The sequence below is a fragment of the Budorcas taxicolor genome, chromosome 14 (assembly GCF_023091745.1).
Source record: "Budorcas taxicolor isolate Tak-1 chromosome 14, Takin1.1, whole genome shotgun sequence".
NCBI lineage: Eukaryota > Metazoa > Chordata > Mammalia > Artiodactyla > Bovidae > Budorcas > Budorcas taxicolor.
The window spans coordinates 29898366-30042544 of NC_068923.1; the positions used below are offsets into that span (position 1 = coordinate 29898366).

General features: G+C 38.9%; 3 protein-coding genes and 1 long non-coding RNA gene across 4 annotated transcripts; all 4 read left to right on the forward strand.

Annotated features, from left to right (window-relative positions):
* Nucleotides 1–9041: 9041 nt before the first annotated feature.
* ATAD2 (ATPase family AAA domain containing 2) lies at nt 9042–74568 on the forward strand. The gene is made up of 28 exons (XM_052651796.1): nt 9042–9209; nt 18025–18173; nt 24616–24665; nt 26371–26536; nt 26888–26990; nt 27522–27609; nt 28354–28533; nt 29761–29878; nt 35079–35186; nt 39479–39587; nt 39837–39952; nt 46345–46519; nt 47381–47469; nt 49679–49838; nt 50674–50764; nt 51453–51767; nt 52097–52229; nt 52579–52765; nt 53424–53609; nt 60250–60385; nt 65217–65413; nt 65941–66100; nt 68104–68226; nt 68345–68488; nt 69810–70202; nt 72420–72553; nt 73414–73542; nt 74524–74568. The coding sequence occupies exons 1-28, from the start codon at nt 9042–9044 to the stop codon at nt 74566–74568; spliced, it is 4152 nt and encodes a 1383-aa protein (XP_052507756.1).
* A 17128-nt stretch (nt 74569–91696) lies between these two features.
* LOC128059061 (uncharacterized) lies at nt 91697–107755 on the forward strand. The gene is made up of 3 exons (XR_008200579.1): nt 91697–91762; nt 98477–98591; nt 107556–107755. It is a non-coding gene; the product is annotated as an uncharacterized LOC128059061 (long non-coding RNA).
* Nucleotides 107756–107782: 27 nt separating this feature from the next.
* ZHX1 (zinc fingers and homeoboxes 1) lies at nt 107783–113608 on the forward strand. Its single transcript, XM_052651846.1, has 2 exons — nt 107783–110404; nt 112837–113608. Exon 1 carries the CDS (start codon nt 107783–107785, stop codon nt 110399–110401), a length of 2619 nt encoding a protein of 872 aa, XP_052507806.1. The 3' UTR covers nt 110402–110404; nt 112837–113608.
* Nucleotides 113609–127189: 13581 nt separating this feature from the next.
* C14H8orf76 (chromosome 14 C8orf76 homolog) lies at nt 127190–141939 on the forward strand. The gene is made up of 6 exons (XM_052651825.1): nt 127190–127314; nt 130374–130469; nt 131199–131342; nt 135345–135793; nt 137722–137854; nt 141615–141939. Exons 1-6 carry the CDS (start codon nt 127198–127200, stop codon nt 141810–141812), a joined length of 1137 nt encoding a protein of 378 aa, XP_052507785.1. The 5' UTR covers nt 127190–127197; the 3' UTR covers nt 141813–141939.
* The last annotated feature ends 2240 nt before the right edge of the window (nt 141940–144179 follow it).

The following is a 144179-nucleotide window of genomic DNA, read 5'->3' on the forward strand; positions in this document are numbered from 1 at the left end:
TATACAGCCTTGACGGACTCCTTTTCCTATTTGGAACCAGTCTGTTGTTCCATGTCCAGTTCTAACTGTTGCTTCCTGACCTGCATACAGGTTTCTCAGGAGATAGGTCAGGTGGTCTGGTATTCCCATCTCTTTCAGAATTTTCCACAGTTATTGTGGTCCACACAGTCAAAGACTTTGGCATAGTCAATAAAGCAGAAGTAGATGTTTTTCTGGAACTCTCTTGCTTTTTTGATGATCCAGCGGATGTCGGCAATTTGATCTCTGGTTCCTCTCCCTTTTCTAAAACCAGCTTGAACATCTGGAAGTTCACGGTTCCCATATTGCTGAAGCCTATCTAACATGTGCTCTCTCACTTTCCTTATTTTCAGCTTTTCCCAAAGAAAGTTCATTGCTGCCTTCCAATTCTGCACAGCTTTTTTTGTTTTGTTTTGCCACAACATTTTAGTCATATGTCTTTAATACTATTATCATGTGAAGTAACTTGACCTGTCTCAGCCTCTGCCATGAGCAGCACCGTGACATGGTCTTATCTTGAGACCTTACAAAATAATAGCTCCAGAGTCAGACAGACCAACTCAAATCCTTTCTCGGCTAACTGTCCTGTACGACCTTGGACAATTCACCAGTCTTCCTGTGTGTCAATTTTTTTTGTAAAATGAGAGTAATACAAGTAGGTGTCTACCTAACAAAGCTGTCATGAGCATTAAGTACACTAATCTGTGCAAAAAGCATAGTGCCTGGCACAACAGAGAAATCCCCCATGTAGTAAACAACTACCAGGTTTTGCAACTATGATTATCATTATTATACTTCTTTGTGAACAAAGTGTAAGCACTGTGAATGGAATAAATCCCTATTGAATTAACGACTGTTTTGCTAAGATACAAGTGAGGTTACTGTCACAAACCCAAAAATGTGGTTTAGGGGAGATACAAATGCATTTCTTATATTACACCCTGGATGTTTACATTCCAGAGCTGATAGACTGTCTCCACAGTGTCTGTACCCAGGCGCCTGAGATCTGGATGGAAGGCCATATCTAGAATGTTGCCCTGCTTGCACACAGTTGAGAAAAATTGCTTCAGTCATGCTTGACTTGGCGACCCTATGGATTGTAGCCCCCTTGGTTCCTCTGTTCAGGGGGTTCTCCAGGCAAGAATACTGGAGTGGGTTGCCATGCCGCCTCCAGGGGATCTTCCTAACCCAGGGATCAAACCCACATCACCTTTGTCTCCTGCATTGCAGGCAGATTCTTTACAGCTGAGCCTAGTTAGAGAATGCTCACCACCAAATCTGCTGCAATTGCATTCTGGCCAGCAAAATCAGGAAAAAGGAGTAACAGAAGGTTTAAGAACAAAAATCCACAAAATGGTACATATCACTTCTGCTCACATTCCACTGTCTAAAAGATAATCACAAGGTCACATACACATGCAAGGGAGATTAGGAAATGTAGGGTTGATTCTGGGCAGCACAGGTAATAACAGTATCTCAAGCAAAAGGAAGGATGGATATTGAGAGTGTCAGAAGTCTCTGTGCTTTCTTTAAGCTACTAAACCTTTTCTTAAAAACAGGAATTAATCTTTAAATTGGAAAAAAAAAAAGATCGTATTTTTAAAACACACACAATTTCATGTTAAAGTCTATTAAAAAGAGTATGGTTTCAGAGGAGTTAGGAAGTACATAGACCAGATGCTGACCTGCAAACCCTAGTGATGTGGATGTGGAAGAAAAGAGAGATGCACTCAGACAAGGCAATACCCAATAAAATCAGGATGTTAAAGGGCAGGGGTTTGGAGGAGGAACTCATAAAAAAGGAAAATACAAAAGAGGGCCACAGACGTGAATGGGGAGATTCAGGAATGCAGTCAGGTTTAAGAACAAAAGGGGCTTTTATTTTTTGTTAGGGGAGGAGGTATTTTAATGCTCAGTATTAAGAGCTAGAAGAAAAAGAAAGAGAATCCCATTGCTTGAGACCAAATGATATGATGTGATCAGACAGCTGAAAAATAAACAGAAATACCCAGTGTCTATTTTGCTAGCATTTTCTCTATTAAAAAAAAGAATCCTCAAGCTGTAAAGAATAAAGAAAATAGCTGTAAGAGGAAATTAAAGCCAAGATAACTGTTAATTGGCTCTACCACAATACAAAATTAAAAGTCTGAAAAAAAATTAAAAATAATAAAGCTAAGATAGGTGCAGTGGTAGAAATCACCAAGTTGCCTTAAAGGGCTTAAAAAATCTTTAGACTCAGATGAGTTACATTCCAGCATACTTAAAGTGCTTTAGTTTATGACCCCAAAGCCTTTCTTATGGATCTTTGAGAAAGTATGTTGGAAAAGATGACATAAGACTAAATATGAATAGTTGCTGTCTTCAGTTTCATAAAAGGAAAAAATATATATATGTATTCCAGACACTATACCCTGACGAACTTGATGTCTATTCCCAGGATGATTTGTGACCATGAAAAAAAAAATGGTTATTTAGAGGACTCTACTGATCTGCCAAACCCACTTCATGCCAAATGGACCTCATTTCATGTTGTTGGAAGAATTAATTGATCATTAGAAGAGGATTATAGCACAAACAGAATATAATTTGATTCCAGCACAGCAGCTGTCATGTATTAGTCATGACTCAATCAGTTAAAAGTCAAGGCAGGGAGGCTGTTTATTAGTCTGTTGAACAGGAAGGACACCAAAGTGGCTCTCACAGTTGAAAGATGAGCTGCAGAAACCAGGCTGTCAAGGGACCAGAAGTGGCACTCACCTCCCCCAGGCCTTCTTGCTCCCCATCTCTGCTCAGTGCTTGGCTTCATCATGAGGTGACCTCACTTCTTGCTATAGGAGGATGACCACTGCTGCTGCTTCTGCTGCTGCTAAGTCACTTCAGTGGTGTCTGACTCTGTGCAACCCCATAGACGGCCTCCTACCAGGCTCCACTGTCCCTGCGATTCTCCAGGCAAGAACACTGGAGTGGGTTGCCATTTCCTTCTCCAATCAGCCCCCTATTCATAATTTTCCAAGCTTGGCAACCCTAGCAGAAAGAGAAAACTTCTTTTTCCTCATGGCAATCATACAGAGTGACTTGTACGTTTATTTTTCACATTTCTGTACTGCATGAATTTTTCACATGGGATACTTTCTAATAAACTTTTTAATACTTTTCTAAAAAATCAAAGTTATCAACATCAATATAAAAAGCTACATGGACCGACTATTGTTTACTTAGCTCTTCCCCTTGTTGAGTCGCTCAGTCATGTCTGACTCTGACCCCATGGACTGTGACCCACCAGGCAACTCTGTCCGTTGGATTCTCCGGGCAAGAATACTGGAGTGGGTTGCCATTTCCTTCTTCAGGGGATCTTCCCGACTCGGGAATTGAACCCGCATTTCTGCATCGGCAGGCAGATTGTTTATCAATGAGCCACCTGTGCAGCCCCAACTTTCCCCCTACTGTTGTATATATATATTTTTTTTCAGATCTTACTCTTACAAATAAAGCTGCAATCAACATCTTTGCACGTAAACCTTCGTCCTCGCCTCTGATTATTTATGTTTGGAAGGAGTCCTAGAAGTAGAATTCCTGGACTAACAGCTTTAAATATTTTCCAGGTCCCTTAATATACGTGGCTATATTACTTTTAAGAAACAAGCCTCTAAAAAAAAAAAAAGAAACAAGCCTCTACCTCAATATCACATTGAGTATGTTTATGTTTATTAAAAAAATAAAAATATAGGCAAAAAATGGCATTCCTATTGTCATTTATTTTGCATTTATCTGATTACAACTTTCCCAGGTGGGATAATTTTAACATAAAGCAATAAATGCTAAGGCAGCCATGTGCTATGTGAGCTCTGGGTGGGGGTGTAGCACCTCATCATTGAGGGCGGGGAGTTGGGCTGGGTTGGAATGCCATACTATTATTATTACCAATCTTACTTAGAATGGGGTGGGAAAGAGGCAACAGTACCAGGACCCATGCTCATGCCTCAGGGCTGTGGACCACACCTTTCATGGGCAAATTGAGAAACAAGTATGTTCAGGGGAGACTGATAAAGACAGAATGTCTGAAAACCACATCCTAGAATCATGACGTGTCTTTCTGGCTCACTTCCACATCCTCTCTCCTGGCCCTCCCTCCTCCACATCTGATAGGGGTGTCTGTCTCATGCTGTGCCCCTTACAGGAAACCACTGGTGAAAGTCCCTTTTCTGACCTGAAGCCTCTATACCAGAGTTCTTTTTTAGAAAACAATTTTGGCCAGGCCACAAGGCATGTGAGATTTTAGTCCCCCAACCAGGGATTGAACCTATACCCCTGGCATTGGATGCACGAGGTCTTAACCACTGGACTACCAGGAAAGTCCCCAGAAACCATCTCTGGCTGACTTAAACAGGAAATCAAATTTACTAGAAGAATGGGGAGGAGAGTGGGGTGGGCTTGGAGAAGCACAGCCAGGTCAAACTGATAAAATGCTCCAAGGATCCAAGAATGGTGGTGATGAAGAATCTCTGTCCCTGCATCTTTGGGTCACTTCTTCAAGATGTGATGAATGTCTCAGGTAGGAGCGGCTTAGTAATTGAGATGAGGTAACATGCCTGAGCCCTAGAGGCCAAGTCAACAGGGAAATGAAGTATCCATTCCTGTGGGATCCCCATCAAAGGTGGTGGGCCCTGCCTTGCCCAAACCCACCCAAAGAGAAAATCTCTCATGTAGGAGAAATGTTTAAATTTGGAGTAGCTGAAAAATGGACAATGTCAACTGCGACCCACCCCCACCTCCACGTAATTAACGATTTTCTCCTCTTTTGTGGGAAATCACTGAAATTAGCTATCAAATTTAAGTACGGTCAGATTTATAACATTGAGAGAAATCCCTCTTCAAACTGATGTTTACTTTCTGTTACTAAAGAACAGAAAGGGTCCCACCTATGACCTCATCTCAAATGAGATAATGGAATTATGATTAGCTCTGACTTCAGCTCTCTTTTCTGTCTCATGTGAGCTAAGAACACTGACCCTCTTTAGGAAGTTGGGGCAGGGGAGGAGAGGAAAGAACCTGAGTTTCTGGGGTTCCCCTCTTTCCCTAAAGACATTCCTATCAATCATAGCTAAGACTTTGGCAAAAGAAAGAAATATGATTTACGAAACACCAGTTCCAGGGAATCCACCAGCAACGCAAGAGATGCGGTTCTATCCTTGGGTGGGGAAGATCCCCTGGAGTAGGAAGTGGCAATCCACTCCAGTGTTCTTGCCTGGGAAAATTCCTTGGACATGAGTCTGGCAGGCTACAGTCTATGGGGTCGCAAGAGTTGGACTAGACAGCCACTCACCAACAACAAAGACCAATTCCAGACCAATTCTGTTTCCTAAGGCTGCTGTAACAAATTACCACAAATCACGCAGCTTAAACACACACACACACACACACGGAGACATTTATTCTCTCACAGTTCAGGAGCCCAGAAGCCTGAAATCAAGGTGTCAGCACCACTGGTTCTGTCCTCAGGCTCTTAGAGAATGCTCTGTACTTCTCTCTGAGCTTCTGGTGGTTGCTGGCAGTCCTTGGTGTTCCTTGGCTTACAGAGGCATTACTCCAATTTCTGTCTCCATCTTCACATCACCTTCTTCTCTATGAGTCTGTGTGTCAAACCTTCCTTTTCTTTCTATTAGGACACCAGACTTGGATTTAGGGTCCACCATATATCCAGGATGATCTCATTTCAAGATCCTAATTACATCTGCAAAAGCCTTTTCAAATTAGCTCATGTTTTCAGATCCCAGAGTTTAGGACTTGGATGTATCCTGTTGGGGTACACAGATCACCCACTACATCAACTAAAGGCTGAAGCAAGTGTGATATTTCTTAATGTTGAACAGAGTAAACCATTTGGCTGCCTCTGTCTCTTGGTGTTCTGAAATTTTTATTTCATTGCTTATTTAAAACAAAATTAAAACCTAAAATGACAACTATAACTTCTGTGGAGGTCAATTTGGTAGTATCAGACGAAATCATAAATGTGTATGTTTTTGAGGTGGAAGTTCTTTTTATAAATGCTTATCGAGGTATAAGGGCTTCCCTGGTGACTCAGTGGTAAAGAACCTATCTGCCAATGCAGGAGACACAGGTTAGATCCTTGGTCCAGAAAGATCCCCGAAGAAGGAAATGGCACCCTACTCCAGTATTCTTGCTTGGGAAATCCCTTGGACTAAGGAGCCTGGCAGACTACAGTCCATGGGGTTGCAAGAGTCAGACGCGACTTAGCAACTCTTAACAACAACAGTCAAGGTACAGTAATGCATAAAGAAAAGGGAACAGACTAGGCTGATTTAAATATTGTTCTTTTTTGCTTTCATTTATATTGGGTAAACAATCATCTGAAAGCTTTTTTTTTTCCTGTTGTAAAAGTAATACATATTTAGTGCAAAAAAAATCAGAAAAATTGATAAAAGTACAAAGAAACTACATAACCACCATAATATTGCCATTCAGAAACTAACCATTAATATTTTGTTGTAGTTTCTTTTTTTCCAATGCAAATATATGCATATACACATATCCATTTTTTAAAACAAAGATGGAATTGTATGGTATGTAAGTCTTCGTACTTTCTTAACAAGTTACAATGTATTATGCACAACTTTCCATGTAATTAACACAGGTGCATCATAAGTTTAACAAATGTTTATTTGGCTGTACCAAGTCTTAGTTATGGCATACAGGATCTTTAGCTGTGGCATGTGGGATCTAGTTCCCCAACAAAGGACAGTCTCAGCCATTAGACCACCAGGGAAGTCCTGCATTGTAATTCTTACTGACTGTACAGCAGTCTTCCTAAGGATCCTCTGAGGGACATTCAAGTTGTTCACTGCTTTTTGACATTATAAATTATGCTGTGGTATATATCACAGTGCATACATTTCTAAAAACTCTTAAAAGGTCAAATTTTAAGTGTCGAATATTTAATAATTTCTGTATCTTAGGTGTGAATGGAAAGAAATTTCAGATATTCTCTCCAAACTTGCTTTAGCCATAGCTTTCTCTAAGTACAGCTTCATCTTGCCATTAGTTCAAGCAAACAAGCAACCAAATACGGGGTAATCTTCTACTCCTCTCTTTCCCTCATGCCTAAATCCAATTAATGAGCAAATTCAGTTGGCTCTTTCTTCCAAACATGCCTAGTATTTGACCATGTCTCATTACCTCCGAGGCTCTCATTCTGGTCTGTGTCACTTCATCTGTTGCCTGGATAATCCTGGCGCCCTCCTAACTATAATTGCCAGATTTAGCAAAAAAAAAAAAAAAACAAAAAAAACAGGACACCCAGTTAAAACTCAGTTTCATATTAACAATTTTTTTAAACATGTTTGTCCCCAGTATTGTATTCTCAAGGCAGCAGCGAAAGGGATTCTAGGTCCGATTGTAATAAAAAGCAAAAAACCTTTGAGGCCTTGCAGGATCTGCTTCTAGCAGCATTTTCCTCTTTGATCTCACTGGCCAGCTGTCCCCCGCTCCCTTCTGCTTGCATCTCTCTCCTCCCAGATATACATAACTTCCTTTAGATCTCTGCTTAAACTTCATGAAACCCTCTCTGAAAGTGAAAGTGAAGTCGCTCAGCCGTGTCCCACTCTTTGGGACCCCGTGGACTGTAGGACCCCGTGGACTGTAGGACCCCGTGGACTGTAGCCCACCAGGCTCCTCTGTCCATGGGATTCTCCAGGCAAGAATACTGGAGTGGGTTGCCATTTCGTTCTCCAGGGGATCTTCCCGACCCAGGGATCGAACCCAGGTCTCCTGCATTGCAGGCAGCCGCTTTAACCTCTGAGCCACCAGGCAAGCCCTCTCTAGTCGTTATTTAAAATCTTACGCTTCCCTTCACCTTCCCTACTTCACATTTCTCTGTAACACTTACTACCTTGTAACAAACATATCATGTATTTAGTCTTCCTTCTTTCATCAGAATTTAAGTTCCACGAGGGCATTTTTGCTTTTTGTTCACAGCTGCATTCCGAGTGCTTAGAATACTGCCTGGCACGTAATAGATGCTCAATAAATACTTAATACATGTCGAGTTAAGGAAACGCAGACATCCACATCAATAAATAGCTTTTGTTTCTGTTTCGCTAGGACTCCGCTCACATTCTGATCATTCGGCATGCTGCTGTTATCAAAGTAGTCGTGTAACTGCTTTATTTTCAGAGAAGTTATTTTCTTCTGGAATAGTAGTAAACATTTATATGTAAGGCATAATAAAATCTTAGAACCTTAGGTGTTAAAAATTAGAGTTAATTTACAGATTAGGAGATTTAAGAGCAGGCAGGGCGAATCTTTTGCTCAAGATCGCGGAAAAGGGTGGCGCTGGGTTATAGAACATGCCTTTAACTATAATACTCTACCCCCTCGCTTCTAACTGTCTCTCTCTTAAACTCGTTTGGGTTATCAGTAAGAGTCCTTAAGAAGCAAAGTCAAAACCTGTCAAAAGTCAAGTGCATTCTCCCGCCCCAGCCAAGGACTCCGTATTTTCTATTTGAATCCCGCGTGGCGGGAAGCGGAGGGCTGGTGTCGGGAGGGGCGGGGAGGGGCCACCAGGCCCCGCCAGCCAATCAGAAAGGCCGGGAGCCTCCCTTCCCGCCCCCACCCCCGCCGGCGTCCACGCGCCAAAATTCCAAACAGGACGTCGCGCCGCTACCCGTAGTGTCCCTCCGCCGAGCTCAGCGAGCCGGAATTATCTAAGAAAAAGGAGTAAGCAGTCTCCTGTCACTGTCGCCTCGGGTCCCTGATACCGTCGGTGTGGGTTCTGCTCAAATTCGGCCCAAAGCCCTCCGCGCTACGGAGAGGAAAGTTTCGAGCCCGCCGTGGTAGGGTGGCGGCGTGGGAGGGACTGGCGGCGGAGGGATTCCGGGCGCGCGCGCTGCGGCCGGCGGCGCGGCGCGAGTGGCGCCAGAATTCGGAGCGCGGAAGCGCCTGAGCGGCTGTTTCCCAAACTCTGCTACGTCTCCCGCCGCGGACGGCAGGGCGAGAAGGGAGAGAAGATGGTGGTCCTTCGCAGCAGCCTAGAGCTGCAGAGCCACCCCGCCGCTTCGGCCACGGACTCTCTGGACCTGTCCAGCGAATTCCTCAGTTTGGAGCAGATCGGCCGGAGGCGGCTCCGCTCGGCCGGCGCCGCTGAGCAGTCCTCCGTCACCGCGGCCGCCGCGGGCGTGAGTACCGGCCTGGGCGGGCCCCTGGGGCCGGGCTTGGGGGACTGCCCGCTGCCCACTGCCCGGCAGGGCCTTGCGAGATGGGGGTGGACGGTGGGATCCGAGTGACAGTTGGCTGGGGGTGGGGCAGAGGAGAGGGGGTGTAGGTTGGGAGAAGTATTTGTCGAGGACGCGTAAAATGGAAGGCTTCTCAGGATCGGAGCCCGAAGAGGGGTGTGAGTCTGGTGGAGAGAAGAGCTGAGTGTTGAGAGGGTGTGTTAACCTGGTTTGACTCAAGAGGAGACCGGAGGTCTCCGCAGCCGAAGTGCAGTTCGGGGCCCCACCTTGGTTAGCGGCTTGCCCCGCCCCCCACCTCGCACACCTCCGGAACCGATGGCCCAGGCTGCCGCCCCAGGTTCGCAGCGATCGCGAGCCACGCGCGTTTACCGAGCGCTTACTTGTGTGCATAACGAGTGTCGCCGCGAGTGGATAGAAAGATTGTGACTCAGGTTCCCTGACCTGGCGTTTACGATCCAGAGAAGTTCGGTAATCCGAACGCCGTGAATAACACCAGGTTGCATAACGTGGAGGGATGGAGGGCGACGTTTCATTTACGTCTTCTTTACTTAAGCCTCATAACAGCACCATGAGAATGAATAGTTACGTATCTTACCGATGAGAAAAAAGGACTCGGGAAGTGGTAGATCGAAAGTTGGAACTTGGATCTTCCGCTTCCACAACCCGTTCCCTTTCCCTTATTTTCATGTTAACAGCTATAAACAAGGTCTGTAGGTTTCCATGGAGGTGGAGCGGTATAGTCGTCTTGAAAGAAGTTCTTCTAGGTCTGATGTACAGATGGGATGTTTGATTGGTAGGTTTAATTAAGTCGGTGGGAGAGAGTCCCTCCACCTTCCCTCCGCCACCCCCCAGCTGCTGAGAGAGACACATGGAGGAGACCGCGTTCACAAAATGTTACAGTAATTGAGGAAGCAACAGTACATAGCAAAGTTAAGGCAGCAGAAAGTAGTCTAGTTCTGTTGAAGCGAAGGGTAGGCATGGGGGTGGGAAAAACAGGACGGGAGATAGGGTTAGAACTGGTAAGTCAGACTAAAGCTGAGGGGAGGTGTGTATGGCGGGAGAGAGTGAAAAACATAGGTAAGGGAGAGAGGGGGATATGAAATTGTCAGAATCTCTTGTCGAGGCCTCATCAGAATTACTTCTTAACCGAGGGGAATGAAAGAGCCCATTCAGTCTCTGACATTGTGATTCTGAATTGAAAAAACAAATAATTTCCTGACTTTCAGGATCTGTTTCCCAGTCACAGGCTGAAGTTGTTGGAGATCTAGGGAGGCTGGACACTTCTTCAGTGAACTCTGTCACTTATTAACCTTTATTCAGAAGAACTAATTAATTTCAGTAAATATTGAGTGTTTATTATCTTCAGGACAGTGCCAGTTCCTGTGACCGTAATGATGTATTGAGTAGACTTCCCTGGTGGCTCAGACGGTAAAGCGTCTGCCTACAACGTGGAAGACCTGGGTTTGATCCCTGGGTCAGGAAGATCCTCTGGAGGAGGAAATGGAGACCCACTCCAGTATTCTTGCCTGGAAAATCGCATGGACAGAGGAGCCTGGTAGACTACAGTCCATGGGGTTGCAAAGACTTACTAACCTTTGTTCAGAAGAACTAATTAATTTCAGTAAATATTGAGTGTTTATTATCTTCAGGACAGTGCCAGTTCCTGTGACTGTAATGATGTATTGAGTAGTGGTTAAGTAATATAGGCACTTAAAACAACTGTTAGTTCTTCCTGTGATAAACTATAATGGAAAAGAATATAAAAAAGGATGTGTATGTTTATGTGTAACTGAGTCACTTTGCTTTGTAGCAGTAATTAACACAGCGGTGTAAATCAACTATACTTAAGCAATTAAGAAATTAATTTAAAAAAACTGTTCTGAACATCAGCTTACCAGTATCAGCAGGTTTCTGTACTTTTTGAAAGGGGGTGAAACCCACCACATGGATAATGAGAATTAAATGTGATCATGCATGTAAGGCGATTACATGGACACTTGGCTGATATATAGGACTCAGTTATTGTCAACTGTTAAGACCTCAGTCAACTTTAATGGGCACTTTTTTTTTCCTTGAAGTTTCTGAGGCTGAAAACCTTAGAGTCATCCTTTACTCTTTTGTCAGTTCCTATTAGCAAATTCTGTTGGCTTCACTTTCAAAATATATTCAGAATCTGACTACTACTCAGCTGCTCCAGTGTTGCCTTGCTGATTCAAGCTGTTATCTCTTGCCTGGATTATTAAAATAGATTTTTTTGTTGTTGTTGTTACATTGGCTGGCTTGTGGCGTCTTAGAACCAGGGATTGAAACTAGGCCCTTGGCATGGAGTCCTAACCACTGCACCACCAGTGAATTCCCATGGGCTATTAACATAGATTCTTGACTAGCCTCCCTATTTGCCACCCTTACATATAATGCCCTCCTCCCTTGAAAGTCTGAGTTCTCAGTATAGCTTACAGAGGGATCTTTTTAAAAGTCGTAACAGTTGATCACTCTGCTCAAAAATCCCTATCTAAATAAAGTTAAAGTTGAGAAACAGCCGTATACATCCTTGCTCCCTTCCCTTTATGATGACATCCTCTTCCATTCTTCCTTTTGAAAAACCCAGTCTATTCCAGCCACTTTGGCCCAGCTGCTCATTGAATCCCAGAGCCTTTGCACTTGCTCCACCTTCAGTTGGGAATACTCTTTCCCTGGATATCTACATCAGATATTCCTTTACCTTTTACATTTTTTAAAATTAAAATCAACAACAACAACTCAGAACTCATAGTACTTAATGTGTTCCAAGAATCTTACAAACATTAACTCACTCCTCATAACTTTATAAGATAGGCATCCTTGTTTAACAGGTAAGAGGACTGCAGCACAGACTTTAAATAACTTGCTCAGTTCACCTTTATATGAAGAAGTAGCGCTGCAAGTCCCGTGTAGGAGAACGTGGATGAAGTAGCTTGTTTAAAGTGTTTGCTAACTACCTTGTCCTAACAACCCTACTGAAAATTGCAAACTGCTCATTGTCAGGCTGCTCTGCTCTGTTTTATGTTCCCTAGCATTTACCACCTTCTAAATATTGTATAATTTCCTACTTTTAAAATATTCTTCTCTCTCCCCAAATCAGAATGGAACTCCATAGGGATTTGGATTTTGAACTTTTGTTCAGCAGTATATACTCCTAGCACCTAGAGCATATTAGCTGCACAGTGAATATTTTGTTGATTGTCTTGCTGTATAATTGGTATGTGGTGGTCGAACAGCTAGCACTCGGCTGGTTGTCGAAGGGTAGAAAAGATATTTTTTTCCCAGCTAGGATTTCCAGTAGGGGTTATTACACCGTTTTGAGACATAGTATTCCTCCGTAGGATAGATTGTAACTAGAGGGTTATTTAGTGAGCATGGGATTGGGTCTTGAGGGGTAATACATTCATGCTGAGGAAGTTTACCAATACAAAAAAATGAAACATACCGTTGTGATTGGAATATTTTCTAATTACAGGACTTTACATTCAGTGGATTTGATTTGATTATAGCTTGCTTTTTACATCAGCCATGCATTTCAGAAACTTCCTTGATCCACTCATTGTACTTGAATATTTCTTAGTCTCATTCATGCTTTTATTGACAGCATTTCTTGGAGTAGATTTCTTTTTGAAGATGGTTGGATTTATTCATATTCATTAACTTGTATTTTTCTTCATCTGATCTTGGAGGTTGACCTCCAGATTCTAAAGATAAAGTTACCTGTTAACCACATTTTGCTTTTACGTTTTGAATATGATCTCACTTAACTGGGCTTAAGGATTTTTTTCCCCCTGACCTGTATGGGTTCCCAGAAAATATTTTGTTGTTGTTTTAAATCTGTTTCTTTGATTTTATTTTCTTAAACTTTGTAAGTTTAGATGCCCCTTTCTTTTGGAGTCAGGCTAGCCATTGTCCTTCTGGGCTTTCACAGAGCTGAGTCTCTTCAATTCGTTAAAGTTAGGGTTGTTTTTCATGCTGAAGAGACATTTAAGGATGGGTAGTAGGGTTAGATTGTGTTTGTGTACATTTTATTCTGTATGTTATTAGGTAAAATAAACACACTGTAGTATGTAGAAGGTACTGGGTTGTTTTTTTTTTTTTCATTGTATGTTTATTTAGAAGTCTGGAAAGATAACCCAAACTTGACACTGATACATACAACCCATGGGAGATTTTTTAAAACTTGAAACATATCACAACATAATGAGAAATGCACAGCTCAGTGAAGTATCTCAAAGCATGGATAGATTTTGACATGTAGTGGTGAATATTACTCCCTGGAGTTGGCTGTTCTGCATTTGTGAGAGTTTACTTGTTTTGTAACAATGATAGATAGTCCGTTTTTATCAGTTTGTTTTGGGCTGGCTCTTGATTTTAGGCTTAGAAGTTGCAACTTTTAGATCAGGGATCTGATAAAATAGTGTTTAAGACCGATTATAGACAACAAATCTGGGAGTCTGAAGACCAGTTAAAAGATTATAATATTGGTAGCTGCTAGGTTTATAGCACTTGCTGAGTGCCAGGTTTCCCCTGTAAAGTAACTGTTAAACAGTTTGTTAAATAGATTCATGTAATGGCTGGATTGCTATTTATTCATCTAAAAAGATTTTTAGAATAATACTTCATGACTTGGGAAAATGATCGTATCACTAGAAAAAAGTTACAAAGCGTAAATAATATTAGCTCAATTTTAAAATTGTATGAATGTGTATGCATAGGAAAAGAATGGTTTGTGTATCCAAAGGTTAACCCATTTCTATCTGTGGATAACTGAAATTGAGGGTGATGGTTTTATAGTTGTACATGTCTTAATTTTTCCATTTGTAATGGGTACACATTACTTTTATTTTTATATTGCTTTTATAAAGAACATTTTTGAAAGTTATATTTTTAAATTCCCTAGTGTATGCCTGGGTACAGGTGATTCTCAAAACACTGGTTTTTTCCTCCATGCTGTTGAGAGGCTTTCTTGATGCTTAGAACTTACTTAGGGACAATGAACTAAGCCAATCTCTGCAAATCACAGATTTACTTAGACTGCTTAAAGGTTAAGTCTTCTGAGTTTCTCAGGGAATCTTTTTTCCCAGTATTGAGCACTCCCCTCCTTTTTTTCTGTAGAAACCTTTTTTTTTAAATTCCCAGAAATATGGTGACATTTACTTTTTTTTATTGTAATAACATACAAATAACAAAATTTATATCATTTTAGCCATTTTAAATATATAGTTTTATAACATTACGTACATTAACATTATTCAGTAACCCATCACCACTCTCAATCTCCAGAATTTTTCATCTTCTGAAACAAACTCTGTACTTATTAAATATTAACCCTCTCTGGAATTCCCTGGTGGTCCAGTGGTTTGAACTCAGCGCTTTCACTGCAGTGGCCCAGGTTGAATTCCTGGTTCAGAGAACTGAGATCCTGCCCAAGTGGCCAGAAGATCACGCACACATACTCTAACTCTCCATTTTCCATGTGCCCCTGGCAAGGGGCCTCATAAGAGGAGACCTACAATATTGGTTCTTTTGTGACTGGCTTATTTCGCTTAGCATGGTATATTCATTCATGTTATTTCATGGTGTTAAAATTTCCTTTCTTTTTGACTATATAACATTTCATTGTGTGTACTATATATTGTTTTAATCCACTCATTTGTTGATGAACTCTGCTTTCACCTTTTGGCTATTGTGAATATGCTGCTATGGACAGGAATGTTCAGATATCTCTTCAGGCCCCTGTTTTCACTTTTTTTGAGTATTATGCCCCAAAGCAGCATTGCTGGATGATGTGGTAATTCTGTATTTAATTTTTTTTGAAGAATTGCCATATTAGTTTCCACAGTATACACAGGGGTTCCAGTTTCTTCACTTTCTTGCCAACACTTAGTTTCTCTCTCTGTTTTTTTTTTTCTGGTAATAGCCTTCCTACTTAGCAGCAGCAGCAGCAGCCTTCCTAATTGGTGTGATCCCCCGTTGGGTTTGATTTCCATTTCCTTATGACTAGTTATGTTCAGCATCTTTTCATGTGTATATGGGCTATTTGTGTATATTCTTTGAAGAAATGTCCATCCAAGTCCCTTGCCTGTTTTTAACTTTTTATTGTTGTGACAGTATAGAATTTCTTTATATATTGTGGGTATCAGTCCTTTGTCGTTGTCAAATACATGATTTTCAGATACGTTCTCTAGTTCCAGGGGTTTCCATTTTACTTCATTGATAATGTCCTTTGTACAAAAGTTTTTTTAATTTTGATGAAGTCCAACTTATCTTTTTCTTTTGTTATCTGTGCTTTTGATGTCCTAAGAAATTGTTGTCAAATCCAATATCATGAAAGTTTTCCCTATGTTTTCTTCTGAGTTTTTAAATTCTTTTAGCTTTATAATCTCTTACATTTTTAAGCTGCCATCTAAGGTCCTCCCCATCCACTACATCAGTTTAAATAGTTACAAAGGAGATAATTTCTGTCATTTTTTTAAAGTTGACATTAAAAAATAAAACTATTGTATCACACTTTTATAGGTAACCCCTGGAATCTAAAAATCCTAGTTATTTGATACTTGTCTTGAAACATTAAAAGTTAACACATGAACAAGCTCTTTTAGCAGCCAGAAATTTTACCTTGATTCTTTTCTCTTTTAATTTTTATTTCCCTTCCACTTAACTAACAGCATTTTATCTTGATATATTTTCATGCTTGAAAGTCATTTGTTAATTATCCTTTCATACTTGTAAAACAAAATTTGGATTTTTTCCACTTTTCCGTGACAGAGCTCCAAGAAATAAAATTTTTGTGCATTGAATTATCATAATTATTAGTATTCAAGTTATCAAAACAACCAAAAATATTTTTTATTAAAATGATTAAACAAAGGAAGTAATATTTTATGAGGATTTCATGTGGTTGAAGTCTCCCTACCCACCCAGTTAGCGTATGTATCTGTGGATAGATCTTATTTATTGTTGAGGACAGTGTTTTGGCATCTTGTTTCATTGTTTTTGTAAAGGTAAGTGCTGAGAAACATTGTTCATATAAATAAATAGATAGTAATGAAAGGAGTTTTGTTTGCAGTGCTACTCAGTTTTTCTGGCTTATGTGCAGAAAATCACTTGCCAAACATTTTTAATGGTCTCTTAGCTTGATTAGGTCTCCTTTCAATTTTGTTAAAAGCAAAGATTTGGAACCATCTAACAAAGGAAAGGATTTGTTGCCTAGCATAGTCATTCATTTTCTTAACACCTACATTAGTGTTTTTCTGTGTTTGGCTCTTGGAAGATTTTTAATGCCTTGAAGCAGCCCATAGTAGTAAGATTCAGAATGAGTGAGAGAGATGACTTTCTTTTGTGAAACGGGAGAAAGGTAAATTTAAGAGGATGCCTTGTGTTAGGGTGTCTTCTTAGATCCATTTTAAGGAAAAGTACATATGGAAGTTGAGAGACTGAAGATAGATACCCTTAAACAATATTTTTTTGCAGTCTTATGTTACACCACATCCATATAAGATGTAGGTATTCATTTTAAAAATAATGCACTTATCTAAATGCATAGGTGTTCTTTTTTCAGACATCTTGAAATACGGGCACATTGATAAAAGTGTGTAACTCAGACGTGTCACTTAATATCTTATAAAGAACTTAATTTTTAACTTGTCCTCTCATGCCTTTAAGAGCATGTCAGTTTCTTACACTGGTCCTTATGATATAAATATTCTTACTTGTGAGCCAATCAAATGTTCTTCCTGAAACAAAATTAAATGACAAAATATCCTAGTAAAACATGATGAAATGACCAGATAAAGCCAGCCTAAGAAGCATAGGGGGAATGATGTTTCGTTTAAAAAAATAAATGCCTGTTTTTCTAAAATTATAAATTTTTAGAGTAGTAAAATTTAGGATTATAGAGTTACTAGGTAAATTTGCTTCTCTTCTAATGTAAAAATATCCTTTATGTGATTTCTAAGAGGCATGTATGAAGTCTTGAACACTTTATGACAGAACCTCTGTAGCTTATAAAGCCAACCCACTAACTTAGAGTCTCTCTTGAGCAAAAACAAAGTTACCTGGCGCTCTATGGCTTTTACAAGAAATTAATATATTTAATGGAGAAGGAAATGGCAGCCCACTCCAGTATTCTTGCCTGGAGAACCTCATGGACAGAGGAGCCTGGACGGTCCATGGGGGTCATAAAGAGTCGGACACGACTTAATAACTGAACAACTAACATGTTTAAACAGTCTTTAAATTCATTTTTACGTTATCTGACTGAAACTGTGTGAGATAGTAATGACTCCTTTTTGTCATTGAAGCCAAAATTGCTTCTGAAGCCAAAAGTTCTGATTGTCTAGTTATTTTAAAGTTGCCACCAGTGGTTCCATGGTTTGTGTGTGTATCTTTCTAATTTCCGTAGTCTTAAAAAAGAGTACTTACTGTTATGAACTAGTACAACTTTTTATCAGTGGCAGAAAATTTCACTCTAGACTACTTGTTATCAAATAGAACTATAAACCATTAATAAATCTTAAATTAGCCACCTTATAGACATTATTCATACTTGTTTATCATAAAATGATTATTCTAAATATTAACTATTTTAGTTTCTTGTAGAGATGCAAAAATAATACTGTACCAAAAGCAGTTGTTACAAACTTTTTAATCAGAGAGAAGTCTTAGGAGTTTAACTGGAATATTTGACTGAAGAAAAAAACTTAAATGGCTTTTTAAATTTTTTCTTTTGAAGGATGGGTCTTCGGTTAAGGAAGTTGAAACCTACCACCAGACACGTACTTTAAGGTCCTTGAGGAAAAGTGCACAGAATTCTTCAGATTCTAGTTTGGATAAGAATACGGTGATAACGGAGAAACATGCTAATGGCAGACATTTTACAAGGTAATACAAGATACTTGAATGTTAATTCAAAATAATTTTAAAGTATTAATGTAGGATTTGCATTTATTTTTAAGTGTGTTCTTAACTGATCAAGAGTTCAAGTTATAAAATGAAATTTATTTGAAATGAAATTGTACTAAATGAATATTATTGAATTAAAAATTTAATATGTACTAGGTTTGTTACTTTCTTATTCAAAGGCAGTATCTATTATGTGTGTGAGTGCAGCTGACAAGGTTGGTTGATACAGAATCAGTTCTGGGTACTAGAGTAATCTAAAGAGACTTTATGACTGTAACTTGCTTATGATATATGCTTCTGATTCAGAGCCTATGCTTTGCATGCTAAGTTGCTTCAGTCACCTCTGACTCTTTACGATCATTTGGAGCCCACCAGGCTCTTCTGTCCATAAAATTCTCCAGACAAGATCCGAGGGATCTTCCCAACCCAAGGGTTACACCTGGTCTCTTACAACTCCTGCATTGGCAGGCAAGTTCTTTACCGCTAGCGCCACCTGGGAAGCATGTAAAAAGGTTTTATTCGAGATAGTATTTGTATTTCTGATCGCTTGCTGTCAAGTTTTTCATCATTTCAAAGTCATTTATGAATATCTCTGTTGGTATGCTTCTAAAACTCTTCACAGAGGAGGCAGAACATGTTTTTCCTTTATTTTTGGTTTTTGATTTGTTCAGTGGGACTAGGTGGCTTTATACATATTTAAATATTTCTCAGGAACCCTGAGGTAGATAGCATGAATCCCATTTTAATACTCAAGGAATTAGTTTCCGTGAGTTAGGAAGTATATACTTTATGGAGCTTGAGTTTACTTGGCCCAGGCAAAATTTAAATCTAACTTTAATTAGCTCAGAACCTTCACTTTTCTCCCCATTTTGGTGGGCTTAATACAAATGGGGGGGAGGTGCCAATTAGAATAAAATTTGTTTTGATGAAATAATTATTTTTACATTAATTCTTCTCATAAAAGATGTAAGCCCATTTACTCTCAAGTAGAATTTTTTTTATTCTATTGTGTAACAGATTCTCCAGATAAGTGAGGTTGTACCCTTTTAAGTTTGTTTCTTTGTTACTGTTATTTTTCAATTATTTACTTGGTCTATTATTATATATATTTAAATCTGCATCTTACTTCATCTACTGTTCATGGAATTGAAGAAGGAAATGATAACCCACTCCAGTATTCTTGCCTGGAAAATTCCATGGACAGAAGTGCCTGGTGGCCTACAGTCCATGGGGTCACAAAGACTTGGACATGACTGAGCACATTCATGGAATACCTACTACTGTATTTCATGGAATCCAAGGTAGCAACAATTGAAACATACAACATTATTTTATGAGACAGTAAGAAAGGAAAAAACACTGAAAATTAAAACTATGACATACCATTAGTTATAATATACATCCCAATTTGGGGGATGTTAAAATGGGGGGGTTACAGTTTTTAGAATCATTGAAACACAATTTAAGTTACCCCACTATTTCTAAAATTTGTCTTAAAGTTGGGAGGAGAGGGTCCATAAATTCTCAATGAGAATTTAAAGATTTCTTTCATGATCTGAAGAAAAAAATAAATGTTCTAAATCATCTAACTTGCTGCCTTATAGAGAATAGCCATACAATTTCAGGCTCTACATTTATGTTTACAATTGGCACCAAGTAAATTGGGGGTGGGGGATGGGGGAGCCCAGTGGGCTGCCGTCTGTGGGGTCGCACAGAGTCTGACATGACTGAAGTGACTTAGCAGCAGCAGCAGTAGTAGTACTGCTTTAGTTATCTCAAGGTCATGAGATAAGAACCCAGTCTGACCTTGATACATAAACGATGCATCTGCTTCTAAGAGAAAGCTATGTGATGTGATGTCATACATGCTGTTCAGATGAAGGTTTAGAGCCCTTTAGATAAGAGAAGAGGATGAATTGAGTCATCCAGATACACAACAAGCATGATAGGTAACATGCTAAACTCAAGAGAAACCCATAGCAATCTGAATTACATTCACGCAGCAAATAGAATTTGTGTCAGGAAACCTCCAGTGTATTCTGTTAATATTTTTGTTGATGGTTGTTTTTATAGTTTTATTTGTATAAAACTTAAATGAATTTATATCTAGTTTGGGTTGTACATAATCATAAAAAATTTAATATAGGAAATCCTCAAAATCTTCATAAGGCTTTGTATGTTACTCAAGTTTGTAAAACATTGTGCTTGGTGTTAAAGGAATGTATTAAAATAAATGCTGTTTTAATCTTGATTTAAAGATGAGTGACTTGGTGTTTTTAAATTAGAATTTTCCTAAAATATATTGAATTCCTTTCTTTTTATTATTTTAAAATAACCATTGAAATATAATTTACATACCATAAAATTCATGATTTTTCAGTGTAATTCATTGGTTTTAGAATATTTAGTGGTACTGTGCAAGTGTTGCTATCTAATTTCAAGACATTTTCTTCACCCTAAAAAGAAACCCAATGCCCATTATCCCTCCCTCCCCAGCCCTTTGGGAACTGCAAATCTACTTTCTATCTCTATTTAGATTTCTAAATCTACTTTCTATCTATTTGCCTATTCTGGACATTTTATACAAGCAGAATCATACAATGGCCTTTTGTGTCTGGCTTCTTTTACTTGATACAATGTTTTGAAGGTTTATCTATATTGTAGTGTCTATTAGCACTTCATTTTGTTCTCAAATAAGATTTCATTATATGAATATTTTGTTTATCCACTCATTAGTTGATGAACATTTGAATTATTTACCCTTTTGGATTATTTTGAATGATACGAACACTGGTGTACAGATATTTATATAGACATAGAGTTTTGGTTTTTGGGTATATGCCTTGAAGTGAATTATTGGGTTGAATGGTAACTGTTTTAATGTTGAACTGCCAAACTGTTGTCCATAGCAGCTGTACCATTTTATATTCTCACCAGCACTGTATGAGGATCCGACTTTGTCTACATCCTCACTAACACTTGTCATAGTTTGTCTCTTTGATTTTAGCCATTTTAGCGGCTATGAAGTATCTCGTGGTTCTGACTTGCCTGCCTTTGATGGTTAATAATGTTGAATAATTTTTCTTGTGCTTGTTGGCTGGCTCTTTATATGTTTCCTGTGGAGGATAATTCCTATCTTTAAAAGAATTCCCTGTATTCAGATCATTGTTGCAAAGGCTGTAATTTAGATAGATAACATCAGGATCTGTTTGTACAAGACTTACATAACATGGCCTATAGTATTTTTGAATTCTGCTTTATCTAGTTTTCCTATTTCTTACCAGGATGACTGTTTGCTATTTCCAGTTTGCTGATTATAATAATTTTTTTTACGTCTTTCTGTGTGTTTTTACCCACTAACCCTTTGTTTTCAGTCTGTTTGGACTCAAAGACCAGGGAACCAAGGTTGTTAGAATAATACGGAAAGATTTGAGTAACTATGACTTGAGGGAAGACTATATATTTGTTTGGTCCTAAAGTTCTTAACTAGGGTCCACTAATAGTGTTTTTTCAGGTGGCATATGAAAACTCTGAAATAATGTTTTAAACTTACATATGTATATGCAGTTTTCTAGGGAGAAAAGACCCATAGCTTTCATCATATTCTCAGGAGTTGACTAAAGTCCAGACACCTGTTTTTGTAAATAGTTCCACTGGAACACAGCCATGCCCATTCATTCTGTCTAGGGCTGCATTCCTACTTCAGTGAGTAGTTATGACAGAAACTGTACAGCTGACAAGCCAAAAATATTTATTATCTAACTGTTTAAGAAAAGGTATAGCAACCCCTGCAAGTAGGAAATTGCTTCCCTTCCTCTACAGACAAAAAAAGAAAAAAGACACTGCTTTAGTCTTTGTATCCCTAGCATCTATTAGGGGGGCCTTGTTTGTAGAAGTGTAGACCTACGTGGTATGGAGAGAGGGGCTCTTCCATGAGGAGACTCTATGAACCTGTCAACAAACTAGCCCTTGATCTGTAGATGGATTGCTGAAGAGTGTTTCTTTTTGTTCTTCATTCTTAAAGCATGTTCCAAAAGAGTTAAGGAAGTGTAATGATGACTTACATTGTTATGAAGATATGCGTGAGTTAGCTGGATAGATGGTTTAGAATAAGATGGTTTCATTTTAAAGTGTCGTATTTGAAATTCCAAGGGTATAACCAGCCCACTTGCAAAGAGCTTGATTTATAGGTTGATTAATGAAAGTGAAAGTCACACTGTCCCGTTCTGTCCGACTCTTTGAGACCGCATGGACTATACAGTCCATAGAATTCTCCAGGCCAGAATACTAGAGTGGGAAGCCTTTCCCTTCTCCAGGGGATCTTCCCAACCCAGTGATCAAACCCAGGTCTCCCGCACTGCAGGCAGATTCTTTATCAACTGAGCCACAAGGGAAGCCCAAGAATACTGGAATGGGTAGCCTTTCCCTTCTCCAGGGGTTCTTCCTGACCTGGGAAATGAACCAGGGTCTCCTGCATTACAGGTGGATTCTTTACCAACTGAGCTATCAGGGAATATATACCCTATCCAGGTATGGAAAATTGAATCCCTAAAAATAATGAATGAATGAGACATACTTTGTTTGCTTCAATGGGTTTGGGGAAAAATGAGAGGAAGATACTTTTTTTAAAAGCCTTTGGAAGATGTTCTTTCCAATCCAGCAGATTCTGTATGTCAGTTTGTAGATGGGATATCTGATTCACAGATGTGACTGTTCTACCTGTGAATGATAATGCATGTCGTGTGAAGATTGTAGCCAGCACATGTTCTTAGAGGAAAATTAACATGTCATTAATTTCTATGATGTGTTCTTAGGTCCTCAAGGATGTGGGACCACTATATTCTTGTTGTATAAAATACCTTGTCTTCTCTTTGCCCACTACTCAGTTCAGTTATACCTAAATACTTAGGATAAGGATTTCATGTTTTAAGTAAGATACTGTGGTTTGATTAATTTTGTTTAGCTAAGACTTAATGCATACAGTTGACCCTCTGTATCCACTGATTCTGCATGTGCAGTTTCAATCAACTGGGTCAAAAATATTTTCCAACCAAAAATTCCAGAAAGTTCCAAAAAGCAAAACTTGAATTTACCACTCACTGACAACAATTTGTTGTGATCCACACAGTCAAAGGCTTTGGTGTGGTCAATAAAGCAGAAGTAGATGTATTTCTGGAACTCTTGTTTTTTCTATGAGCCAATGGATGTCGGCAATTTAATCTCTGATTCCTCTGCCGTTTCTAAATCCGGCTTGAACATCTGGACGTTCTTGGTTCACAAACTGTTGAAGCCTTGCTTGGAGAATTTTGAGGATTACTTTGCTAGTGTGTAAGATGACTGCAGCTGTGCAGTAGTTTGAATTCTTTGGCACTGCCTTTCTTTGGGATTGGAATGAAAACTGACCTTTTCCAGTCCTGTGGCCACTGCTGAGTTTTCCAACTTTGTTGGCATATTGAGTGCAGCACTTTCACAGCATCATCTTTTATGATTTGAAATAGCTCAACTGGAATTCCATCACCTCCACTAGCTTTGTTCGTCTTGATGCTTCCTAAGGCCCACTTGACTTTGCATTCTAGGATGTCTGGCTCTAGGAGAGTGATCACACTATCATGGTTATCTGGGTCGTTGTAGTCTTTTTTGTATAGTTCCTCTATATTCTTGCCACCTCTTCTTAGTATCTTCTGCTTCTGTTAGGTCCGTGCCATTTCTTTCCTTTATTGTGCCCATCTTTGCGTGAAGTGTTCCCTTGATATCTCCAGTCCCTTGGACTGCAAGGAGATCAAACCAGTCAATCCTAAAGGAAATCAGTCCTAAATATTCATTGGAAGGACTGATGCTGAAGCTCCAATACTTTGGCCACCTGATGGGAAGAACTGACTCCTTGGAAAAGACCCTGATGCTGGGAAAGATTGAATGCGGGAGGAGAAGGGGATGACAAGAGGATGAGATGGTTGGATGGCATCACCAACTCAATGGACGTGAGTTTGAGCACGCTCCAGAAGTTGGTGATAGACAGGGAAGCCTGGCATGCTGCAGTCCATGGGGTCGCAAAGAGTTGGACACAACTGAACGACTGAACTGAACTGAACAACTGTTTATGTAGCATTTACATTGTATTAGGTATTACAAGTGATTTGGAGATGACAGAGTATACAAGAGGATGGACATGCGTTATATGCAAATTCTAAGAGACTTCAGCATCCTTGGATTTTGGTGTCCACGGGGGACCCTAGAACCAATCCCTTCCTCACACTGAGGGACAACTGTATATCGTTGAATTTCACAACAGGGTTCCTAGCCTTTATTTAGCCATAACTTATATAAACATATTTTTCCATTGTCCTAGTTTATAATATTATGAAATACAGGATTTAAAATCATTTCAATTATCTTGAGTTATTTAATATATTTTTTAATATAGGCAGTTGGCCAGACAGCAGGCTGATAAAAAAAAAGAAGAGTGCAAAGAAGGTAAGTAATGTTAAAGGCATTTAAAGTTTCTTAAATGTTCAGTTTTTGTTTGCAAGCATACTGAGGTGCATACAATAAACTGTCCATATTTAAAGTATACAATCTGTTTGGTTTTGATGCAAGTGTGTGCTGTCAAACCATCACCATGAGAAAGTAGTAAAGATAACCACCTCCCAGAATTTCCTCAGGCCCCTTTAAAATCAGTGCTGGCTTCGCCAGCTCCTCTCCATGCCCTCCATGCCCCAGGGTTCCTAAGTGGCCACCAATCTGCTTTCTGCCACTGTAGAGTAGTTTTGTATTTTCTACAGCTTTATATCAATGGAATTATACAGTATGTGTTCTTTTTGTCTGGCTTCTTTTACTCAGCATACTTTCTTTGAGAATCATCCATAGAGTTGTTTTCTGTTGCTGAGTAGTAGTATTCCATTACATGGATATACCACAGTTTTTTTCCTTAGCTTTCTTTTAATGTAATTGATATATAACAGTGTGTTAATTTAAGGAGTACAAGGAACGTTGATTCGATCCTTATATATTACAAAATGACGATTATCATGGTTTTAGCTAACACCTGCATCATATCATGTAATTCCCATTTCTCTTACTGCTGAGAGCATTCAAGCTGCACTCTCTTAGCAACATTAAGTATCCAGTAGGGCTTCCCTGGTGGCTCAGACGGTAAAGCGGCTGCCCGCAATGCGGGAGACCTGGGTTCAATCCCTGGGTCAGGAAGATCCCCTGGAGAAGGGAATGGCAACCCACTCCAGTACTCTTGCCTGGAAAATTCCATGGACAGAGGAGCCTTGTAAACTAAAGTCCACGGGGTCGCAAAGAGTCAAGCACGACTGAGCGACGTCACTTCTCAGTATTATTAGCTATAATCAATCTGCTGTACATTAGAGCTCCAGAACTTACTCATTTTATGGCTGAAAATTTGTATTCTTTGACCAACAATCTTCTCCTTTCTCTTACTCCCCACCCCGTCCTTTGTAACCATTATTGTAGTTTCTGTTCCTGGATCATACATATAAGTGATGTCATTTGGTATTTGTCTTTCTCTGACTTACTTCATGTAGCATAATGCCTTCAAGGTCCATCCGTGTTACTGCCAATGGCAGGATGTTCTGCTTCTTATGACTGAACACTGTTCTGTTGTGTGCATATTCCACATATTCTGTGGGGTATTTTTGTTTGTTTTTTGGGTTTGTTTTTGTGGGGGTGGTGGCATGCCACACAGCTTGTGAAATCTTAGCTTCCCAACCAGGGCTTGGGGATTGAACCCAGACCCTCACAGTAGAAGTGTGGAGTGATAACCACTGGACCACCAGGAAGTTCCCAGTCCCACATATTCTTTATCCATTCACCTCTTGGTGGACACTTAGGTTGTTTCTTGCAATTGGTCTGTCTGTCTTTTGATGGACATTTGTTTTGGGTTGTTTCCATTTGGGGGGCTGTCACAAAACTGCTTTGAACACTATATACAAGTCTGTGTATTATTTGTATATGTATGTTTTCTCTTGAGAGTGGTATGATTGGACTTATGGTAGGTGTGTGTTGTTTATTTTTACGTAAGATAAGGGTAAGTTCAAGAAACTAAAACTTCGTTACATGAAAGTATAGCTCTTCAGTTGTTCACTTTAGAATTATTTTATAAATGCTGTTATTTCAAATCTTTCTGTTTACTTTTATGTACACATCTGTGAAGACAAAGCAACTGCAGTTACTCGGTCATTGAGGACTAGAAACATAGTTCAAAAAACAGAACACTTGCACGAAGAGAACGGCGATGTTGAAGTTCGCCGGAGTTGTAGGATCAGAAGCCGCTACGGTAGTGTGAACCAGTCTGTACTATTTGACAAACTTATAACAAAGTAAGTAAAACTCATTTAGATGAACATGATTTAGCTGACAGAAACTTTTCGTTGGGGACTAAATTTTGACTAGCTTGAATATTAAATGCATTCCGTTTATGTAAAGTATAAAGTGATCATTAGAGGACTTTGTAATAATTCTGTATGTGCATTTAACTATATTTGTTTTGAAATTCTTATAAAGAATAGCTAAAATTTTTATAGTAGTAAATCAGTGCTTCTTATAAAGATATTTAAAATTGCAGCAGTTGAAGAATATAATGGAAGAAAAATTAAGTTTTTAAAAACACTACTTTTTAAAATATATACTATTTCGCAATTTTAGCTTATATTTGTATCATTTTTTTTAAGCACTGCTGAAGCTGTGCTTCAAAAAATGGATGATATGGAGAAGCAGCGTAGACGGCGAATGAGAAAACTTGAAGACTTGGAAGTATTTAATGAAACAGAAGAAGTAAATATATTCTTCCATTAAGGGGATGATTTCATAATTTCCAATTTAACCTTTTTTCTGTGGTCCCTATCCTTTCTTTTGGTTAAATTATTCATTTTGTTCAGCATTTATCAGTCACTAGAGTTATTACTTGGAGAAGGCAATGGCACCCCACTCCAGTACTCTTGCCTGGAAAATCCCATGGATGGAGGAGCCTGGAAGGCTGCAGTCCAAGGGGTCGCTAAGAGTCGGACATGACTGAGCGACTTCACTTTCACTTTTCACTTTCATGCATTGGAGAAGGAAATGGCAACCCATTGGAGTGTTCTTGCCTGGAGAATCCCAGGGACGGCAGAGCCTAGTGGGCTGCCATCTATGGGGTCTCACAGAGTAGGATGCGACTGAAGCGACTTAGCAGCAGAGTTATTACTGGAGTTGTAAGAGTTTATAACTAGAAATATCTTCATTATTTAAGTAAGGTTGGAAGGTTCTACTGGATTTATTTTAAATAAACATACTAAACAATAATGGATTTTATTTAAACATTTTTAGGGGAATCTTAACATGTACACAAGAGGAAAACAAAAAGATATTCAAAGAACTGATGAAGAAACAACTGACAATCAAGAAGGCAGTGTGGGTTAGTCTTTTCCTCTTGTTCTGTCTTCTGGGTTTGAATTTCAGTGCTTTTTATTCAGTAGGATATAGTCTTTTTATTCAGAAGCTATAACATGTATGGTAAATTGTGATAAATTAGGGAGTTGGTTATAGTGTCAGAAAAAAGTGAAAGTAAGGGAGATATAAGGATAATGTGTTTTGCTGGGAATATATTTGAAATAAACAACTCTAAAACAGATGAAACTGGTTTGGTTGTGTAATATATCTACAGATAACATATGTCTACCTGTTTTAGTTAAAAGTTGATTAAAGTTAAGTTTTACTATTCTGCCATTAAGTGCTCTGTTACTGATATATACCCTCATGCCAGGTTTTACTATTCTCTTTAGAACTTATTGCTGCAATTTCTTAGAAATTTTCTTGAATGAAAATTTGTTTTCTGAAATGTGTTTTAAATGTTTGCTGAGGGTATTTTACATTATCTTTAAGTAGACTACATGTCATGTAACTCAGGGACAGAAGTTCACTATATTAATGAATTAGCAGTAATACTTTAACCTTTAGTTTGGTACTTAGTGACAGTGGCCTTTAAACTGCTTTTTTCTTTGCTCTAGTTATTTTTAATTCTATAGTTTTTTACTTCAGTTTTCAAAATCTTTAGTCTTTAATGTTGCAGGATTAAAAATTCTTTGGACAATCTAGAAGTAAATGAGTTTTAAAAGGAGGGTCTTTAGAAGCCTGAAAGTAAATGTTTCTTAATTTGTAGAGTCATCTGAAGAGGGTGAAGACCAAGAAGATGAAGATGATGATGGTGAAGATGAAGATGATGAAGAAGAGGAAGATGATGACGACGATGAAGATGAAGAGGACGTTGAAGAAGACAATCAGAAGCGATACTATCTTAGACAAAGAAAGGCTACTGTTTACTATCAGGCTCCATTGGAAAGTAAGACATATCTATTAATGTTTTTTCCAGGAGAATATATAGTTAGGTTACCTTTATCTTTGCTGCCTTTCCATTGTCATTCTTATTTTTCAAGTTTTCATTTTACGGAATACTCATGGCTGTTGTTTTTCGTAACTTACCCAAAATGTGCAGGAAGTTATTTCTTTCTCTTTTCCTCCTTGGTGTGTGTGTATATATATATATTTTTTAAATTTTATTGGAGTATAGTTACTTTACAATATTAAGTTTCTCCTGTATAGCAGAGTGAATCAATTATACATATATCCCTTCTCTTTTAGATCTCCTTCTCATTTAGGTCACCACAGAGCATTGGGTGTAGAGTTCCCTGTGCTGTGCGTAATCTCTCATTAGTCATCTGTTTTATGCATAGTAGTGTATGTATGGCAGTCCCAGTCTCCCAGTTCATCCCACCATCACCTGCTTACTCCCTTGGTATCCATGAGTTCGCTCCCTCATCTGTATCTCTGTTTCTGCTTTGCAAATAAGTTCATCTGTGCTATTTTTCTTGATAAGCAATAAGCAATTTTATACAATATTTCTTTTTCTCTTTCCGACTTAAGATGTTACATCTTCTAAAAACTAAATGTTAGCCTTGACCAAAGCAAATAATTGGGTGACTTTGAAATTTCATGTCTGTCTTTAGTTATTTTAGCTTTCACAGTTTTGTACTTAATTTATAAGTTTGTATAAATAGGACCACTTTTGACTTATGTTAAAGTTGTACCTCAACACTTTAAAGTATATATATGTATGTCTGTGTGTGTGTGTGTGTACATATATATGTGTGTGTGTATATATATATGACTGATAATCAGCCATTATGCATCAGTATAATCATAATGGTTGTTTGTGGTCAGTGTGTGTTTTTGTTGGTTGTTGTCTGTCCTGCACACATACATTCAGTAGCAGCCTTGCAGGCATAAATGATTTAAACCATGAACAGTAAAATATACTCTAGTAGATACATGCTATTAATAGTATTTTCATGGAAGGAAGGGCATGGCAACCCACTCCAGTACTCTTGCCTGGAGAATCCCATGGACAGAGGAGCCTGGTGGGTTACAGTCCATGGGGTTGCAAAGAGTTGGACACGACTGAAGACACTTAGCATGTGCACATGCACAGCACCTTTGTAAGTATTTAGATGAAGAACAAAATTGTGTTTATACATACTTAAGTGTCATGTACATATAATTTTTCTCTTAGAACCTCGTCATCAGAGAAAGCCCAAAATATTCTATACTGGCCCAGCTTCTCCTGCGAGACCAAGATATCGGTTGTCTTCTGCGGGACCAAGAAGTCCTTATTGTAAACGAATGAACAGGTTTGGTTCTGAAATAGTGATTGATTTATGATATGATTGTGGCTGTATTAGAGTAGAATTCTGGAGCCTTAAGATTGGGTTTATCAGGATGGAATTCTAGAATTGTGTATTTTGGAGAGTTAGCCCTGTGTCTTCAGGGCTTTACCACTTCAGGCTCCACAACTACTGACTGGTTTTCAGTTTGCTTTCGCTGATAGGAATTATTAATAACTGCCATGGTAAGGTAGTTTATTCACCTGTTCCACAGTAATAATAGAGAGCTACTTTCGCTTCGGTGTTTACTGCATTCCTGGCTTGGTGTAAGCATTTTACATAGACTGTCTCATTTAATTTTCACATTAAGTTAGAGTATAGGTTTAGTCTTGTGATAGTCTTTACATACTATCCCAGACATATTTTCTTAACCATGACAAATTCTAAGTTACATAGCTTTTAGACTTCTTACGACTCTACCCGTCTTTTTTTGGCAAATTTGTTTTTCTTACATAGGAGGAAACATTAATTTTCTTTGACTATTAAGATTATTTGTGGGTTTCTTTTCCTTCTGCGTCCTATCGCTTGTCTGTCATGTTTAAGTCTGAGGAGGTAATTCTTATTAATTCTTCATTCTCCCGAGTAATAGAAGATTTTCTGATGCAATAGAATTTTCTGGGTAATAGTAGCATTATAGTAGTTCATGAATGAGGAAGCTTATAAGGGAAGCCTAAAAAGGCAGGACACAAGTAGAATTTCATATTTTTCATAATTTCATTTTTAGAGTTTCAAAATCATAAGTATACATTCTGGATTTCTTGTTTCTTCATCCCTTTTCATACAGCCATAGCCCAGAAGGATAGAGGATGAGAAAGACAACCTGTCGGAGCTGCCAGAGATAAATTGCACTTGAAAGGTGCCCATACTGTCGGTACTTTTCATAGGCCCTGTAGGATATTGTTAAAGACCAGTATTTTGATAGTGAAATTTAATGATCCTCAGAAAAGGAGAGTAAAGTATAGTAGGCACTGGAGTCCTCATTAGCGTAGTATCCAGGGCGGCTGCCTGACTCGGGACAGGCCTCTGTTTGAGCCAACAGAAGTGAGAGGGTAGCAGTTACTTTGAAATTTAATTTCTTTTCCCATATTTAATGGGTTTATATTTCTGGGAATAACATGATTGTTGACTGACGACCTCTGTAGTCACCAGCTTGCAGTGGGTAGCACGTGGGTCTTTCCTTTTTATTGCTTCTTTGGTGCTGGAGTTCCCTTATTTAGTTCACAGGGTATACTCTTTCTCTATGCAGAGTGTCTTATGTTATTGTGTAACTCCTCGGGTACAGGATTTTCCCCCCTCCTATTATTTAACAAATATTGGGGTACTACTATGTGCCAAATACTATGGATATAAAAATGGCTCAGCCAGAATTCCTGCCCTTGGATCTCAGACTAGTGGTAGATTCTGACACATTTGAAGTATGAAGCAAGAGATTTAGCTGTTCCATGAGTTACATTAGTGACCTTTGTATTGGTTTTGATAACTCCCTTTAAACTTTTTCATTTTGATAACAACTTTATTGTGATATAATTCACATACCATATAGCTTGCTCATTTAAAGTATACAATTCTTGCCTTAAAAAATTACCCTGTACTCTTCAGTTATCACTCCAATACCTCCAGCTCTAAGCTACCACTAGTCGACTGTCTGTCTCTATAGATTCTGGGTATTTCATATGAGTGGAATTTTTTGTGACTGGCTTCTTTTGCTTATTAAAACAGTTTCAAGGTTCATCTACATTGTAGTATATATCAGTACTTCATTCTTTTTTTTTTAATAAATATTTTTTTATTAAAAAGATTTTTTTCCCCAATTTTTGGCTCTGCTGGGTCTTCATTACTGCCCATGGGCTTCCTTTAGTTGTGGTGCATGGGCTTCTCATTGTGGTGGCTTCTCTTGTTGTGGAGCACAGGCTCTAGGCTCACGGGCTTCAGTAGTTGTAGCACAAGGGCTCAGCAGTTGTGAAGCATGGGCTTTGTTGCTCTGCAGCATGTGGAATCTTCCCAGACCTGGGATCAAACCCATGTCCCCTAAATTGGCAGGTGAATTTTTTTTTTTCAATTGATCTTGTTTATCTCACAAGACCTCAGAAAATTGAAGCAACACTTATGCTTATCCCTACCTAGGTGAATCTTTGGTCAAAGGCAAAATTCATTTTCAAGAGAAACAAGAATGGCCGGCAAATTCTTAACTATTGGACCACCAGGGAAGTCCCACATCATCCCTTTTTATTGGCAAATAAAGATTCCTTTGTATAAATGTACCGTATTTTGTTTATCCCTTTATTAGTTGATGTACATTTGGGTTGCTTCTACTTTTTTGGCTATTATGAGTAATTCTGTTAGGAACATTCACGTGTAACTTTGTGTGGACATGTTTTGGTTTCTCCTGGATATATACCTGGAAATGAAATTGCTGGATCAGATACTAGCTATATTTAATGTTTTGAGGAACTGCCAGATTATGTTTCCAAAATGGTTGCTGCACTTTACATTCCCACAGTGTACTAGAGTTTCAGTTTCTCTACACCTTTACCAGATGTTTTGAATGTAGCCCTTTATAAACCCTTTTTTTCTCTGAATTTTCTATGCCAGGGTGGAGTTAACATCTCATTTCTTCTGATAGCTTTAATGGTAGTCATTTTGCTTAGCTTTTTTACTTTTTCTTGAAGAGACCAGCCTCTCTTTATAGTTCCTATCCTGCTTAGGCACGGAAACAATACACAAATCTGAAGAATCGTTGGAACTTTGCTCTTAGTGAAACTTGCAACCACCATGCAGGATCTTTCAAGGGTCTCTTGGCATACTTACAGTACAGCAGAGCTTCAGAAATGCTGCCTTAAATTAGGATTTTTCTTTCTTGCTTGTGATTGCTAACCTCTCATCATCTAAGGTTTATTCTGTAGCCTCAGTTTGCAGTTTCTGAAACAAACCTACCACCTTTAAACAAGAAGGTAACATAAACAGCACAATTGCTTCACTAGTGTTTCAAAGTATACCTTACTGGTTGTCGAGGAACTAGAACTGACCTCTCTAGAAGTTCTAGTTGGATTCATAGTGCAGGGCCAGTGCTGTCTGTGTCAGATTTTCGAAACTTCATAGTAAAATGGGAAGAAAGAAAAAGAGTGAACTTGGGTTATATGTGTTTAGAATTTTTTTCAACTGAATTAGGCTTTCTGCAGTGTAGTGTAATTTTGAAGAGCTAGGACTGCCTAGATTGTGAATTCACTTCTACCACTTAACTTATTAGTGACCTCTTCCAAGTTACTTAACCTGTCCATGCTTAACTTTGTGATCTGTAGAATGCAGACAATAGCACCTATTTCATAATACTGCAGATTAGATGAGTTAATACATGTAAATCACTTAAAATAGTGCCTGGCATATGTTAAGTACTATATGCATTTGTTATTGCACTTTAATGGTTAAAGGTAATCCCTGCTTTGCAAATCAGACATTGGAAACTGTGTCAATACACAAGAATTTGTGGTTTGCTTATAACTTTTTTGATTTATGAAATAAACAACTGGAGATCATCAGTGTGGTAGTGTACAGAATGTGAACCATTTTTTTTTTAAATAGACAAAGGTTTTGAATTCTGACACTGTCACTGACTAATTCTGATATTTTAAGCAGATTAGTTGAACTGTGAGCCATATTGGCCCTGATTATACAGTGAGCCTACTAATATGTACTTGTCCAGAGTTGTAATTGTTTAAATGAGATATGTCAACTGCCGGGTACAAGAAACAGTAAATGCTAGTCCTTTTTATTGTTAGTCTTAATTATGTGCATACCTACTGAATTCACAAACAGTTATGTGTACTATGTAATTGTGAGGGTCTCTTAATAATATTAATTAATGGTAGTATTAAATAAGTTTTTCATATAAAATTGTAGACTTGTACTAGATATTTTTAGTTTCAGGCAGATCACAAAATAGGTCTTGGGCGTGTTTGAGTGGGTAGATGGTGGAGGAGTATCAAAATCCTGGAGCTGTTTATGTTTCAGCATTCAGATTTGTGGCCAGGGGTAGAGTTATAAAGATAATATACAACAGTCATAATGTGCAACATTAACATTTGTAAGTGTGTCTGGGCCCCCCATGTATGGTCAAATATATTAATTTTATAGCAAAACATATGAATAATTATAGTAATTGGGACAAATAGAGATTGTGAATTGCATTTGTGACATTTCAGGTCATGTTTTGCTGCTAAATGAATAATGGAAAAACTTGTTTTCAGGGTTTTTCTAGATACAAGATTCTGGACTTCAATTTTCAGATAATAGATTGTGAACTTCTGTATTTTTGGACATACCTACTTAACCATGATTGTATTTCTGACTCAGGAAATGCTGTCCACCCTGAGCCAACAGAATGATTAAAAGTTTTCCCAGCCAGATTTCTTTGCTTTTATTCCGTGAGTCGTTTGCAACTGTCCAAAGGTAGAAGTGATTTAAAAACTTTTTTGAGTTTGTAACACTCGGTGCTTCATCTGATACTACCAAACAGGCTAAGATTTTGATTATTTTTATCTTTTTTTTTTGTAAGTAGGAAAATAGAGGCTTATATGGGTTGAGTAACTCATCCACGTTTACACAACTATTAAATGGCAGTTGTGAATTTAGAGTTGAAGATACACTATAGATAAAATACCATCTGTTTTCCCACTGTTTCTTAGCTTTTTTTGATCCCTCTTGATCCCCTTTGGTTTACATTAAAAATTCTAAAAAAAAAAAATTACCTTGTTCTCCTTTGAATATTGTTTGACATTTCAAAATAGGTGATTCCCTTCCAAATGTAAGTTATATATAGTATAATCTTGAAAATACTTTCTAAAATTACATTCCCAAAGATTGCAAAACCCTCTTTATCGTACCTTCTCTTTGAGTGTACCGGACTTATATTAAGATAAGAAGTCACTCTGCCTGGACCATGTTTTGTCTTAATGATGCCTATAGCCTCCTATCTTTTCCATTCTCAGTTATCCAAGTCTTTTATTTACTTCAAAAGATTGAACCAACAAAGCTCACTTCATTGATTCAGCAAATACCTTAATTTTATGATAAACATTTTTGGATCACCAGGTATTTTTAGGTATTTCTGATATTTGTATTGTATGTTTCTCCTGCCTTCTTCCATTATGATTTCAGTTTACCTCTTTAGGCGAAGGCATGCAATCCACAGTAGTGACTCTACTTCATCCTCCTCTTCAGAAGATGAACAGCAGTTTGAGAGGAGAAGAAAAAGGAGCCGTAATAGAGCTATCAACAGGTAAGTGCTTGTTGATTCCTTTAAAACTGCCAGCTTTTTTAAGTAGAAAGAAAAATGAATAATTTGGGAATATGTACAGCTTGGCACATATTAAAAAATTAGTTAAAAAATTATATACCAGTTTAATATATAAGCCTGAATATGTAATAACTCTTGTGTGAAATATCTGCAGTTGAAACTTCACTGTGGTTAGAACATATTTTTTTCAATTTATACATTTTTGGCTGCCCTGGACCTTTGTCACTGTATGTGGGCTTTCTCTAGCTGTGGTGAGCAGGGTTTTCTCTTTGTTGCAGTACTTCTCACTGCAGCGGCTTCTCTTGTGGAGCACGGGCTCTAGGCATACAGGCTTCAGTAGTCACAGCACATGGGCTCGGTAGGCCCAGCTGCCCCATGGCATGTGAGATTTTCCCAGACTAGGGACTGAACCCATGTCCTCTGCATTGGCAGGCGAATTTCTAACCATTGGACCTCCAGGGAAGTCCAGAGCATATGTTTTCTTATAAAACCAAAATGCTGCTTGGTAAACACTGACTTGAGGAAATAATTGTTTTTTCACTGAAATTTTTTTTTCTGTTTATAATGATAAAAAAATTCTTATTGTAGAACTCTTCAGGAAAATTTAAAGGTTAACTTACTTCATAACTGCTTGTAGGATAAGTTCAGACATACTAAATCAGCTCATTTGATTTTCCACAATAATCATAGAAACAGGGCAAAAATTACTCCCATTTTACGGATATGGGGGGTAAATGAATAATTCAGTGCTTGGGTTCTAACAATGCAATATTTGTAGGGTAGAAAACAATGTTTGATAAAGCGACTAGAACATATTGAAGGGGCATGCAAACCAATCATTTTTTATATCCTAAGTTCTCTGTGTTTTTTAAATCATGTTAGCTCTGTTTTATTCAGTATGCTGGGGTTCCCCTGATGGCTCAGCAGTTAAGAATCTGCCTGTGATGTAGGAGCCGTGTGTTTGATCCCTGGGTCAGGAAGTGCCCATGAAGGAGGAAATGGCAATCCTCTCCGGTATTCTTGCCTGGAGAATCCTTGAAAAAGGAGCCTGGTAGGCTACGTCCAAAGGGTCGCAAAGAGTCAGACATGACTGAAGCAACTTAACACAACATTCAGTATGCTGGCTACTAGCCAGCCACATATGACACTTAAAATGTATCCATAGCTTGTCTGCATTGAGATTTACCATCCGTTTTGGTAAAAAATACACTCTTGCTTTTCAAAGACTGAGTACAAAAAAAGAGAATGTAAATTATGTCAATTTTTTAAATATTCATTTTGTGTGATGAAATATTTGGGATATATTGAAACATACTGTTGTCTGAGGAGGCCTTACAAATAGCTATGACTAGAAGAAAAGTGAAAGGCAAAGGAGAAAAGGAAAGATATTTGAATTTAAAGTTCCAAAGAATAGAAAGGAGAGATAAGAAAGCCTTCCTCAGTGATCAGTGCAAAGAGATAGAAGAAACAATAGAATGGGAAAGTCTAGAGATCTCTTCAAGAAAGTTAGAGATACCAAGGGAACATTTCATGCAAAGATGGGCACAATAAAGAACAGAAATGGTATGGACCTAACAGAACCAGAAGCTATTAAGAAGAGGTGGCAAGAATACACAGAAGAACTGTACAAAAAAGATCACAATGACCCAGATAACCACGATGGTGTGATTACTCACCTAAAGCCAGACATCCTGGAATGCGAAGTCAAGTGGGCCTTAGGAAGCATCACTACGAACAAAGCTAGTGGAGGTGATGGAATTCCAGTTGAGCTATTTCAAATCCTGAAAGATGATGCTGTGAAAGTGCTGCACTCAGTATGTCAGCAACTTTGAAAACTCAACAGTGGCCACAGGACTGGAAAAGGTCAGTTTTCATTCCAGTCCCAAAGAAAGGCAATGCCAAAGAATGCTCAAACGACCGCACAATTGCACTCATCTCACACACTAGTAAAGTTAATGCTCAAAATTCTCCAAGCCAGGCTTCAACAGTACATGAACTGTGAACTTCCAGATGTTCAAGCTGGATTTAGAAAAGGCAGAAGGACCAGAGATCAAATAGCCAGCATCTGTTGGATCATTGAAAAAGCAAGAGTTCCAGAAAAACATCTGCTTTATTGACTGTGCCAAAGCCTTTGACTGTGTGGACCACAACAAACTAGAAAATTCTTAAAAAGATGGGAATGTAAGACCGCCTGACCTGCCTCTTGAGAAGTCTGTATGCAGGTCAGGAAGCAACAGTTAGAACTGGACATGGAACAACAGACTGGTTATAAATAGGGAAAGGAGTACATCAAGGCTGCATATTGTCACCCTGCTTATTTAACTTACTTGCAGAGTACATCATGAGAAATGCTGGGCTGGAAGAAGCACAAGCTGGAATCAAGATTGCCAGGAGAAATATCAATAACCTCAGATATGCAGATGATACCACCCTTATGGCAGAAAGTGAAGAAGAACTAAAGAGCCTCTTGATGAAAGGGAAGAGGAGAGTGAAAAAATTGGCTTAAAGCTCAACATTCAGAAAACTAAGATCATGGCATCCAGTCCCATCACTTCATGGGAAATAGATGAGGAAACAGTGACAGACTTTATTTGGGGAGGCTCCAAAATCACTGTAGATGGTGATTGTAGCCATGAAATTAAAGGACACTTGCTCCTTAGAAGAAAAGCTATGACCAACCTAAAAAGCATATTAAAAAGCAGAGACATTCCTTTGCCAACAAAGGTCCATCTAGTGAAAGCTATGGTTTTTCCAGTAGTCATGTATGGATGTGAGAATTGGATTACAAAGAAAGCTGAGCGTCAGAGAATTGATGCTTTTGAAGTGTGGTGTTAGAGAAGACTCTTGAGAGTCCCTTGGACTGCCAGGAGATCCAACCAGTCCATCCTAAAGGAAATTGGTCCTGAATATTCATTAAAAGGACTGATGCTGAAGCTGAAACTCCAATACTTCGGCCACGTGGTGCGAAAAACTAACTCATTGGAAACGACCCTGATGCTGGGAAAGATTGAAGGCAGGAGGAGAAGGGGACGGCAGAGGATGAGATGGCTGGATGGCATCACCAACTCAATGGATGTGAGTTTGAGTAAACTCCCGGAGTTGGTGATGGACAGGGAGGCCTGGAGTGCTGCGGTCCATGGGGTTGCAAAGAGTTGGACACAACTGAGTGACTGGACTGAACTGAGACATATAAAATACATTATTAAAATTAATAGTATACTCTTTAGTGTGGTTAATACATTTTGGTGTGCATTTCATTTCTATGAAATGAACGACAATGAGTTAGATCCTTCAAAAGTTATGTACTTGCCTTCATTTTATAGAAATGTACGTTCAGTCCTATGACTTATATTATGCAGTTCTATTAAGAATTACTTAAGAAATATCTTTTTAAAAGCCACAATTGAAAACTTTTCCATCTTAGGCTTGGCAGTATAAATTTCTCATGGAATTTGAAACTAGCAAGAATTGTCACTTGGGGAGAAGATGGTGTGCTTTTACTTGTATTTAATAGTAGCAGGGATTCTTTGCTTAGGCATTCTTGTACAAGTATCTTAACTTTTAACATGAGCGTTTTCATTCTTCCATCTATAAAACAAGAGCTTTTTCTAGGTATATTTTTTTGTAACCTACTGTAAATGTTTTTGAAAGTAATTAGGAAAGTATTGATTCACTCTTGCTTGAAAAGGTTGACATGGATCCAGGTGCTGGTGGGCTCTGCATATTTTGCTGAGAGGTATAATAGCAGGGTGGTGGCGGATCTGGAGTCAGGCTGCTTGGGTTTGATTCCTAGATCTGCCACTTACACTATCTCTGTGATCCTGGGCGAGACAGTTAACCTTTCTGTGCCTTGGCTTTCTTTTAAAATGGGATTAATAATAATACCTATGTTGTAAGAGTATTGTGAGAATTTAATGACCTTGTACTTGTTTAGCACCTAAACTAAAACCGTGTCCAGCAAATGGTAAAGTGTCTGTAGGTCAGACACTATCATTATAATGTATGTTGATGCTTCCTGAATTCTCAACCATGAATTACTTTATGTTGCTGTGGTATCTTGTGATATTTTCATTAGATTGTGTAAGCCTGCAGATGTAAATATTTCTAACACTTAAGTTCTCAACTAGTAAAGAAAAGGAGGAACTCAAAACACATAATCTCATGATTACTCCATTTGGAGTTTTTTTAATTCTTAAGAAAAATGTCTGTATTCTAACATGGAATTTGGGGGAGGAAAGTGGTGTTTGATGAATGTTTGGGGTTTGTAACCTTAGGTGCCTCCCACTAAATTTTCGCAAAGATGAATTAAAAGGAATTTATAAAGATCGAATGAAAATCGGAGCAAGCCTTGCAGATGTTGATCCAATGCAACTAGATTCTTCAGTGAGTACAGTCTGAGATGTATTATTTTAGTTTAAAATTTAAAAAGAAAGCAGTGTTTTATAAGAAATTTTTATCTTTGTAGAACCTTTTCTTTTTTTTTTTAATCTTTAGGCCACAACTGTTGCTCAGTTGTTCCTGTTAAGTTACTGTTACTCAATATATGTGGCTTGGATATAATTTAAGAATGGAATAAGATTTTAGCTTTGACTCCCAAATCTCAGAATGTCAATGTTTCCCTTCTATTAACAGGTACGATTTGATAGTGTTGGTGGCTTGTCTAATCATATTGCAGCTCTAAAAGAAATGGTAGTATTTCCATTACTTTATCCAGAAGTCTTTGAAAAATTCAAAATTCAACCTCCAAGGTAATTTAATTATACATTTTATTTTAGCTAAAATCTTTGCTGTGCTATGTGCAGGAACCGCCTCTTTCTTGGTAATTTCCAGGTCTAGAGTCATTTGTTATACTTGCCCTTACAAGATCCTGGGTGATTTGAGTATTTTTACTTTCTCAATGTTTAAGATGAAAAATGGTTTCAAAATTGATTCTCCATTTAAAAAATCATTTCCCATGACTTTTCATACACTTAGTAAAATTCCTATCTTACCTACTCTTTTGTCCTTTCAGCTTTGTGATTTAGTTTTAATTTATATCAAAGTAATATATGTATATAGTTTTTTAATATCTTTATTTTAATCTTTGTTTTATTTTTTTCACAGTAGTAAAAGATGTTTTTCAGTTTTCACAATCAATAGCCAGATAAAAAATAAAAGATAATTATAACTGCAAGTTATAATGGGAACATGATTAACTTAACAGTATAAATTATTATTTTATAACAGCATAAAATAATTACATACAATTGGGAGGTCAAGCAGAGTGATGTAAGTGGAAGTGCATACATGCACATAATTTTTTTAATATATGTATTTTTATTTTGTACTGAAGTATATCCATGGACAGAGGAGCCTGGAGGGCTACAGTCTGTGGGGTTGCAAAGAATCAGACACAACTGAGCGCCCATGTGCACATAGTTGATTATATATATATACATAACTTTAAAAGTCAAATAGCACCGTAAGTTTGACAAAGAAAAATTTACAAAAGTAGGGTAGGCCCTCTTCAACCCTTCTTCATTTTAATTTTTCTGTTTTTTAAATTTGTTTCTGTCTTTTGGCCACACTATGAACCACCAGGGAAGTCCCTCATTTTTCTGTTTTAGACACAATTTATAGGCTTCTAAGGATGAAGCTATTTGGCAATAGCAGTGGCTATTTGGCTCCTTTACTTTCCCTACCCTCCATACATAAATATTTATTCCCCTTCCTTAATACTTTCAGTAGTTTATTTGTATACATATAAACTTACTGAATCAATTTTCAGTGTTTGCTTTATGCCTATATATATATATATATATATTAGCAGTCGAACCATATATAATATAATTGTATTTTCTCTTTTATATCTCTCCTCTCCCCACCAACTTTAATATTTGCTGTTTTGGTGACAGGAGGGTAAGGGTTTTTTGTATCACTACGCTTTTTAAAATTTTAATCACCATCCTTTTTTTATCTTCTTTCTTCTAGTTTTTATACTTTACTTAACCAGTTTTTAAACCCTAGTTCCTGATTTTTTTTTCCTTTTATAATTTTTCTCCCTGAATCACCCTCTATGGAAACATTGATTTAAGTAAACTTTTAAAAGTTTGTAGGCTTTTTAAAGCATAAATCATTTTAGTTAAATTGAAGCATAAATCAATTATAGTTAAACACTGGTGAATTTTTAAAAAATTAATAAAAAATATAGAATATTAAATAATGATTTAATGATGACAGAACATGCTGAAAGTACCTAGTTAAAGTCATTTAGTGAATTTTAGGGAATTCTTGGCAATCCAGTGGTTAGAACTTCATGGTCTCACTGCCAGGGGCCTGGGTTCAATCCCTGGTCAGAGAGCTAAGATCCCACAAACCACGGGTGGTGGCAAAAAAAAAAAAGTGGTTTAGTGAATTAAAGCAACAATGACAAATTAGAACATTCTCTAACATCATATACAAAAATAAACTCAAAATAGACTAACTTTAAGACCAAAAACCATAAAACTCTTAGTGGAAAACATAGGAAAAATAGAATTTTTAATGTAAATCATAGCAGTATTTTTTTGGATTCATCTCCTAAAATGAAACCAAAATAAATAAATGGGACCTAATTATATTTTACGCTTTTTCACAGCAAAGGAAACCACTAACAAAACAGAAAGGCAATGTATAGAAGAAAATATTTGCAAATGATATAACTGATAAGGGATAAATATCCAACATATATATAAAGTTCATACAATTCAACATCAGTGAAACAACCTGATTAAAAAATCGCCAGAAGAATTGAATAGACGTTTATCCAAGGGGACATGCACGTGGCCTACAGGCACAGGAAAAGATACTCAGCACCACTAATCATCAGGGAAATGAAAATCAGAACCACAATGAGGTATTACCTCATACCTGTCAGGATGGCTATCATCAAAAGGACAAATAATAAATGTTGGCGAGGATGTGGAGAAAAGGGAACCCTTATATGTTGTTGGTGGGAATGTAAATTGGTGCTGCCACTGTGAGAAACAGTATGAAGGTTTCTCAAAAAATTATAGAGCTACCGTCATATACCAGTAATTCCACTGTTGGGCATATGTCCAAAAAAGCACTAATTCCGAAAACACACATGCACCCTAGTGTTCATGGCAGTATTATTGATAACTGCCAAGATACAGATGCAACCTAAGTGTCCACATCAGCAAATGAATGGATAAAGAAACGTGGCATATATTACTGTGTGCACAGTGGAGTACTACTAAGCCATGAAAAGAATGAAATACTGCCATTTGCAGCGACACGGATGGATTGGAGGCCATTTTGCTGAGTGAAATGTCAGAGGAAGGCCAATACATATATCGCTTTTATGTGAACTCTAAAAATACAGCAAACTAGTGCATATGAGAAAAAAAGCAGATTCACAGATACAGAGAACAAACTGATGATTACCAATGGGGAGAGGGAGCTGAGAAGGGGCAGTGTATGGGTAGGGGATTAAGAGGTATAAACTGTTAGGTATGAAAGAATCTATGAGGATATATTATACAAAATGGGAAATCGAGCAGATATTTTATAAAAGCTGAATGGAATATAACCTTTAAAAATTGTAAATCACTATTTTACACCTCTAACTTAGTTAGTACTGTATATCAGCTGTACTTCTATTTAAAAAATTAAATTAGACCAGTTCCTTCCATTTTTTCTCTTCATTTTCACTTTCTTACATTTCTGCTCATAAAAAATCAACGTATGATTGTGTTAAACTTTTTATATGGTATGTTCTCTTTCCATTTTAATGGCTGAATGATACTCCATTTTGTGGATGTATCATATTTTATTGATTCTGCTATTGCCAACTATTTTGTTTTCTCCTAAGTTTTTGTTATTAACAGATAATCAGGACCATGAACATCTCCATTGCTTCCTCTTTATGGGAATCCTTAATTTTTTCTTTAAAATATTCTCACAAATAAAACTATTGGCCGAGTAAATATATTTTTAAAAATCTGTTTCTGTCTTGGCTTTTGTCCATTGAAATCACTGATTTATTCCATTTAAATTCTGATTGTCTTCTAAACAATTTTTTTCCCCCATCTGCATTTGATTATGTCCGTTTCCTATTATTTTTGTTTTGACTGTGCTGCAGAGTTTGCAGGATCCTAGTTCCTCAGCCAGGGATTGAACCCAGACTCTTGCAGTGAAAGCGCTGAATCATACCCACTAGACCTCCAGGGAATTCTCTTAATTTTTCTTCTATATTTTATTCTTGACTTTTAATAGATTTATTTCATCCATCACTTTTCTGTTTGTTTGGCCATTCTTATTCTGTCGTTTCTGGGGTTTTTTTTGAGATCTTCTTTAACTTTTCAACTAAATAACTATTAGATAGTTAAGGAGCAGTTATTTGATCATTTCTACGAAAAGTATGAATATAACCTATTTTCTCAGAATTCTGCCATGAGATCAGTGAATAACTTTGGGAATAGGTGAAAAAACTGCATTACCCCCATTGACAGTGCAGTGATATCACCAAAAATTATTGTCAATTGTTTACATTGTCCTGGTCCCTATCACCCAGCCACTACTTCAATTTCTCTCTTTTATCGTAATTTATCTCATGGTCATTCCCACTGTTTTCTTGCAAAACTTTTGCTGTTGTGTTACTGGCACTGAGACCAAGGATGATACTTAAAATCTGTGACTGTGACTCAGATCGTGAACTCCTTATTGCCAAATTCAGACTCAAATTGAAGAAAGTAGGGAAAACCGCTAGACCATTCAGGTATGACCTAAATCAAATCCCTTATGATTATATGGTGGAAGTGAGAAATAGATTCAAGGGCCTAGATCTGATAGATAGAGTGCCTGATGAACTATGGAATGAGGTGTGTGACATTGTACAGGAGACAGGGATCAAGACCATCCCCATGGAAAAGAAATGGCAAAAAAGCAAAATGGCTGTCTGGGGAGGCCTTACAAATAGTTGTGAAAAGAAGAGAGGCGAAAAGCAAAGGAGAAAAGGAAAGATACAAGCATCTGAATGCAGAGTTCCAAAGAATAGCAAGAAGAGATAAGAAAGCCTTCAGCAATCAATGCAAAGAAATAGAGGAAAAGAACAGAATGGGAAAGACTAGAGATCTCTTCAAGAAAATTAGAGATACCAAGGGAACATTTCATGCAAAGATGGGCTCAATAAAGGACAGAAATGGTATGGACCTAACAGAAGCAGAAGATATTAAGAAGAGGTGGCAAGAATACACAGAAGAACTGTACAGAAAAGATCTTCACGACCCGGATAATCACAATGGTGTGATCACTCATCTAGAGCCAGACATCCTGGAATGTGAAGTCAAGTGGGCCTTAGAAAGCATCACTATGGGAAAAAAAAAAAAAAAAAAAAGCATCACTATGAACAAAGCTAATGGAGGTGATGGCATTCCAGTTGAGCTATTTAAAATCCTGAAAGATGATGCTGTGAAAGTGCTGCACTCAATATGCCAGCACATTTGGAAAACTCAGCAGTGGCCACAGGACTGGAAAAGGTCAGTTTTCATTCCAATCCCAAAGAAAGGCAATGCCAAAGAGTGCTCAAACTACCACACAATTGCACTCATCTCACATGCTAGTAATGCTCAAAATTCTCCAAGCCAGGCTTCAGCAATATGTGAACCGTGAACTTGCTGATGTTCAAGCTGGTTTTAGAAAAGGCAGAGGAACCAGAGATCAAATTGCCAACATCTGCTGGATCATGGAAAAAGCAAGAGAGTTCCAGAAAAACATCTATTTCTGCTTTATTGACTATGCCAAAGCCTTTGACTGTGTGGATCACAATCAACTGTGGAAAATTCTGAAAGAGATGGGAATACCAGACCACCTGACCTGCCTCTTGAGAACCCTATATGCAGGTCAGGAAGCAACAGTTAGACCTGAACATGGAACAACAGACTTGTTCCAAATAGGAAAAGGAGTCCGTCAAGGCTGTATATTGTCACCCTGCTTATTTAACTTCTATGCAGAGTACATCATGAGAAACGCTGGACTGGAAGAAACACAAGCTGGAATCAAGATTGCCGGGAGAAATATCAATAACCTCAGATATGCAGATGACACCACCCTTATGGCAGAAAGTGAAGAGAAACTCAAAAGCCTCTTGATGAAAGTGAAAGAGGAGAGTGAAAAAGTTGGCTTAAAGCTCAACATTCAGAAAACTAAGATCATGGCCTCTGGTCCCATCACTTCATGGGAAATGGATGGGGAAACAGTAGAAACAGTGTCAGACTTTTTTTGGGGGGGCTCTAAAATCACTGCAGATGGTGGCTGCAGCCATGAAATTAAAAGACAGTCCTTGGAAGGAAAGTTATGACCAACCTAGATAGTATATTCAAAAGCAGAGACATTACTTTGCCGATCTTGTCAAGGCTATGGTTTTTCCAGTAGTCATGTATGGATGTGAGAGTTGGACTGTGAAGAAGGCTGAGTGCCAAAGAATTGATGCGTTTGAACTGTGGTGTTGGAGAAGACTCTTGAGAGTCCCTTGGACTGCAGGGAGATCCAACCAGTCCATTCTGAAGGAGATCAGCCCTGGGATTTCTTTGGAGGGAATGATGCTAAAGCTGAAACTCCAGTACTTTGGCCCCCTCATGCGAAGAGTTGACTCATTGGAAAAGACTCTGATGCTGGGAGGGATTGGGGGCAGGAGGAGAAGGGGATGGCAGAGGATGAGATGGCTGGATGGCATCACGGACTCGATGGACGTGAGTCTGAGTGAACTCTGGGAGTTGGTGACGGACAGGGAGGCCTGGCATGCTGCAATTCATGGGGTCGCAAAGAGTCGGACACGACTGAGCAACTGAACTGAACTGATTCTCCCCACTGATACATTATAAAAGTAAACTGTCAATCATACCTTTTTTGTAAGATAAGGTAATATGAACGAATTTGAATAAATAAAAGAAAATGTTTCAAATAAAGGGTTTATTTAGTTTCAATATTCATTTTGTAATATGAATATTAATCCCCGGTTTTAAGTTGTGCTTTGTGTATTGAAATGTTTCAGTTGTCTTGTTTACTTTCTTATTCACTAATTATATTCATAAAATTGATCTCTAATTTTGTTTAGCCTATTTTTTAATGTAGTGCTAAAACAATATTTACTCTTTTACAGAGGTTGTTTGTTTTATGGTCCACCTGGAACTGGAAAAACTCTGGTTGCCAGAGCACTTGCCAATGAGTGCAGTCAAGGGGATAAGAGAGTAGCATTTTTCATGAGGAAAGGTGCCGATTGTCTGAGTAAGTGGGTAGGAGAATCTGAGAGACAGCTGCGATTGCTATTTGATCAGGTATGATATTAAAATTTGCCTATATAGCTCTGTAATCAATGTAGATTAAGTATGTAAGGATTGGATAAAGTTTGCATTTAATCACTTTTCATAGAAATAGACTCAGAATAATTATGTCAAATATATAATGTTTCTAGATTATTTTCCTTTGTATGTCTTGATTACACCAACTTATGACGAACAATTTTAGAGAGAAAAGAGAAAAGAATAATCGGGTCTAAATTCTTCGGAGTCTTAGGTCTTGTATCTAGAGAAAGTGATATTTTCATAAAGAGATAACACTAGTGAGTTTATGTTTCACCATGCAAGCTGAAGATTTGCTCTGCCTGAGTGGCTTTCAGGTTCATATCCCAGATGTATTGACAGTTAGTTATGAGATAATACATTCTGATCTACTGAGGCATATTGCTGCAAATGCTTTTATATCTCTTTGTAAAATTCACTGAGGCTTTTTAAATTTTAATTTTACTGAAATTGATTTTAAACTATAGCATCTTGTTAAACGTTTTCTCATCCTGACATGGAGGAAGGCTGTGTCACTGTCTTCTGTTCTTTGTTTTGCTTTGACAGTTGGTCTTCTATAGATGTTTTCTGTGTCCCGATAATTATAGCTATATGAAATCTAAGGGACATAACCAGTGGAGTGTGTATTTTGAATATTTCCAGCTGAATATACAAATAAACTTAAATCACATGCTGTTAATAATTTAGTCTGAATCCTTAAAACACAATTCTTGAATTTACAGTTATATTTTTTAAAACTTGTTAAACGCAAGTAGGAATGAATTTAAAGTGGTTTATATTGAGTCTACATATTTGAAGTCTTTCATGATAGTATGCAATCACTGGACTGCTTTCTAGGCCTATCAGATGCGCCCATCAATTATTTTCTTTGATGAAATTGATGGTCTGGCCCCAGTACGATCAAGCCGGCAAGATCAAATTCACAGGTAAAACTTGCTTGATGGTACTTCTGCCTTTCTCCCTATATTCTGAGCTGTATTAATGTTGAAAGGGGGATAGAATATTAAACAGTTAGAAACTTTATAAACCAGTTGTTTGGTAGTAGAAACCAATGTATATAGTACAAAAAAGAAAAGTGAACCTTTTCTAAATGGTAGGATGTTCTCAAACAATATTGGTTATAGATTTAACTTGTGATACAGACGTAAATGCCCACTGGCCCAGTGAGGTAAATAAAGGCAGATAAAATGAGTGAGGCAGGCCAGTGATAAGAGTGGGTCAAGGAAATGTGTCTGAATGTCCAATCATCAGAGCATAGCCAGTTACTTTTAGCTCCAGCCTATTATTGAAGTGCAAAAGCTGACTCAGATTTGAAAAATAAGTTTTCTCTTTCTTAAATTTTATGTATGTTAACCATCTTTTAGATGTTGCCAACTAGTTCGGATGCTTTAAAGGCACTACCTGAGCCAAGCAAAATATATCTTGGTGTATGACCACTAGTTTAAGTTTCTAATACTAGCTCAACTTCCTCATTTTCAGAATGAGAAAATTGCATCTCCCCTGTGATAACTGTGTTCCCAAGGGAGCAGTTTTCATTAGTGCCACTGCCTCGACTTGAATCTAAATTACTTTAGTCCTAGTTCATCTTCAGTTCTTCAGACCTTCTTCTTAAATGTAACTACTTAATTAATTTGGGATACCCAAAAGCACATGTTTGCATGCCTTCATAATGCTAGTATTATTTTTACCGTAGATGTTGTAAAAGAGGAACAAGATGTAAAAATATGAATGATATGTAGGTTTTGGCTTTTCTAATGCCTAACAACATTTACTGTATTATTATACCCTTTTTCGACTTGATGCTGTAGAATTTTGTTGCTCTGAGTAAATTAAACTGTTTACTCCTGTTTGATAAAAATAGTTGTGTGTGCTCATACCTACCAATAATGATGCACACTTTTTAGATGTGACTCATTTCAGTATCCGGAGAAGGCGATGGCACCCCACTCCAGTACTCTTGCCTGGGAAATCCCATGGATGGAGGAGCCTGGTAGGCTGCAGTCCATGGGGTCGCTGAGACTCAGACAGGACTGAGCGACTTCACTTTTACTTTTCACTTTCATGCATTGGAGAAGGAAATGGCAACCCACTCCAGTGTTCTTGCCTGGAGAATCCCAGGACAGGGGAACCTGATGGGCTGCCGTCTCTGGAGTCGCACAGAGTCAGACACGACTGATGTGACGCAGCAGCAGCATTTCACTATCAGCTATACTGTATTCATTGTGTTAATAACACTAGCACCATCACTTTTCAGTCAAGCAGTTGAGTAACTGCGGTAGTTTGGAATAATTCTAAAAGGGATTGGAGAAATTTCAGCAACAAATACAGAATAATTTTAGCAAGCACTTGCCATTTCAAATATGTGTTTTTAAGAGAAATTTTATCATACAAGTTTCTTGGTTTTTTTCCAAAGACTTAAAAAAAAATTTAGATAAAAACTTTTTTGCTAAATTAAGCTTTTTTAAAAGTTAGCACATTGACCATGATTAAACTATATTTTGTATCTTATTGTTTCTGATAATATTGTAAGATAATGTAAATAAGTAATTATGTGAATACATTAGAAAATAAGATTTTTAGCCCAAGAGAAAGGGGATGCAAATGTAAAATAAATTAAAACTCTTGCATCTTTATTTGAATTGGAATATCAATATGAACTCATGATGAAATTTATTTTTAAAGAAAAAATAATTCCTGTCTCTGGGCACTAAAAAGACCTGGAAGCAATCACAGTCCAGTATATTCTGTTTTACTTTGGCATCCTCTGATAATGTGTACACAATTAAGTTTTTGAAGCTTTTTTTTTTTTAAGTTTCTGTTTATCTGCCTAATACTTGTATTTTTTTTATCGTATCCTTGTTTGAGAACTCCAGAGCTCTCTATGAAATTGTGCTTTATGAAATGGCTTCCAGGAGCCATTTGTAGCATTCTAGGAAGTGTGTTTTCCATTGATTTTAAATGTCTGTGTGCCATGTAGTATGTTATTTTATAGATTTTCTTTTTTAAAAGTCTATTGAAAATAGTGGGATGTGCAGAGAAAATTTATTCACACATTTAATGTATTAAATCTTCACAAAGAAATGATCTATTTGGCTTCTATATAGTTAATCTTTTCTCTCTTATTTTTAAATTTAGTTCAATTGTTTCCACCTTGCTAGCTCTTATGGATGGATTGGACAGCAGAGGAGAAATTGTGGTCATTGGTGCTACCAACAGACTGGATTCTATTGATCCTGCTTTACGAAGGCCTGGTCGTTTTGACAGAGAATTCCTATTTAGCCTACCTGATAAAGATGTAAGAATTTAACATCACTCAAATTTTGACAAAATTGATTGTGCTTATCTTGAACAAGTCTTAGTATAGTGCAGATTTGAAGACTGAGTTTTGTCTGTTCTGAAGCAAAGTTGTATGATTAACATTCAAATAGGTATGTATGTATTTTTAGAGAGGCATTATTTAAAGAAAAGAACTCAGATAATTTTTTATCTTATTTATTTATTTATTATTTTGTGGAATGCATACCTTGTGGCATCTTAGTTCTCCAACCAGGATTTTAACCCAGGCTCATGACAGTGAAAGTGCTGAGTAACAAACACTGGACGGGGGAATCCCTAGACGTGCACCTCCACACCCTCCCCGCCACCCCAAGCACAGCCTTTGCTTGTTAATCATATAACTTTATTTTGATTCAGAACACATGGCCTCACAGTCAGTCCTTAGCCAGTTCATTAGACTTGCCTTTTTCATGGATACAACCATGTAATTCTACCCAGTTACTTTAAAGCTGCTGAATATTTTGAGAACCAAGTATGAAAGTACGGGTAGAGCTGTCAGTACTCAACAGTTTTTAATATGTACCAGAATAAACAATAATCCAGTAGTTAGTTAATTTTTCTCATTCACATTTGTGATGACTAGAACTTGAGCACTAAAAATGCAATCTTATTTGATATAAATTTAAGCTGATACAAATTATCATTTTTCCCATTTTTACTGTTTCATATTTCTGTTTATATTAGGTATTGACAGCTTTACATTTTTACATAACCCAATTATCATTAGATTAAAGTTACCCTAATCTGAATAGCACTGTATTATTATAGAAAAATTAAATTGTTTTTGTTTGTAGGCTCGGAAAGAAATTCTAAAAATTCACACAAGGGATTGGAATCCTAAACCACTGGATATCTTTCTGGAAGAACTAGCAGAAAACTGTGTTGGTAAACATTGCTTTAAGTATTAAAAGAAATATTACATGCATTTCAGAGATGGAACAAGTTGTAGTTTTGCCAAGGTTAAAGAAACCTTGTTTCTTGTTTAAAGAAATACAAAGTTAGATTTGTTTTTTATTTATAATTTGTGGCATGTTTTCTTATAAAGTCCTAGATACCATATAGAGGTACTTAACATCTTGACTGTCAAAGAATTTGAGAATGAAGTTAGATCTTTTGTTGTTTACATTTTTCTAATTATCCTGTTAAGTATTCTACATAAACTATTTCAGGTAACTCTTACATTAATCCTGTGAAGTAGGTAGCTTTATTCCTATTTTACAGATAAAGAAATGGCTGAGAAAGCGTAAATGAGTCTCTATAAAGATCACACATCTAGTAAATGACAAACTGGAATTTGATCCTGATTATCTGATTTCAAAACTCATGCTCTTGACCCCTGCGCTCTGCTTTTGGTGCTTGCGTATTTCACTCTCAAAAGTTGATTGATTTGTTAGAGGTTATTATCAACCATGTGAGTTCACTGAGGGGATGAAAGACATTTTAGCCTTATTACTCCTAAATATTTTGCTACTATATTGCTAGGCTGATCTTTAACTTTCTTTTAACCATCGTCTTGCTTAATACGGTGGTGATTTACTTTAATTTTTTTTTCTTTTTTGGTTGCCTTGGATAGGATACTGTGGTGCAGATATCAAGTCAATATGCTCTGAAGCTGCTTTATGTGCTCTGCGTCGACGCTACCCACAGATCTATACCACTAGTGAGAAACTGCAATTGGATCTCTCTTCAATTAATATCTCAGCGAAGGACTTTGAGGTAGCTATGCAAAAGATGATACCAGCCTCCCAGAGAGCTGTGACGTCACCTGGCCAGGCACTGTCCACCATTGTGAAACCACTACTGCAGAGCACTGTTCACAAGATCCTAGAAGCCCTGCAGAGAGTATTTCCACATGCGGAAACCAGAACAAACAAAGCACTAGACTCTGGTATGAAACTTGATTGACTGTTTAGTTTGCATAGTCAGTAAAACTAAATATTTTGTACATCTCAGTAATGTTTCTTCATGAAAGAGCCTCTTGAAAGGAATTTGGTCATGCTTTTCCTAGATATATGAAGGAAGTTTACTTCACAGATTGCCCTAGACTTCCTTTATTTTAGGTTTGAAGTGTGTTTTAAAAATTTACTTGTTATTTATATGTCCACAAACTTTTTTGAAAAAAAATCTCATTGGAGTTGCTAACTGAAGCATTATGTGAAGATGCACTTTGTAATTGAGAAAAGCTACTAATGTACACTTCTTTTGCTTGCTTGACAGATATTTCTTGTCCTCTCTTAGAAAGTGACGTGGCATACAGTGATGATGATGTTCCATCAGTATATGAAAATGGACTTTCTCAAAAATCCTTCAATAAGGCAAAAGAAAATTTTAATTTTCTTCATTTGAATAGGTACATTTCCCTTGAAAATTTATATATATATATATATTCATTCTTGTGTGAATTCCCTAAAACTAAATGAAATTATGCTTGAGAAGATAAAGGATGCCAGCTGATTTACTTTTTTTTTAATTAAAATATTAGAAAATATTTTGTTACAGTTGTCATGATCTTAGAAGCTATAAAGTATTCCTAAAAATCTGTGAAGTTCGATTATTTCCAAAAGCCACATGAATCATGCTGCTATGATTGACTGGCCATATTGTCAAAACTTTTGGCTTAAAGAAGTTCATAATTGATAATTGGGAGAGAAATTTAAGCTTTTTTCCCTAAAACATAGGTTATTACTCATTTCTTTCAGAAATGGCTGTTATCAACCTATGTCTTTTCGACCAAGAATGCTGATAGTGGGCGAACCAGGATTTGGGCAAGGCTCTCATTTAGCACCAGCTGTAATCCATGCTTTGGAAAAATTTGCAGCGTACACTTTAGACATTCCTGTTCTTTTTGGAGTCAGTGCTACATCTCCTGAAGAAACATGTGCCCAGGTAATTCATTGTTGCCCAGACAAATAAGCTGTAAGGTGAAGTAGTCTTCCAGAGACAAAGTCTAGAATTGCTTCATTCTTCTTTGTACTGTGTTTTTTGGTCTTTTTGATTTCTGACTTCAGGTTTTCAAAATAGAACCATGCCTAACTGCTTAGTTATTAAAAAGAATGACTTTAAATCCTTTTCCACCTCTTAATTGCTATGTGACTTAGGAAAGTTTATTAAATCTCTCTGCCCCATTTTCCCCGTTGGCAAAATGGAAAAATCAATACTTTACTTACATGACTATTGTGAGAATTAAATGAGTGAAGTACTTAAAACAATGATGGCTGTGCAAATTTTCTGCTGCTTCTTTTTTGCTATAGTTATAAGTTTATAAACGTGTTTTATGTATTTTTATATTTAACCTTGGTTGCCATAACAGAAAAGTCTTCTAGATTAATTGAGCTGTTTTCTAATTGCTTGAAGCAATTATGTTTTTCTAAAAATGAAACTTTTATAAAACATTTAAAAACAAGATGGTGGGATTGGGGGAAGCATTTTTTAAACTTAAGGGTTTTATATGACAGTTCTGGGAAGTTAAATTGTTCTAGATTTAAAAAGCACACTGCTAATGTGCTGATTATAAGTGTATGTAACTGTTTCCTCTCTCTACTAGGTGATTCGTGAAGCTAAGAGAACAGCACCAAGTATAGTGTTTGTTCCTCACATTCACTTGTGGTGGGAAATAGTTGGACCAACACTCAAAGCCACGTTTACCACATTATTACAGAATATTCCTTCTTTTGCCCCAGTTTTACTACTTGCTACTTCTGACAAACCCCATTCCACTCTACCAGAAGAGGTAATTTGTGGGAGAAATCATTATGCTTTAGAATGGGATATTCATAATCAATATAATGTAAAGAGATATTCAGAAACTATTAGGAATTTATGGGAAAAAAATTCAAGTGCTAAAGAGGTGAATAAAATTATAAGGAAAAGTTCTCCTAATTAAAGATACAATTGCTAGCTATTTGATACATATGTTTGTTGGGCAGCACATGTGTCAGCATTTGTTGTATGTATGCATATATGTATAGTGAGACCAGAGCTTTCCAGGTGGCGCTAGTGGTAAAGAACCTTCCTGCCAGTGCAGGAGACAGAGAGACGTAGGTTCGATTCCTGGGCCAGGAAGATCCCCTGGAGGAGAGCATGGCAACCCACTCCACTGTTTTTGCCTGGAGAATCCCATGGACACAGGAGCCTGGCGGGCTATAGTCTATAGGGTCGCACAGAGTAGGACATGACTGAAGTGACTTAGCACACATAGTGAAACCACTTTATAAATTTTTTTCTCTAAATGGAATATGATACATTACTATTCCATAACTACTTTATGTATCTTATGTGTTTTTTAATATGTAAGTCTTATTTATTTTAAGAGCCTACCATAGCCTTTGCTGTTGTATTGGTATACCATAATTTTATTTATCCAAATCCTTATTGATAGGATTTCAGCTATTTTCTAATTTTTTTCTGTTGAACTGCTACAGTGAGCATTTGGGGGTTTTAAATCATATAAACAGTACCATGTGGATTTTTTTAATATGCATTCCTAAAAGTGGAATAACTAGCTTAGTTGAAGGGTATGCACACTTGACATTTTTAACAGTACCAAATTACTGTTAATTTGTGCCAATTTCAACAACTACCATTGACCAGCTTTGTTGTGTTTCTGCTTATAATACTGTTCTCTTATTGCAGGAACACCTCTGCCTATCACTGTCTTTTCCCTTACTCTGCTTTTTTTATCAATTAGTATAATTGCTTTTCAGTGTTGTGTTAGTTTCTGCTGTACAAAAACATGAATCAGCTATATGTATATGTATTTTCTTTCCCTTTTAAGCCTCCCTCCCACCCTCATCCCACCCTTCTGGTTTGTTTTTGTCGCTACTACATGACATATTAATTTGTTTGACTCTGTCTCTCCTAGCAGAATGTTAAATGTGTGAAGTCAGGGACTTTTTTTCCACTTCTCTATCCCCAAAGTACATAATAACCATATTGTAGGCTTCTGTGTGTGAGAGTGTGTATATGGTTTTTCCATACCTTTAACAGAATTGATGTACAGTTTATAAAACAGTAGTAGGAAGATAAATTCAAATATTTAACTTAAAAATACTTTTGAGCACTTATTCTATAACAGACATGGTTATAGACATTGGAAATATAGCACTGAACAATTTAGACAAAAATCTATATCCTCCTAGGGCTTACATTTTAGCCGGGGGAAAGACAAACAAAAATAAAATAAAATACTAACCTATGACTATGGAGAAAAATGTAGCTAGCAGTGCCAAAAGAGTGTGGTACAGTCACAGTGTTAAATTTGCTGGGTTGGCCTCACTGAGAAGGTGGCATTTGAGCAAATACCTGGAAAAGGTGAAGTAGTGGCCCATTTGGATATCTGAGGGACAAAGGTTCCTGGCAGAGGAACAAAGGTTTCTTGCCTTTGCAGGTATAAAAGTGTGTCTGATCTGTTAGAAAAATCCCAGAAAGTCTAGAGTGACTAGGGCAGAGGGAGTGAAAGGCCGAGAAGGGATTGATGCTAGGGAGCTATCAAAGGGCCAGGTTATGTTCCCGATGGGAGCTTTAGCAGTTGTGAATTATTCAACTAAGAACTGAATAAATTGGGAAATGAATATTAAGTGTATGTTAAGTCTAGATTCTTAGGATGGTAAGAGTCCTTAAAAGTTTCTAATTTAATCACCTAGTTCTGGACTCTAAATTCTTTCTTTTGTGTAATAACACCTTCACAATTCATTTGGTTAGTTCTGACTCCTAAAAAAATCAGCTTATTTTGAGAGGCTTCCATTCTTAATCCCCATTTGTTTCCCAGGTACAGTAGAGAACTTGTCTAATCTGCCTTCATCATGGCAAGCGCTTTGTATGTTTGAACATGCTTTTGCATTCATTTCTATTTCCTCACTCTAACCCAGGCTTCTTCACACTAAACAGTTCTTCTATGATAAGATATACTTCTTAGGATTCTTAAATACAATGGACGTTTATTTCTTGCTCACTTACAATATCAGGTAAGTTACTGGAGTGACGGATGTACCCTCCCCCATGTAATCGTTCCAGACACTCAGACTGGGAGAGCATGCTCATTTTCATCATGTGGCTCTCCAGATTGTTTTCATTCCACCCAGCTGAAAGGACTGGCCCTTTCTTGTGCCTAGTCTGAAAGTGATACACATCATTTCCTTTCACGTTCCATTGCTGAACCTCACATAGCCATACCTAACTGCAAGGGAGACTAGGAAATATGATATAGCACTGGGCCCAAAAGAAAGAGAACATGAACTGTGACAATAGCAAGCTCTGCTGCACATCACACATATTTTTAGTTTCTTCAAAATTCTAGTCACTCGCCTGAATGTCTTTCTCTTTATATTCCTTTTGAAAGGCTGTACCCAGAATGAATTAAGTACTCTAGCGGTGTTCTGATTAACAGAGTAAAGGAGAATTGCTATTTAGTGGCCACGTTAACCATTTATGTATTGTACTCACTGTCAGTTAAAACAACATTATTACAAAGTTTAAAACAAAAATAAGTTTATACTCTTGGTAATAAGTAAGGGAGACTAGCTGAACTTTATATGGATGGAGGGAGGTTGAAGGGAGAAGGCAATGGCACCCCACTCCAGTACTCTCGCCTGGAGAATGCCATGGACAGAGGAGCCTGGTGGGCTGCAGTCCATGGGGTCGCTAAGAGTCGGACACGACTGAGCGACTTCCCTTTCACTTTTCTCTTTCATGCATTGGAGAAGGAAATAGCAACCCACTCCAGTGTTCTTGTCTGGAGAATCCTGGGGACAGAGGAGCCTGGTGGGTTGCCGTCTGTGGGGTCACACAAAGTTGGGCACGACTGAAGTGACTTAGCAACAGCAGCAGGAAGGTTGAAAAGCCATAATCAGTTTAATCTGGCATAACTTTATCAAGAATGTGGAAATTCTGTACTTAAAATGTTTTGGCTTTTTTTTTTTTTGCTATAGCTATTTCTGTTTTATGATAATATTTCCTAAGTATGTCATTGTAAACTGGGTCGAGTAGCCCAGCATCACCCTGTCTGGGAGGGTGGAATGGGCAGTGGACCAGGAATTGCTGGTTTTATAAAACGAACTGTCTGTATGGATACAAATAAGCAAGACTCCTTTGAGCCTTATGTAGTCTCTGTTGTCCTTGGTGAGCTAGTGATACTGTGTATGTAGCATTGGACTGTGATATATATGAGAAGTACTATGTATTACATTACAATTTGTCCGTCTCAAAACTGCAGTCAGAGTACCTGTATGCATGAGCACTAGTAGACCCTAACTCATGAAAAAATGAGAAAGAATGTCAGTAATAGATTAGAAACTTGGGTAAATCGTAAAACACAAGCAGTTAGGATTAGATGGATGTGGGTAACCACGTTTCAGAGTATGTGCATCAAAGGGCTGCTTTGGAAAATGGGAGTGATTTCTAGCCCTAGACCAGTGCTAGGAGGAAATTAAGAGAGTCCTTGAACAACTTTGTGTTTTTTGGCTTTCTTCACTTCTGGCCATGCCAGACAGTAGTTGGCAGAGTTTGTCATCAGCTAGATCAGTGAAGGTGGACCAAGGACTAGTGTGGCAGGGCAGTAACAACCTTTAGGTACTGAATGGGAGGAGTAGGAAGACCCTGTGCCCAGGAAACAAATTACAGGCACATTCTGTTTCTAATATAGTCTACCTTCTTTCATAATCACTGAAAAAGAAACTAGAATAAACAGAAAAAGCATCTATGAACCGTCATATTTGAAAGGCAAAGATAAATTTATAAATAAGCATTTGAGGAAAGACAGTGCCGTAGAAAATTATATCCAAGCATCAGCAACAGATTGTTATGGAAAAGAACCATTTGAAGACATTACAAATGAAGTAGCTCCTCCCAAATATAAAACCCTCCAGGGCTAAAAAGACACAGATGAAGAGTGAATTAGCAAGATGAGGGATCAGTGAGATCAGGAATTCTTATATAATACAATAGGACAGAGATTTGAAAAGTGAGGGAAAAATTAAAGGAAATAGAGGAGATAGATTCAAGTCTAACAGCTATTTAATGGGATTTATGGGCAGAGAAAAACAATGTAGAAGAAAAAAACAGTCAAATAATACATTTCATAGAATTAGAAAATACCATAATCTTCAGATTTAAAAGGTCCCCTGTTCTAACTGATGAATATAGAAAGACCATATCTAGATAAAATTTTAGAACATCAAAAATACAGAGAAAAATCTAAAAATCTTCCCAGAGAATAAAACATTACTAGAAAGGATTGAAAATCAACTTGCTTCTACATTTTCATTGGTAACACCAGCTACTAGGGAGGCAACTGAGCGATATTTTCAAAGTTAGAAGGAAAATAATTTTGAATCTGTAATTTCCTTCCCAACAAATTAGCATTTGAGTGAAAGAGCAAAATATATTTTTGACCATACAGTGCCTAAGAAACTATTACCCACAAACCTCTGACTGAAAGAATTATTAAAAGACAATTTCTCCTCTTGGATGTCTTTGCAGAAGTGGCATATAAGAAGTAGTGCATGAAGAAAACAGTAAAACTTGTCACAAAATTGTGTTTGTTAACTTTTTTTTTTTTTTTTTGAGGAAGAGGGAAAATATTGCCTCAGGTTCTTCAAACAGAATACTTTTTAAGCCTGATGCAATCAATATGATAGACACTGAAAGTGAAAGTAAAGTCGCTCCGTCGTGTCCGACTCTTTGCGACCCCGTGGACTGTAGTCCACCAGGCTCCTCCATCCGTGGGATTCTCCAGGCAAGAATACTGGATGCCAAAATGGTTGCCATTTCCTTCTCCAGGGGATCTTCCTGACCCAGGGATCGAACCCAGGTCTCCTGCATTGCAGGCAGACGCTTTAACCTCTGAGCCACCAGGGAAACCTGATAGACACTAAATACACAAAAACACATCTAAGTTACCTTTAAGATCTTAGGTCACTCAGATATCCAAGGAAGGAAGTTGCCAACAAGTAACAGTTTTTTAAAGTTACATAAAACTACATTGACCTTGGTTCTGAACTCAGAATGGCAGGCAGGAAGGACATCCTGAAGGAGAAACAGGAAGTAAAAGCACCTTCAGATTTGTATCTGATATGTAGATGTTGATTAACTTTATAGTTTGATAGAAAAAGAAGCTTAAGGATATGTCTGTTAAAACTGTAACAGTGAAAGAATAGAAATACAGCATAGAAATAATACATAAAATATCTGTCCTTTTGTGACTGGCTTATTTCCCTTAGCATAGTGTTTGCAGTGTTCATCTGTGTTGTAGCCTGTGTTCAAATTTCATTCCTTTTTAGGCTGAACAATATTCTGTTGTATGTCTGTACCACATTTTGTTTATCTGCTCATCTGATGATGAGCGTTTGAGTTGTCTTTACCTCATGCCTAACTCCTGAATAATCCTGCTATGCTTATTGCTATGCAAGTTTTTTTTTTTTCTTCCAGTTTTTTTGGATATGTATACTGGGTTATATGGTAATTCTGTGTTTAACTTTTTTGAGGAACCAGCATACTGTTTTCCACAGTGGCTGCACCCTTTTAATTCCTACTGGCTCAGGAGATCTAATTTCTCCCTATTTTTACCAGTTCTTACTATTTTCCAGCCTTTATTCTTACTGAACAACCACTCATTCTCATATCTCACTTTGGGTTGTGAAAGTTAATTAATTGATCTCAGTTCAGTCACTCAGTTGCGTCCGACTCTTTGCGACCCCATGGACTGCAGCACTCCAGGCCTCCCTGTCCATCACCAACTCCCAGAGTTCACTCAAACTCATGTCCCTTGAGTCGGTGATGCCATCCAGCCATCTCATCCTCTGTCGTCCCCTTCTCCTTCCACCTTCAACCTTTCCCAGCTTCAGGGTCTTTTCTGAGTCAGTTCTTTGCACCAGGTGGCCAAAGTATTGGAGTTTCAGCTTCAGCATCAGTCCTTCCAATGAATACTCAGGACTGATTTCCTTTAGGATGGACTGGTTTGATCTCCTTGCTGTCCAAGAGACTCTCAAATGTTTTCTCCAACACCACAGTTCAAAAGCATTAATTCTTCAGTGCTCAGCTTTCTTTATAGTCCAACTGTCCCATCCATACATGACTACAAAACCCTTTAAGTAAAATATCACCATATCAGTTATTGTATGAATTATAGTTTGGATCTTGAGTTCTAAAGAAGACTCCATGGTTTTAGTTCCTTATCCACTGCATATGTGATGTATACATAAGTTAAGTATAAGTAAAAGATTTAAGAAATTACTCATTACACAACTTAGATTGTCATTACAGTAATATACTGTTGCATTGAATGATTGATACATAGTATGTATGTGTATACAAACATATATATATATATATATATATACACATTTATATATAATGCATCTGTTTTCTTTTTTAAGGTACAGGAATTATTTATCCGTGACTATGGAGAAATTTTTAACGTCCAGTTACCTAGTAAAGAAGAACGGACACAGTTTTTTGAAGATTTAATTCTGAAGCAAGCTGCTAAGCCTCCCATATCCAAAAAGAAAGCAGGTTAGTTTCTATATCAAAGTTAATATGTAATAATTTTGAGAAAGTGGAAATGAAATATCAGTTAATGGCATTGCCATCTTCTAATAGTCTCTCAGTTGTGTCTGACTCTGCAACCCCGTGAACTGTAGCCTGCTAGGCTCATTTGTCCATGGAATTCTTTAGACATGGAATTCTGGAGTGGGTAGACATTCTCTTCTGCAGGGGATCTTTCTGACCCAGGAATCAAACCCAGGTCTTCTGCTTTGCAGGAAGATTTTTTACCACCTGAGCCACCAGGGAAGCTTTTAAGGTTGATACCTCTTACCTGTATTTCTTTGTATTTCCCATTAAAATATACTAAAGTTCTTAAGGCATACAAGGCCTTTCATAGTATAGCCCTAATCATTGTGGAATTTGGCCTGGAATTCAGAGTATAGCCCCAGTCTGTCTTTCCAAGCCCATCTTTGATACTTTACTCTCTTCCTTCCTTTTCCTTACAAAGCACTCTATCTTTAAACCATACACAGCATATTTGTGTCTTTTCACAATTTCATTCATGCTTGTTCTCTGTCAGTAATGCATCTGTCCTCAACCTTGTCTCTGTCTATGGAATTGTTTTTCCTTCTAGTATAATTCATGTTTTCCTTCTTAACATCTAGATAGAATTAATTGACTACCTTTATGATGTGCTATACTTTTTTCATACTACTAATATGACATTGTGGTGATGTTATAATTATCTCTTACTACCTTAATAAATTGCCTTCTTACGGGGGCAGCACTCTCATAATTCCCTTTTTTATCCTGAGTAATTATTAGTCCATTCTGTTTAAACAAACTCAAACTATTGTCATATTTGAAACATACCACAGTTTTTCATTAGTTGAAAAATTAACTAGTTGAGATGACTTCCTCCCATGCACACATGGAAATTCAAATTTTTTTTTTTTTTTAAGTTTTGGAAGTATAACACCTTTACAGGAAACTTGGAAAATATAGAACAAGGTTATGTATAGTTACATAGAGTTCCACTATATATACAATTATTTTTTTTTGAGTAGGTAAATTAAGATTTTTAATTGGAATTTCAGTATCAACTCTCAAAAGCCAATAGAATGAATATACAGAGAAGTAGAAGGATATAGTAGACCTGAAAAGCACTGTCAGCATAATGAAGACTTATACAGTTTTCACACAATGATAAGATACAAATTCTGTTCAGGTTCCCACAGACTGTTAACTGTGAGACATTGGAACATATGCAGGTACATAAAGTGCAAAAATTTCATGGTCTGAAGGTATTGAAATCATACAGAGTCTGTTTTCTTTATTGCTGTGGAATTATGTTAGAGATCAGTTTCAAAAGATATTTGAAAATACTTTTAAGTGTGATGTGACATGTACCAAGAGAGATCTTCAGCTTAGCCATCAAAAGCCTCAATAAAGTTAGGCTGAAAAAAACACAGAGGATGATTGCAGAGAAAAAAGCATTTAAATGAGAAATTAGTATTAAAGATACTTTGAACAAAATCACATGTATTTGGAAATTAAATGTCTACTTTTAAATGATGGGTGTATCTAAGAAGGAAAATTACAAAATATTTGTAATAGAATAAAGACAAAAAAAATTTACCAGAATTTGTTGCATGCAGCTGAAGCTGCTCAATGCAGTTAAATACAATGTGGAGTCTTAAGATATGAAAACAAATAAGGAACACTAGCATGAAATTTTGTGAAATTTGAACAAAATCTGTACTTTGGTTAGTAATACTGTATCATGTGTTGATTTCCTGTTTTTTGGTTTTTTTTACAACATAGCATTTCTTTATATTCTCAGAATTGGATTAGAAGTTTCAAGCCTCATTCAATTTTTTTTTTTTTAATCACTAAGATAATGAATTTTCTTTAGCAGTAATAGTATATACTAAACTGCATGGAACTGTGTCAAAGTTTTGAGTGAATATAAATTAGAAATCTGGCATTCTGTTCATACTAAGTCAAACAAGTGGAATCAAAATGTCATAAACTTTTATCTAGGCAAAAATTCATAAATTCTCTAAAATATATACTATATATATATATGTATACAAAAGCTTTTGTACTACACTTGATAAAGGCTTGAGAAAGAATAACAACAACAAAGAGAGATGGAGAAATTGGAGAACATAACCAAATGAAATGGAACACTGAATATGAAATAGAAGAAGTGAAACTAGGTAAAAATAAAACATATAGTCCAGTTGTTTTTAAACGCGGCTGCTCATTAGAAACACACCTAGAGCTTCAGAGAAGAATAGCAATAACTGGGCATTTGTATTTTTAAAAAATTCTAAGATAATTCTGTTATGCATCTGGATTTTAAAAAATAGTTACAAGTTTTTCTATTAAAGTAGTCATTTTAGTGATACAGAGTTCTATTATTTTCTGTTGACCAATCACGATACAATAGTATTAAGGGAATAATAGTACATAACCATAACAGTAAAAGATGTTTATCAGTTTTCACAGTCAAGAGCCAGACAGAAAATAAAAGACAATTACAGTTGCAACCATAAAGGAAACATAATTAACCTAACACTTTAAAATAGTTGCATACAATTTAGGGATTAAGTAGAGTGATGTGGTAAGTGGAAGTGCATATATGCACATGTTCTGATCTGCCCAGCCAGTCTGTGTCTTTTGGTTGGTGCATTTAATCCATTTACAGTTAAGGTAATTATCAACATGTGATCGTATTACCATTTTCTTAGTTGTTTGGGGTTTATTTTGTGTAAGTCTTTTCCTTCTCTTGTGTTTCCTGCCTAGAAAAGTTCCTTTAGTATTTGTTGTAACACTGGTTTAGTGGTGCTGAGTTCTCTTAACTTTTGCATGTCTGGAAAGCATTTGATTTCTCCATCAAATCTGAATGAGAGTCTTGCTGTGTAGAGTATCCTTGGTTGTAGGTTCTTCCCTTTCACCAGTTGAAATATATCGTGCCATTCCCTTCTGGGTCATAGAATTTCTGTTGAGAAATCAGCTGATAGCCTATAGGAGTTCCCTTGTATGTTATTTGTCATTTTTCCTTTGTTGCTTTTAATATTTTATCTTTATCTTTAATTTTCATCATTTTGATTACTATGTGTCTTGCTGTGTTCCTCCTTGGGTTTATCCTGCCTGGGACTCTCTGTGCTTCCTGGACTTAGTTGACTATTTCCTTTCCCATGTTAGAGAATTTTTCAGCTGTTATTTCTTCAGATATTTTCTTGGGTCCTTTCTCTCTCTCTTTCCTCCTAGGACCTGTATAATGTGAATGTTGGTGTGTTTAATGCTGTCCCAGAGGTCTCTAAGGCTGCCTTCATTTCTTTTCATTCTTTTTCTATTCTGTTCTGTGACAGTGATTTCCATCATCTGTCCTCCAGGTCTTAACCATTCTTTTGCTTCAGTTATCCTGCTGTTGATTCCTTCTGTAGCAGTAGGAATTGTTCTTCTGTTTGTTCTTTAGTTCTTCTAGGTCTTTGTTGCATCTTCTCAATCTTTGCCTCCGTTCTTTTTCCAAGATCTTGGATCATCATCACTGTATTTATTCTGAATTCTTTTTCTGGAAGGTTGCCAATCTCCACTTTATTTGGGTGTTTTTCTGAGGTCTTATCTTGGCCCTTCATCTGGGACAAAACTCTCTGCTTTTTCATCCTGGTTAACTTTCTGTAGTGTGGTTTTGGTTCCAGCCACTGTGGGATTGTGGTTCTTCTTGCTTCTTCTGTCTGCCGTCTGGCGTAGGAGGCTGAGTCTTGTGTAAGATTCCTGATGAGAAGGAGTGGTGGTGGGGAAAACTGAGTCTTGCTCTAGTGGACAGGGCCGGGCTCAGTAAAACTAATCCAATTATTCACTGATGAGTGCTCCCTCCTTGTTAGTTGTTTGACCTGAGGTGACCTAGCGCTGGGGTCTGTGGGCTCTCTGGTAGGGTTAATGGTGACCTCCAGTAGGACTTAGGCCAAGGGGCCCATTCCGGGACTGCCACTGCCAGGGACCCCAAGCCATGGCCCACCCATACCTCCACAGGAGACACTCTTAACACTAGCAAGTAGGTCTGGTTCAATCTCCTGTGAAGTTACTGCTCCTTTCTCCTGGATCGTGGCGTGCACAAGATTTTGTTCGTGCCCTCCAAGAGTGGAGTCTGTTTTCCCCAGTCCTGTGGAAGTCCTGTAATCAAATCCCACTGTCCTTCAAAGTCAGATTCCCTTGGGATCCCCCATCCTTTTGCTGGATCCTCAGGTTGGGAGGCCTGACATGAGGCTTAGAACCTTCACAACAGTAAGAAAACTTCTTTGGTATTACTGTTCTCCAGATTGTGGGGTGCCCACCTGGAAGGCACGGGATTTGAATTTACCGTGTTTGTGCCCCCTCCTACCGTCTTGTTTCAACTTCTTTGTGTTTGGACGTGTGGTATCTTTTTTGGTGGTTCCAGCATTATCCTGTCATTGGTTGTTCAACAGCTAGATGTGATTTTGGTGCTCTTGCAGGAGGAGATGAGTATACATCCTTCTGCTCCACCTTCTTGAGGATGACATTTTTCGCAATTAGGATAATAGGATATTCTTGTCCTGAAAATAAGCATTTTTAAGATTTTAATAGCCTCTTAAATGATTTTTAAATGATAATGACTCAGCAATTCACATTCCCAGTTACAAACTGCCAATTACTGCTGGAAGAGGTGGAGAGGGTGAAGATTATGGTAGCACTTTGGTATTCCAAATCCCCTGGTTCCTGACAGATAGGCGGAGGATAATTCCTGAAAGCTTGTCTGCTTGGTGTGCTGAATTGTGTCACCCTTGATCTGGTGGGAGAGCAGTAACTAACTTCCATTCACGTAAAGTTTTGCAGGCCCTGGAGGTACTCCCTGTGGCACCACCACCTGAGCCAAGACCACTGACAGCAGAAGAACTGAAGCGACTAGAAGAACAAGAAGAAGATACATTTAGAGAACTGAGGATTTTTTTAAGAAATGTCACACATAGGCTTGCTATTGACAAGCGATTCAGAATATTTACTAAACCTGTTGACCCTGATGAGGTATTAACTTAGTCTTTGGATCAGAATGCTTCAGACTTAGAGAATATTTGAATAGCTTTATGTGTGTCCCTCTGTACTCTCTGAACTTGCTTTCTTATTTAGAAGCGTCAAGTAGTATTCTCAGCACATAGAGGCTTCAAGAGTTATGTAAGGCGTTTTCCTTTCCTGCAGAGCATAGACAATTAACTTTGCCCAACTCAAATGTTCTAGAAGTAACTTGAGAATGTCTTAATGCTACATGACATTCCTGTGACGTTCACAGTAAAGAATGCGGTCCTAAGTTGGCATTGAAGGGTGGGTGGCGTTTGGATAAGCAAAGAGGCTTAAGGTGTTACTGGAGATATAGGTGCCCAAGAATGAGAATGAACATAAAACAAAAGCCACCTTAAATACAGAGTTTCACATTAATATATTTTCATTATCTCTTACGTATATATTCTCTCCTGTTTTGCCTGGCAGAAAAACTTGACTCAAATTTTTCAGTGTTCAGAGTTAGTTTGTGATTTGGTCATTTGTTTGAATTTTAGGTTCCTGATTACGTCACTGTAATAAAGCAACCAATGGACCTTTCATCTGTAATCAGTAAAATTGATCTCCACAAGTATCTAACTGTGAAAGATTATTTGAGTGATATTGATCTGATCTGTAGTAATGCTTTAGAATACAATCCAGATAGAGATCCTGGAGGTGAGCATTTAGTGGGTTTTGTTTTATTTTGTTTTGTTTTGTTTTAATCTCAAGGAGTGGAATGAGGGCTGCTAACACTTAGTGAAGGGTGATTTTATACTTGGTGCTATATTAGAAGCGTTTTACATTCACAGTGCCATTCAGTCCTAATGAAACACAAAATTGCATAACAGTTTAGCTTGTTTTTGTTTGTTAATGTTCTTTCTCAAAATAGGAAAATAAAAACTCTAATAAATTTGAAAGGATTTTTTTAGTTAAGACCATTACAATTTTTATTACAACAAAGTAATATAATACTCGCTAACAGACTAAGTCCCCCATTTCCTTTCTCCAAAGGTAAGTGTAAGTAAGTGTTAGTTGCTCAGTCATGCCCAACTCTTTGCGACCCCATGGACTGCAGCCCACTAGGCTCCTGTGTCCATGAGATGTTCCAGGCAATGATACTGGAGTGGGTTGCCAGAGATCGAACCTGGGTCTCCTACACTATAGGCAGATTCTTTACTGACTGAGCTACAAGGAAAGCCCCATCTCCAAAGGTGGATGCTGTTAAATTTAGGGCTATCTTTCCAGACCTTTTCTATGCATAGAATGTATCTACAGTCTACCTCACCTACACAGGCTATTAAATAAAATGTATAAAGTAAGAGATTTTTAGGTGATAGATTTGTTTATATGTATAATGATATATTCAGATATCTATATATGTTATAAACTTACTGATTTCCAAAAAAATACTCTTTCAGGTTCTTTTTCTTAGCTTCTTGCTGTATGAATGCCCTATCCTTAACTGTGTTGCTGGATAATTTTTTTTAATAGTTCTATTTCCTGTGTTGACTCTCTTTAACATTGGCATTCTGTTTTTAAATTTGTCGTGCTTAAAAATTAGATTGATTTCCACCACTGAGACTTTACCCAATGATTTAAAAGCCCACTATTCTTCCCTCACCAGTCTTCTACCCCACCTTCCGTAGGCTCTGTCCTGCAGTTCAGAGTTCTGGAGGTAGCAGTGGGCAACAGGCTGCCAAGTTGGGAAAACCCCTTACTTGTAGAAAGAAGGAAGCTTCTCCTGGAAGAAGTAGGCTGCTTCTGTTTCCTTGCAGTCATACTGCTGCTGCTTCCCGTTCTGACCATTCTGACAAATGTAAAATTACTTCAGGGCAGTGGTGTTCACACTTGAGATAGCACCAACATCTCCTTCAGGACATGCTAAGGTGCAGCTGGCCGGGCCCCACCTCCACAGGTTTTGATTCTTTAGATTCAGGACTGGAGAATGTGCATCCTGACAAATTCCCCCGTGGTGCCAAGGCTACTGTACTGAATGAAGTTGGCCCGGGCTTTCTTCAGGTCATGTTAGAAGCCCCCAGCAGCATCCCTTCTGCTGTCACAGCCGTTTCTGTCTGCTGTAAACTGAATGTTGTGCGACTGCTGCAGCACCCTCCTGCCCTGTGAGGGGGACTGATCCAGCTGTTCACGCAAATTTACACTCACTTACGATCTGCCTTTGTTTACCTTGAGACATATTCCAGTTCATGGCACTTAGACTCAGTTTAGGATTTTTTCCCAGTGCTTCCTATGTAGTGTTGCTGTTTCATTGTCTTTGTTTAGTTTCTCAGTCAGTGTCGTAACATCCTCTATATCTCTTCCAAAATTGTTTTACATCCCCTGTTCACTCATGACCCTGATAGCCTTCCTTGCGGTTTTTGTGTCATTGTATTGTTGTTTAGTTTTGCTGTTGGCTGATTCTTACATTTTCCTTGGTGTTTCAAAGGGATTTAGCTGGGACAGGACAGTGAAATTGGGTTTAGTCTGCTGTGTGGAATCAAATGTCCAGAACATTAGATGAGCATCAAAACCAGAAATAACACAGTTCCAGTAACTTTTACTATTCATGGTGGAAGTAAAAAACAAATTGTAATGGCTATAATCTTAGCCCAACATGTAAAATTAACTTTTGTTGAATTATTAAAAGGAAACCGTTTTAAAATTCTTTCTTTATTCCATAGATCGTCTTATTAGGCATAGAGCCTGTGCTTTAAGAGATACTGCCTATGCAATAATTAAAGAAGAACTTGATGAAGACTTTGAGCAGCTTTGTGAAGAAATTCAGGAATCTAGAAAGAAGAGAGGTAGGAAAATGATTTGACATCAGAAAGAGATGCTTTAAATGTATTGAGTACTCATAATTCTCCATGTAATTTTTATATCTGAAAATTTTATTTGATATTCCACATGTCTGTTTATAAGGTTGTAGCTCTTCTAAATATGCCCCATCTTACTACCATGTAATGCCAAAGCAAAATTCCACTCCTGCTGGTGATAAAAAATCAGATCCAGAGCAAAGCGAAAAGCCAAACAGGCCCAGTACTCCTATGGCTTGCAGCACTCCTGGTAAGTGCACCTGGGTGATTTTTACTTACGAGATGCTAGCCTTTATTCTCTTCTGATGCTGTTTACTTTTCTCCCTCAGTTTCCTTTGTCTATATTGATGCCACTCGTTACATTGATTTCATTTCTATTAAGGCAACTTTGCATTCTTTAAATAAACCCATGCTTGCAGTGAGGTACCATTTGCAATCCCAATTCACCTTTCAGTTTACAATCTAATTGTGGGTTGACTTGATTTGAAACTGATTTTTGCTTCCTATAATCCTAATCTATTTCCTGTTCGCTCTTTATTCGTAGGGTATAACTCCACAGAGTACCCACCCAAATTCTGTGGATTTTCCAAAACCTCTTCCTTGGCAGGCTCCTAGGCAGGCTCCTAATTCCAGTTTTTACTTTTAAAGCTCTGTGAATATCAGACTGTCCTCAGCTTCTTAGCCTCTCAGCTATTCATCTGTTTTCCAAGATTTGGGTGCCATAATTCCTCAGTGCTTTTAAACAGAATGTTCATAGAAACTATTCATACTAGCCCAACTAATGCCGATAAACAGTAGAATGGAAAAATATAGATTATTATACAGAAGTGAGAATTATTAAACTTCACGTAAATACAACACTATGGATGACTTTCCCAAATATGAGATTGCACAGTGGTTATACTGTGTCTAGGCAGAAGTTTTAATCTCTATATACCATAGTTTCTTCATCTGTAAAATGATGTTGAGGAATGGTAGCACACCTGATCGGGTTAAAGTGGAATTTCAATGAGTCAGCACATATGAAGGCCTTAGAAGAGTTCCTACTTCATGGTAAGCACTTGATAAGTGTAGGCTGTTTTTAGTCTTGCCCTTTCTTCAGTTCTTTCCTCATACTACTGCCAAAATTACCTTTGCAATATGTGCATTAAAAAATTCATACCATTGTTGGAGTTTCCTGAGATGGAAGGGAGGTTCAAGAGGGTGGGGATATATGTATACCTATAGCTGATTTCATGTTTGACAGAAAACAACAAAATTCTGTAAAGCAATTATCCTTCAATTAAAAAATTAATTAAAGAAAAAAATTTATGTCTTTGCCCTCCTTAAAATTATTGAACTTTTAAAAAAATTATTCAGGATGAAATCCAGATTCCTTGGAATAACAGGTCATTGCCCACTTTCTGCCTTCTCACAGTACTACTTTTGTTCATCTATTCCAGCCATACCATACTGTGGTGATAGCTCAGATTTTCCTCTTAATATCTCAGGAGGTATTTTTTCCTCCACTTAACTTAAACTTTAAAAAGTTGTTGAACGTTCTCTTACTCTTTTTCTTAAATTCTTTGAAGCTCAGCTGAAGAGAAAAATCCGCAAAAAATCAAAGTGGTACTTGGGCACCATAACAAAACGAAGGAAGATCTCACAGGCAAAAGACGACAGCCAAAATGTCACAGGTGACAAAATTGAGAGTGATACAGAGGAAAATCAAGACACAAGCGTAGACCACAATGAGACCGGAAACACAGGGGAGTCTTCGATGGAAGAGAACGAGAAGCAGCAAAATGCCTCTGAAAGCAAAACAGAATTAGAAAATAACAGTTCCAGTACTTGGGTTGAGAATGAACCTGAAGAATCTGGAAAGACTACAGCATGTACAGAATTGAGGAAAGATAAGGTTGCTTATAATGGAGATGCTTCTAGCTCTCGAATAATAGACATTTTTGATGAAAATGAAGCAAAAGGTAAGTCTCAGTGAAGCAACTTACTAATTTTAAAGACGTTTCATTCAGGGTTCTTTAACAGTTAATTGCATCTCAGTTAACTCTTTTTCCTTGTTTTTCAGAGTACAAGAGTTAATTAGGGAAGATGGCATTATTTTATTTAATAAGATTAAACTATTAGTATTAAATAGTAATAAGATACCATTATTTTATTAAATAACAGTAAATGACTGTGGTTAAAAGCAGACTGTAGTGGGACTTCTGGTGTCCAGTGGCTAAAACTGTGTTCCCAATGCAGGCAACCTCGGTTTGATCTTAGGACAGGAAATTGATCCCACATGCCACAACTGAGACCTGGTGCAGCCAAATAAGTAAACACTTTTTTAAAAGCACAGTATAGCATCAGACAGACCTGGTTTTGAGCCGCTAGTCCACTGCTTAGTAGCTTGTGACCTTGGTTAAGATTCTTGCCCCATCAACCTCAGTTTTCTCATTTGCAAGATTGGGGGTAGATAGTGCTGGGAAGTAAGATATTCTGAGGATTGAATAAAGTACTCCATCTAAAGCATGTAGCAAAGTGCTTGGCTATACAATTTTTAAAACCTGGCAGGATACCCTCTCATTTTTAAGCAGGATAAGCAGTTTCCTGTGATTTCTTGCTGAGTGATGTGAAACAACTGTTATTCACCCCCATCATTCCTCTATCCCTATTGTAGGTGAAATCCCATATCATTTATACTGTATTTATTCTAATGGTCCCTGCTCCCAAAGATTTTCATTTAGAATTGTCTTCTGTCTGTATCTTCTTGAACCTTTGGCATTAGATTTGTTTGGTTTTTGGAAAAGCCAAACATTTAGTCTTACAAAGCAGAAAGAAGGGTAACGAGGTCAAAAATTTGTTTTGGTCAGAAACAAGTATTAGCTAAGTTAATGAGACTGGTTTCCTTCAGTGGCTTGTAGGGGTAATATTTTTTGAGGACTTCCTTGAAATGAATTCTAGTGTGTTTAAGTAATCTTAGAATGGTTTAGGATATATCCTTTTGAATGTGGATATTTAAAATGTTAATCCTCTGACTGTAAAATTTTGTATGTTCTATTTAAGTTCAGCATTTATTTTTGTTTTATCATTATCTTTTCTAAAAGAACACTATTTAGTGAGACCAGGCACCTATTTACACTTGTCCGGAGATTTGGGTTCTTGTCCTGGCCCTTAGAATGGTTAGGTATATTGACCTTAGAAAAACCTCTTCACTTTTCTTTGGCCTTGTTCTTTCGCCTCTTAGTTAAGTAGATTGTTATAAATCAGAGATAGGCAAACTTTATCTAAAGGGCCAGATAGTCACAACTACTCAATCCTGCTGGAAAAGCCATATTGATACACTTAATGTAAAGTGGGTGTGGTTGTGTGCTAATAAAACTTGAATTATGGTAGTAGACCAGATTTAGCTTATGTGTAGTAGTCTGTACTGAAGCCCCTTCCAGCTCTTAAGTATCATTAATTTTTTTTTTTTTTTACGTGCTACACAGCATGGGGGAATCTTAGTTCAATCCCAGTGACCAGGGACGGAGAAGGCAATGGCACCCCACTCCAGTACTCTTGCCTGGAAAATCCCATGGACGGAGGAGCCTGGTGGGCTGCAGTCCATGGGGTCGCAAAGAGTTGAACACGACTGAGCGACGTCACTTTCACTTTTCACTTTCATGCATTGGAGAAGGAAATGGCAACCCACTCCAGTGTTCTTCCAACCCACTCCAGTGTTCTTGCCTGGAGAATCCCAGGGACGGGGGAGCCTGGTGGGCTGCTGTCTGTGGGGTTGCACAGAGTCGGACACGACTGAAGCAACTTAGCAGCAGCAGCAGCAGTGACCAGGGATTGAACCTGTGCCCCCTGCAAGGGAAGCTCAGAGTCCTAAGCATTGGCTTGCATATATGCGTACTCAGTCTTTGTGACCCTATGGACTGTAGCCTGCCAGGCTCCTGTGTCCATGGGATTCTCCAAGCAAGAATACTGGAGTAAGTTGAATTTCCTTCTCCACCTAACCACTGGACTGCCAGGCAATTCCCTGTCCTTAATTTTTGAGTGTGTAAATGGTAGCATCTTAATCTTAGAGTCAATAAATGAGAACAGAGATTTGTGTTTAAGTAAATATGTCCTGCTGCTTAATCAGCCTAATGTTTATTTTAGGCATTATAAAATGTCTGTGAAACAGACAAATAGTAGTTATTTTTTCATTCTAGAAATGTGTGTTCTGCGAATGACTCGAGCTAGACGTTCCCAAGTAGAGCAACAGCAGCTCATCAGTGTTGAAAAGGCTTTGGCAATCCTTTCTCAGCCCACACCCTCACTTGTTGTGGACCATGAGCGACTGAAAGTATGTAAATTAAAATCACAATGCTTTCATTGTATGAATTAGAAACATAACTCGCCAAAAGCGGGATTGTAATAGTACATTATTTCAATTTGGCTTGCAATAAATATATTTTATAGAAGAATAAACTTGGTATAGTTTGATGTTACCAGTGAAACTCAGTAACTTTCATTAAGGCAGTGATTGAAGATGACTAGTGTATTAACATTACTGTTTTTGACATATTAATACTTGTCTATACCACTTATCCCATACATAGTTTGTATGACCATACCTATGACCACTTTAGTTGGTTTTTACTTAACCATGGTTGCATGTTTTTGTTGGACTACAAGGCAATGGCATATCATGATAGGACCAGACTTGAGAAATCACAGAAATTCAGTAGGTCCATTTCAGTCATGACAAAAAACCCTGATCAGATGGAAAACCTTTTTTGAAGAAAAGAACCCTGAAGTGGTGCAATATTTCATCATTTATGTCCTGTCTCTTTTTGTTTCACATAACAATTAATTCTAGCATATATTAATCATAGTGACATAAAATATTCTACAAAAATGCCTTTTTTCTTGTTAGTCTAGTTTGAGATTATTTTTTAACTTGTCTGAAGAGACTGATGGCTATAATTGAAATTGGCAACCTCATCAGCTGTAGTTTTTAGGATGAGAGGCCAGAGTCATAGAATGTTGATAAAGGTAGCTTGCACTTGAATGCCAGAACCACTGTTAGAGACTGCAGTGTCTTATCGATGACTTGATCTGCCCTCTCTCTGGCTTATATGCTAAAAATGTCCCCAAATCTTCGAAATTAAAATGTCTCTGGGAATTTCTCTCACATATGTAAACACTTATGTTTTCTTTTAGAATCTTTTGAAGATTGTTGTTAAAAAAAGTCAAGAATACAATATTTTTCAGTTGGAAAATTTATATGCTATAATCAGCCAGTGTATTTATCAGCATCGCAGGGACTATGACAAAACAGCACTCGTTCAGGTAAACTCATCTATATGAGAAGTTAACTGATGATAAAAATTTCTAAATACCATTTTTAATGTGTGGGATTATGAATTATTTCTAGGTATAACCATGTTTTGTACTTTTTAAAATCTAGGACCTAAATTAGCTTGTATTTCTTTAATAAGCAGTAGAACACTGAAGTATCTATAAACTATGAAAAATCTTTTTTGTGTGTGTATGAATGAAGATATATAGCTCATTTTCAAGACAGACTTAAGATAGGCCTATTTGTCTTTATTTAATCTGCTTTATAGTGGATGTGTGTGCTTAGTCACTGTCGTGTTCAACTCTTGGTGACACCATGGACTGTAGCCTGCCAGGCTCCTCATCCATGAGATTCTCCAGGCAAGAGTACTAGAGTGGGTTGCCATGCCCTCCTCCAGGGCATCTTCCCAACCCAGGGATTGAACCCAGGTCTCCTGCATTGCAAGGCGGATTCTTTACCATCTGAGCTACCAGGGAAGCCCTATCCGAGTACTAATGTTTAAAAATAGATATTGACTAATGCCTATATAGTATTTCATATATATATACACACGCACATATAACTCGCTACCTACTATATACCTGCTAGTAAGTAATATATACAGTATTTATATCTAATAAAGTATACTGTGGTATCTATATAGTATAAATATATGTAACAGTAGTACCTATAAACTGTTAATATCTAATAAGTACACCAGTGCCTTGGTTAATAACTATATGAATTTAATGTAAGATGAAAGCATCTCAGACTTTAATTCAAAAGAGATTTAAATAATGAAGTCCCATCAGTGTTAACAGTCTATGTGATAGTCATAAATACTGAACAAAATTTGTTTCTCTCTCAATTATATACATGGGTAATGATGTCCTTAGGGTTGTTAGGTGCAAAAGAAAACCAGCAATGGAGTAATGTTCTTTAGTGTTTTCTGCATTGAAACTTACTGTTTTTCCCTCCTATCCTTTATCTAGAAAATGGAACAAGAAGTAGAAAACTTCAGTTGTTCCAGATCATGATGTCATGGTACCAAGTATCTTTTATATTCAGTTCCTATTTAATTCACCTTTGTCATGTTGACGTAACTGATACAAGATGAAATCCTGAATCTCTAAGGAAAAGAGTAAAATAGTAATTAAAAATATTTAAACTCTTCTGGTATTTATATACATGTGTAAGATAAATTGCAGAGATAACTGATAAATATTTGATTGAACAAGTCATTGTAGTAATACTATTGCTATTGTTATCAGTAAAGTGTGGCCAACTCCTAATAAAGATTATTTTGATAATTAATGTTTATGACACTTAGGAGTAATTAGTGACACTGATAGTTTTTGTTTTAAGCACTTTTAATTTTATCCTTCCTAAAACTAGTTTATTGTGTCAGACTAGAAACAACTTAACCATTGTGTCTTTGCCATCATTTCTGCCTTTAGCATCCTCTGCAAATTCACTTAAAAGCTCATGCTTGAGTCATGATTTACAGGAGGTCCCCTGAACAACTTCTAGGTGAACCACAGTTCTGTACTTCAATACCAAAATTAATGCTTTTTAGATAAACATTTTTTATCATTTAATTTGGATTAATAAAAAATTTTAAATTTTTTTGTTTTACTTTTATGTTATACATACAACAAATGTATTAACAACTACTTTGTTAAATATCTTTTTAACAATGCAAAGTTTTTATATATGAAAGCTATTTATATCCTTCTTAGGTTGTATTGTATAGATACCTTTTGTATACAATTATATAAATGTAAATATTATGAATTTTGTATTAATGATACCAAAAATGCATTTCTTAAAGCAATAAAAGCATTCACCACCATGCATTTACCCCCTCCCCCATTTTATTTCTTTTTCTTTGAGACATTCTAATATTTCTTTGCAAAACTTCTTTTGAGGGGAATAGGGGATAATGATCTTGTGAGAGATTCTGGATTCCAATACAGTTTCTGAGTTAAAGTGCTTTTTGTTGTTTTATCTGGATATTTTATTTAAAGCCTTCTAAAACTCAATAATTCAGATACCCTAATTAGTAGATACTGTCTTATGTAATGCATAATGGAATGCTAGTCACTGAAAATATTTAAGTGTATGTATATTCCTGGATTCACACACACACACACACGCATCTTCATTTTTAGTGAAATTTATTGTAACTTATAGTAGATTCATGCTTTTGTAACTAGGATTTTATTTTGTATGTATAGCTTCTGTAATAAATTGTAAAGGTAAAAATTGCTTCTCAATTCTGTTTCTTAATTATTTTATAATGTCCTAAAAATAATTCAGTGTGAAACAAGTGCAAAAATCTGTTTTATTACTGTGCATCATTTAAAATGCTATTGGCACTGGAATGTGTATATTCTTTAGTTACAAAGACTAATCTGCTCCTGTCCTTTGCATGACATACTGTGTATACACATGGAGAGTAATGTATCTACATTGCTGTGTAGGCTTTCAAAGCCATGCTGAAATTGCAAACCTAGAATGTCTCTCTCTCTCTCTCTCTCTTTTTATTGCTTAAAAGTATAATCAGGCTATTATATATATATTAAATATATATAACATATGTTATATGAAATATTTATTTTATGTATAACCTATATATTATATATTTTATATGCTATATTTATATTATAAATTATATTTCTATTTTATAATGTATACAAGTTATATGCATGATTTTATATATTTATATTATATTTTATAATTTATATTATATAAATATATTTATACATTATATTTTATAATATATTTTCTATATTTATACTTTATATTTATAATATAAATTTTATTTTATATATTTATATAATCAGGCTATTATATATATACTTATATATAAAAGTATAATCAGTAATTTAGACAGGAAAAAGAAATAGAAAGCATCCAAATTTAAAAGGAAGAAGTAAAACTATATTCACAGGTTATCTTACATGTGGAAAACCCTAAAGTATCCACAAAATATTGGTTAGAAGTAATAAATTTGACAAAGTTGCAGGATAGAAGATCAATATAGAAATCTGTTGTATTTCTGTGTACTAGCAACAAATGATGCAAAAAAGGAAACTAAGAAATAAATTCTATTTACAATAGCATCTAAGTCAGTAAGACACCTAGGAATAAATTTAACTAAAGAGGTTCAGACTTGTACACTGATAACTACGAAATGTTGCTGAAAGAAATTAAATAAGACCTAAGTAAATGGAAAGAGATCCTGTACTCCTGTATTAGAAGACTTGATGTTAAAATGACGGTATTTCCCAAAACAGTCTGCACATTTCATGCAGTACCTTTCAAAATCCCAATGGCCTTTTTGCAGAAATGGTAAAGTCAATCCAAAATTCATAATGAAACTGCAGGGGACCCTGAATAGCCAAAACGATCTTGAAAAAAGAAGAGGAAGTTGGAAGTCTCATACTTCTTTATTCCAAACCTTACACAAAGTTACATTAATAAGACAGTGTGATATTGGCATAAAGGATGGACATACAGATCAATGGAATAGAGCTGAGAGTTCAGAAGGAAGTCTATATCTGTCACGGTCAGTTGATTCTAACAATGGTGCCCCAGACCGTTCAATGGGGAGAGAATAGTGTCTTCAACAGATGGTGCTGGGGAAGCAATATTCACATGCCAAGGGATGAAGTTGGACTTCTACCCTACACCATATGTAAAACTTAACACAAAATGGATAGAAGACCTAAATTAAGAGCTAAAACTATAAAATTTTTTAGATGAAAACAAGACCTCAAATTTGATGATGATTTCTTAAATGTGGCTCAAAAAATAGCAGCTGAAGGAAAATCAAATTCATCAAAATTAAAAATGTTCATGGTTCTACATATAGTATCTATGTTACAATTATTATATAATTATGTAATTTAATATAATACTATCTTAAAACTCAACAAGAAAAAGACAATCCAGTAATGGCTGTTTATGATGACTTAACAGTTTAGAGGAGTACTGGTCAGATATTTTGGAAGACCCCCCTCTTCGGGAATTAGTCTGTTTTTCTCATGATTAGGTGGGGATTATGGGGGAGGAAGATCACAGAGCTAAAGTGATCATACCAAGGTTACATACTCTCAGTGTGAGTTATGACTTAATTGACCTTGATCACTTGGCAGAAGTAGTGTTTCTCTCCATTATGAAATTACTCTTTGGGTACTATGCTCTGGAAGGTCACTGTGTAGCTCAGTCTTAGGAATGAGAAGTTATGTTCCATACCCCCCCACCCTTTTTTTTTAAAACTGTTTCTATCAGCCATCCCTGTTAAGTGTGCACTGTGGGATCAACTGAGATTATTTGTCTCATTATCTTCTCTTCAGTACCAACCTGCTGCCATGTAACACACAGAATACATTTTTACTCAAAATAATGCAATTGAGAGATTACATAATTCTGTAATATCTGTAGACTCTTACTAAGATTCTGTAATAAAAGTGCCTTTACTAGGACTTGAGCATACAGTAACTATTTACTGATGGATATTATATGAGGGGTAAAAACTCCATTTTTAATTGACCTATAGTTGATTTGTAATGTTGTGTTAGTTTCATGTATACAGCAAAGTGATTCAGTTATATATATATCTATATCTGTGCATCAGTGTTTTCCTTTTTATCTGCTGCCTGGAAAATATATATTTGTATTTTTTAAAACATATATTTCTAGGGACTTCTGTGGTGGTCGAATGGTTAAGATTCCTAGTGGTTAAGACTTCCAATGCAGAGGGCATGGGTTCAGTCCCTGGTGGAGGAACTAAGATCCCACATGCCACGTGGTGCAGCCAAAAAATATATTTATCAAATATATATATAAGCAGAGAGGGGCAGAAGTGCTCTCAGCCCTTCCCTTCCAAAGACCTTTCCCAGATACTGTTCACACTTCCTTTTTTTTATCTCATTGGCTAGAACTTAAGTCACATGGCCACATTTTGTTGCAATGAAATAGAGAAAGAGAGAGGAAATAGCTGGAATTCCATAAACTGTCTTGGGGCTGTGAGGTGACCTTAATAATGGGAAGATTCAGGGACAATAATGTTTTAAATGCTTAGGGTCTTCTTTAGGACTTGTTGCTTATAGGAAGTAAAAGCTGAAAAAGTAAGGAACCACTGAGTCCTTGAACACACAGGTGGCATGGCCAAATGGACTTAAAAGCTTTTCTTAGATGGTCTAGAGAAATGACTGGCTAGAGACAGAGGAGTCAAAAGAAAGGCCTATGAGGCATTTTTGTGAAGACTTGGTAAGACCTTGCTTAGTAACACAGCGCATGGCTTCCCCGGTGGCGCTAGTGATAAAGAACCTGCCAGCCAGTGCAGGAGACATGAAGAGATGCGGCTTCAGTCCCTAGGTTGGGGAGATCCTCTGGAGGAGGAGTGCAGCAAGAGCTCCTGACTGGTTCATTTTCTACTCTTTGCCCTCTGCCATCCATTCTCCACTCAGTAGCCAAAATATTCTTTGAAGGAACTCAGGTCTGATAGCATCGTTTTCTCATACTCACTGTTTCCCATTACAGACCCTTGTTATGGCTCCTGCATCTCTCTCAGCTTTCTCTCCCCACTCTTCTGGTTCATGACACTCTAGCCACACTTAGACTTCTTCCAGTTCTTTTTTCTACCTCTGGGCTTTTTCATGTTTTTGTTCCTTGTCTAGAATGCCCTTCCTCTCCCCAGTGCATATCGAACTCCTACTCCTATCCTTTATTTTCAGCATAAAAGTAACCAATTAAGAGAAGTTACCCCCTCCCAATCTAAATCCAGTTACTTATATTCATCTCATTTAATCCCTAATAGTCTTTACATGACACTGTTCATAATTTTTTACTATGTATTCTCTAATGTTTATTTAATATTTACCTCACCACAAGATCATAGGCTTTTTAAAGTTAGGAGCTAAGTTTGTTTCATTTTTATGATTATAGATCTAACACATAATAGGTTCATAGTTGACACTAAATAAATATCACTTAATGATTACATCGTGGGTGAAGAGAGCAGAGGAGAGTAAGGAGCAGGACAGGAAGATATGAAGTTACTAGAAGTAGAGACCTCGGGGGGTTATTGTGAGTGAAAACCTGTACTTCAGAAAAGCAGAGTGGAATCTAGCTAATAGCATCTAATTTTTTTTTTTCTAATACAAAGTCATAATTTTAGAAGCTGCTTCTATTAGATTTATCCCATTTCAAGGTTATAAAAAGAATAGTTTTTCACTGCAGTTTGCTAATAGTTGTCCACATATTGGGCATCCTCATGAGACTGAAACCCATCCAGTTAATGATTGTACAGTCTTAGCTTTGCACAGTCAGAAAAAGAAATTGAGGCTTCGATTAGCTAATTTACTCAGCTTCACAGATAAGTGGCAAAAGCAGGACTCCACTAGGTCTGTGTGATTGAAATCCATGTTCTTAATCACCTCCCCTGAACACACACTGTAGGTGCCCTACTTGTAGGCTCTTGGCATTCAGCATTCTGGTTTGTGCCGTTGTTGGCAGTCTGCAAATACCTGTAGCCCCACCTGAGGGTGTTCTCATGATCCATGCTGGATGTGGACTGAAAACAATAGGATATTAACATCCCTGGGAATAGTTGCCAACCAGACAAAGGCAGGGGCTTCCCTGGTGGTTCAGATGGTAAAGAGTCTGCCGGCAATGCAGGAGACCTGGGTTCAATCCCTGGGTCTGGAAGATCCCCTGGACAAGGAAACGGCAACCCCACTCCAGTATTCTTGCCTGAAGAATTCCATGGACAGAGGAGCCTGACAGGCTACAGTCCATGTGGTCACAAAGAGGGGACTGAGCAACTAACATTTTCAGACAAAGGTAGGCAGGAGTCAGTGAATAATACCCCAGCACCCTCAACTCTGAGGTGTGTTCTACCCTTTTGGTTCTCCATGAGGGTTGAGCCCTAGGTCTCAGTGCAGTAACGTGCTTGAAACTGACTATGAACTCTCTTTCTGTTTCGCTTTGCTCCCCTGCCTGTACTTTTTGGCATTACCTCCCAAATGATCACTTCCTCACCTTTATTCCACCTCTGCTTTGGGAAGAACGCAACCTAAGACACTTGCTCCCTTTACAAAATAAAAGTAGAAAAATGCGAAATGCCCAAACAATAGCTATAAATTTTTTTTAGTTTTCCCAACAATTATCAAACTCACAAGCCAACATTAATTTCCTCAATATTTTTGTGAAAGCCTAACCATTTCCTTTTCAGTTTCTTTCCCATTTTAAAGATTGTCTTAATTATCTTGTAGCAATGTTAAATTATGTTTTTACTCTGTTTTTAAGAGAAAAAATCTGGAAGCTTCATGTTTAGGCTATGCAATTTTAGTATGCAAAGGTTGGAATTGAAATCACTATATTTGAGCAGTCAGCCCTGCCAACATCTGAGCTCTGGCTGGGAGTCAGAGAATAGCACTTAACATGCAGTGAGAGGGCTCTTGGAATACTACTACCTTCAGAGCACACGCCAAATCAAAATGATTTAAACATCCAAAAGATACGGGACTAAAACATTTAATGGATCAAAGAGTGCCAAACATGGGTACCCTGGACATGCAGACATTGTGAACTACAGGCATTGGTTTAAAGGCCTATTGTGAAACTTCAGCTGGCTTAAAGATAGACTTGAGGAGAAGGGGAGGGGGTGTGCTCATTGCAATAGATAATGTATTCATGAAATAATTTGGAAACTGATTACGTGTGATGAATCCTAATTATAGCTATTTACTGTGGCGAATATTTAGGAAAATCAAGGTCTCAAAAAAAGACTCTAGCTCGTGCTTTAATTATTTAGGAAGAAAAATAAGTTACCCCAATCTTATATACTGTAATTATTTCTTACATTCAGTTTACATATTGTATTTAGGACCACAGCATATGTCTCTTTTCTGTTTCTTCCTTAAATTTTTCTTAAGGGTCCTTGCCCACCCCACCAAGGAGAAAATGTAAATTACCACCATCACTCAGGTGAATTCCCTAGTTTCTTCTGAACCTTCACCTCACAGCTGTTGCATGAAATACAGTCACTAGAGTATTAGCTAAATGAAAATGTCTATCTAAAATGGCAGTTTTCTAATATTCTTATAACAATAATTTTGCAGGAGAATAAACAGATAATTAAACACATTCTTTTTTCCATCTGAAAATAGCTCATCTGGAATTACACCAGATGCTAATAGTGGTTAGGAAGGCAGAAACATGAATGAATTCTTACCTCTGTTTTTTTTCAAAGTTTCTGTAAAATGATTATATTTCTTTGGCAGCAAAAATATTTATAAAAATGTAAAAGTTGCTTTTAAGCTATAATTCTTATTCTAGTTGTGAAAGTTAATATCTAATGAAAGGCAAAACAAGATGAGAAAATAAAACCTGTGTATCTTAAACTGAAAAATCACATATTTCATATATTGTTATATTGTCCCACTACTGTCTTTGGGCAAATATTTCTCAAAAAAGTTGTTAAAAGTCTGCAAATCCCATCTGTGCAATCAGAAAGAAAGTACTTAATCTATTTAACCTTTGGGTACATGCATTATATAAGCCTAGCAGTTTATCACTTTGCTGGCTGTAAACTGTATACCTCATCCAGTTACGAAACAGGAGGCAAAAGAAATATGTAAGCAGGAAGTAAGTTGCAAAAATATCTGAGCTAGCTAGAAAATAACTGAAAAATTGACAACGTAAAGTTCAAGCTAGTTGATCACATTTTCAATTTATATCATTCATCCTTAAGATGAGATAGTGATAGTTAAACTACATTACAAATGACCAGACACAACTTGAAGATGTTATTAAGATTTTTAACGTAGTTATTTTGGCCGCACTGGGTCTTTGTTGCTGCGTGTGGGCTTGCTCTAGTGCAGCAAGCGGAGGCTACTCTGGTTGCGGTACACAGGCTTCTCATTGCGGTGGCTTCTCTACTTGCAGGGCACAGACTCCAGGACATGAGGGCTTCGGTAGTTGTGGCACGTGGGCTCAGTGGTTGTGGTGCAAGGGCTTAGTTGCTCTGTGGCATGTGGGATCTTCCAGGATCAAGAATCGAACCCATGCCCCCTGCATTGGCAGGCGGATTCTTAACCACTTGACCACCAGGGAAGTCCTTATTAGGATATTTTAATTGTAGTCATGAGGGCAGGGACCATATGTCTTGTCCAGTTAATATTTGTTGAATTTATATATTTATGTGTCCTAAAACCTATAAAGGCACTAGGATAGATTAAAAACAAACAAGAATGAGATATGTCCTGCTCCCTAAAGAATGGGCAAAGTGGTAAAGTTACATGTTAACTCATCTCAGTTGCCTTATGCCTCAGTAAAGAATATGTGTTTGCCTTTATCATTCATGGTATAGGAGGACAGTCTACAGGCTTCACTGTGCAGTGGAGAAGCAGAGCCTGTAGAGTCAAACATGAGCTTCGGTCCTCTTGAACATGTTCAAGTAACATGGCAGGGAGTTTGCTGCTCACCAAAGTGTCCTTGTGCTCCCCCGCATTTCATGTGCTAGGGCTGATCAAAGAACCATAAGCAGAAGGGCCATGTGTCGCTTCTAAACCAAAGCTTTTAATAACTGGTGGGTATCTCTCTTTCCTCTGCCTCAGCACCTTAGAAGATGTATATTCCAAATGATACGTGAGCCAAAGAGAGGAAGCAGCCTGGATCCCTGAGTCACCATTTGGTGGGAGTTGCCCCAGAGAGTCACTAAAAACTACAAGAAACCTTGAAGAATGATCAATGTCATTATATATATTTTTGAAGTATTTATGTTTATTTAGTTGTTTGGCTGTGCCGGGTCTTGGATGTGGCATGCAGAATCTTTAGTTGTGGCATGTGGGATATAGTTCCCCAACCAGGGATTGAACCCTAGCCCCCTGCTTGAACTCTTGGTCCCGATCCTTCAACTCTGAGCATTGGGAGCTCAGCATCTTAGCCACTGGACCACCAGAGATGTCCCAGTCATTATATGTTAAACAGAGGTATTTGGATTTGTTACAGCAGCAAAACCTAGTCTGTTCTGACAAATAGAGGTAAAAGATTCAGTTGATGGGTTCTTAAGTCCATGATGGAAGAATCAGTTTGAAGGCAAGATTATGAGATACACTTTTTAAAAGTAGCCCAAAATTGGGACTTCCCTGGCCATCTAGTGGCCGCCTAGTGCTCCTCACTTCCAATTTGAGGAGCACAGGTTCGATTCCTGGTCAGGGAACTAGGATCCTGTCTTTCTGAAGTCTCACTTCACAAACAGTGGGAAAGACCTGACCAACCTCCAGACCTAGCCTAGCCAGTCCCTGTTACCCAGTATTTATTTATTTATTTTTGGCTGTGCTGGGTCTTCATTACTGCACGCAGGGTTTCTCTAGTTACAGCAAGAGGCTGCTGTTTGTTGCAGTGCACAGGCTTCTCATTGCAGTGGATTTTCATGTTTCAGAGCTCAGGTTCTGGAGCACGGGCTTTACTAGCTGCAGCTGGCAGGCTCTGTTGTGGCAAGTGGAATCTTCCTGGATCAGGGATCAAACCTGTGTCCCCTGCATTGGCAGGCCGATTCCTAACCACTGGAATATCAGGTAAGTCTTACCCAATATTTAAGCCAGAATAAACTTTTGTCTCTGCAACTTGTAGGACTTGATCAAAATAATCTTGAGCCTCAGTCTCCTTGTCTATAAAATGGGTCATATCATACTGTACTCATAACATTTTTCTGAAAGTAAATTGTATTGCAAAGCACTTAGCTCGGGGCCTGGCAGGTAGAGGTGCTTCACAAGAGTTATTTCCCTCCCCTGTCCTTTATCTGAGGCCAGTACTTCTCCACACTGACCGGATTTTAAAATCATTTGGGAAGCTTTAAGAAAAAAACCAACCTGTATCCCACCCTAAACCAAATAATCAGAATCTGTAGAGGTGCGGCTGGGACATAGACATTTTTAGAAAGTACCAGGTGAGGGATTTCCCTGGTGGTCCAGTGGCAAAGACAACAGTCCCAAGGCAGGAGGCCTGAGTTCAGTCCCTGGTCAGGGAACTAGATCTCACATGCCGAAACTAAAGATCCTGCATGCCACAGTTAAGACCCAGTGCAGCCAAATAAATATTTAAAAAAAAAACACCAGGTGATTGTGTTGTTGAGCCAGAGTTGAGAATGATTGCCTTAGGCAATGTGTAAACAAACTATTTGGTTACACATAATTTAAAATAAAGCCTTAATAATTAAAAATAATTATAATAATAACCTTCAAACAATACCAGAATAACTACTTCTTCACAGACTCGGAGCTTTACAAAAGGCTTATTTATAAATGACAGACACAAAGAGTCAGCAAGTCATTGCTAGATGCTCTCAGGGTCTGAGGGCATTCTGATAAGCCCAGTTATGTTGCAATGGAAAGAATGGGCTCAGATACCATTTCTGTTGTTTATAGTGATGACTTTTTCTGTTGTTACAGCTGAACTGTGTGTCTCTCTGAATTCATATGTTGAGGTCCTAACCCCAGTACCTCTGAATTTGTATCTGGAGATAGAGTCTTTGAAGAGAGAATTAAAATGAAGTTTTTAGAGTGGGCCCTAATCCTATATGATTGATACACATATTAGAGATGGTGGTTTTTTTGTTTTTTTTTTTACTTTGGCTACATGGCACGGCATTCCAGGTCTTAGCTCCCCAACCAGGGATCGAATCTGTGCCCCGCTCACTGGAAGCACAGAGTCTTAACCAGTGCCAGGGAAGTCCTGTAAGAGGGATCTGAACACAGATTTGTACAGATGGAAGATGACATGAATTCACTGGGACAAGACACCCGTGATCTTGATCTTGAACTTACAGCCTCTGGAACTGTGAGAAAAATCTCTGTTGTTTAAGCCACCCAGTCTGTCCTACTTTATTACAGCAGCCCTACCAAACTAATGTACCTGTGTTACAGTTAAAGTGTGTGGTAGGTTTTTGGTGAGTGGGTGGGAGAAATAGCCACACTACCTCTGTTTTAATAAGAGATGTTCAGAGAGAAGATGGGTTTTTGTAAGCCCTTGAACTTGAGTACTTTGACTATTTGATGTTATATTTATGTTAGTCACGCTCAGTCATGTCTGAGTCTTTGAGACCCCATGGACTGTAGCTTGTCAGGCTCCTCTGTCCATGGAATCCTCCAGGCAAGAAAACGAGTGGGTTGCCATTTCCTCCTCCAGGGGATCTTCCCGACCCAGGGATCAAACCCCTGTCTCCTGTGTCTCCTGCTTTGCAGGTGGATTCTTTGCTTAGTTGAGCCACCAGGGAAGCCGGGTAATATAAAATAATAGAGCAGGCTGTCTGTGTCCAGGAAGTGCGGATCACTGTGTCTTCCGGCTCACAGCCGCCTTCTGAGGGGGCCACTCTTGCCCACAGACAGTTGCCTTTTCTCCCCCTAGACTGCCCACCCCTTCTGCCATGGCAGATTGGGCTAAGCAGACATTCAAGCAAAGATGTGCTGGGCCAGTCAGATTCTCTCTTGAGATTTTGGAATTGGGACACTGAGAACCAGACCATTTAGCTCTAATGAACAGAGCTGAACAGTCACATTGGACTCCTTGGCTCTGGCCACTTGGCTGGACCATGATCTAGAGGAGTCTTAAAAAGTGAGTCGAGGGAGGAGAGGGAAAAGTAGACCCTTAGGGACTAACAGTAGGTTTGACTTCTTCACTGGAGCCAGCTTGAGTGGGTTTCTGTATCACAACCAGAAGGGTATAAACTGGAACATCATGAAATAAAAAGTGAGGACCTTGAGGCCAAAGTTCTGCCCTGAGGGGCCACCAAAAAATCAGTCTAACCTCTCTTCCATGAAGACCCAGACTTCTAGGCTGGAAAACCCTAGAGGACAGCCTCAGCAGCAGCATGGCTAATATTTTCTAAGAAATTAAGCCAGGGGACTTTGCTGGTGGTCCAGTGGCTAAGACTACGCTCCCAGTGCAGGGGACTGTATCCCACACTCAGCAACTAAAGATCCCATGTGCTGCAAATAAGACCTAGTGTAACCAAGTAAATAAAAATAAATGTTTTTTAAAAGAGAAAAGATAAGCCAGGCCCTTTGCATGAACTGTCAAGGTTTTGAGATAAGGCACAACAACAGATGAGTGAAAATGGAGGTTAAGAAACCTGCCTTAGTCATATAGTTATTGTGGTAAATTATTTGCCCTTCTTGTATCCTCCTCCTTTGCATTATGACTTTATAGCTGCTCCCAACAAGAGGTGGAATCTGAGCTGGCCCTGCAACTTGTTTTGGCATTAATGTGGCATAAATGACATTGTCAGTTCTGAGGCTAGGCTTTAGAGGTCTTCAGTGGTGCTTCTTGATTTTTTTAGAACTCTGAGCATGTAAAGGAGTCCAGGCTACTGTAACGAAAGCTGAGACATATGTGGTCCAGTAACGACTGTGATCAACAGCCAACCACTGTGATGTGACTGAGGCCATCCTAGATTTTGCTCTGACACTCAGCCAACTGCCAGGTGTATGAATGAGTCCATCCTGGACTAGGCAGCACCCAGTCAACCTACCTGCTGACTACAGATGCATGAGTGAGTCCAGCCAAGATCAGCTAAACCACCCAGCCAACCCACAGAGTTATGAACTAAATAATTACTTAGGCTTTTAAGCCTCTATGTTTCAGTGGATTTGTTATGCAGCAACAACCCTCCACTGGGCAGAGGGTCTGGGATCTGAACAGAAGAGCATCTGACTTCCACCCCAGTGAATTCTCTCATATCCTGAGCATACTGTAGCCTGGCCAATGCAATACCTTCCTGCTGAAAAGCCCCATATGTAGCATCTTCATTAGATTGTGGGATTGGTCTGGGTTCAAAACCCACTTTCCTTTGCAGGTTACTGGGCATTATGTTAACTGCAAACAATGCCAACTGCCTCACAGAGACACCAGGAAGGTAAAATGAAATAGTACATCTAAAGTGTCCACAGTTGGACTTCCCTGGTGGTCCAGTGGTTGAGAATCTGCCTGGCAGTACAGGGCACACGGATTCAATCCCTGGTCCGGTAAGATTCTGCATGCCACAGGGCAGTTAAGCCTATGTGCCACAACTGCTGAGCCTGAGTCTAGAGCCCTCGAGCCACAGTTACTGAGCCCACGTGCTGCAACTACTGAAGCCCATGAGCCTAGAGCCCAAGCTCCACAACAAGAGAAGCCACCACAATAAGAAGCCCTTGCATCCCAACTACAGAGTAGCCCCTACTTGCTACAACTAGAGAACACCTATGGATAGCAATGAAGACCTGGTGGAACCAAAATTAAATACATAAATAGAAAAAGAAAAGAGGAAAAATAAAACAGTGTCTAGAGTTTAGCAGGCCCTAAAGTTTCCTGGAAGATGAAAGCTTACAATGGGTCCAAAATTTCTTGATAACTCAAATAGAGTTTTACTTTTCAGTGTTGATGTTCAACCAACTGACATTTTTAGGAATGGTTATCTCTTCTTAGAGATACTGACTTTTTATATACTTGTAACTCTTAGTTCTACAAGAATGCAGAATGTTTTTTCCCAATTTAAGCTTTTTTCTAGATCAATATTTCGCAAAGTAAAGTCTATAGGTCATTTACATAAGAGTCACCAGCTGCCTGTCAAATGAAGATTCATGGCCTCATTCCAGACCTACAGAATGAGACATTCATTACTGGGAGCAGGGTCTAGAATCTACATTTTAATCAAATTCCCCAATAATTTCAATGCATATTAAATTTCCTCTGCTATGACTTTAAAAACAGGATGCATTGCATTTTCTCACTGTAGTATTGGTTTCTGGGTGTTCCCCTGGGGTCATTTGTGTCCTAAGATTTTAGGTCAAAAAAGATACACTAGCACATTTTTCAGAAGTAGTGTTGACATGAACACTAACTTTATGGTGGAAATAGAGTACACACCAATGAATGAACCAACCCAGATGACACCATGATTTTTCTAAGTGTATCAACATTTCACTCTTTGAAAAAATACTGGGAAATTAGTTTTTTCTGTTTTTCATTTTGTTTTTTTTTTGCTTTGCATTTATAATCTTTATATATGGACTTACACCAGATACAGAAATAGGGGAGCAGAATAGTGGAGAGGGCATTTACAAATATACTAACTTGTTTTTACTGTTGTTATCAATAACATTATTATTTTCACAAAGCATTCTCTAATAGGAATAGGAGATGACCCTAAATGGACTTTGAAAGTTTGTTCAGTCTGAACTACCTTCAAGTAGAAATGTTTTTGTTCACCTTCTGAAGTAGCCCTTAGAGGGAATAGTGGGAGTATTTTACTAGGGCTAAACTAAATTCTCAGGTTCACCTAGCTCTAGTTAAAAGTTTGAAGTGTCTTGGTTTGATGTCTTTTTGGCCGATCTGTTTCATGGTATCATGTTTCTTTAGAAGACTTTCTCACCAAAAGTAGAAAAAGGAAAATAATAACAGAAGGAAACTACTTCAAAAAGTAGTGTTGGAAGTCTATTCCTCTTCAGATGACACCAGTGCTTAGAACTTTTGACTCAAAGCTCTTCATTTCCTACAAATACTTTTTTTCCACTGTTCCAAAGGTAGAAGAAGCTCTGAATGGCAAAAATTCTGTGCTTTTTAAAAACCTGCTGGATAACTTCTCATCTCTAAGAGTACTGAAGTTTTGTCATACCAGACTGTGTATAACAAATCACAAAACATATGCATAAAGAAATCTAGACTCTTCTAATTGTGCCAATCCATGGGTAAAAAACTTACTTCTGGAGCCACACAGCTGTTGAAATCAGTCATATTTACAATTTTTACAAATGAGTTTATTTTAATAAAAACAAGGTACCCTGTGAACATGATCTCTAAACAGATTTATGTGGGTTGGCACAATCTGCTATGCTAAACATATATTCATATTGCTTAGGTCTGCAACCAGTTTTTTCTTCTTTGAGTGATGATAACAGTCTTGCTTTGTACAAGGATACCAAATAATTGGCAGCAATTCAGCTAAGGACACTGTTCTCAGCACTGAGCTATTGAAATTGTTTTCCTGGACAGAACTGCCCTCTGGGCATGGCCCTAAATTGGGAGAACTCTGGGCTGCTGGCACTAGGCAGTGAACCAGGCAGACAGCTTATAGAGAGAAGGTGACTATAAATTGATGCTAAAGAAGAGGGGGAGGGGGAGGAGGAGTGGGAGAAAAGAGAGAAGGGGGGAAAGGGAGGGAGAGAGAGAGGGGAAGAGAGAGAGAAAGGTAAGATTTATATTCATTAATTCATACCCTTAAAGGGGTCTCTTGATGTATTTCTCCTTGATCTTTCTGACTGCTCACCTTGCTTGATGTTTTTATGCTCAACGTTTTTTGCTTAGTTACTAAACTGTAATCTCCTTGAAGACAGAAACGTTGCCTGATTCAGCTTTTCAGCTTCCACAGTGCCTGGCATACACTGGTACTCAAAAACCTAGTTGTTAAATGCTCAACAAAAGATTAATTTCCCTATCTGAAGCATTTCATTTCCTCAGATAAATCCTAAGCAGGTCTCGGGGGCACAGTACTGCCCCCTAGGGGGCATATTGAAATTTTGTGGGGGCATGTTTTGTATTGCAGTTCTCATACTGGTGCCAGATTTTCCCACAGTGAAAAATATTTTCGGATTTTTATTGAAACTAGTATAACACTTAAAAACACATTGCTTTTGCTTATTTCACCTTTATATTATTAGACAATTACAGTTGGTTTCTTGTACGTAGTTTACATGTCAATAAATTGAATTCCAGGAGAGTAATGTTAAATTTTTGCTTTGTTGCATACATGGTGTGGACTATGGCAGAATTGAATGCCTACTTTTACAAGATTAATCTTTGCTTGCTTCTGCTTCCACAAGTTCTGGGGTTCTAAGACGAACCGTATAAGTAAAAAGAAGCTGGTGTACATTGATTTCAACCATCAAGCTTTCGCTTTAAGCAACTGCATGTTTTGGGATTAATGTGGCTCAGCGGAGCGCTGCTGTCAAAGCACAGAGGGTCCAGGACTGGGGTGGCGGCGGGGAATGAACACTAAGCTACCAGAGAGTTCTCACACGTCCTGGTCCGTGAATCTGAGCCGACTAGCTTGAGGGTGAGCCGTTTCTCTTTGCTTTGGTCTGTACTTTTCTCCATTTTAAAAACGATGTGGGGGGGCGGAGGGAAGGAGGGAGGTGGGGAGGGGCCATTTTCCCCAAAGCCTGGGTCCCTCGCTGCGGGGCTGGTTCCCATTGAAGCTGTCGGGATTTGACGACCACAGCTTGAAAAGAAAGCCCTTCAGAAGAGTGACTCGTGAGAAGGCAAAGGAGGGCTTTCGAGAGCAGAGGGTGGCTTGGTCTTGAACTGCAGTTCCAAGTGAGGTTGAACCGAACTTTCGGTGTCCGGCGGTGGAGGGGCGGCTTTTGGCCGAATAGGAGGCAAGTGGAGGCGGGGCGGCAATTGACAGGAGGTGGGGCTTCGGGCTAGAACCAAGAAGGGTCTCAGGAAGGCGGGGCTTCTATTGACAGTGGGCGGGGCTCCCGCCGAAAGGGGCGGGGCTTGGGGTAATATTGCCACCAAGTGGAGCTCTTGATGACAAGGGGCGTTTCTCGCCATGCAGCGGTGATGGCACTAGGAAGGCGGAGCGCCCAGGGGGCGGGGCCACAACTGGCAGAAGGCGAGGTGCCTTCTGGATTGACCTGAATGAAGACCAGGCTTCTGCCAATAGCAGGCGGAGCTATCACCGGCAAGGGGGCGGGGCCGCTTCAAGACCTGGGGAAGGCGGGGCTTCTGTTGACAGGGGGTGGAGCTTCCGTAGACGGGGGCGGGGCTTCTGTTGACAGAGGGGCGGGGCGGCTCCCTACCTCCCGCCGTGCGCCAATCCTGGGGGCAGAGACCCGGGTCGAACCCCAGGGGAGCAGCAGGGTCCCAGGGTAGGGACCCAGGCGCGGAGCGGGGTGGGGGCGCGCGGAGGGTGCGCGCGCGGGAGGGCCCCGCCTCGGCCGGCTCTTCCCCTCCCCCTCCCGCCCCCGGTCGGCTGCTGGGGCGCGCGCCTCGCCTCGCACCCCCACCCCCGACTCTGCGCTCCGCCGGGTCCGCCGCGCTGCCGAAGCAGTGAGCCGGCCCACCGAGCGGTTCCGGGTATAGGGTTCACAGGTCAGAGTTGACTCCCTGAAAAGTGCAGCCGGTTTGAAATGCAAGATGGCGGCGGCGGGGCTCTGAGAGGCGCGGCGGCTCCTGCAGGTAGCGGCCCGAGCGGGCTCCGCGACGAGCGGCCCAGGGAGTCCGGGGCTACGGGTGGGAACCAGCAGCGCAGAGCTCCCGGCCGGCGAGGCGGGCCGGGAAGGCGAGCGGCACGCGGGCAGGACGGAGGAGGGCGGCCCCGGGGCAGAGCCCCCGGGGGGCTGAGCGCGCTCAGAACGGCGGATGGCAGGACGGACCAGCGCGGGGCGTCCGAGGGGCAAGGACCGGGCCTGCCTGGGCCGGGATCGCCGTCGGGGGACAGACCCCGAGCTTCCTTTGCGTTCTCGGGGTCTATGCGGCCGTGGAAGGAGCTGGGGGTGGGCTCTGTAAGGAAAAATTTCAGCCCGCCTGCCTACGAGAGGACTGAGCAACTTGGGATTGAGTGAGAACGGGGTCTCCTTAGAAGAGGGGCAGGCGCCGCAGGAATGGACCACGCCAGCAGTGTTGAGGATCCTAGGGGAGGGAGATCGGGAGTCCTGACCTGCTGGGGCATGTGGCCTCGTAGGGACTCATTCTCCCTGAGAGGAGAGATTCTCTTGCTGGAGCTGAGCGCACTGGCATTGGGGTTGGAGCCAAAAAAAACCCTTCGGGGAGAGGCTGTACCCCACTTCAGGGAAGGCTGGGCATCCATTTCAGGGCAAGACTCAGAGTTGAGTCCTTAGCTATATTATGTTTTGAAGAAGCCCTGGGACTTAAGGAGAAGTTGATGAAAGAGAATGGAAATGTTATCCGTCCCTTTCAGGAGGGAGACTGGGAAGCTGACCACGGACTGCTGCGAGCCTTAGGGCCTGAAGGGAACAAGCTCCTGACCTTTGCGGGGAATGAGAGGCTAGGAAAGAGCTCCGAGAGGAAGGGGGTCAAATGGCAGGAAAGAAGAGCCCTGGTGGATGCCCTTTCCCTGTGTATTTACACCAAAGTTCTAGAGAAAGGGACTTAAAATTATTTGTTCCAATACATCCCTCCCCATCTCTCTGTGGGTAACAGGGAAAAGCAGAACCCCGAGAAGAAAAAGGTTCCATTGCATATCCTTAGTTTAGGTTAGGGAAGGATCAAACTCTCTGGCAGGGCTTCAGTGAGAGATTCGGGATAGGAGGATTAAGAAGCGGGAAAGGGGATGGATAGAGGAGGGATGTGGGGAAGAGATTGGGCAGAGCGGGAATGCCACAGCGCTTTTCTGTCATCTCACTCCAGCTGTAAAGAAAAACATGAGAAGGGGCTCATCTTTGCTGGGAGAAAACATGTCTGGAACACTACTGATAGAGAATTTGCATGTAACATGTTTAAGTTGGGATTCCATGTAACGTGAAAGGAAGAAGCAGTTCTTTTGGAGAGTGAGAGTTTATCTGAAAAGGGAAAATCACAGGATTGAGAAACAGTGGTTCCCAGTGAGGGAGGGAGAAGCAGCTTCATCCCAGGAACAGTGACTATTTTGTTGGGTTGGAGTGTTTGTGTGTGCCTAACCTGCAGGCACGCACCTTAAGATTCTCTGGTATTGATCATTGTTTCTCAGTCTTTGTCTGAAAGCTTTAACTTATATGGTGCTGTGCGAAAAAGCTGTGCCTTGCTTCTGTGCCTTGCAAGCTGTGCCTTGCTTCTGAAAAATTATCCTGAAAAAGTCGTTTGTTTTTATGCCAGTTGGTGAGGGTGACGGAATTTGGTTTTAACAGGGATATTGACCCTAGCACATTCTTAGATTAAAAAAAAAAAAAAAGTCTTGAGTAGCAGTTCTGACTCTTGATTTTAAGCAAAAGAAATGTAAGTGCTGCCAGAAACAGTAATGTAGTGCTGTTGTAACAGGATGTAAAAGAAAAAACGGCTTTCATGAGTATTTTTTTCCTCTCAGTTTTTCCCCCCTTTCTCTAAGCATTTTAGGGCTAAGCAGACTAATTTTGTTCAAAGTAAGTTGTAAAAAACCTTGGGTCCTTTCATTATAGAATTGATAGTGTTTCATTTATCAGTAACTCTCTTTGTAGAGGAATCTCTTCAGATGGTTTCTTTAGTGATAGGATTAAAATCAGAAAAAAGAATTTTAAGATTTCTTGAACCATTCTAGTATTTTTAAAAGAGCTTTAACATCTTCAACAGAAATGTTTTTTAAAACACCTTTCAAGTATAAACTAGTTTAGAGCTGCTCATTTGGAACATTATTATTCATGTGTGCTGTTCTTTGGTTTCCCCAAGGTGCATGTAGGTCTAGTTTTACATTCAGTTCTGAACAGATTAGGCTGGGTGAACCAGAAAGGCATTGCTGCCAGATGGTTTCAAAATATGGTAAGGCTGAAAACATAAATGTTCCTGTGCTGGTGAGCTCTCCTTAGACGTCACTCCAATCAAGTGAGTTGATTATCTCACTGGACTGGAGGACAGTTCATGAATGATGTCCAACTATTTCACCTTTAATGATACTTCTAAGTTCTTTTTTTCAATAAATGTGAATTAAGTTTTGCAATTCTTTATGTCGTTTTGTTGTTATTGTTCTTTGGGGGGTTTACAGTTCTTTTGTTAGTAGTTGAGGTGGCTCACTTTGGAGCTTTTTTCCCTATTATATTTTACATTGATACTGAAAGGAGATATTATGACATACTATACATTTTCTTTCTTGTAATGTTAAATTGGCAAAAAAATGTGATATTTGAGACCTAGTTTGCTTTCAGTTATTGCTTTATACTTAAATAGAAGTACTCCTAAAATTACTAAAATAATTTCAAGTGTAGCTTAGGAAATAACCTTTTTATGTACATTACAGCATTATGGATTTGGACTCAAAAGACTTCTTATTTGAATATTAACAGTGTAGAAATTTCAGTGCCTAAGCTAGTTTTTAATCTAATCGTATTCAATCAATTCAGGGAGATGTCCAGAACTATCTATTGCACTGTTTGTAGTAATAGTCAGTATGGCACATTAATTTGTATGTTTAAATTTTTTCTGACTTAAAATCCTCTTAAATCATTCTGTGTAATTTCAAAAGTAACTTGAATTACATTTATTTGAAGGGAAAAAACTATGGTACTAGCCTTTAATCCTTAATATTATTGTATCCTGTTGCTCAAATATAGTCATAGTGGTAAGTAACAAGATTTGTATGACTGAAGCTGCTGATTTAGATTACCAATCAGGATATACACATTTGCATTTATATTTTGGAGTTTTGTATTTTATACAGTTAATTTATTTTTAAAGCAAATACTTAGGTAAGTTTTTATGTAGGTTGCCAGGTTTTAGTCTTAAAGGGTACTTGATCTTTGCAGTTTATATAATCAGTATCCTGTAATGTATTTAAAAGTTATAAACATGGTCTTATGTACCTTTGGTCTAAACAAATAAGTGATATACTTTGGAAAAAGAAGTATGTGTGAGCAAATTAAGAATGACATTTATTCAAGGGAGTCAAAATTGAATAAATCATTTTTTATGCAGGATTTTTGTTTTCAGCTTTGAAATTTAGATTTAAAAATCATTATCAAACCTTATCTAAAAAATTAAAACATTAAAGTAGATATATCATATACATATTTATCATTTAAAATAAAATAACTTTGTCATTAAATTTTAGTGTTTTAATATTTCTCTTAGTATTTCTGGCTTCCTTTTTCCCCTTCCTAAAGGTCTTTCTTTTTTTGTTGTTGTGAAGAATGCAAGGACATAGGAGTATTCTGATATTTCTAAGCACTTCACTAATAATTATGTTTTTCTTCTTTATTCCCTTTACCTTTGAATATTGTAAAAAAAAAAAGTTTGTTAAAACTTGGCTGGACTTGTACTATACTTGGGGGGGTGGTGAAAAAAGAACAATTTCTCTTTTTACTATGTTAAGATTATTTATATCAAAAGCTTGTTCATTCTATGAAACACCCCTTAAATGAGTCATATATTAATGATTCATCTTGAGGCTTAGATTAGAGAAAATATGTGTATGTTGGGGTTGAAGGCATAAATTATGATTGATCAATGTCCACCTGTTAAAGCCAGCTTATTCTAACACTGCTTAATATGCCCAAAGCTATGAAATGGAAAATAAAATTGTTTTGTGGACTTTGTTTCAGCATTTAGGAAATTGTGTGTATGTGTGATGGGAACTCTTAGGATTCAGTCTTTTGACCACTTTCATATACATACAACAGTGTTAATTATATCTATCATGTTATACAGTATATCCTTAGTACTTACTTAATGGCTCAGCAGGTAGAGAATACACCCATAATGCAGGAGCCCAGAAGATGGGGGTTCGATCCCTGAGTCAGGAATATCCCCTGGAGAAGGAAATGGTAACCCACTCCAGTACTCTTTGCTGGAGAATTCCATGGACAGAAGAGCCTGACAGGCCACAGTCCATGGAATCGAATAGAGTAAGACGCCACTGAGTACATGGCACATTTTAAAACTACAAGATTGTAGATTTTGACCACCTTCATCCAATTCCCCTCCCTGAGTTCCCTACCCTGACTCAACAACCACAAATCTGATCTTTTTTTCTATGGGTTTGTTTGTTTTTTGAAGTATAACTGACCCAGAACACTATGCCAATCTCCAAATTTAGCAAAATTGAAACAAAGACTTTCTTTGTTATATAACTCAAAAGTTATTACCCTAAATAAGAGTCATAAAAAGTCTAATTTGTAGGTATACCATGTGCCAGCAAATATTCCAGGCACTTTACATGTATTATTCCTTTCAATGCCTACAGCACCCCTATTAAGTAGATAATATCATTACTCCCATTTTACAGATAAGGGGGCTATGCCACAGAGAGGCTAAGTGGCTTATCTAAGATCACACAGCTGTTAAGTGACAGAACTGGGATTTGAATCCAGGCACTCTGATTCCAAAGCCCAAATCCTTCACATTTATTTCCTGTCCATCCTCTCCTGCCGAAATAACCAATCTGTTTTATTACATAATGTATATGGTCAAGATGACTTCTTTAATTTTTGAAGTTTAATCCCAAATTTTAAAAAGATACTTTGAATTAGAGAGGTGTCCTAAAGTAATCCCAGTATCAGAAACTGAAAAAACATCAGGTAAGTATGCTTTTCATCCAGAAATACTGAGGAACTCGTTTGTTGATTCTCTGCTTGCAGTGTGCATGTCTTGGCAGCTCTTCTCAGTAGACTCTCATTCGGTAAAACATCTTGCCATTACTGTGTGATTTAAGAACGGGTTCAAATAGGTTATCAATTTCCTATAATATGATTAATAATTCATTTTGGACAGTAACCTCCCTCCTTTTGGCAGCTGTTTCCTACCATTTCTTCTAGTCCACATCCTGTAGATGGCTGGCTAAGGAGCGTCCGAACAAGGAGACACCAGGAAATGACATTGTAGATCCTAGGCTACCAACAGCACAGGATTGCTCCACTGGGCCCACCAAGAAAATGCTCTTTTGCTTTTCATTGAAAACAGTGTAACTGTTCAGCCTAAGCTTTAACTTACCCTACGAGTATTTTAACTTACCCTACGAGTATTTTACTAAAGGACTGTGTTTACATAATTTCTTATCTTAAAAGGGCTCTTCATAACGTTGTGTGTCATAATAGCAGGAATCGAAAAGAAAAAGTGCTGAGGGAAATCACCCTACCTAATATTCATCCACTGTGGTTTACAGAACTTCAGGGCTTAAAGACAATAACAAAAATCCTTCAACTCTTCAAAAGCATGATTTACTGTTATTTAATATGACAAACAATGATAGTTTTTATTTAATTCTCCTGATTGGTTTACCTACTCTGAGTATTACCACAGCATTTTTAGACACAAATCTGAGTTTTCAGAGAATGATTTTCAGTTTGTACCATCTAACGTTTCATAATGCGCTGATTGAAAAACCATTTAGCAGTAACTTTCTTGCAAAAACAAACACCAGTCATTGTATCAGATATACCATATGTTTAGGAGTGGGGTACCACTAGTTTATTTAAGTAGTATTGGCTTGTTCCCAGCATTAATGATCCATTCCACTTATTACATAGTAAATTAGGATACAAGTATAAGCCTAGTGAGGCTTATACATAAACATATAAACACACAACTTCTCCTACCTCTTAAACTAAGTTGTCTTTCATAACTTGTATGGTACTAATTTTTTACAATTCTCAATTTCTTCATCTCAGCTTTCATATTATACCCTGCATATAGTCACATTTTGAAATTTTTTTTCACATTTTGAAAATCTATATTGAAATTCTGACTTGGTTGTTTTATAAACCAGTCCATTCTAAAGGAGATCAGTCCTGGGTGTTCTTTGGAAGGAATGATGCTAAAGCTGAAACTCCAGTACTTTGGCCACCTCATGCGAAGAGTTGACTCATTGGAGAAGACTCTGATACTGGGAGGGATTGGGGGCAGGAGAAGAAGGGGACGACAGAGGATGAGATGGCTGGATGGCATCACCGACTCGATGGACGTGAGTCTGAGTGAACTCTGGGAGTTGGTGATGGACAGGGAGGCCTGGCGTGCTGCAATTCATGGGGTCACAAAGAGTCGAACACAACTGAGCGACTGAAGTGAACTGAACTGAACTGAAAGATATTTTTAAGTTTTCAGTTTCACATATCTTACTGAGTTTGGCATTTTGATGATTCTTTTAAATTTTCTATGAGGAAATTAATTTTTTTAAGTTATATTTACTTTTTAAAAACCAAGGCATAGGATTAAAGTTTCCTAATAAGACTGAATCATATCTAGAATAGTAAAGTGATATTACTTTTTTTGTAGGTGATGGCAGATAGGTACTTTGGACCTGTTGGTAATGATGGCCTGAGCTAAACACCTCCTATTGAAGGGACACCCTTCCGTGTCAAAGAACAGAATGGGGAGGAGACTGTGGCAGGTATGTGTTCCATCCTTCTGTTGTGGTAAAACTTGGAGACAGAATGTGCTCAGCTAATATAGTGATACTATATTTGGCTAAAGTCTTAAAAGATTTCCTTTAAAAAGCAGCAGATATATTCTCAACTCTTTTTTAAGAAATGTACTTTCAAACTTTAAAAATGTAGGAGTATTGGCTGGTTTAATTTGAAAGGAAACAGCATCACACTTCTTAATAAATCTTTGTGGTATATTTAGAAGTGATTTTTCAATTAACATTTGCTGAAATCCACTGTGTATCAGGCACTGGACCTGTGGTAATCACAGTGGTAAACCAGACAAATGACGGTCAGGAGGGTAGGGACCTTTTGTGTGGGGAGATTTATCTAGAAATTTTACTGTTCTTTTTCTATATCCAGAAAAATGCTTCAAGACTTCAAGAACAGTTCCTGAAAACACATTTGCAGTATACAGATCTCTAATAATAGTTAATTACAATGATAAAATTTAAGATATTAATAATTAAATACTTTGATTTAGGTGAAGCATACCACTATTTAACTAGATTTGTACATAATTACTTTTATATTTTACTTACTTGATATAAATTGGCTTTTTGAGAAGAATTAGATTTCATACTATGCTATTGAAATACTTATACTTTAGTCCAGTTATTGCAGATGATCCCAGAAAGTACTAGGAAAGATTCCGTAACTATTAATGTGGTGGTTCACTTTCATTTTTGTGTTTTTTAATAAGTTGATATTACCAGTACGAATTACTGTTATCCTTCAAATTGAATTATTGTATCCAGAGTGAAATAGGTAGCTGTTACTTTATTTTGCAAATGGGAAAGATAATGGACAGATGAATGACTTTTCAGCCTTTCAGTGATAATGTCACTTGGAATCAAGAATAGCATTCTTGTGTTAGACTTCTGTGAAAGATTTAATACACTACCTTGAGAAAAGTAGGGGGAAATTACTTTCAGCCTAAAATAACTTTTGGATCATATCCACAAACTTTAGTAATAAAGATAAGATATTTCATTATATGACTAGTTTGTGTTTCACCATCAAATTATGTTACATACTTAACCTACATGCCAGTAGAAGGTACACCACCAGGATGTTAGTGGCCTAAAGATCTTTCAAAAAAACATTTCACTCCTCAAATCTGGGGTCAGAGCTTGCCTGGAGAAATCTGTCCAACTTAAAGGCTTCTAATCTTTATCGGCATTAAAATCAGCTTTCTCAGGGAGAAAAAACAGGTAGAGAGGATAGAGTTTCTAAGCCTCTAAGCTTCAATTAGTATTAGCAAAGGGATCTTCTGAAATTAGATTATCTTTGGCCACAGTTTCTTAGATGTTGTTACTTGGATCACATTCACTCCTGTCTGTATTCACCTCAGTACTTGAATTTGTATTATCTTGAGACCATTTTTGGCAATTTTATTGAAACTTGACTCTCAGGTAATGATTCCAGCTTACAGTAATTTACAAACTCTTGTTGTGGGTACAAATTTGGGTTGTCAGATTTCTCACTTAATTTTTTTTAAGAACTTGACTGTTATTTCTAAATATTTTAACATTAACGCTTTGAAAAATACCTCTACTATGTAAAGACCAAAAAAAATTGTAATTAAGAAAAGTATCCTCTTGGATACCTTTTAAAAAAAAGTGGTAGATATCCTTGTTTTCATTTGGATTCATTATTCTTTGTTCCTACCATTATTTCAGGCATTCTGTGATTTTGGTAGATTTGTAACTTTTAGTTTGAATACAAACACGTAGAAGTAAGTATTTTCAGCTGGCTAAACAGAACTCTGCCTCACAGAGCGAGAAGTGAAACTAAATTGAATACAGAGTCCTAAGAGTTCTCAGTGTATGTACGAATACAGATTTCAAAGGATTCTCAGTTTGTGTATTTTAGCAGCCTTAAAAACAGTTTATTTAGTTGGTAGTAGGTCAAAACTAACATGATACTTAAAAATTATAGTTATCTTCTAAAATCTTCTAAATGTTCTTTTTTGACCCAGAATTGGCATAAAAAAGAAAGTCTGTTTTTCTAAACATAAAATCTTACCAAAATAACATGCTTTTGTGGCTAACTAGGCCAATAAACTGTTAATCATTTAATTTAAAGTACAAGACAGCCAAAATGTAGAGGCCTAGAAATTCAGTGTAGCTATGGCCCTGTATAATTATAAAATTTTTAATGACTTTTTTTTTGTGCTAAGCATACAGTTCAAAACAATCCATTAACTTTTTAGAGTGTATTACATTGAGAACCTGTTTTTAAGTCTCTCTTAAAATATAGAACATCATTAAAATATAGTTTTCTCTTATAGAGAAATAATGGTTCTAAGTTCAGATTTGCACTTGTCTATCTTTATAAGAAGTATGCCATTTTCTCCTGAATTCCACCACAGAACTAATTCTTTGGAATGAATCTATCACCCTTGTTTTGTTTCTATATAGTCTACAAATTTAGATGTATACTATTCATACATAAAACTGATTTGTTACAATAGAATTACAGATAAATTGGTAAATATTCATTGAACATCCATTGCTATATTTTAATAAACAAAGTGTATTATATGAGAATGTTTTTGAGCATGTTTTAATATTTTAATGACTAAAGTAATTTTGTTAGTAAGGATTTTACCAGTGAAAACGAGCTCAGTTGTTTTGTGTAGCTCCTCAGTAAATGAGTGCTTAATGAAGGAAAATTGTGTGCTATAATACAAAATATAGATATATTTTAAAGCTTTTTTCCCCCAACAAATATTAGTAGGCACTGTGTTTGGCCCTGGGGGTATAGTGAAGAGCTAAACAGACATTCTTACCGATCCTGTAAGAAGAACTACTTTTAGCACTGCCCCAAAGTTTTATACTGTGGTGAAATAAATTTTGTTTCCATTAAATGCTTTTCTGCAGGGAAAATTTGATGTAATTCATGAATTAAGAATCATGAATTGATTAAGGGGCATCTGACCTTTAGGAGAAGAGCCAGTACACAGAACCATGGAAATTGGCTTGGCCTAAATCTATTCTCTGGAGACTAGGGGTGCTCTTGCGGACTCTTAGAATCAGTCCGATTTCTCTACCATGGGACAGCAGCCCTCCACAATGTCTAGAATACACCTGAATGCTATACATACTCAGAGATTCCTCCTCCCTCTGAAAAAACATTTAGGTAGCACGTGTTTTTGCTTTAAAAACAGAAGGTAAATTTTGTTTCCAGCTTGAGACAAATGACCACAAAAATAGTTTAGCCTGTTTGCAATTTTAAGGCCTTGAAGCTATTGTTTAGTTTTGTTTTTAGAATATTTACTCATTTATTTGGCTGCTCCCAGTCTTGCAGGATCTTTAATTGTGGCATGTGGGATCTATTTCCCTGACCAGGGATCGAACCTGGGCCCCCTGTGTTGGGAACATGGAGTCTTAGCCACTGGACCACCAAGGAAGTCCCTGTTTGTTGTATTTTCTAATCAAGCAATGTCATAACACTATTAAAGAAAATGTAAATACCACACACACCATAAAAATTTCACCCATAATCTCATGTGAAATTTTCATTTTTTAATGTTTTCATCTAGTCTTTGTCCACCATGCATATATATTCTCCCATAGTTATTTTATAGTCAGTATGCAGATTTTGTTCTGATTATTAAAAATTTAATAGTAAATGGATACTTTGCCATATTCTTTACTTTTTTGAATATCATTTTTAATGGCAGTATAATTGATTTGATTATTTTTTAACATCTTTCTCTACTGAAAGGTTAACTGAAAATGGTGTTCAAACATAATTATATTTACAGTGCTATATGCATATAGTGCATAATTTTTTTCTTTTATGGGCAGATTTCACTTTAATTATGTTTTAACTGCAGAGCCACCTAGGTCCTCAGTTGTGCAACTGGACTCTAACCCTCTTTTACAGGTAAATAGTGCAAGGTTTCCCAAATTGATTTTAAGCAGTTTTGAGTTGACCTTCAAAGAGAGGATGCCTATCAGCTAATAGTGATTTCTATATGGCAGTTTTCCTGTCCCAGCCCCATTACACCGTAATGAGATGTATTGAAACCGCATCATGGCAGTTCTTACTCTGCATTTTTACCCCTTTTGCTTTTACATTCAATTTGTGTGCTTTGTCATCTGATTAAGCTGCATGAGAGATAGAAAGAAAGAGAATAATAGTATATAAATGGTATTTATTCATTCCCCAGATAATTTTTCAGGGACTGGAACATAGCGTTAATTAGGCACCTACTGTATACTAGTGTGTGTGAAGTGTTTTTATTTGATCAGTATCTGAGGTGGGATACCTCTGTTTATTTTCTCCAGGGCAGCCTTCTCTGCTTCGTTTCTAGAAGCCTCCTGTAATGTGCTTATATAGTTCCCAGTCCCTCTTCTCATTGCATTGATCATAGTCATTCTAAGTAATTGCTTCAGCCTGTTTTCCTTGTTAACAGCTAGAACCTGGCAGACCAGAGACTATCTGTCCTGGTGGCTGCTGTAACCTAGTGCCCAACACAGCGCCTGGCACATGGTTGACCTTCAACAAGTAGTTGCTCAGTGGATTTGTTGAACTGAAGAATCTTGGTTTTATAGATGAGAAAGCTGAGGTTGATACTGGGCAGCTTTTCCAGTCACCTAACTACTGAGTACAGAGGAGACTCTAAAACCTGTGGTTCTAGCCTTTACCACAAAGCCTCTGTGAATTTATTCCCTTGGGTGGGTTTCTTCTTCCATGAAGAATGGGAAGATTGTACTGAGGTCCCTGCTTCCCCTCAAATTATGACTATAAAATAAGGACCACGAGGCTGCCTTTATTTGTGCTTGGATTTATTTTCAGGTTGTATACATAATAATAGAATTGAGCCACGGGGCCAAATCTTGAGGCACTTTCGGAAATTCTCAGTCTCCCTTTAGAAATATGTTAAATAATGTATTGATTATGGTTTTGTTAGCAAAAGATGGGCAGTTTTAGGAGGAAAGAGTATTTCCCACGTCTATGTAGTTGCGTATAGAAGTAACCCAGGTTGAGACAACTTAGGACACCCAGGATAATCAGATTTTTAGTCTTTTACATTACTGAGGATTTTTTTAAAGTCTTTCTTTTAAGTAACTTATTTATAGTTTTAAAATTATACATTTAGTGTAAAATTTTAAAGTAAATTTAATTTATAATTTAAAATTTTCAAATTCCTCAAAAACCAATGCTTTCAAAGGGAAAAAGCACAGCTGTATGTGTATATCATTAGGTTATAATATATGCATATTTTATTATTTTCATGACTTTAGAAAAAATACTCTGAAAATTGTATATCTGTTTCAGTTCTTACAAACTGACCTTTCTGAGCTAGTGAGCTATAAGGAAAAGAAATAAAAGTAACAACTTGGTAGCATATTCCTATATTTATACTAGATAGGATGAAAAGTAAGTTTAACCCAAGAACTACAAAACCAGAATAATAAAAGTATCTTAGCTCCTCAAGTTTCTCTTCTGTATCTCTCATTAGTAGGGGCTACTCTATCCTATCCCAGGGTGCTCCAAGCCTGTCTTTTACAGTGAAACAGCCTAAAAGGACACATTAAATTCACTTTAGGTATCACATTTCATGGCGTAGCACTGGCAAGCTGAGGGTTTCTGATGACACTATTCATGTTTTTAAAGCAAAGGCTTCAGACACATCTCAGAACCCATCAGAGGTGAAAGCAGGGACTGTGGGGTCCATGGATGGGGTCAGGAGTTAGTTTAGCTCCTCTGCTTCTCCAGTCAGATAGCTATATTCTTTGATCAGTTTTATACTTGGGCTCCTCATAGAATTTTGTTTGAAGAAAGGGCTTTCTTGCTTATAACAAAAAGTTTCAAAACCACCGCTTCAAGAAATACAGTTTCGAGAAAAACTCCTGCATTAAGACTTTTAGCTCTTAATATACCCCATCTAAATATCATCTAAGGTTCTGGGAGAATAAGTCAGAAAGCAGCTTACTCCCCTGCCTTTCAGTAGTTCTCCTTAACTGTCAGAGATGTGGGTGATGCTCATTTGTTACTCTTCCACTTACTTAAAGCTATTTGAAGAAATCCTTGTTTCTAATGAGAAAAAAAAGATCAAAAATAGTAGTGTTCCCTATTAAATTGAATAGGAAAGATGGAATTATCTTAGTTTATAGCAGTTAGTCAAGAAATCATTTAAATCTCAGTGATAGATTTATGTTCCCTTAGAAATCAAAGATTTTTTTATAGAAAAAACAACACCACTTTTAAAAATTCATTTTATTTTGGAGTATAAGGCTTCTCTGGTGTCTCAGTGGTGAAGAATCCACCTGCAGTGCAGGAGACAGGGGTTCAGTCCCTGGGTTGGAAAGATCCCCTGGAGGAGGATATGGCAATCCACTCCAATATTCTTGCCTGGGAAATCCCATGGACAGAGGAGCCTGGCGGGCTACAGTCCATGGGGTCACAAAAGAGTCAGATACCACTTAGCAACTAAACAACAATAGTTTCTTCACAATGTTGTGTTAGTTTCTATGGTACAGCAAAGTGTATCAGCCATACATATACATGTACCCCTCTTTTTTGGATTTCTTTCCCATTGAGGTCACCACAGAGTCCTGAGTGGAGTTCTCTGTGCTGTATAGTATGCTCTCATTAGCTATATATTTTATACATAATATCAATAGTGTATATTTGTCAAGCCCAATTTCCCAATCCATCCTACCCCTGCCAGCAATGACAGTTTTGAGAGTGGGTTTTGGACTGTTGATATTACTATTATTACTAAACTGATGCTCTTTATTTTGTAATATGGGAAATCAGAGAACAAGAGACAATTAGTCCAACTTTCTGTCTGTTGCTTGGATGCGTCAAATGGAAATGTAGTATGATTTGAATAATCCTAGTAAAAAGGATCTTAGCACCTTCAAAGGTGCACGATATTCTCTCTTTGGACAGCTCTGTTTCCTACAAATGTTTCTCCTTTTACTGAGTCATGGAGACCTAGTTTTGCTTTGTAATCATTGACATAAACTTTTTCTCCTCAGTTCAGCTAGGACAAGGACTATGTTAGTAAATGAAAATAGTTCCTTTGTGGTAGAAAATAAGTGATACTATTTATTGTATTCATTTTCATTTGTTTTAAACTTTAGAAGCACACCAACTTTAACCGATTTAGCATCAAAATTTTAACTATTTTGGGTGCAAAAGTATTAAAATGTATTTGTATGAAAAAATTTCTCTTTTTCTTGATGATTCAACATTTTTCTTGTGAATTTTAGCTTTATTCTCTATAGTGATGCCTTTAGGGCATTTTGAGTTTTATAGGACTCTTTTTCTGTTCATTCTGGTTCAGGTTGGAAGTAGCATTTGCGGGGGAGGGGGGGTGGGAGGGGGCCATGCCACTCGGCTTGCAGGATCTTAGTTCCCCAACCAGGGGTTGAACCTAAGCCATGACAGTGAAAGCACTGAATCCTAACCACTAGACCACTAGGGAACCCTATTTCAGGTTAATAAGCTTTTAGTGAGTCCTTACTGCCAGCCTTCTTTTTTCTTTTTTTTTAATCAAAGATTTTTTATTTGTCTATGGCTGCACTGGGTCTTTGTTGCTGCATGCAGGCTTTCTCCAGTTGCAATGTATGGGCTTTTCATTGCAGTAGCTTCTCCTGGTGTGGAGCATGGGCTCTAGGCACAAGGGCTTCAGTAGTTGTGGGTCCTGGGCTCCAGAGCACAGGCTCACTAGTTGTGGTTCTCAGGCTTAGTTGTCCTGTGGTATGTGGGATCTTCCAGGACCAGAGATTGAACCTGTGTCCCCTGCATTGGTAGGCAGGTTCTTTACCACTGAACCACGAGGGAAACCCCCTTCCAGGCTTCTGTATACCACAGATACAGAAATGAATGAGAAGTCAGTCAAGACAACTCAGCTGAGAGAGCTAGATTGAAGGTATAAAGGAAACTGGCTCCATCCAGAGTTTCAAGAGCTTTGTTATGTCTCAGTAAAGCTATTCCTTTAAAAAAGAAAAAGAAAATAAAGAGACTGGAGGTTTCACGACAGAAATGCAACATTCCTCTGGTGCAATACAGTAAGTGATAGCCTAGAAAATAAACCGGGAAGGAGGTTGGCCCAAGCTAAGGCTGATCTATAGGACGGATCTGAGAGATCGTCATACCCAGTGTGTGCACAAACAAGTGTCCATACACAAGGAATGGCCTGCATGGAGTCCCTGGAACAGCAATCATTTCTGCTCTGTGCCTAAGACATAAGGAAATAGGAGTCAGGAGAGAGATGGTAGAAAATTGAGGTTGCAGCCAAGCATGGAGGGAGCTACATGGGGCCTTAGAAGTCTGAACTTCATTCTTTCAGCATTAGGGACCCATTAGAAGCTTTGAGTCAGGAAACATAATATGATTAGACATGTTTTACAAATTCTGATAGCATTGTGGAGAATGATGAAGATAATATTTCTGAAACCTTGATCGTTCATATTCTACCTTTGCTGCTTTTGCCATACTTGGGCATGCTTTTGGAATGGTAAGACAGCCCAGGACGAAGAACAGGGCATAACTGATGGACTGAACTCCTTATACACTTAGTGGTCATAGTTTTGAGTATCTGTGGCTGCTTTTTATAGTTTTAAAGTTCCTCCCCTGTTAACAGATTATCATTTCACATTGAGGGTGCCTGCCAAAGGAGACACTTTCTTCCCCTTCCCTTCCGATATATAGCCGGCTGGCTGAAAAATCCAAATACACACAAGCCTGCGGGCTGACCCATCAGGTACAGTACATGACCATCAGTGAGCTGGCTTGGAGACATCTGTTTTGATCCTCTGAGAAATTTTTTTCTGGTTCTAGTTTTATTCTACATCTTTACAGCTGAGCTCTCCAACAACTTCATGTAAGTGAAATAGAGCTATAATTGTTGAAAAGATCATAACCACTCATTTTAAAACATTTTTTAATTTATCTTAATATAGGTGATTGGAGTTGTGCTTCAAAAATTTCAGCAGTTCTGCAGTATTTTATTTGCCAACCATAAGCTCTTTACTTGATTGCACCATGAAAAAGCTGCTAATGAGACTCGCTGAGCACAAAGACAGACTTGAAGAACCAAAAGCCATTGTTTTCAAATGAAGGATACTGAACAGTTTTAAACCCCAATGCTTTTTAATCACCACTGAGATTTCCCCCCCATAACATCAGAATGGCAAGCAGGCGAAAATCTACAACACCCTGCATGGTCCTTGCCAGTGAACAGGATCCAGACCTCGAGTTGGTATCAGATTTGGACGAAGGTCCGCCTGTACTTACACCTATAGAAAACACCAGAACAGAGAGTGTCTCAAGTGATGAAGAAGTTCATGAGTCCGTGGATTCTGACAATCAGCAAAATAAAAAAGTTGAAGGTGGCTATGAATGTAAATACTGTACTTTCCAAACTCCAGATCTAAATATGTTTACTTTTCATGTGGATTCAGAACATCCCAATGTAGTGCTAAATTCATCCTATGTTTGTGTTGAATGCAATTTTCTTACCAAAAGGTATGATGCACTTTCTGAGCATAATCTGAAATATCACCCAGGAGAAGAGAATTTTAAGTTGACTATGGTAAAACGAAATAACCAGACAATCTTTGAACAAACAATAAATGATCTGACTTTTGATGGTAGTTTTGTTAAGGAGGAGAATTCAGAGCAAGCTGAATCTACAGAAGTTTCTTCTTCAGGAATATCTATCAGTAAAACTCCTATCATGAAAATGATGAAAAATAAAGTGGAGAACAAACGGATTACAGTTCATCGTAATTCAACTGAGGATGTCCCGGAAGAGAAAGAGAATGAAATCAAACCAGACCGTGAAGAAACTGTGGAAAATCCAAGCTCTTCAGCTTCTGAATCAAATGCAAGTACTTCTGTTGTAAACAGAATCCACCCACATGCTGCCAGCACGGTTGTAGCCCCGGCAGCAGTTCTTCCTGGGTTAGCACAGGTGATCACGGCAGTATCAGCTCAGCAGAATTCCAGTTTGATTCCCAAAGTCCTAATCCCTGTTAATAGCATTCCTACCTACAATGCTGCATTGGATAACAACCCCCTTTTGCTTAACACCTACAGCAAATTCCCTTATCCAACAATGTCAGAGATAACTGTTCTTTCTGCTCAAGCAAAATATACAGAGGAACAGATCAAGATATGGTTTTCAGCCCAACGTCTAAAACACGGTGTTAGCTGGACTCCCGAGGAAGTAGAGGAGGCAAGAAGGAAACAATTCAACGGAACAGTACACACTGTACCTCAGACCATAACTGTCATTCCTACCCACATCTCTGCGGGGAGTAATGGTTTACCATCCATCTTACAGACATGCCAAATAGTTGGCCAGCCGGGTCTGGTCCTCACACAAGTAGGTGGCACGAACACCTTGCCAGTAACAGCACCTATAGCCTTGACAGTGGCAGGGGTTCCAAATCAAACGAATGTACAGAAAAGTCAGGTCCCCGCTACTCAGCCAACCGCAGAAACCAAGCCAGCAACAGCAGCAGTCCCCTCCTCTCACCTGGTCAAACACGAAGCCACGTTGGCAAACCCTGATTCATTTGGCAATCGGGCTAAAAAGACTAAAGAGCAGCTGGCAGAATTAAAAGTCAGCTACCTGAAGAATCAGTTTCCCCATGATGCTGAAATTATCAGACTGATGAAAATCACAGGACTGACCAAAGGAGAGATTAAAAAATGGTTTAGTGACACAAGGTACAACCAGAGAAATTCAAAGAGTAATCAGTGCTTACATCTCAACAATGACTCCTCTGCCACTATCATCATAGACTCTAGCGATGAAACCACAGAATCCCCAGCTGTTGTGACTTCACAGCAGAAACAGTCCTGGAATCCTCTTCCCGACTTTACTCCCCAGAAGTTTAAAGAGAAGACAGCAGAGCAGCTTCGTGCCCTGCAGGCAAGTTTTCTCAACAGCTCCGTACTTACAGAAGAAGAACTAAATAGGTTAAGAGCGCAAACCAAACTCACCAGAAGGGAAATTGATGCTTGGTTTACAGAGAAGAAATCAAAAGCTTTAAAGGAAGAGAAAGTGGAAGCAGAGGAAAGCAATGCAGGTAGTTCCAAAGAAGAAGCTGGAGAAACTTCTCCTGGAGATGAATCTAGTGCACCTAAGTCAGGGAGTGCTGGCAAGATATGTAAGAAAACACCCGAGCAGCTGCACATGCTTAAGAGTGCGTTTGTCCGAACACAGTGGCCGTCGCCAGAAGAGTATGACAAGCTGGCTGAAGAAAGCGGGCTTGCTAGAACAGACATAGTTAGTTGGTTTGGGGACACCCGTTATGCTTGGAAAAATGGAAACTTAAAATGGTACTACTACTATCAAAGCGCCAATTCAAGTAGCATGAATGGTCTGTCTTCTCTTAGGAAAAGGGGGAGAGGGAGACCAAAAGGCAGGGGGAGAGGAAGACCTCGTGGGCGGCCCAGAGGAGGCAAGAGAATGAGCAACTGGGACCGGGGGCCGTCCCTCATCAAATTTAAAACTGGAACTGCAATACTTAAGGATTATTACCTGAAGCACAAATTTCTTAATGAGCAAGACCTCGATGAACTTGTTAACAGATCACATATGGGTTACGAGCAGGTCAGAGAATGGTTTGCCGAAAGACAGAGAAGATCCGAGTTAGGTATAGAATTATTTGAGGAAAACGAGGAGGAAGATGAAGTTATTGATGATCAGGAAGAGGAGGAAGAAGAAACAGATGACAGTGACACTTGGGAACCCCCACGACATGTGAAGCGGAAGCTTTCTAAATCAGATGACTGAAATGTAAGTTTTTAATCTGAGTGTATATTCACCGACCACATACATTTAGAACAGCCATCTTATATCTGTCATCTTCACCTTTGACAGTGTTTTTCTAAAGTAGTTTCTCTGATGCCCAATAAGAGGGCTCGGTGCCATGAGTGTAGCCCAAGGGATACATGATTATCATGTGTAGCCTGATTTTATGTTGATTATGTTTATTATATAGAGTTTAATGTTGCCTGAATTATTTATTTTTTTATGTGAAATATTTTTTTGCTTTGTTCTAAGGGAAAGTTACCCATTCTCCAAGAAGGAAGATTGGTGGCGGGTTGGAGATTAGCACATACTAAAGATAGCTAAAATGTATATATTTCTTGCAAGCCTCCTTCACTAAAGCTTCACTTTTTGCTTATTTAAGGAAAGAATTAAAAAATGAAAACTAAAAAGAGGGGGGAAGTATACTGAAGGAAAGACTTATCACAGGGGTGAGAATTGCTCAGTTTTAGGGAACTAGGTGATTTTTCTATTAAAAGCCAAAGATCTGTTTTAAGCAATATTTAATTTCATGTTCACTTAGGTGGCATCTGTCTTTGAAAACTGTGATATAAATTGTTTTAGAGATCAGTGGTAAATAACAGATTTGATACTAACTCAGTTGCCTAAAATGTCTTTTCATTACTTAATGTAAAACAAACCTGCCACCAGCAAAAGCACATCAGTAAGTTAAAAATATCTCTCTGTAGGCATAAAAGTGCAAGAAAATGTGCTTTAAATTTGGAAGGTTTGGCACGTTCCTTGAATCTTAATTCTATTATAGATTGGATTAATTAAAATTTCACTGTAGCTGCAAATCAGATACCTGATTTGGAATTAGAATTTCAATTCTGAATACTTTCAGAATTCAGTAGCATAGTTTGTTTCTTTTCTGCTCTCTGGTTTGACGTGTTCTCGGATAAGTCTATACTTCTCAAAAAATAGTGTAGTTGTCATGAAGTATTTTGATCTGTCCATCAGTAATCCAAAAGCATCTTGTTGACAGAAATCATTGCAGTATTTTCAAATAGCAGGGGAGGGAAAAAAGACCCTCCTCATATGAACATATTTACTTATTTCCATAGCTTTTTGCATCTCTACCCCATCCTCTACTTTTATGCTCTGTTCTGCACAGAATTTCCTTAATTTCCCCACACCTTCCTTCATGGTTTTATTAATTTTAACAGTTATTTATAGAGAGCTTAGTAAGTACCAGGCACTATTCTTATTGCTTAGCAGTCTTTTTCCAGATTTTCTTTCATTAATAGTTTTTTTTTTCAGACAGAAAAATGCACATATTTTAGAATGAATCTCATTCCAAGTTTTAGAGCATAAATGTATCCTTATGAGTCACAAGAAGTTAAGCAGTCTTGTATGGCTATATCCTGATACACCGACCTCCATTTCCTTACGTCAGAAACCTTCAGGACAGGCTTGCTTCTAACATAGATGCAGAAAATATTTTTAACAGGCTTTTTTTATTGCTAAACATAAGAATGTACACTCAGCCAAGATTACATCAACAGATTTGTTGCTGCAGTGAATTGTTGTTGTTGTGTTGTAGTAACCTCTGCGGTGATTTTGGAGGGAGTTAGAATCTTATTCTAAAAATAATGTGAACTTTTTTCTACAGCGTAGTTTGACCTTACTTTTAAGTTTGTGGATGGTTCTTAAATTATATATGAATATGCTAATGAACACTATCATCAGAAGATTCACACAAAGCCATGGTTTTCAAAAAAGTTGTATAATGTACATTTACCTGACTTTTGTGGTACATACATTGGCATGCCCTGCTTTTAAAATATGCAGAAGTCTAAAACTATAAAACCCATTAATCAGCAAGTTATCATTGGCTTAACTGAATAATTTTTCATCTTATGAAATGATACACCATAAATTTCATTTAAATACTTCTTCATTTAAGTATGGTTTATTTACAAATAAAGGTAACCAAAACCTTTCCAAAATAGTTACAGAAAAAAGTGGTAAAAATATATCTGTTTTGCACAAGCTAGCCCTGTGTATAAATAGAAAAGAATGTAAGTCTTTAGATTTCATAGTCTGTTTATTATAAATATAGTACTTATTTTACTAACCCTATAGTAAATAGGATTTACTATATATTGTATCACATATATTATAATCCTATGAATTTTTTTAAATAAATTATTACATGTAGGTGAAAAATGTCTATAAGCAAATCTGGTATATGTAAAACATATACACTGGAGTTGCACAGAAAATCTACTGCATTATATGTTAATAATACATGTGGCAAGTGATCTCAGGATTAATAAGCGAATACAGAGGATGCATTTTAATGGCTAATATATGTCATTTTTGTTCCTAAAAGTGGAAAATGTTAAAATATGGTTATCTTAAAAAGTTTAGTTTTTTATTATCTTTTTCTTTTATAGCTGCCTAAAACGTTGGAGGAGAATCAATTCTTCAACTCCAGATGTCTGATTTACTGTGAATGGCCCAATCTTTGATGACATTGAAAACGTTTGGGGGCATATACAATCTCAAAAACTAGGATCCAATACCCAAAAGAAATGGAATTCAGTGTTGTGCCAAAGTTAAACTACTGCAAATGGTAGAAGTCCTGCAATGTACATAGAACACTAATTAAAAAACAACCTGTACAAATTCAGATTTTAATACAGTACATTTTTATTCTGATATGATGGAGACATTCTGATTCTTAGACTTTCTGAGGGAGTTTAATGACCACTAGAGCTTGTCCTCATATTTTTTTCAGCTTAATACTGTATGTCTCATAAGATGGGCCTTATTGCCTGTATTCTTTGATATGTGATTAAGCCTGTAGCTTTCAGTGACCAAACATTTTACAGAGTAGAAATTGTTAGAAGCAGGAAAAAGAAAAATCTGATTTATTTCTATATCTCATTTATCAGGCCCTGCACTAAGATTAAGAGTTGTGCATGGGTTTATATAATTTCAATGTAAGTAAAAAACTATTGACACATGTTGGAGCAAAGAGGTTTTGTGGTATCATTGGCGCTTAATGATTTGACCTTTCATTGAACACATTCATGGGTTCCACTATTACTATTTGTAATACTCCCTTACTGTTTTTCATTAGAAACTGAATTAGCTTTTTTTAAAACCGAACATAATCAGTACTGAAGAAGGGAAAGAAACTGGCATAGGAATTTCAAGAAGGTGAAACTCTGAAATAAACGTTGTACCAAAAATGTGAAAAGGAATCATGTAGTAAATATTAACTTACTCTTTTCTTACAATCATAGAGAAATCAGAAATGTTTGTACAGGTGTCAGATCAGAGCTTTCAAAAATTATCTTTCGGTGAAATTCTACTTTGTGTAACAGTTTCAGTGAATAAAGAAAAAAATTCTGAACTGATCAGAATGAGTTAAAATTTAGCTCTTCACTTAAGAGTTATGGGAGTGTTAACTGTTAACTCTTGCCATTTCAGGAGACTGAAAGTTCCTCCTAACTCATAAACTTTGTAAAGACCGGTGCTGTTTATTCGTGTTGAGAAGGATCCTTTTCTTTGTGGCTATAGGACCATTTTTCAAAATGTGCTTTCTTCATAGAAGAAATGTTCAGTTTCATTAGCTTTGGATTTTAAGATGTTTTTCTGAATGACCAGATGTAGTGGGCTTGGCCAGTTTATTTTATCTAATTTAATGAATAATAAATATTAAGCTCTTGTTTTTACCTTAATGTTTTGTCAGCTAATGAAAATGTTATGAAAAAGCCTTGACTATGCATGCTGCTTTCATTTTTATAAACTTTTCATTTTTAACTATAGCTTTATTAGTAATTCCAAAATGCTGCAATTTAGCTGATTTCTTCACTCAGACAGCTGGCTTTGTGGGTGGCTTTTTCATACTACTGTTAACTTTTTAAAGAGAAGCAATGTAAAGACTGTAACAATTTAATGCACTAAACTGTTCTTTCTTTTACATGTTTAAAAACTTCTTAAAGCACTCTGTATTATAAAGATTAAATTGCTCCCTTTTTTAAACCATTGCCAATGTGGTCTGAGTTTTGTTTGACAATAATTTTAATGTTTTCAAAATTTGAAATGTCAAGTATTGGAAATGAAACCTTTGAATATATTTATATTATGTTTCCCTTGCAATATGTTAATTTTTATAGCTGTAAATAGCTATTAGTAATTTTCCCCGTCTCTTTTATAGACTTGGCACTTTGCTCTGATGTTTGCTAGCTTTCAAATATATTTATTTGACAGAGCAAAGAACGTTTCTCTCCTGGTTGACTGTGTCCTTGAATACAAAATAAAAAATTAGCAGTGATTAGTAGTTTTCAGTGATTTTTTTCATTTTATTAACTGAATTTTTTAACATGGTAAAATATAGTAAAATTTGCCATTATATCCATTTTTAAGTGTACAGTTCAGTGGCATCAATTATCTACATAGTGTTGGGCAACCATTGCTACTATTTCCAGAACTTTTCATCATCCCAAACAGAACTCTGTAACTGTTAAGCAATAACTTTCCATTGCCCCCCTCCCCATAACCCCCAGTAACCTTTAATCTGCTTTCTAGATTATCTGTGAATTTGCCTATTCTTGATATTTCAAATAAGTGAAGTCATACAATCCTTGTCCTTTTGTGTCTGAATTATTTCATTTAGCATAGTGTTTTCTAAGTTCATTTGTATTGTAGCATATATCGGAATTTCGTTCCTTTTTAATGGCTGAATATGCCCGCAAGTGTGTGTGTGTGTGTGTGTGTGTGTGTGTGTATTCAACTTGGGTTGTTTCCATTTTTAGCTAGAAAATTGCTGCAGTGAACATCAGCATACAACTCAGAAGACGAGTCCCTCTTTTTAGTTCTTTTGGGTACATATCTAGGAGTAGAATTGCTGAATCATATAGTAATTCACGTTTAACTTTTTGAGAAGCCATCAAAGTATTTTGTACAGTTGTTTGTAGCCATTTTACATCCCACCAGCAGTGTACAGGGTTCTGATTTCTCAGTATCCTCACCAACACCTTTTATTTTCAGTGTTTAACATTATCGTTAGCACCATCTTAGTAGGTATGAAGTGATACCTCACTGTGGTTTTGATCTGCATCTCTCTAATGACTAATGATACTGAGCCCCTTGTATGTGGTCATTGATCATTTGTATATCTTCTTTGGAAAAATGTCTGTTTGAGTCCTTGGCTAAGTTTTTAATTGGGCTACCTTTTTGTTGTTGAGTTTTAGAAGTTTTTCATATATTCTGGATGTCACACTCTTATCAGACACACGATTCGTGAATACAGCCAGTCCTCACTCACAGATTCTGTATGTGCAAGTTTGACTACTCATTAAAATGTAATTGTGACCCCTGAATCTATTCAAGGCAGGTTTGTGCCCATTCATGTGCTTGTCCACAGTAGCAAAGAATTTGAGTTGTCCCCTGTGTATGTTCCCAGCTGAGGTCAAAAAAGGGAATGCTTTGCCTCTTATTTTAGCTGTCAGACTGTAAAGAACCATCCTTTTTGTAATCTGTTTAGTGCCACTTTTAAAATATTTCGTGTTTCTTTGTTGGTAATTTCACTGTTTAAAATGACCCCAAGTGTATTGCCAAAGTGTTTTCCAGCATCACCGAATGCAAGAAAAGTTGTGACATGCCTTGTAGAGAAAAATGTGTGTTAGACAAGCCTCATCCAGACACAAGGAATATGCTGTTGAACTTTAATTAATAACCAATATATATATATCAATATATATTAAATAAGGTGTCTTTCACATTAATGAATAACCAATATATATCAATATATATTAAATAAGGATATATATTAAATAAGATGTCTTTAACAATGAATAACCAATATATATCAATATGTATTAAATAAGGTGTCTTTAACATTAATGAATAACCAATATATATCAATATATATTAAATAAGGTTCTTTAAGCAAAAACAGGTTTCTCAGGTGGCACAAGTGGTAAAGGATCCGCTTGCCAATGCAAGAGACAGAAGAGGAGTGAGTTCAATCCCTGGGTTGGGAAGATCCCCTAGAGTAGGAAATGGCAGCCTACTCCAGTATTCTTGCCTGGAAAATCCCGGGGCAGAGGAGCCTGGTGACCTACAGTCCATAGGGCCTACAGAGAGATGACACAACTGAGCACACACGCATACACGCAAGCAAAAACACGTAAAACAAGGTATATGTATTGATTAATTAATGAAACTTATGACCAGAAGATCCCAGGATCTTAACCTAGAAGTGTTTGTCCAGTATCTCTGGTGACTTTATAAAACACAACAACTGTGAGTAATGAGAATTGACTGTATTCCCTTCTGTGTGTTGTCTTTTCACTTTATTTATGATGCACACAAAAAAAGATGCACACACAATTTTAATTTTGGTGAAGTCCAGTTTATTTTTCTCTCTTTTTTTTTTTTTTACTCATTCCAAGCAATGTTTTGTAGTTTTTATTTTATAAAAGAGTAAAATGCCTATAAATAAATGCAACCAAGTCCTACTTTCACCTCCTTGGTTGCTTTTATTTATAGGTATTTTATTCTTTCAAGCTGTTGCTGGAATTGCTTTCTTAATTTATTTTTTAGATTGTTCATTGCTGCTGTATAGAAGCACACAAAATTTTTGTTTGTTGATCTTTTAACTTGCAACTTTGCTGAATTTGTTTCCTAGCCCTGGTAACTTTCATGTGAATTCTTTAGAATTTTCTATATGTAGCATCATGTTAGTTCTACTCCTTTCCAATTTGAATGCCTATTACTCTTTTTCTTGTCTAATGGTTCTGGTTAGAACTTCTAGTACTGGGTTGAATAGCAGTGGTGACAGAGGCTCGTCTTGTTCTTGATCATAAGAGAAAGCTTTCAGTCTCACATCAAATATGATGTTTCTGTGGGCTTTTACTAAATGCCCTTTATCATGTTAAGGAAGTTCTATTCCAAGTTTTCTAAGTGGTTTTATCATGAAATAGTTTTGGCTTTTGCCAAATGCCTTCTCTCCATCAGTTGAAATGATCTTATTTTTACCCTCTATTCCATTAACATGATGTATCACATTGTTTAATTTTCTTTTGTTGAGCCACTCTTACATTTCTAGGATAAATCCCACTTGGTTATGGTGTGCTATACTTTTAATATCCTGTTGTCTCCCATTTGCTAGTATTTTGTTGAGGGTTTTTACATTTATATTCATAAAAGATATTGGTCTTGATGTATCTCTTCTTGTGATTTCTTTATGTCATATGATAAAAGTATGTTTAGTTTTGGAAGATACTGCCAAACTATCCTCCAAAGTGGTTATACCATTTTACATTCCTACCAGCAGTGAATGAAATTTCCAGTTGCTCCATATTGTCACAAGCATTTGCTATTGTCAGTATTCTAGATTTGGGCCATTCTAATAGGTGTGTAGTGGGATCTCACTGTTGTTTTAATTTACATTTCCTTGACTACATACTAGTGTTGAACATCTTTTCATATGCTTTTTTGCCATCTGTATATCTTTTCTGGTGAAGTTTCTGTTAAGGTCTTTGACCTATTTTTAAAATTTATTTATTTTTAATTGGAGGTTAATTGCTTTACAGTATTGCATTGGTTTCTACCAAACATCAAGTTGAATCAGCCATAGATGTACCCATGTCCCCTCCCACTTGAACATCCCACCCACCTCCCTCCCCATTCCACCTCTCTAGGTTGTTACCAAGGGTCTTTGACCTATTTTTAAAATCAGGTTGTTTGTTTTCTTACTGAGTTTTAAGAGTTCTTTCTATATGTTAGATAACAGTCCTTTATCAGATTTGCCTTTTGTAAATATTTTCAGCTGAGTCATGGCTTGTCTTCTCTTCTCATTCTTTTGAAACTCTTTTGCAGAGCAGAAGTTTTTTAATTTAATGAAATCTAGTTTACCAATTATTTCTTTCATGGATAGTGCCTTTGGTGTTTTATCTAAAAAGTCATTGTCATACTGAAGATCATCTCAGTTTTCCCGAGGTTATTTTCTAGGAGTTTTATAAAATGCATTTTACATTTTGCATTTATGGTCTACTTTGAGTTACTTTTTGTGAAGGGCGTAAGGTCTGTGTCTAGATTCTTTTTTTTTTTTTTTTTAACATGTGGCTGTCTAGTTAATCCAGCACCATGAAAAGATGATCTTTAAATACAAAGTACCTTAACGGAATTAAGCTCACTTTCTTTCAGACTTCCTTTGCACTTTATATTTCTCTTAAGGGGTTCATTACTTTCAATCTTATATTCAGTCTTTTGTTCATTAATTGCATTTTTTTTACACAGTAGGTACACAGCTGCTTTGACTGAAATAATGTTATTTAGTCACTAAGTCATGTACAACACTTTGCGACCCCATGGACTGTAGCCCACCAGACTCTTCTGTCCATGGGATTTCCCAGGCAAGAGTACTGGAGTGGATTGCCATTTCCTTCTCCAGGGTATCTTCCTGACCCAGGGATTGAACTTGTATCTCCTGCATTGGCAGGCTTATATGAATGTTATTCCTTCTCTCTGATTTCTCCTTCTGATGTCATTACCACAGTTGTTGCCTCCCCTCAAAGGCCTCCCTCATTCCTTTCCTGCTCCAGTCAGTACTAACTGCTTCCCCTGTGTCCACCCAACAGGTCTTGGTTGACTCTGTATGTACATCTATTTCATTAGCTTACAGCACTTTGAAGGCAGAAAACATAAAAAAAAAATTTTGTTTAAAGCTAACATGTGCTGAACAATATGTCAAGCACTAGAGTGAGAGAGTTACATGATCTATCTGAATCCCCGTGGATGATGCATGAAGTTGTTCAGCAGCTAAGTCGTGTCTGACTCTTTGTGACCCCATAGACTGCAGCACACCAGCCTTCTCTGTCCTTTACTATCTCCTGCAGTTTGCTCAAACTCGTCCATCGAGTCGGTGATGGCATCCCACCTTCTCATATTCTGATGCATGAAGTCAACACTATTATTACCCCCACAGTACAGATAAGGAACGTGAGCCTCAGACAGGTTCAAATTTACACACCTAGTAAGTGTTAGAGATGCCAAACCGTCTCCAGAGCTCTCACCCTTAACCACTGCCTCTAGGACCTAACCAGTGTCTGCACAAAATTGTTGTTCAGTGAATGTTCATCAAATTGAACTCAAGACTGCGAGTCTGGGAGCCAGGAGAGAAAAAAGCAATGCCGGCTAGCTGTGCACATAGCTAGTGTTGGCAGGCAGTGTTTGTCTTTGGGACAACAGCCTGTGACACTGGAATGAAATGATCTCAGCAAGAGACAGTACACTCCACAAGCCCTGAGAAAATTTCATTTGGCTCAAGAGTTGCTGACCTGAATAAAAGGGCATGAAATTGAGTTTTGTAGAGGAAAAGAGAAAAGAGGCCAAAATTCAGCTACAGAGTCAGATCATATGACAGCCATGGGGGTGATGGGAAAATAATGTGACATCATGGGCCACCAGACACAGCAAACACAAGAAATACAGCCAAGAAGCTAGTAAGATACAGTACTTGAAATCTGGGGTCGTTAGATCATTCGTTCGTTCAGTAAATGTGTAAGGAGCACACGATTTGCTACCTGCTTCACTCTCCTGTCTCAGGCCACACACCAAGCTCTCTTGTGAGCTCACTTGACCTCAGGACTGTGGCTCACTTTCCGCTCCTCATTCTTTCCTTGCAGTTTTTCAGATGCTCTTGCTCCAGATGTCCTCTTGGCCAGCTCCTTCTTTTCATTCCTGGCTCAGCTCTTCAGAGGCACCTTCTCTGACTACCCGGTTACCTGAAGGAGTCCCTTATATATCATCCCTCAAATTTTCTTTGTAGTACTTACCATGGTCTAAAGCTACCTCTTTCATTTACTTACTTGTTCATTATCTATCTACTCACTAGAACTGAAGTTCCATGACAGCAAGAATTTCACCTGTCTTATTTATCACTATCCTCCAGTCAAAACAGTCCTCGCTTATAGTTCAGTTCAGTTCAGTCACTCAGTCGTGTCCGACTCTTTGTGACCCCATAAATCGCAGCACGCCAGGCCTCCCTGTCCATCACCAACTCCCAGAGTTCACTCAGACTGACATCCATCGAGTCAGTGATGCCAGCCAGCCATCTCATCCTCTGTCGTCCCCTTTTCCTCCTGCCCCCAATCCCTCCCAGCATCAGAGTCTTTTCCGATGAGTCAGGTCTTCTCATGAGGTGGCCAAAGTACTGGAGTTTCAGCTTTAGCATCATTCCCTCCAAAGAAATCCCAGGGTTGATCTCCTTCAGAATGGACTGGTTGGATCTCCTTGCAGTCCAAGGGACTCTCAAGAAGTCTTCTCCAACATCACAGTTCAAAAGCATCAATTCTTCAGCGCTCAGCTTTCTTCACAGTCCAACTCTCACATCCATACATGACCACTGGAAACACCATAGCCTTGATTAGACGGACATTTGTTGGAAAAGTAATGTCTCTGCTTTTGAATATGCTATCTAGGTTGTTCATAACTTTCCTTCCAAGGAGTAAGCGTCTTTTAATTTCATGGCTGCAATCACCATCTGCAATGATTTTGGAGCCCCAAAATATAAAGTCTGACACTGTTTCCACTGTTTCCCCATCTATTTCCCATAAAGTGATGGGACCAGATGCCATGATCTTCATTTTCTGAATGTTGAGCTTTAAGCCAGCTTTTTCACTCTCCTCTTTCACTTTCATCAAGAGGCTTTTGAGTTTCTCTTCACTTTCTGCCATAAGGGTGGTGTCATCTGCATATCTGAGGTGATGGATATTTCTCCCGGCAGCTTATGCTTCTTCCAGCCCAGCGTTTCTCATGATGTACTCTGCATTTAAGTTAAATAACCATGATGACAATATACAGCCTTGATGTACTCCTTTTCCTATTTGGAACCAGTCTTGTTCCATGTCCAGTTCTAACTGTTGCTTCCTGACCTGCATATAGGGTTCTCAAGAGGCAGGTCAGGTGGTCTGGTATTCCCATCTCTTTCAGAATTTTCCACAGTTGATTGTGATCCATGTGGTCAAAGGCTTTGGCATAGTCAATAAAGCAGAAATAGATGTTTTTCTGGAACTCTTGCTTTTTCCATGATCCAGCAGATGTTGGCAATTTGATCTCTGGTTCCTCTGCCTTTTCTAAAACCAGCTTGAACAACAGCAAGTTCATGATTCACGTATTGCTGAAGCCTGGCTTGGAGAATTTTGAGCATTACTTTACTAGCATGTGAGATGAGTGCAACTGTGTGGTAGTTTGAGCACTCTTTGGCATTGCCTTTCTTTAGGATTGGAATGAAAACTGACCTTTTCCAGTCCTGTGGCCACTGCTGAGTTTTCCAAATTTGCTGGCATATTGAGTGCAGCACTTTCACAGCATCATCTTTCAGGATTTGAAACAGCTCAACTGGAATGCCATCACCTCCAGTACCTTTGTTCATAGGGATGCTTTTTTTTTTTTTCATAGTGATGCTTTCTAAGGCCCACTTGACTTCACATTCCAGGATGTCTGGCTCTAGATGAGTGATCACACCATCGTGATTATCTGGGTCTTGAAGATCTTTTTTTACAGTTCTTCTGTGTATTCTTGCCACCTCTTCTTAATATCTTCTGGTTCTGTTAGGTCCATACCATTTCTGTCCTTTATTGAGCCCATCTTTGTGTGAAATGTTCCCTTGGTATCTCTAATTTTCTTGAAGAGATCTCTGGTCTTTCCCATTCTGTTGTTTTCCTCTATTTCTTTGCATTGATCGCTGAGGAAGGCTTTCTTATCTCTTCTTGCTATTCTTTGGAACTCTGCATTCAGATGGTTATATCTTTCGTTTTCTCCTTTGCTTTTCGCTTCTCTTCTTTTCACAGCTATTTGTAAGGCCTCCCCAGACAGCCATTTTTCTTTTTTGCATTTCTTTTCCATGGGGATGGTCTTGATCCCTGTCTCCTGTACAATGTCATGAACCTCTGTCCATAGTTCATCAGGCACTCTATCTATCAGATCTAGGCCCTTAAATCTATTTCTCACTTCCACTGTATAATCATAAGGAATCTGATTTAGGTCATACCTGAATGGTCTAGCGGTTTTCCCTTCTTTCTTCAATTTAAGACTGAATTTGGCAATAAGGAGTTCATGATCTGAGCCACAGTCAGCTCCTGGTCTTGTTTGTGTTGACTGTATAGAGCTTCTCCACCTTTGGCTGCAAAGAATATAATCAGTCTGATTTCAGTGTCGACCATCTGGTGATGTCCATGTGTAGAGTCTTCCCTTGTGTTGTTGGAAGAGGGTGTTTGCTATGACCAGTGCATTTTCTTGGCGAAACTCTATTAGTCTTTGCCCTGCTTCATTCCGCATTCCAAGGCCAAATTTGCCTGTTACTCTAGGTGTTTCTTGACTTCCTACTGTTGCATTCCAGTCCCCTATAATGAAAAGGACATCTTTTCTGGGTGTTAGTTCTGAAAGGTCTTGTAGGTCTTCATAGAACCGTTCAACTTCAGCTTCTTCAGTGTTACTGGTTGGGGCATAGACTTGGGTTACTGTGATACTGAATGGTGTCCCTTGGAAACAAACAGAGATCATTCTGTCATTTTTGAGATTGCATCCAAGTACTGCATTTTGGACTCTTTTGTTGACCATGATGGCTACTCCATTTCTTCTGAGGGATTCCTGACCGCAGTAGTAGATATAATGGTCATCTGAGTTAAATTCACCCATTCCAGTCCATTTTAGTTCGCTGATTCCTAGAATGTCGACGTTCACTCTTGCCATCTCTTGTCTGACTACTTCCAATTTGCCTTGATTCATGGACCTGACATTCCAGGTTCCTATGCAATATTGCTCTTTACAGCATCGGATCTTGCTTCTATCACCAGTCACATCCACAGCTGGGTATTGTTTTTTGCTTTGGCTTCATCCCTTCATTCTTTCTGGAGTTATTTGTCCACTGATCTCCAGTAGCATATTGGGCACCTACTGACCTGGGGAGTTCCTCTTTCCGTATCCTATGATTTTGCCTTTTCATACTGTTCATGGGATTCTCAAGGCAAGAATACTGAAGTGGTTTGCCATTCCCTTCTCCAGTGGACCACATTCTGTCAGACCTCTCCACCATGACCTGCCCGTCTTGGGTTGCCCCATGGGCATGGCTTAGTTTCATTGAGTTAGACAAGGCTGTGGTCCTAGTGTGATTAGATTGGCTAGTTTTCTGTGAGCATGGTTTCAGTGTGTTTGCCCTCTGATGCCCTCTTGCAACACCTACCATCTTACTTGGGTTTCTCGTACCTTGGACGTGGGGTATCTCTTCACGGCTGCTCCAGCAAAGTACAGCCGCTGCTCCTTACCTTGGACGAGGGGTATCTCCTCTTGCTTATAGTAGGTACTCAATAAATTTTAGTTGAATCAGTGACTGTACCTCCTATAAAAATTTACAGAGACTTTCCTGACTGTCCAGTGGGTAAGACTCTGTGCTTCCACTGCAGGGGGCATGGGTTCTATCCCTGGTCGGGGAACTAAGATCCTACATGCCACTTGGCATGGCCAATGAAAGAAAAAAGAAGACTAACTTTGGCAAAGGCTGTTACGAATGTTATTTCCTGGGTGCTAGATAAGTGCAAGCAAAGTCACTTTGTCCCCTTTTCTGCCATCAGAGTGTCTGTCAAAGGCACTCCCTAACATCTGATACTTCCTAGGTGTATGAGGTGTGTTTAACAGTTACAGAGCACTCTTTTACTGGTTTGCTCTCCTCTCTTCTTTTTTAAAAAGATTTATTTTAAATTTATTTTTGACTGCACTGGGTCTTCGCTGCTGCACTGGGCCTTTCTCTAGTTGTGAGCAGAGGCTACTCTTTGTGGCAGTGCATGGGCTTCTCATTGCAGTGGCTTCTCTTCTTGTGGAGCACAGGCTCTAGAGAATGGGCTTCAGTAGTTGTGACGCACAGGCTTAGTTGCTCTTTGGCATGTGGGATCTTCCCAGACCAGGGATCGAACCTGTGTCCCCTGTATTGGCAGGCAGATTCTTAACCACTCGACCACGAGGAGAGCCTTACTCTCCTCTTTTAAAATATTATTCCAGGGTCTATCATTTGAGGTGGTGGTTTACAGCTTGGGGTACAGACCCTGGGTCCTCAATCAATAGCAATCTTGGAGCTGTTTTCAATATTTTCAATGACCTAACATCAATCACGTTTAGTCTTTCCTCAAGCTTCCCAGGGTCCTTGGCAGTTACTTCTTTGCTTTCATAGAATCCTAACACACAGTGAGGCAATGCTAGTAGGCTCAGGCTGGGCAGAGCTCGAATTGGCTGTTACAGAGGACTTGGATTCAATTTTTTTAAAAGAAAAATGAAGCAATCGTTAGCTGGCATATGCAGTTTTACTGCATATGTAAATCCTCCACTACTTTGGAGGAAAATAACTAAGAGGATTCTTAGTGCTAAAAAGGCTGGAAACCCCTTAGCTCAGGGATCCTGAGTTCAAAAGGCAAAGAACTCTCTTTTACCCGTAAACTTCCCTTCCATGACTTCCTAATCATTTCAGCAAAATATCTACCTCAGTTAGTTGTAGGGCCAGGAAGAGACTAGACTGGAGGCATCTCAGAACAGGGGAGAGTAGAAGTTCCAAAAACCAAGCAGCCCTAAAAAAGGGAAAGCTGGAGAAAAAAAAAAACAAACACCTCCCTGCCTACTTCGCTCTTTGCACCTGGGACAGGAATTTTGAATAAACATGCATTATTCAGTTGCTATCCAACAGGCACCTTACATGCACTATTTTAATCAACGCCTACTTCACAGATCAGGTTACACAGCCAGTGAATAACTGAACCAGGATCGTGAATCCAGACAAATCTGGTGCTTGAGGCCCTTTGACAATATGCTGTACTGTCTTTGTTAAGACAGAGCATTTTAGAATTAGGGCAACTAGCTCTTCCTTCTTTAGACTCCATTGCTTCTGGGTGATAATATTATGGATACCTTTTTTCCTTCACTTTTCTATAATTTCTAAATTTTTCCTAACTAGGACTTTTCCCTAAGGGTCCTTACATGAATGAACTCATCAGTGGTTAATATCTGTAGGCTCTTCTGGTGGAGATTTCCACCAAGGATACAGGAGCTGGTTCTAGATTTGGGGAATCATCAACAGAGAGATGGATTTTGAAAAACTGGGGAGTAGATTCGGTTCTCCTAGAGTTAATGTATGGAGTAGAAATTTGGGTTGAGAAAAGAACCCTGGAAGAGAAAACCTCCATGTCTATGACCTGCTATGTAATATGGTGCCATAATACTATGCTGTGAAATACTGGCCCCATATTTTGTCAACAATTTTTACTTTTTTGTCTCAAGGAACATCTTGAAAGAGTAAGAATTCTAGTAAATATTGTGTTTAGAGTTCTGGGATCTAGTATTTTTCTGGGCAGAATTAATGCTCCCTGACTGAGTCCCCAGAATAAATCTCCATGTCCCCTGTTTTACAAGGCCTTCAATTACTGTGTTACTGTTCAGTTGCTCAGTCATGTCTGACTCTTTGCCACCCCCATGGACTGCAACACACAGGCGTCTCTGTCCATCACCATCTCCCAAAGCTTGCTCAAACTCATGTCCATTTGAGTAGATGATGCCATCTAACCATCTCATCCTCCATCATCCCCTTCTCCTCCTGCATTCAATTTTACCCAGCATCAGGGTCTTTTCTAATGAGTCAGCTCTTCCATCAGGTGACCAAAGTATTGGAGTTTCAGCTTCAGCATCAGTCCTTCCAGTGAATATTTAGGATTGATTTTTAGGATTGACTGGTTTGATCTCCTTGCAGTCCAAGGGCCTCTCAAGAGTCTTCTCCAACACCACAATTCAAAAGCATCAGTTCTTTGACGCTCAGCCTTTTTATGGTCCAACTCTCACATTCATACATGACTACTGGAAACATCATAGCTTTGACTATACAGACCTTTCTTGGCAAAGTAATGTCTCTGCTTTTTAATACACTCTCTAGGTTTGTCATAGCTTTTCTGAATTACGATACCCCAATCTTTATAATTGGTGTGGCTCTTCCATGAAGACACACAGAGATTATTGACTCAATTCTTTATTTCCCAACTCTTAGCCACATAATTGGAGAAGGCAATGGCACCCCACTCCAGCACTCTTGCCTGGAAAATCCCATGGACGGAGGAGCCGGGTAGGCTGCAGTCCATGGGGTCGCTAAGAGTCAGACAGGACTGAGCGACTTCACTTTCACTTTCATGCACTGGAGAAGGAAACGGCAACCCACTCCAGTGTTCTTGCCTGGAGAACCCCAGGGACGGGGGAGCCTGGTGGGCTGCCGTCTATGGGGTCGCACAGAGTCGGACACGACTGAAGCGACTTCAGCAGCAGCAGCCACATAATAGTTTATCCTGAGAAAATTACTTAACCTTTCTAAGGCCACAATTTTTCATTTGAAAAATGAGAATCACTGTGTCTTTCAAAAGTTGTTAGAAAAGTTACAGTAAAATGGGGAAAAAAAAAAAAAGGCTTAACACAGTGCCAAGAATACTGTCAACAGTGAAAAACTGGTTTTGAACAGCTACCCTGAGGCCAGTGCTTTTTGATGAGTGCATGTAAGGATCGTTCTGCCCATCTCCAGAAACGGAGAAGTCAGGTTCTGTCCTCGCCTTGTGAATTAGATAAAATCTCAGCTCAACAACTTGAAACTTACCATGGAGCAAGTCCCGGTCTGGGCTCTGCCCTAAGACTACAAGTCCCAGCATGCCGCGCGCCGGATCTTGCCGGCCCCTTCCGCTCTAGGTACCGCCTCCTCTCGATGCGCCGGTGTAGGGCGCGCAATGGAAACGGGATGCTGGCTGCTGGGCGGCGAATTCGAGGACTCGGTGTTCGAGGAGAGGCGGGAGCGGCGGCCTGGACCACCCGAGTCGTACCGCGCCAAACGCTGCGAGCCGCAGGTGAGAGAGCGGGGCCTGTCGGCCTCACCGCAGCCTCCGGGCCTGCTGGTCTCGGCCCGACAGCGCTTCAGACGTCCTACGGCCGCGTAGCCTGTCCCCCGAACCCAGACCCTCTGGCCGCCCTACGCTCACCTGGGCCTCCCTGCCATCCCTCCACCTACGAGTCGCACCGGCTGAGTCCGACATCCTCTGCCCCCGAGGGAATCCCCGCGCAGCCGGCCATCACGTCACACCTGGCGTTCCGCCGGTCTCACCGCGCCTCGCTGGCCTCACGGGCCTACTCTGTAATCTGTATTAGCTACCATGGACTTTCGCTGCTTCTGCAGCCGTACAGTCAGGGCCCGCAAAAATTCAGCCACCGCCCACTTTTCAGACTTCAGTGTTGTCTGCTCTCCGAACCGGGCCTGTCCTTGTTCACTGAGTTCCCCTTGCCCACGTTAACCCCGCTCAGGTGGTCAAAATCGTTCAATTATATCCATTTCTCAAGGTGCACCTTAAATGCCGCCTCCTCCAGGAAGTTTTCTAACTCCCCCTTCCAACCACATTATCTTTGTCTTTGACTCCTTTCCCGTCTTTTACATATTAACGCAGTTGTCAGTGTCTCTAAAGCTCTTAGACCTAGAATGCTGAATGATCACAGGACGGTGCGTGCTTCACCTTATGTCCTCCACACTGCCTACCAGTTTTTGTTCATAGTAGGAACTCTGAATACTTTGCATAAGTAGAGTATTACCTTGGATTTTTCCTAGTCTGTAAATGTCATCCCACCAATAATAGTTCCTTTTTATCAAATAGTATTCCAGGCACTGGCCATATATTGTCTCATTTTTCCTTAAAATCCCTGTACGGACAGATGTCAGGCACTCTGAAATAACTGGATTGGATTGGATTTTTGTTTTATTTCATTTACATTTTCTCCTGGCCACGTGCAGTCTTTCAGAGTGGCCTCCTTGATCCTGTAGACTAAAACTGGGAAATGGACTTTTGAAGTCCTGTGGTACCACATTAAAAAGCCACAGTTGTGAGATAGGACACCTGGATTCCAGCATTGACTTTAAGAGTCAGTAAATTGACTTTCAGAGTGTCCGTTCCTTATTTGTCATTTGAGAAAAAAATAATGTTTGTTGGCTCACAGGATTATTGTGAGAGTGGAATGAGATAATGTGATGTGCTGTTTACTTATAAAGTAAAATCCCCCAAATCACTTGTCTTTAGGATTTATTTATTTGGCAAATGGTGACTCTCATAAATTCAGAGAGTTACTATTCAGGCCTCATTCAAGAAATGAATTCAGGCTTCATTCAAGTCCTGTTGGTTCTCCCAAGTGTAAAACTAGGAGTTTGAGTTAGATTTGTTTTCCCTTACTGCTCGGTGTGGAACCAGGTGTTTGTCTTACCAGCGCTTCACGTCTTAGTTCTCACCCTTGTTCACAGCTTTTCCCTCCTTTTCTTATCAGAATGGAGTATTTGAAGCCTTTCTTGTCTGAGTTCTTGCATTTGAAAGCCAATTTCGCCTGATCGTTTCCCAGTAGAATTTTGACTGTTGGGAGGAGGTTTGCAGTAATGCAGCTGTTCAAGAAGTTAGGAACTGGGGAGTAGTAAAGTGCAAAAGAAAATTATGAGTTCAGGATATAGACTGTTATTAGGTTACACACTGCTTCAGGGAGAACAGAAAAGCAGTGGTTGCTAGCTTTCTCCACTGTAGGGGATCAGGCTAAGGAGGGAACTATATAACTAAGATAACAGGGTGGGTATGATACCCGGGCATCTCTCTTAGAAATGGAACCGAGAAGGTTTGACACCATGGTGGAACCATCACAAATGCAGTTACTTTTGAGTTAATAATAACATTTAACTGGGGACAGAGTTCATTTGACTTCAGTGTGTTTTACTGTGAGTAAAAGAGAGGACGAGATACTTCTTGGGAGCTGGAAAACTGGCACATGGTGTGCTTTTCATCATCCCTGTTTTCTCATCTTAACGTTCTTAATGCAATAATAAAGAAAATCTGTTTCACTTTTCTTTCTATCCGTAGGGTTTAAAGCAGTAGAAAAGTGGATAAAATATTCCAGATGGACTTTTCCTGAAACTTTTCTCCTACAGTACGTTGGCATTTGATTGCATGGAAGCCTCCTGTCAGCCTCCTGTCTTTGCTTGGATTCTACTTTTGGCTGTTACACTTTCATAATAGCACTATAATAGCAGTTCTTTCCTATGTTATCTCTGTAAAGAGTTGTCAATCCCAGTTCCATCCACCCTAAGAATTTCTCTGCAGGAAAACATCTCAGTCTAAAGAACCACTGTAAACTGTGCTAGTTAAATGTAGGTTCCCAGGCCCTAAACCCCAAATTGGAAATGCTATGGAAACTAAATATTTTCACGCTTCTTTAGTTGACGTATCATATTATTGGTATATTTATTAATGGTGATAATTTCCATAAAAACTGAGTCACCATTAATATTGTCATTCTTGGGACTTCCCTGGTGGTCCAGTGGTTAAGAATCTGCCTTGGAATGCAAAGGACGTGAGTTCGAGCCCTGGTCTGGAAACAGATCCCACATGCTGCAGGGCAACCAAGCCTGCTGGTTGCAACTGCTGAGCCCACATGCTGCAATGAAGACCCAGCACAGCAAAGAAAAAAAAAAAAAAAAACTTGTCATTCTTCCTTGTCAGATGTTTTCCTGAGTCTTATCCTGGAGAAGTATGACTTTTCTGAGGTTTAATCAGTTATATATGGGAAATTGCCCCTGAGTCTGGGGTGGAAAGGACTTCCCAGGTGGCATTAGTGGTAAAGAACCCAGCTCCCAATACAGGAGACACGAGAGATGTGGGTTCAATCCTTGGGTCGGGATGATCCCCTGGAGGAGGGCGTGACAACCCGCTCCCGTATTCTTGCCCGGAGAATCCCATGGACAGCGGAGCCTGGAGGGCTGTATAGTTTTCCAACCCCTTTGGGGTTGCACAGAGGTGGACACGACTAAAGTGACTTAGCACTCCTGCACATGGGGTGGAAAAGCATAACCTCCTTCTCTGTAATATGCTGTTTTCACAATTTCTAGTGGTTTTATGAAGAAACAGGGAGCAGCGATGATGTTGAAGCTCTGACTGTCCAGAAATTCAAAGGGGACCTGGCCTACAGACGGCAAGAGTATCAGGTAGGATTTAACATATAGAAGATTGTGCCGCTTGAAGTGTTCTCTTGTTCTGTCCACTGCAGCATATTTAAATACAGAACAATGTACTGTAATAAGTTATGAGTGTGTTGCTTTTGAAGATGATTTTAATCTTTCGAGAGATGTGTTTGTACTCTTAGAATCCCAAGCTTCTGCCCTTCTCCACACGGCTCTGTATGCTTTGTTTTGTTGCCTGCCACTCCAGTATAGAGAGCTTGTTTGGATCCTTGTCGATTCCTTATCTCCTCAGTATACAGAAGCCTCTAGCTTGGATACCTCATGGGGCCACAGGAACAAGGCACCCCAAAATGTGTTTTAAAAAAGAAGTGGGGGAAAGAACTAACAACTAGCTATCAGCGTGCTTTTTATATTGACTTCATGTCATCTTCACAAGGATCCTGTTGTTGTTTTGCTCATGTGAAAAGGTTCTACAGCAAGTTTAGTGGCAAAACCGGGAGTCAAGTCCTGGTCTTTTGGGCTCCAGAATGCTTTAGTTATATTTTCCAGCCATTTCTTCTCTACCTCTTAGAAAACTAGGACCGATTGAAATGCTCAAGTCTTCCTTTAGTTCATTGCAGGGTCAGTTATAACATTACCTACTGCCTAGGAAACACATCACCCCCATGACTGAATTCTTTTTTCATATTGTGTTTTCTGCCTTTCTCTTCATCCCTTCCCTTCATTTGCCTTCATTTAACAATTATTTGCCAGAAAGCACTGCAGGAGTATTCCAGTATCTCAGAAAAACTGCCATCTACAAATTTTGCCATGAAAAGGGATGTCCAGGAAGGCCAGGCTCGATGCCTTGTTCACCTGGGAAGGCACAAGGAAGCCCTGGAGATTGCCACAAACTTGGTGAGTGGTTTCTGTGCCTGTTTCCATTTGCTTTCCTAGGATGACTGAATAGTTTATTTTCTAAAAAAAAAAAAAAAAAAAAGACAAAACAAAAAACAACCTCTTGCTGGCAGCAAAATCTGTGGGTTTGGATAAGCAGAAGGAAATTGTCAGTGGTGGAAGAACTTTATTATGATGAACAGTTTGGAGCTCCAGACATAATCATTTCCTTGTAATATTTTTTCCTGTTTTATGCTCAAAATTCTTCACTGCCTGAAAACCTCACTTGCAAAGGTTTTACTCTTGTTAGGAGTAAATAAATACTCAGTAAATTACCAGTGATCTTTTTTCTTCTTAGATGTTTTGTTGTTGTTTAGATTTTTATTTTCCGAAGTTTCTACAATGAATATATATTACTTTTATAAACAGGAAAAAAAAGGCTGCCAAAAATTAAATAAATATCATACTAAGCCAGGCTTAATCCTTTTTATTCTTGATGGAGTCTGCAGAATTTTTTTTAAGCAATAAAAAAGAGCACTGCTGGATTCTGCTTATTTTTGTTTTCAGATTAAAGCCCCTGTAGGTTTTTTGTGTAAATTTTATATGGGAGTGAGTTTGAGTCCACCAATCCTAGTTTATAGATGACCAGTTTTCTTCCTTGGAGGGACGTAATGAAGCACCAAGGCACTGATCTTGAATCCTTCGAATCTTGTTGGCCAGAGGTCAGCCTAAAGTATGCATGCAATTGAATTGTCCTCCTCTATCTCATTAACTAAGAGAAATCCTTAAATTTACTTGCGTGGGCTTTATTGCATAGGACCTCAGCCTCTTGCCATGAGAAGAAACCTTGGTGGTAATGTTCTTCAGAACATGGAAAACAACTGTGTTTTGTTCTTTCCTTTTCTACTAATTATGGGTTAATTCTTAAAACCGGAAGATTACTCTGTTAAGGAAGCACATGGCATGAACACAGTGAACTTGGTGGGTTTTAACAGTGTTCAGCCTCCCTGTTCTGCAAATTAGCAGCAACCTGGGTTCTTTCGGTTGATTTTTCTAGATATCCGTCACCCGTCCTTCATTATGGCTCCGGCTCTGCTCTACCATTACCTACCTCTCCCTCGCATCTCCTGATGTCACTGTTGTGCTTTGTCTTCCCCTGAGTACCCCTGAAGGCAGCTAGAGTAATGTCAAGGCTGGACTGTCTCTGGTTCCTTCTAGCTTAGTGAGTCTGTTCTGTGGCTCAGAGAAAAATGTGTTGCCAATCAGCAGATGCCATCCGGAGCGCGAGATCCAGGCAGGAGGAGGGACCACTCAGAAGCCCTTCAGCTCCTCTGTCAGGCCTTGGAGGACTGCTGCTTGGGCTCCTGGGCACCCTGACAGGCAGGAATATTAGGGAGGAAATGGCACCAGAGGCTAGTGGGTCTCACCCCTTGCTTTGAAGGGTGAGATCTCTTCACGTGATCTCAGTGAACCCTGCCTATTTGCATGGCTTTCTCATTTCCTGATACCCTGTGTTTTGTTTTCATTTTAAAAGTTTCTCCCTTCTTATAGACCCTCTTTTTTTAAGTTTGCTCTGTCTCGTTTCTGGGTTTTGTTCCAGCGGTTACTGTCACCTCATACTCTGTAGGGAATAGGTCAGCATTGAACAAAACAGACAGCAAGTCCTAGAGCACCCAGCATGACATAAACATTTTATGCTCACAACTTCTACTGAAGTTTATTCGTCTCTCTTCTTAATGATTTTTTAATAAAATTGGTAACAGAACTTATTTCTTAATTTAAATATCTTATAGTCGCTGGTAGGCTCATGTGATAAACTGTGGTAAGGAAACTGCTTTTTGACAGTTAATGACTTTTTTTTCCCCCATTTGTCACTTCACAAACATTTCAGTCCTACCATGTGCCCAGTTCTGGGTTCGATGCCAAGGAGAGAGAACCCTGTCCATACCCTGCGTTTACATCACTCACCTAGTAACTAATGGGAGGCTTCTAAGCCCACTAACACGCCTCAGCTCTTCTGAAGTTCCTTTATTCTGTGGCTTCTAGCAGGATCTGCTGTAGCTCTGCTGCTTACTAGCTGTGTGACGGCAGGCAGCCTGCCTAACTTCTCTGTTGTGACTCGGTTGCCTCATCTCTAAAATGGGAATAGCGACAGTCTATTTTAAAGGATTATCATGGGGATCACATGAGTGAAGCAGGAAGAGTAGTGTGTGGCATATGGTGAGCGTTCTGTAAATGTTAGCAATCATCACCATCATTGCATTACAGGACTTGCAATATTCTGGGAAAAAGCACACAAACTCATTTAAATGGAATTTAATTTCCAGAGACTTCCTTATTAGTTGTGCTCAGTCATGCCTACTCTTTGTGACCCTGTGGATTGTAGCCTTCCAGGCTCCTCTGTTCATGGGATTTTCCAGGCAAAAAGACTGGAGTGGCTTGCCATTTCCTTCTCTTCACTGGTTAGGCCACCCAGAATCGGTGCATCAGAATCATGGTTTGTATGCTACAGACCCCAACACACACTTGCTTTCTCAGTGTGAACATGTTTTTATTCGTATTTATTTTAAAGTCTTTATTGAATTTATTACAGTATTACTTCTGTTTTCTGTTTGGTTTTTTTGGCCACAAGGGATGGAGGATCTTGGTTCCCTGACCAGGGATTGAACCTCTACCTCCTGCATTGGAAGGTGAAGTCTTATCCCCTAGAGCACCAGAGAAGTCCCTGGAAATGTTTTGAAACAGTATAGAGCACTATGGACTGGTTGTAGAGGAAAGGTTGCATTTCCTGTAGACAGTCTATACATGTTGCTTTTCTTACTATAAATAAGAAACATGAAGATGTATTTCTCAACAGTTATTAGACATCTGCTATGTCTGAGATGCTGTGCTCTGTACTGGGAATTCAGCATTGAACAAAAACTCTTTTGGAACTTAGTAGTCTGTGGGGAAAGAAAGAATACTGAATGATAGTAATAGTAGAACCAGATCAGTTCTGTCTTGGGAAGGTACAGTATGACCTAGTAGGTTACATGGGGCTTGGTTTCTTTTCTTTTCACTCAGCGTATGGATATTTAGAGTCCTCCCCAAGGTTTCACTCACTGACGTGCCAGTTTCTTCCAGCTGCATGCTGGGTAGTTTTACTTTTTTTTCTCGCTCGGTTCTGTGCAGGAGCTTGATCCAGATACTAGTAGGCCAGATTTTCCTTAGACTTAAAATCAACTGAATCTCTGCAGACTTTGACTTAGAAAAAGAAACCCTCACCCACAGGGCTTTTGCCATATGGCAAGTTAGGCAAGAGGTGGTGCCTCTGGTTAAGTAGACTTGAAAAGGATTTTCTGATCAGAAGGAAACCAAGCAACCCCCTCTGGCCAAGAATAACTGGTCTTGGTAATGGTTACCAGAGAAGGCATTTGGATTCAATTACGATGCATCATGAAACACTGAGAGCTTCAGGGCCATCCTGTTTAAGATGTCTAAGCCAAGTAGAATTTGGAAATAGAGTCCATTTGAATCCTCAAGGAAATTGCCATTTGGATTTTTAGAAAGCCTGGAATATTAAAATGGAACCATTAGCCCAGAGTATAAAAAAGTTGGCTTGGTTCTTTCAGATGTCTGGCTGAAGACAGTTAAGATTATAATGCACAATTGAAAATAAACTGACACAGAGGTTTTTGGTACTGAGCTTTGCCAAGCCACTATCACCTGGATTATGTTACTGCTGTGACATTAGGGTGTTTGGGAATGACTGGTAATATTTTGTTGGGTAGTGTATACTGAGGAGCCTGAAGCGATCAGGGGGTCACAGAGAGTCGGAGGCGACTGAACATACACATATATTTCTCTTGGTTTATGGTTTCAAAATGAGATCTATTGAGAAACATTTAGTTTGCTCTACTTATGTGGCTAATGAAAGATACTTGTGATTTAGGACACGCACAACTTAGATTTTTAGGCATCTTCATTTTTATATGGGAAACATCCTGTAGTTTAAACATTTTAACCTTTGTTTTTTCTCTTCAGGAAAATAAAGCAACTAACACAGACCATTTAACCACTGTACTCTACCTCCAGTTTACTATTTGTTCCAGTTTGCAGAACTTGGAGAAAACCATTTTCTGCCTACAGAAACTGATTTCTTTGCATCCCTTTAATCCTTGGAACTGGGGCAAATTGGGAGAGGCTTACCTGAACCTGGGGCCAGCGCTGTCAGCATCGCTTGCGTCATCTCAGAAAGAGAACAGTTTCACCTCAAGTGACACGGCTATCAAATCCTCCTTTCCCCACTCAGGAAAAGACTGTCTTTTGTGTTTCCCTGAAACTTTGCCTGAGAGCTCTGTGGAAGTAAGCAGTGGTAACAAGCAAAAGAGTGAGAAAGCTCTTAAAAATATTCAAAACCGTATGACAGAAGAGAGAGCAGCAGTGTTGCTAGAAACTGAGATGAAAGCCTGTGCCTCTTTTATACGAACCAGGTAAGCTCAGAATGGATGAAACACACAGGGTGCTAAGGGTGAAATAAAGGTTCTATTTCTCTGATTTTAAGCTTCTAAAAATTCTAGGCTAGACACCTGATACATGTTTTTGAGATTCTTCCTATGGTCTTGACGGGATCTTTTGAATGTGCCCTTTTAGTATGTAAGATTTAAAAACAGCTGTGCTTGCTCAGGAATACAGCTCATATCACTCAAGATATTAAGGTTGGCAGATGTTAAAATTAGGGGGTGGGGGGAGTTAAATATATAAAACATTGACGAAGGAGGAAACGATATTTTAAACAAGGGATTTTTCACTCAAGTTCCACAGAAAGCTACCAAAGAAGAAAATCAGACAACCCTGAAGAATCTGCCTTGTGGTGAGGGTGGATGGTGGTGCCTGCCCTGAGACAGGACAGCAGAACCAGTGGAGGGTGGGAGTCCAGCTGGAGCCTTCCGTGAGGAAGTGGGAGGTGGAGCTAGAGGAGCTCCAGAAAGGATCAGCGATCAGACGCAGTGAGAAAAGGCTTTGAAGGCAAGAGCTCATGTGTGGCCTCTGAGAAAGCAGTTTCAGTCACAGTGGGGACAGGCAGACGGCAGAGGATGGAGGGGTAAATGGACATGAAATGGAGGGAGCCAAGGGTAAGCGGTATTGTCCAGTAACCTCAAGAGCACGAGAGAGAAAGCAGGGACCTAAAGGGGTCATGTGTGTGAATGTCTCCAGAGGCCAGTAGATGATGGGAACAATCAGAGTGAAGGCCAGTCAGGTCGTGTGTTATTTTGTAAAACTCCAGCAGCTTCCCATTGCACTGACATAAATTCCATGCTGCTTTCCATGGTCCATGAGGACTTAACATGAGTTGGCCCTGCCCATCTCTTTCTCTAGTTTGTTTTCTTCCTGGCTGTATTTTGGTCACAGAGATCCTCCTGATTTTCTAACACTTGAAGCTAGTTCTCGTGGCCAAGCCCCCTTCCCCTGGCTAAGCCCCTTCTCCCAGATGTTCCTGTGGCTGCTTCCTCACTATCTGAACCTTAGCGTGAATGGTGGCTCAGAAAATCCTTCCGTCACGGCCCTGTCTGAGGTTAACGCCACGTCCATCCTGTCTGGAGTGTTTGTTTCATGGCCTTCATCACTGCCTGAGACTAGCTTATTTACCTGTGATCATTCTCCTTCCGCTCCTTGAGGCAGAAACCTGTCTGTTTTGCTCACCGGTATCCCTCAGGGCCTGGAGTAGTATGTGCATTTCTGGAGGCAGGAAATGAGTGAACAGGAGAGCTCTGCTTCTGGGTGTAGCAGCGAGGCCGGAGGGAAATTGGAACAATCTGCACAGTCAGTGTTTTAGAAAACAGTGAAGGGAAAGAGCTGTGGGAGGAGAGCAGGAGGAAGGAGAAGAGAGGGGACCAGGGCACGGCCATGATGGGGAGGTCAGGGGTGAACTGATTGTAAAGTGGATATCAGAGGGTCACTGAATGTTTGGCCCTGCTTCAAGTAATTGAAGCATGCTGGAGAAACTCCTTAGTCCTAGAGATCGGGTTGCTGTGGCTTCAGGGAGACCGAAGGGTCACAAAGCACCAGCTTCAAAGGGACTCCTCCTGGCACTTCTGGGGAGGAGCCTCTGATGGGGAGCCTTGTTCTCTTCACTCGAAATCATTTGTGCTTTCAGTCGCCCGACTTCTACAGGAAGCCCTTTTGAGGTCTTGCTCTCTGAAGGTTCCTTTGGAAGCTTGGTCTATGAATTTTAGAGAAGATGGTTCTCCAGTGTAATGTTGTGCAATTTGTTAAGAGTAAAGAGCTTTAGGGATTCAGATGAAGGTGAGGACCTTCTCCTTAGCCTAGAGGACTCACTTCCAGCCCAGTGCCAGTGCTGTGTGTGAACGTGTCTTTGTCCTTCTCGGGTGCCTCCAGACTGGGACCTGCTGTTTTTCAGGCTTTTGCTTCAGCTTGCCCAATCTCAGCAAACATCGTTTGCTTTGGAGAGGAACTTAAGGACTCAGCAGGAAATTGAAGATAAAATAAAAAGGTTCAGCTTCAAAGAAGACACTTTGCTGTTGATAGCAGAGGTGAGTGTGTCCCCCAGGGTTTATGTGAAATGAAGCATCACAGATATTTTTCCTGGCTCCGAGACCATTTAAAGAAAAAACCAAAAAACCACAGGGCTAAATTGCATCTTCTAGAGGACTTCTGTCTCCCTTCTTCCCTTGCCTTTTGATCACTTAACTGCCGCAAGTGGCCTCTTCCTCCTCTCTGTCCCGCAGCAAGTTCATCTACTTGTCGGTGCTTGTTAGCACCTGTCTACTTGAACATCAGAAATGCCCCATAATTGTTTCGTGAGTGCTGAATGAATGAATGTTGACATCTGGGCAGCTCTTTTGTCTGTCTTTCCCCCCATTTGTCCTCATAACAGCCTATGGGAGGGACAGAGCTGGGGTGAGGCTCACAGAGGCTGTGACTTGCCTAAGGTCAGATTTTAAGTGGCAGAAGTAAATGAGAACCCCTCCAGCTTCAAGTCCATTTTCTTTCTGCTCCACCCTGTTATTACTTTGACAGTTGCTTAGAAACTCAAATGTCAATTTTGTTTAACTGGTATTAGCTTTTTAAAAAATATGCTAATTGATAAGGCTTTCTCTGGTGGTCCAGTGGTTAAGACTCCAAGCTTCCACACTGCAAGGGACCCGGATTTGATCCCTGCTGGGGAAACTGAGATGCTGTATGTCTTGCTTGGTCAAAAATGTAAAAAGAAAAAATGCTCTTGAAATTGCTTAACATGGTGTTTGGAGATTATAAGTTTATGTTATTCATGCTAATTCCTTTTAATATATAATTGAAACTTGACGGCTCAAGCACTTTTCCCAGGAGAATAGCTCTTTATCCATATACCTCCTAGCGTGGTTCTTTCAAGAACTGCTGATGGTCTGTCTGTCCTGTCTTCCTCCCCCAGGCTAAGCTCTCAGCTGGACCCTTTTTCCCTCTTCTGGGGTCTTCACTCCCATCTGTTCTCTTTGAGCCTTTTTTCTGCCTTCCCCTTCCATGGGCTCATTCCCTTGGACCCTCAGACACATACAGATAGACCATCTCTCCCGAGTTTACGGCTGCTTTTCCTTCCTCTTTGCTTCCTGTCTTTCTTAGCATTCAGCGCCATTGGCCACTCACGTTTAGTTCCCTCTTCCTTGCTTCTGAGCAGCTGAACTGCTAAAAATACTCATCTTTTTCTCCTTTATTTCTTAAAATTTCTCTGCTGTTTGGGACTCTACTAGTTTCCCCTGTGCCCTAAGTAGTGACATTCCCTGAGCTTTCGCTCAGGTTCTCTGTCCTGTCTCTTTCTCCCACACAAACCGTAACCATGCTGTAGTTCCCGTTGTCACCTCTGGGTTAATGGACCCTCCAGTCTGTGTCCCATCTTGGAACACTTGTCTCCCATCTCAGATCAGTGACTTACGGAGTCGTTAATCCAAGGTGATTATTGATCTGCTGTCGCTTCGAGTACAAACGTAAAACGAGGCTACTTGGCAAAACCACCTTCAGTCAGCCTCTGGTCAGCGCCCAGCGTGGACTGGCCATCAGTACGTACCTGCTGAGAGGAGGCAGAGGGGAGCTAGAGAGCGCTGTCTTTGTTCTAGACTTAGTTTCTTTCATCGATCCTACCTGTCTTTCTCCTTTCACCCAGACCTGACCGTCCCTCGCTGTGGGGCTCTCCTCTCAAGTCTCACCTCCTGCAGGGCCCACGGCCAACACCCTAGTCCCGTTGCCTCACATCTGACTCTCATAGTGACCTCCTGCCTTGGCTCCTCACTCTCTCCCTGCAGATCTGTCTTCACCTGTGCTGCTGGGCTCATCTTAAAACATGGCTTTGACCATGTTACCTGCTTGCTTTAAAAACTAAAATTCAATGTGTCACCATTACCTTAGAGGTTGGGTCTAATTCTGGTGCCTTGATAGGATGTCTGAGGCCTTCCCGAGAGTAATCTCAGACTTAGGGCCTGGTCATTCCTTCCACAAACCTTTTGCTTCCACTGGACTAATCTCCCACATCTAGCACACCTGTCATGGGTTTTCCCATCTCCATCTACTTACTGTTCTCACCCTGAGACCCAGCCTGGGTCGCACATCCTCCAGGAACCTTTTCCTAAACATCCTGGTCTGTGGCAATTTCTCCCTCTGAGCTCGATAGAGTGATTGCTGAAATAGGTAGCTCTTTGGGCCCCTGAAAATATAAGAATGTCTTATCTTTTCAGCTAGATTTTAAGTTCCTTGTAAGACATTCTTTGTTGTCATTAACCTCTTGCGATCCCATGGACTGTAGCCCGCCAGGCTCTTTGGTCTATGGGATTTCCCAGGCAAGAATACTGGAGTGGGTTGCTATTTCCTTCTCCAGGGGATCTTCCCAACCCAGGAATCAAACCCAAGTCTCCTGCTTGGCAGGCAGATCTTTCCACCGAGCCACCCAGGAAGCCCTGTAAGACATCCTTTAGGAGATGTCTTAAACATCTTCATATTCTTCACCATGTGTGACAGATAATAGTTCTCTGTCTGCGAATTATGCACCTGCTGAGCCCTCTTTTTGAAATATTGCATTGTTTGAATATTGCTATCATTCCATTCTATTTTTTTTTAATTAAAAAAATACACTTTTGGTGTTATATCTCAGATTTTAAAATACTACATTTCACTGAGTCCAAGCAGTCTTCAGTTGTTAAGACACATCATTAATTGAGGTGCCACTAAAAGAAAAGTAAGATGCTTTTTATACTATGACACAGCAGTGGTTATAAGATACAACTTGGTTTTTAGAAATGTCAAGATAGAAAAACAGAAATTGTCTTCCAATTGATAAAAATTACCATGCTTTAATAAATCCTGACAGTTTCTACTCATCCTGTCAGCCTTTGCCTCAAACAGTAAGTAGTCTTTGAAGATTTAAAGCCAGTGGAACCTGTTCTTTGAGTGGGTTTCTAATCCATTATGATTTGAGTATTTACAAACAGAGGACCTCAGGGTTTGTAGGAAACCTAGAGATCATCTAGTCCAAATCCAAGTGACCAGTTCCCTCTACCATACCCCTGCCAAGTGGCTCCCTGACTTTTCATGATAATTGGTGGGAAATGTTTGGGGTGGGAAATGTTCACTGTCCTTACCAAAGTGGTCCGATCACTTCCTGCAAACGTAGTTTTGTGGGTGTCTTGTCAAAGAGAATCTCACACAGAATCTGGACCTGGACCCTCACCAGTAGAGGGCAGTGTTGCGCCTTCAGAGAGCTGGCGTGCTTGCAGGTCTCTGGGGTTGCTGTGGTGACCATCCTGGAGGGTTGGAGTCTCTCTGGGTCAGGAAAGGGCAGACTCAGCTACTCGCTGCTCAGCTGTTTGCTGCCTTTGACGTCTCTGGAGAACTTCATAAGAAGGGGTCTGTGCTCTCTGCAAAGTAGCAGTTATGTTCCTCCCAAGCCTGCTCTTCTGTCGTTTATGAGAAGAAGAACCCCTCACGGTTGCGTTCTTGCCCTCCGAAGATGCTCTGTGATCTGTGAAGGTCGACTCGGCACTCCCTGTGGCCTGAGTGGTACCCTTGCCACGTTTGTGCCTCCCTGATGTGCTGACTCAGGGAAGCGTGAGAGTAGCAGTAGGGTATTTACGCAGGTGGTCTTGGATCACTACTTCATAAACATCTTTTCAATATGTTGAATTGTCAGAGTTGTCCCCTGGCTGCTGAAGAAGTTCTGCTTTTGTGTGAAATCCTTTGCGCTTGATGACTAGCATGGTCTTCCATTCGGTGTCTGCTGCACCTATTATTGGGAAAGAGTTTTATCTTTCTTCCCCCCTCCTATTGCAGGTTATGGGCGAAGATATCGTCCCAGAAAAAATCAGAGACGAGGTTCACACAGAGGTCAAGTGTGTTGGCCCCGCGGCCCTGACTACCTTGGTGATCGGGTCTTCGAAAGAGTTTGAAGACAAGTGGTTCAGAAAGATCAAAGACCACTTCTGTCCCTTTGAAAATCAGTTCCACACAGAGATACAGATCTTGCCTTAGTGGTCCCTATAAAAACAAAAAACATCTTGTACTGTATTAAGTGTTCTGGTTTACTTCAGATAGAATCCTCTGCTAATCATGGAATATACTGAATTAAAAATAATCATCTATGTTTTATAAAAATGGCTTCTCTCCCAGATAATTTCTGCTGTATTCAGTTTCTTGACTTTTTGTTTTCTTTTTAGATTTCTGTCCTTCACTTGTGTGAGGCCTACTGCTCCTTTAGAAGATATCTGTTGGAAAAGTGTTTAAAGGGACTTTTAGGACCTTACCTGGCAGTCTGGTGGTTAAGACTCTGCCTTGCAATGCAGGGGGTGCAGGTTCAGTCCCTGATGGTGCAGCTAGGGTCCCACATGTCATAGGTGTGGCCAAAATTAAAAATAAATACAATGTTATAAATCAGCTATGCTTCAATTTAAATGAATTTTTTTTAATAAAAGAGACTTTTAGATTTTATAATCTTTTAAAAACAGTTACTGTATTAGCAGTGTAAGTATCCATGTTGTTTTGGTAAATTCATCATGAGGGACCAAGAATGCTAAAGTGTGATAGGAAACCATTTCTAGAAAGGGTATGTTGAAGGCTGAGATTTACCACACCTCTAAACCTGCACATTAATCTGCCAGTGTCATGGAGACTGCAGAAGACTTGATTACTCGTGGCCCAGGAAACAGGATTTATTGTTCCATTGCTCAGTTGTGTCCGACTCTGCGACTCCATGGATTGCAGCCTGCCATGCTTCCCAATCCATCACCATGTCCCAGAGTTTGCTCAAACTCATGTCCATTGAGTCGATGATACCATCCAACCGTCTCATCCTCTGTTGTCCCCTTCTCCTCCTGCCTTCATTCTTTCCCAGCATCAGGGTCTTTCCACTGAGTCGGTTCTTTGCATCAGGTGGCCAAAGTATTGGAGCTTCAGCATCAGTCGTTCCAATGAATATTCAGGATTGATTTCCTTGCAGTTGGAGGGACTCAGGATAAGCTTCAGCCTATTTGTGTCCATTCCTTTGCCTCCAGGTCTCAAGGCAGGTGACAAATACGGGGCCCAGACGAATGAGTGCATAAGCAGTGAGGTGTATTAGCGGAACCCTGAGCTTAGGAGAATCAGCTCCTTTATAACGAGCAGTAAGCAGGCCTTCCCTGTGCTCCAAGGTAGGACAAGTCCTTTTAAAGGTTGTTTGCTTTACATGCGTCTCTGAGAAGATAGTCTGGAATGAAGTGCCTTGTTCACAAGCTGTATTGAAACATGAGACCCGTGGAGCTCTGTCCCAGGTGATTATCCTCTCTGTTCAGCCACACAAATTATACTTGGTCCATAACATCATCTTCAAATAGAAAAGACTTGCTTGAATTATCTGGAATGGAAGTGCTCCCTTACGAGAAATAAAGTTTAATAATAGACCAAAACTTCATCAGATATTGCCCCCTCACAGCTTTTGATTTTATTTTTCTCAGCGGAAGGAAGAGAATTCCAGCCCTGGGCAAAATGGTGAAGTCATCAGTATCTCCCATGTACTTCACTGTTCATTTCTCCCTTTCCCAGGCCCCTTCCCAAAACAGACAAAGGTCTGGTTTTGTTTATAGTTTGAAACTCTTACTATGAGTGGCTGAGAACATGACTAGCGATTGCAGGTTTAGTCATTTATCTCTAATGTGAAACAAAAGACTGTTTAATTAACGGACATTTCAATTTTTAGAAAGTATTAAAAAGAATGAACCACCCCCCACCAAAATCCTCCCCATTGCCCCTCTACCCCTCCCTTGAGTCATCAACAACCGCTTACTGAGGTCCTGTATAGGACAGGCACTAGGTAGTTGCCGTGGAGACACTGGTTACTGTGGAGTTTACAGCCTAGTTGTGGGTGGCCTGCAGGATAGAACCCAAAGGGAAAGTAGTTGCCAAGCCCTTCATGACACAGCCTTGGGCTCCCAGGGGCTTCTCATGTGTCCCCACTGTCCAACTTCGAATGTGCCCAGTTTGTCACTGTTAAGTCTCGCAAGCTGGCAACTCAGCCCGGAACCCCCGCCCCTTCGTGTGGCTAGTTTGTGTTGGGCTCACAGGTCTCCACCTGGTTTCAGCTTCCAGAAGTCTTGATTCCCAGGTGGTCAGTTTCACACTGTGCTCCTTCCCTGCTCTTTCGCCCCTATTTTGGCCCTCACGATGCTATCTTGTCATCACCTGTTTTCCATGAGACACTTAAGCTTTGTAAAAATTGTGGACTCAGACTGTCTTGTTCATATTTGTATCCCCAGGGCAGAACACCTGGCCTCTCGCCAAATGTTTGTGGAAGAGAATCACTGAATTAATTGGCCAGCATCTTGCTTTGTTTGCACAAAAGGTTAATACCCCGAAGGTCTGACAGTG

What these genes read in the sequence shown, in the direction of transcription:
- ZHX1 (XM_052651846.1), top strand. Translation starts at nt 107,783, where the DNA reads ATGGCAAGCAGGCGAAAATCTACAACACCCTGCATGGTCCTTGCCAGT.
- ATAD2 (XM_052651796.1), top strand. Translation starts at nt 9,042, where the DNA reads ATGGTGGTCCTTCGCAGCAGCCTAGAGCTGCAGAGCCACCCCGCCGCT. An exon ending in CAATCAAGAAGGCAGTGTGG is followed by an intron (nt 27,610 to 28,353) that starts GTTAGTCTTTTC and finishes CTTAATTTGTAG; the next exon opens with AGTCATCTGAAGAGGGTGAA. An exon ending in TTCAAAATTCAACCTCCAAG is followed by an intron (nt 39,953 to 46,344) that starts GTAATTTAATTA and finishes ACTCTTTTACAG; the next exon opens with AGGTTGTTTGTTTTATGGTC.
- C14H8orf76 (XM_052651825.1), top strand. Translation starts at nt 127,198, where the DNA reads ATGGAAACGGGATGCTGGCTGCTGGGCGGCGAATTCGAGGACTCGGTG. An exon ending in ACAGACGGCAAGAGTATCAG is followed by an intron (nt 130,470 to 131,198) that starts GTAGGATTTAAC and finishes ATTATTTGCCAG; the next exon opens with AAAGCACTGCAGGAGTATTC. An exon ending in TGGAGATTGCCACAAACTTG is followed by an intron (nt 131,343 to 135,344) that starts GTGAGTGGTTTC and finishes TTTTCTCTTCAG; the next exon opens with GAAAATAAAGCAACTAACAC.